General features: G+C 46.1%; 2 protein-coding genes across 5 annotated transcripts; one reads left to right on the top strand and one right to left on the bottom strand.

The window, feature by feature from the left end:
- Positions 1-8,315: 8,315 nt before the first annotated feature.
- Positions 8,316-38,004, bottom strand: SH3BGR (SH3 domain binding glutamate rich protein). Its single transcript, XM_069946336.1, has 7 exons — positions 37,862-38,004; positions 28,135-28,320; positions 22,645-22,725; positions 14,075-14,143; positions 12,200-12,268; positions 10,535-10,604; positions 8,316-8,679 (listed from the first exon to the last, which is right to left on the bottom strand). The coding sequence occupies exons 1-6, from the start codon at positions 37,904-37,906 to the stop codon at positions 10,566-10,568; spliced, it is 489 nt and encodes a 162-aa protein (XP_069802437.1). The 5' UTR covers positions 37,907-38,004; the 3' UTR covers positions 8,316-8,679; positions 10,535-10,565.
- Positions 38,005-42,186: 4,182 nt separating this feature from the next.
- LCA5L (lebercilin LCA5 like) lies at positions 42,187-62,764 on the top strand. 4 transcript variants are annotated; one of them, XM_069945028.1, is made up of 8 exons: positions 42,187-42,285; positions 45,253-45,481; positions 46,772-47,292; positions 51,659-51,796; positions 57,282-57,372; positions 59,698-59,798; positions 61,133-61,196; positions 62,130-62,764. In XM_069945028.1, exons 2-8 carry the CDS (start codon positions 45,295-45,297, stop codon positions 62,639-62,641), a joined length of 1,614 nt encoding a protein of 537 aa, XP_069801129.1. In that variant the 5' UTR covers positions 42,187-42,285; positions 45,253-45,294; the 3' UTR covers positions 62,642-62,764. The 4 variants fall into 4 exon arrangements, with proteins under 4 accessions (XP_069801129.1, XP_069801132.1, XP_069801130.1 ...); XM_069945031.1 differs by having other exon boundaries at positions 46,775-47,292; XM_069945029.1 differs by having other exon boundaries at positions 45,282-45,481.
- The last annotated feature ends 55,632 nt before the right edge of the window (positions 62,765-118,396 follow it).

Here is a 118,396-nt window from a genome sequence, read left to right on the forward strand (position 1 = left end):
GTGCGAGTATTGCGATCATGACAAGGGCTTGCCAAGGCCCTGAAACGGCTGTCTGTGGATGGATACCTGCCTTGGCAAGCCCTTGTCATGATCGCAATACTCGCACCTTGAGTTAGACATTGACAAAAAGGGGCCACCCTGGTGTTTCCCTATTTATGTTCCAATACTCGCAACCGAGTGGGACTTAAGGGGCTATTTATCAGGGTGGTGTGGTGCTCTCCCTATCATGGAGGCACCCCGTGGCAACAGGCTAGAGATATCTGGCTATCCCGTGTTTTGAGACTCGCAACCGAGGCTCCACGGACTCCTGTTTTGCATATTTAAATTTTGGGGGGCATCAGTGGAGACTCTTGATTGAGTACTTCATTGGAATTTTTTTCACTGTTCTCCTTGAGTTCAGTGATAACTGTGTTTTGTTGGTCGACTTACCTCTGAACTTACCTATTTAGAGGTGCTGTAATGATGTGACAATGTAAGCACAGCAGCCCCAACAAGCGACATGAAAGTGGTGGAGGATTTAGGGGTAAGTCATTTTTTTGTTGTTAGGGCTGTCTGGACATGCTCAGTAGAATCTGTTAAATCTTTCATTTAGTAATATATTGTGTCTCCATATATTACCACATATTAACCACTCAGGGGCAAATGGGCGAGAAAGGCTCCTTACCCAACCGATCCCTATTGGTCATAGACTTACTGTTCATCTATAAGCAAAACAGAAACCCCTTAAATCTTTAGAAGTCCTATAAATTATTAGTATAGTAAGGGCAATGTATTAGACAATTGCTAGATAAGTCACTGTCTGATATATTCTTTAAATTACCTTTGCTTTATTTACTTAACAGCAGTAAATAGAAACTTTGGAGCGCTTGGCACTGTCCCTTTAAGATTCAATAGGGGGCGGGCTGCTGACGTGCAGTCTTGGTATGTACGGCGTCTTTAGCACTTAACAGGTGATGCTCTGCATGTAGATCATCTGATATGCAGAGTAAAGAATCAAAGCAGGAAGTGGCAACTCACCAACCAGTGCAGTTTATTCAAAGCAAAATGCTGTACATCAGCTCACAGGCAAGGCAATAACATTGCGAGTGTGTCCCACTGAGGCTACGGCCGTTTCACGCTTTCAGCGCTTCAACTGGCCTCGTATTACGTAATGACATGGTTCTGGGTAGGTTAAATACCCACCCCTTTCCCACGGAAATATATAACAACAAAACATACAAGTGCAATTAAAGTGGCAGTACACTAAAATTAAATACATGTAAACAACACACAATTACACAAATACAGACAGATCATTGCGATCATTCAATCCAAGGGGACCCAAGGCTCCAATCTTTGCGATCCACACAGCTTCTCTTTGTAACAACACTCGCCGGCGATCTCCGCCTCTTTTAGGAGTGTGAACAATCGCCAAAACTGCGAATCGCAAAACAGTGGGATCACCATCATGTTTAAACTTTACATGTTCAATTAGTCTAGGGGAGCCTACACCTGACCTAACGGATTTGAAATGCTCCCTAAATCTGACATATAAGTACCTGATGGTCTTCCCAATGTAGAAGAACCCACATCTTTAGAAGTCCTATAAATTATTAGTATAGTAATCGCAATGTATTAGACAATTGCTAGATAAGTCATTGTCTGATATATTCTTTAAATTACCTCTACTTTATTTACTAAGGCTAGGTTCACACTGCGTTTTCAGCATCCGTTTAACGGATCCGTTTTTTTTAACGTCCAGAAAAATAGGGTCAGCAACGTTTTTTGGTCCGTTTTGGTCCGCCAAAAAAAACGGATCCGTTTTTTTTTATAATGGAAGTCAATGGAAAAACGGATGCACACAAATGAATCCGTTTTTTGCAATCCGTTTTTCATGCGTTTTTTAAAAAAAACGGATGCGTTAAACGGATGCTGAAAACGCAGTGTGAACCTAGCCTTAACAAAATGGGAAAAATGCACATCAGTGATAATCACCGGACAGTCTCTGCCTCTGACCATTGTTCCCTCAATCCTTCCATAGGCTTCAAATAAACCTGGGAAGTGGTAGATGGAAATCAATGCAAAAACCTGTAAGAATAGGAAATAAAGGGTACTGCCAGTCGCTTCATCAGAAAGGCTAAGGCACTGTCTAATGTGCAGCATTTATTATACCAGCTTCTCAGAGGAGAGTGATAAAATTACAAGTTAGTACAAATTATCCTCTAGTTATTGTGAGTTTTGTATTGCTAAGATAAGCTGTAGTGCCCAATGCCAGGAAGCAAATGTAAAAGCAAGAACAAATTAAACATATTATGGCCATTACAAAACATAGAGAAAACCAGGACACAAACACTAATAGAAACAAGGTCCACAGGCTATGGAGGGGGAGTTAAAGCTTATTGGTGGTCTTAGACCATTTAAAGGGGTTGGCCACCTTTTAGCTGACTATACAATGTCCCTCCATTGGCCGCCACTTATGGACTATATATATATATATATATATATATATATATATATATATATATATATATATATATATATATTTATATATATGGGTGGGTGGCAGGATGGGTCAGGCATCCAATTGGGCAAGGGTAGAGAACCTTGGCTCTCCAGCTGTTGCAAAACTACACCTGCCATCATGCCTGGGCAGCCATAGCTGAAGCTTTGGCTGTCCAGGCAAGATGGGACATGTAGTTTTGCAGCTGCAATAGGGGGATGATAATTTGTTCACCCAATTTTAGATGGAAGAATGTAGTTATGTATGCTGCACTATATAAAGCAAGATCTGAAATTAGGACTACAAACTATGTCTATCAGCCTAAAATCTGGTGAACAAATCATCTTATTCCAATTGGATGCTTGACCTAGTGTAAGCCTTTATCATCCAGTTGACAGGTTAATACAGCAGTATATAAGCTATATGCTGGGATCTACTTTGGATACACTTTTCCTGAATTTCCTTCACATACTGTATACATACACCCTTTTCACATTGGTTTCGACTGCATTGGCAACCTATCTGTGCACTGCAGTTATCATCATCTTCTCTGTATTTGTTGGGCTAAGCACTTACAGTCAGGCTGGGTTCACACTACGTATATTTCAGTCAGTATTGTGGTCCTCATATTGCAACCAAAACCAGGAGTGGATTAAAAACACAGAAAGGATATGTTCACACAATGTTGAAATTAAGTGGATGGCCGCCATATAACAGTAAATAACGGCCATTATTTCAATATAACAGCCGTTGTTCTAAAATAACAGCAAATATTTGCCATTAAATGGCGGCCAGCCACTCAATTTCAACATTGTGGGGGAGATTTATCAAAGGGTGTAAAATTTAGACTGGTGCAAACTACCCACAGAAACCAATCACAGCTCAGCTTTAGGCAGTGCTGAAAGGAAAGCTGAGCTGTGATTGGTTGCTGTGTGCAGTTTGCACCAGCCTAAATTTTAGACCCTTTGATAAATCTCCCCCTGTGTGAACAGATCCTTTCTGTGTTTTTAATCCACTCCTGGTTTTGGTTGCAATATGAGGACCACAATACTGACTGAAATATACGTAGTGTGAACACAGCCATAAAGAGGTAGTACAGAAAAGGCTCATAATTTACCAGCCAATAAACTGCTACAGCTCCCCTGTATTTTCTATCTTAGGATAGTTCTAGTGAATTCATAGTCTCCACCTTTGTTCCATGTCTCATGCTACTGACCTGACTTACCTTATCATGTTTACCATATCTTCCTGCCTTGACTTGCATTTCAATATCTTAATGTGTGATTAAACTCTGCCTTCCTAGATGTCCTGTTTCTGTGACCTTACATGCCACTTGTATTTCTACATTGCAATCTGTGCTTCCTTCACCCCTTAGTTCATAACAGCTCAATGTCATTTTGTAGTAGAGGTCAGGAGGGTATCTAATGTTGTCCAAGTAGTGTATATGTAGCCTCTAAATCAGGGGTTGTTAAAGTTTGCAGCCACATGTCACATTAGAGAAGATTTTACAGTAATAAAGGAAATAACAGAAGAAGTTGACAGTGATGCTAAATGAACAAGTGCCAAGAAGCCTGCAAGAGCAGCCCAGTACATAAAAACAGGAAATAAGATATTTGCCACTCAATTAAATGCCATGAATATATAAATTAAAATAAGAAAATTGCAATTGATACATGAAATCCTTGACTTGATTCATCCTCTAGTATTCAGGACAGAAAAAAACCCAGGTGGAAGAAACCTCTAAGGAACCATGGCTGATGGATTGCCCTTCCCTTGGGCTTAGAGGGTAATGACAACCTGTAACTTGCCGAATTAAAAAAGATATATAATGACAATATCAAAATAATAAGATATACACTAATTTACTCATTACTAGTGATGAGCGAACTTACCAAACATTCAGCATTAGATTCCCAGTGGCTGAAGAAGTTGGATGCAGCTCTAGGGAGTTCAGGAAACATGGATACAGCTGTGTACTTTATCCATGTTTTACAGGCAGCCATAGGGCTGCATCCAACTTTTTCAGCCATTAGGAGTCAAATACTGAGCGTTCGGGTTTGGAAGAACCTGAACATACACTAAGCTTATTCATGACTATTCATTACTTATTATACAGGAAATTGATATGGCAGGAATATAAATCTAGTCTTAAACACTACCCTCCTCATAGCAGTATACCAGGCACACATATACTCCAATTTTGCATATCATTACATGTACAATTGGCCCCACAAAAACCAAGCCCTCATAGGGCTCTGTAGAAGGACAATTAAAAGAGTCATGGCTCTTAGAAGATGGGGAGGGAAAAATTAACAAGTAAACAAGGAAAATTGGCTGCATCCTTAAAGGGTTAAAACTAAGGCCAAGGAGTGCTGAGAAAAACACAAGAGAGGTGTCACAGGCCTAGGGCACGGACACTCTAAGGGTTAAGTGCCTTCCATATAGAGACAAGCTGTAACACATATGAGTGGCATTAGATGCTAAGATGAACAGTAAGCCATGCTGAAAAGATAGGTTTCTATCATTATAACACCACTTATCATTACCAGAGCCACTGTGGATATATAATCTTCGGATCATGTGACACTGTGTAAGCGAAAACGTCAGCGACTTATGTTTTATATTTTACAAACTCTGCAAAGACAAAGTGTTACTGTCAGCTGTTTAGAGCATATTTCAAGGAGTTACAGAGTCTACATAGTGTCCTACAAGGTGAAACTACTTCCCAATGGCGAGGATGCTGGGAGATGTTGTGCCATAGTCAAGAACGTAGCCACCCGTTATCTGTCTGCAGACAATGCAGAGACTTATGGCCATACTACACGACCCAAGGAGCAGTGTAAGCAAGCGCCCATCTGCTAGATCAGCACTTGCTTACTGAGCCTCGATAATCATGCATCCAGGGCCGTCTTACCCATTGGGCATGGTAGGCGGCTGCCCGGGGGACCTTGCATCCTAGGGGGCCCCTGCCCCCTGTGACATATCTGTATTTTTTGCTTTATAAGACGCGCTTATAAAACTAAGTGCGTCCTATAAAGCGAAGACGGCTCCCAAGCAGTGCTGAGCACCGCAAGGAAGCCGTCCCGCCCGCCCCTGTATTGCCGCTCACTATGCATATGCATAGTGAGCGGCCCTGAGCGACCCCCTCCGCCTGCCCACCCCTTCTATCGCTTCTCAGCTGAGCCGATCAGAAGCCCAGGAAAGTGCAATGAGCAGCACTTTCCTGGGCTTCTGATCGGCTCAGCTAAGCGGCGATAGAAGGGACGGGCTGGGCGGGCGGTCCAGGAACTCACCCGTCCGCCGGCCCCAGCAGCTGATGTCTCCCGGCAGCGCGCTCCCGTCATCCTCCGGGAACAGGCAGCGGGGTACAGAGACGCTGCCTGTGTCCTGGATGTGTCGTGCAGCCGGACACTTCCGGCACAGGCAGTCTCTCTGTACCCCGCTGCCTGTGCCCGAAGGATGACAGGAGTGCGCGCTGCCGGGAGACATCAGCTGCTGGGGCCGGCGGACGGGTGAGTAACTGGTTTGTTGTTTTGGGGGGCACTGGCTACGATGGGGGCACTGGCTACTATGGGGGGGCACTGGCTACTATGGGGGGCACTGGCTACGATGGGGGCACTGGCTACTATGGGGGGCACTGGCTACTATGGGGACACTGGCTACTATGGGGGGCACTGGCTACTATGGGGGCACTGGCTACTATGGAGGGCACTGGCTACTATGGGGGGCACTGGCTACTATGGGGGGCACTGGCTACTATGTGGGGCACTGGCTACTATGGAGGGCACTGGCTACTATGGGGGACACTGGCTTCTATGGGGGGCACTGTCTACTATGGGGGCACTGGCTACTATGGGGATCACTGGCTACTATGGGGGGCACTGGCTACTATGGGGGGCACTGGCTACTATGGGGGCACTGGCTACTATGGGGGGCACTGGCTACTATGGGGGGCACTGGCTACTATGGGGGGATTGGCTACTATGGGGGGCACTATATGGGGTGATTGGCTACTATGGAGGGCACTATATGTGGGCATTGGCTACTATGTGTGGCACTATATGCAAAGATGTGGGGGATTTGATGGCGGCGGTTGGGGGGGGGGGCAATTCGCACCTCTGCCCAGGGGCCCATAATGCTGTTAAGATGGCCCTGCATGCATCCCTTGCCTTTTAAGTGTAAAATAGTAAACTTTATACTTACCTGTCCTAGCTCCCCAGTATTCTCCTTGCTTCTGTCCACTCCCCGAAGCTGCCCCTAGAACTTCCGAGCGACAGGTGACTTCCGAGTGACAGGTGACTTAGCCAATCATTGGCTGCACACTGTCTTGTCTGGGCCAGTGATTGGCTTAGCAGCCTGTCACTGCAGAGACCAGCTCAGACGTTCTAGCTGCAACTGTTGGGAGAGGGCAGAAGCTAGAAGAATACCGGGGAGAATGGACAGGTAAGTATAAAGTTTATTATTATTTTTTATACATTCATCAGCTGTTGGCCATGCATATCTATTACACATAGCAATGTCCGCCCATCCGCTGAGGAGTTCTAGGCAGGATTAAATGACACAATCAGCCAAGTTTAAACCAACTTGTAAACACAGAATGCAATAAAGCTGTTAAAGGGGAACTAAAAGGAGACGCTGAGGGGGAAGGTATGTGTCGTGGGCGGCACTATGGGAGCACATGGCTAACTACACCGGAACAACGCTGAGGAGAAAAGTAAGACATACCTTCCTCCTCTGTGTCTCCTGTGCAATAGGGACGTATTAGCAGGTTAGATTTATCTAGCCTGCTCATAATTCCCCTTTAAGTGAAAATTAGGGAAGGAGGAGTACAAAGCCTGATAAAAGGAGGAAGTAGACGTTTTCCCTGATAAGATATAAAACAAAGTTTCCTACATTTGTTATGTGAAGTTTGCTGGACTTGATAACAAAAGCATTGTTTGTAAGTATGGGTATTTTTGTGGTGGAACTTATATGGGCAAATCCAGGGGTGATGCTCTGTCCTCATCTGCTAGAAGGCTGCATTGCAGACTTAATTAAAAATGTCAGACCAAACTGCACAGCATGTAACACTGTTATGTCCTGTAAAATGCTGCACACCATGACAGTAACCTGCCAATGCATGTTCATACAGCTCTCATATAATCGGCTACCAGTGCCAGCTTCCTTGCCCTGCCAGTTCAATACTGAGCAGGTGCAAGACCAGTGGGCGCCTGTTTAGTCCTTTAGTTTTCTGTTTCTACATTATATATCATATACTTACAAGCTAGATCATATCAGGAAGGGATTTTTATGTGTCAACAACTTTATGAAGGCCACATGGTTATATCTGCACTATGGAGGGTATCTCTATATAGTCATTAGAATGGATGTCAAGGTCAAAAGCAACATGAGAAATAAGGGTTGAAATTATTACATAAAGACAGGAAGATGTTTTATGGATAAAAAGCCGAAAAATAAAATAAAAAACATAAAATACAGGATATTAGCCTATTGAATATTACACTATTGAATATTACACAGAGAGGGGAGTATTAAACCCAACAGCTAATAGCCTTCAACTGTTAGGGCATGATGGGGGTTGTAGTTTTGCATCAGCTGAAGGGGCCATAAAGTGGGGAACACATCTGTAAAATATCTTAACAAGAACAATGACAATAATAGGTTCTTACAATGCAGCAATACACACTGACCCCTGCTGGTCACATTGTGTATGCAATTAACTGCAATAGGGTAAAAAGAAAAAGGTTAGTCATGAATTGTTTAATGTTTTATTTTAGAGACATGCTGGAAGCTGTCCACTTGTATGGTTAAGTTAGTGAGGACAGGAGTCAGAATATGCAAGTACCCTGGTGTATGAGGAAAATAATACTGAAGAAAAAAAAAATCACAGAATTTCCCAGCTCTCCTTGAAAAAGAAAACAAGTTTTATTTCTAACTTTATTACAAATCACATCCACAATTCCAAAGTATGTAAGAAATCCTGAGGATATCCAGTGCAAAGTTCACCACCGCAAATGACTTGAACCCATGTGAAAACCCCTGGTGGAAATGAGAGTTAAGGTGCCAGGTAGGGGCTTAGCGGAGCCGGTCTTAGTCCTTATCGGGAGGTGCTGTGTCCAAATTCCAGAAAATTCTTGTGAAACAAATGGCAGATGAGTGGCCGAGTGCAGTTCATTCGTGTGACAATTATTTTTAGTGACCTAAAAAATAAAAAATACATTAAGGGAGACAGTCAACAAGCATGTCACTATACAACTAAAAAATTTTTAGTTATCATGGAAAACACAGCACTTCCTGTTTTCTGACTCTTATTTTCTAAAAAAAAAAAAAAAACAGGAAACAGTCAGAAAACAGGAAGTCCTGTGTCTCCCAGGCCATTTGAGCGCTCACAGAGAGAAGGCAGTCATGTGATTGATGGACACATTGAGCTGTGACTCTTTGTACTGGCTGGATCTCCTGTGTGCCTTCAGGAGACTGGACCTGGATTTCTGGTAAGTTCAGCTTTGTTTAACAGCATAACAACAACAAAAAAATAATGAATGTATATTGCAAACTTTCTTTTTATATCACATCCACTGTTGATTTACATTTTGAAAGTTATAACGGCAGTGACACTTAAACCCCTTCCCTCCCGGGCTAATTCTTATTTTTGTGTTTTCTCTTTTTCCTCCTCGTGTTCAAAAGGCAATATCGCTTGCATTTTTTCACCTACAGACCCACATAAGCCCTTATTTTTTGAGTCACTAATTGTACTTTGCAATAACAGACTTAATTTTTTACTAAATATGCTGCAAAACCAAAACAAAATTATACGTGGTGTGAAATTGAAAATAAAACGCAATATTTTTTATTTGGGGTGGTTTTGTGTTTATGCTATTCACCTTATGGTTAACTGACTTGTTATCTATGTTCGTCAAGTTGGTATGATTAAAATGATAGGCAACTTGCATTTTATTTAATTTGACAGCTTTTAAAAATTAAAACCTTTTTTTTTAAAAAAACTAAATGTTCCTTAAAATTGCTCTATTAACATTATTATAACGCTTTTATCCTTTGATCTATGGGGCTGATCTGTGCTTTCTTTCGTTACCTTACTTGCATATATGTGACTTTTTGATCACTTTTTATCACAATTTATTCTGGATTTGATGCAACCAAAAAAAACGCAGTTTTGCACTTCTGAAATTTTTGGCGCTTACGCCATTTACCGAGTGAGATCAGAAATGTGATAATTTAATAGTTCAGGCAATTATGCACGCGGCGATACAAAACATGTTTATTTATTTATTTCTAAAATTGGAAAAGGGAAGTAATTTAGACTTTTATTACGGGAGGGTTTTTTTATTAATTAAAACACTCTTTTTTTTTTTAACTTATTCATTAAAAGCCCCCTGGGTGACCTTTAATATAACTACACTGATACCCTCATAGGGATCAGTGTAGTATACGTTACACATAGATTAGTGCTCTATTGGTCTGGTCTGCTGCAGCCCAGATCAATAGAATACAGAGTCGGGATCAGCATCTTTCGGACGCTGAGTCCCGGGCTGGTAAGAAGAAGGGATCCCCCCTCCGCGATCACATGGTGGGGGGAGGATCCAGCCACTAGACAGGGGGGAAGGGGTTAAATAGCACAATCCACCAGACTCCTAAGAGGCATTTCATTGAATAATACTGCATCTTTTCCCACAAAGATGTATATCAATCTGCTCAGTTTTTCCTGCTCTATAAGGGTGGGTTCACACTGAGGAATTCTCACGGATAAATTCCGCGGAATTCCGTCGCCTGTACGCGCATATGGCCACGTGCCTTTCCGCCGGCTCCAATCAATTCTTTCGGCAGAATGCGGAATCAGCTGGCCCATAGAATGGTGTCTATGGAGCCGGCGGAAAAGCACGTGGACGTGCGCACGTACAGGCGACAGAATTCCGCAGAATTTATCAGCGAGAATTCCTCAGTGTGAACCCACCCTAACATGATGGTGACAGTATTTTCATGGTGACAGGCTGGTTCCCTTTAAGTAGATAAGTGAGGGCCACGGTCTCCAGGCAGTACCTGAATAATAAAATTGAGATAGTAGTGATGTCTAGGATTCTTCTTGTTCTTTATCTGCTTCTGCTTCCTCCTGTAAGAATACAGAAATGTATCAGCAATAGTGAAGGGCACAGAAGTAGAAACAAACAGCGAGGGCAAACCTAAGAGGGGCATAGTAGGGCATTTATGTGGGTGCGATTGGGGACACCAAGAAACCATGCCCAGAGTATATAGATCAGAGAAACTGCAGCAAACTGAATTTTTGCCCCAGGTAAAGACTATGTGTGGGCATTTGCTACTATGTGCTATGTGGGTACAATATGAAACTATATTATCATTTTATGGCGCTGTGTTAAAGCGACTCTGTACCCACAATGTGACCCCCCCCCGAAACCACTTGGTCCTTCGGATAGCTGCTTTTAATGCTTTTAATCCAAGATCTCTCCTGCGGTCCATTCAGCAGGTGATGCAGTTATTGTCCTAGAAAAGCACTTTTTAAAAGCTTGAAGCCCCATGCCAAACAGGAGTATCTGTGCCCTAACTTTGCACCACCCCTCCGTCCCTCCTCCCCACCCTCTTCAGCATTAGAAATGCCACTGAAACATTTTCTCCATGCTGAACATTGCACTGGTCCTTAACGATCCAGCCAATGTGCCGGGCAGCCACAGGTGGGGAATAGTAGGCAATCTGCCTGGAGCATTCCTAATAATGAAGAGGGTGGGGAGGAGGGACGGAGGGGTGGTGCAAAGTTAGGGCACAGATACTCCCGTTTGGCACGGGGCTTCAAGTTTAAAAGTATTTTTTCAGGACCATAACTGCATCACCTGCCGAACAGACCGCAGGACAGATCTTGGGTTAAAAGCAGCTATCCGAAGGTACAAGTGGTTTGGGGAGGGCAGATTGTGGGTACAGAGTCACTTTAACCCTATGACACAATAGCTGCAATATTAGGCAATTTATGCACTCTGTATATTGTGGTCAATTTGTGCTGCATAGCACTCTGCAATACATGGCACACTGCATTTCTAGCCATGTTGACACTACCTATCTGGGCACTGTATGGTGATTTTTATCTGGGCACAGTACAGCATTCTTTATTGGGCCATTGTACAGCATTATTTATCTGGGCCCTGTACTGCACTATCTGGCCCTGTATGGCACTATTTATCCAGGCCCTGCTGTACAACACTATCTGAGCCTTGCACAACAACACTTATGCACTTATACCTGTGCAGCACTATTTATCTGAGTAGTGTAAAACACTATTTATCTGGGCCCTGTGTCGCACTATTTAGGCACTGTACAGCCCTATTTATCTGGGCGCTGTACTGCATGATTTATCTGGGCACTAAACAATGCTAATTATCTGCACACTGTGCAATTTATCTTGGCCCTGCACGGCACTATTTATCTGGGCTACGTACAACACTATTCATCTGGGTCCTGTACAACAATATTTATCTGGGCCCTGTGTGGCACTATTTATCTGGGCACTGTACAGCACCATTTATCTGGTCACTGTATGGCAATATTTATTTGAGCACTATAGCCAAGTTTCTCCAATAATGTACGGAGCTATTCAGACAAAGACATTCTGTAAAAAAAAATCTTGGAATGGACAATACTGTCAGTACACAGGGAGCCTCTTACTGGCCGAGAACATGATATCATCATTACATATCATACCTGCTTCTCCTCAGGTTTAGCTTCTTCTTGCTTTTCATTTTCCTCGGTTGCAACAGGGGTGTCACTCACCTAAAGAGCCGACAATACACATCAGTCAGTACAGAGACCATACAGCATGAAGCACATTGGGGGGACATTTGTAAAGTCTGGCATTTGTTTGTTTTTTTTGCTCCCGGCTTAAAAATGACCCCTCTATAGTCATCAAACAATCGGACAAGGGTGGAAACGTGGTTGTGATGGGGAAATGTGCCTCCGCCTGCTGAGAAATCCGGAAAATTATGAACATTTGAGAGAAAATCCCATTAACATCCATAGACGGGAGCTCCGGATACTCGTTCCCCGCAGCTCCAACTGATAAAATCATCAGCGAGGAGGAGGCGTCATTCCCGATTCCTACCCACCCGGTCATGGCCACGGTCTACGCCCTCCCCAAGGTTTATAAAGGAACAATCCCTCTAAAGGGGAGGCCTATGGTCTCAGGGGTGGAAACCCAAAACATTGGGATCTACATAGATCGTGTACTCCAGCCATTTGTCACATCACTCCCGTCCTACACAAGGGACACAACGGATTTGTTACAAAACTAGAGGGCATACCAATAGATGAACACTCTTTTCTTGGTAGTATAGATGTGGAAGCTTTATACACATCTATAGAGCATGAGTTGGCTATTGTCACTGTACAGTACTTCCTGTGTAGTAGGGGGCATCAGTTCGATAGACATAACCAGTTCATCATTGAACTATTAGGATTTATCCTGACCAAGAATACATTCACCTTTAATCGGCGCCTCTTCCACCAGCTAGGGGGAGTTGCCATGGGGAGTCCTTGGACCCCCACAGTTGCAAATCTCTTCCTGGGCTGATGGGAGGAATCCCTGGTGTTCAATAAGAACAATATGAACTATGTGGAGCAGGTGGGCCTCTGGTCCAGGTTCATTGATGATGTGCTCATCATCTGGAATGGACCGGAGGCTCAATTGGTGGAGTTCATTGACACTCTGAATGTGAATGAGGTGGGTTTGAAATTCACCTATGAGATACACAGGGACCGATTGGCCTTCCTGGATGTCCTATTTTGTAGGAATAGTAAGGGCAACCTGAGCACCTCAATGTATTGCAAACCCACCTCCACAAACTCACTACTCCACTAGCAAAGTAGTCACCCAAGGCCCCTAAAATAGGAATAACTAAGGGACTAAACTGTTCATCAGAGACTGAATTTAAAGTTTAGGCCGATGATTCACAGACAAGATTTCTGGCCAGAGGCTATCCTGATGATGTCCTTAAAAAGGCATATGAGGAGGCCAAGACAAGGGATAGATCCACATTGATAGTACTCCAACCCAAGCAGCATGAGACAACAACCACCCGCATCATAGGCACGTATGATGCGAGAGCTTCCCAGATTAAAAAGATATTGGGGAAACACTGGGGCATCCTCAAACTAGACCCAGATCTAAAAGATAAAATTGGCCCCACACCTGAAGTCACATTTAGAAAAGGGAATGAGTTTGAGGGACAGATTAGTCAAAAGCCATTTTTGTCCCCCACTAAGACCACATGGTTAGATTGACCAATAGTGGGTTGTTCTCGCTGCAGTGGGTGTGTGGCTTGCGGTCATCTGCAAACAGGGAAGACATTTATAAGCAATGTGACTAGCACGAGTTATGGAGTAAAACACTTCATAAATTGCCGCACAAAAGGCGTCGTATACAAGGCTACCTATGAATGCGGGAAGGAATGCGTAGGGAAAACAATACGAGAATTCCGCCGCAGAATTGGTAAGCACTTGTGTGACATCAAGCGCAAAATGGATAAACCCCCTAGCAAGGCATACTGGCCGAGAACATGATATCCTCATTACATATCATACCTGCTTCTCCTCAGATTTAGCTTCTTCTTGCTTTTCGTTTTCCTCGGTTGCAGCAGGGGTGTCACTCACCTAAAGAGCCGACAATACACATCAGTCAGTACAGAGACCATTATATTCAGAATGCAACACATTGCATTGCATGCAAAACATTTAAAGGCTGGCGTTTTTTTGTTTTTTGTTGCTCCCAGCTTAAAAATGTCCCTGCAGTGCCGAAGCTCTGAGGATTTATGTAGAGGTGAGATTTATGCGCAAGTGGGCCCTATGCGCCAGAAAATGGCCTGTGCTCCATATAATAAATGTCCCCCATTGTGTTTAGCAAAGTATTTCCAGTTATATCTGACTTTAGAAAGGAAGATGACAATCAACATGGCCGCCACTACCATTCTCAGCACCCTATCAGTCTTAGAGCTCATAGTCCTAAGTGGTTACACCAATACGATTATCATTTCATAAACGCATAACTGGTCATAGTGGCCACAGGGCCCATTGTATCCTCATAAGGTGCTTACACCATTACTCTATGGCATCAGTTCAGTTCATCATCTACTCTCCACTGACCATCTAGGTCAGTGGTGGGGAACCTAAGGCCCGCCAAGTACTGCAAAACTACAATTCCCATCATGCCTTCATGGTCAAAGTCATGATGTAGTTTTACCACAGCTGGAGTGTAACAGGTTCCCCATCCCTGTTCTAGGCCATGTTCAAGGATCTTGGGTCCCCCAAAAAGTGTATGCCAGGAAACCCACTGCACAGCATATCCACAGGCCCATAGGTTACAAACTGCATATCACTTCAGCCCAAATGGTAGTACTAGTCCTGAATCCACTTCCCTGAGGGGGTGTACACTACAACTGGTTGGCTCCCAGTAAGTTCACAGATGATGCTTGCTTGTCTTGGGGCTTTAATACCCACTGCAGTCTGAAGATGTCTGTAGGAATAGCAGCTTGGGTATCTAGGCCTGGCCTGAAGCCCTAAAGGGTCCTAAGATGGCTATGGGGCAGGGTTTAACTTTTATTCATAGTCTCTGTCTCTCAGAATAAATTCCTTTATCTCTTTTCTCTATTCAGTTCTCTTTCTCAGGATAGGATTAGGAAAGTCACCAAGATCTTAGGTTTGGTCTGGCTACACTACACTAAACTGGTTTCCTCTGTCTGGGCAGAAAGAGGCTGAGCTAGAGGGGGCTCCTCTTCACTCCGGAATATTTCTAATACAAAGTATACGGACATATGTAAATTTAGAAACAAGATGTACTTGTCAGAACAAGCACAGCAATATATAGATGTATAACGGTCGGTCAATATTGAACAACCTATCACAGCAGTAAAAAAAAAAACATTCTTGCAAAATATAAACCTTTATTGATATGCATTAAAGTAGGGATAATGCCTAAACTGGTATAATCAAACAATGATAAAACCAATCCATAAGATTATACCAATAGTACAGGTAGGAAGGCAAGAGAGTGCAGTAGGAATACCAGTGATGTAGAGGTAAATCTCAGTTACCATTCGTTGTATTCTCACTTCTCTATATTTCTGTGTAGACACTGGAGCTATAGGTAGTCAACAACAAATAATTGATACTCGATACTTGGGTAGATAGTCTATTCTGACCCTATTATTATCTACCTAGCAAGGCCCAACCCTATAACCCCTACTCTCTCCCTTACCTGTACCAGAAAAAATAGACTATCTACCCAAGTATCGAGTGTCTTTTTCCTTTTGATTATATGTTGTTTACACCCTATAGCACCAGTGTCTACGAATACAAAGAATGGTGAGTAATTGAAATTTCCTTTGACATCACTGGTATTCCTACTGTGCTCTCTTGCCTTCCTGTCTGTACTATTAGTATGATCTAATGGATTGGTTTATCATTGTTTGTGTATACCAGTGTAGGCATTATTTTAACGCATATCAATAAAGCTTTTTTTTTTTTTTTTACTGCTGTGATAGGTCAGAACAAGCACAATATAAAAGTATCCAACAGTGCAAAGATACATGGACAAAGGCAGGAAAAGTCACTACCCGAGGGTACATGGTGGGACAAAGGCATGATGGGTATTGTAGTTTTGCAACAGCTGGAGGCCCGCAGGTTCCCCATGCCTGCACTATGGTATAGGAAATATTGATAGAAGATGACAATGATACAAGAACATCCCCTTTAACAGCCAAGATATTGAGCATCCATCCACTGTTTGTGCCAAAGCTATTCCTCCCAACACCCATCGTACACTTGCATACCTATAAGTCATAACAAAAAGACGGCCACCATATCTATCAGAGGTTTGTATAGTATTGTACCTTTACAATGTCTAAATAATACGGCTCCTCAATGCTTACGTGACATTCCGTACAAAGCAGAACCCATACATCCATCTGTCTACATCAGGGGTCCCCAAACTATGGCCCCCCGAGGCTATTTATCTGGCCCCCGCCGCACTTTCACACCACTGCCAATCCCTGCCCTTGCCCCGCATCCACGCCGCCGCCGTCGCCATCCCCGGGCGGGCTGAGCCCCTTGCACTCTTGGAATCCCTCTGGTCAGTTGCCGGAGGGATCTCCCAGCAGGTGCAGCAACGTCATCACTGCCCCTGCCAGAGGATCCCTCAGAGATCATTTCCATCTTAAATCCGGGGCGGGAGTTCGGCAGGGCAGGCAGGCGGCAGAGCAGACATCTCACACTGCTCCGGGATCTGCGGTCCATTGCACCGCCCTCCGGGGGGGGAGATCCCGGAGCAGTGTGAGATGTCTGTCCTGCCGTCTGCCGTCTGCCTCCTCGGCGCCGCACGGACCACCAACCCCCCGCCCCGGATGTAACCTGGAAATGATCTCTGAGGAATCCTCCGGCAGGGGCAGTGATGACGTCGCTGCACCTGCTGGGGGATCCTTCCTGCGACTGACTGGCTGAAGAGGAGAGAAGAGGCCAGGAGAGATGAAGACAGTATTAGGTGAGTATAATTATTATTTATTTTTTTTTTGTAGCAATGCAGTGGGACATTATAACTATATGGGGGACATTGCAGGGGGACAATATAACTATATGGGGGACATTGCAGGGGGACAATATAACTATATGGGAGACATTGCAGGGGGACAATATAACTATATGGGGGACATTGCAGGGGAACAATATAACTATATGGGGACATTGCAGGAGGACAATATAACTATATGGGGGACATTGCAGGGGAACATTATTACTATATGGGGGACATTGCAGGGGGACATTATTACTACATAGAGAGCACAACAGGGAGCCTTATTACTATATGAGGGACAATGCAGGGACACATTATTAGTATATGGAGGACAATGCAGGGGACATTATTACTATATGGGGCACAGCAGGGGATCCTACATACAGGGGGTAACCTACATATCTGCTTGAGTGCTGCTTGAGGGGGTGAAGGTGAAGTGGAGGGGAGTTGAAAGTGGGGTGAGGGGGCTGGTTGAGGGTGTGAAGGGGGAGTTGGGGGGGCTGGTTGAGGGTGTGAAGGGGGAGTAAGGGGCTGGTTGAGGGGGGAGTGAGGGGTTGAGTGCGGTCTGGGTGAGGGGTGGAAAGAAAGAGGGATGCTTTTACTTGTGGGGGGGGGCGGTTTGTGGCATTTTGCACTGAGATTTGATTATAGTTTGTTTTTTTATAGTCCGGCCCTCCGATGGTCTTAGGGACAGTAAACTGGCCCCCTGTGTGAAAAGTTTGGGGACCCCTGGTCTACATAGTGTCCCTACTATGGCCAAATAACCACAAAGAGTGTACATGTAACACTGATAATTAGGCCTAAATAATTCTGCTATATAGAGTTCATAAAGTAGTATATCAACATATCCCACCATGCCTAAATGAACCCATACAGAAAATATTCTGCCTTATAGAGACTATATAGTAGTGCTATTCTGTGCCCAGTTTCCCACCATGCCTATATAATCCCACAGTATACATGTATTAATTCCACCATATAGTGTCCATATAGTAGTACCATACAGTGCCCAAATAATTTAAACCATATCATATCGCACTATGCCTGAATAACCTCACAGAGTGTACATGTAACACCAGCACATAGGACCAGACAATTCTGCAATATAGTGTCCATATAGATGTGCCATACAATGCCCCATAATGTGCCCATACCACCCCATGCCTTAATAAACCCATAAGGTATACAAAAGCACACCTAAATAAGTCTGATATATAGTGCCCATATAGTAGTACCATACATGACCCAAATAATATCACTATATCCCACTATGCTTAAATAACCCCACAGAGTGTACATGTAACACCGGCACATAGACCCAAATTATTCCACTATATGCTGTTCATACAGTAGTGCCCAAATAATATCACCATATCACACTATGCCCAAATATGATGTACATGTAATATCAGCACAAAAAACTGCATAAATCCACCATGCACTGTTCATATAGTAGTCCCATACTTTACCCAAATAATATCCCTGTACAGTGTACATGTAATGTCAGCACGTGGAACCAAATAACTCTGCCCACATAATGTCACCATATCCCAGTACCCCTAAATATCCCATAGGCTGTACATGTAACACAAGCACCTGGGCCCAAATAATTCCCCCATATAGTGCCCATATAGTAGTGGTATCCAGTGCCCATGTAATGTCACCACACCTGCATAACTCCATACAGTGTACACGTAATACCACATAGAGCCATTCACAGTATCAATGTAATAGTACCAGCTCTAGAATAAATATAATAGTGTCAGCCACATTTATCTTTTATTTTCTGCTTTCTTCCTTCCAGGTCAGAAATTATAAGTGCGCTCTCTATAATAGGCTTATACCTTTTATTAGGCATGGACCTTTTCATTGATTCTTTCTAGTCTATAGCCAGTAGCTGACCGTGGGATCAGACTACACAGAGTTTATTTGTAGTCAACAACCATGAAGACACATAGGTCTGCATAGGAGCTGTGTACACAAAACGATTTTTTTATGAAATTATCAAATTGCTTCTATTTTGGATTCATTTGAGTAATAAAAGAAAACTGCTTGCTAACAGCCTGATGTAATACCTGCATGTGGACACAAGGGGGCAACCTTGGCTCTAGATAAATCCGAAGCGTAGGAGACATTGAGGTCGAGATGAATACACTGTAGTGTGTGGCGGGTTTATTGCTGGCTGCTTTACCCCGCCATATATAATCACTCCTGGAGAGACGACCCATTTCATACGGGGATGTGACATATTGGTCATGACTGAAGCTAATCAGGTCTAAGCTGATCTGAATGAGACACATGACAGTCGCCATCTGCTCACACAGATACATGCATATTGTATGACATATACTGCCGTATACCCTGGCTGTGCTTATGTCGCCTCCTCCGCCATTAGTGAGGCTGCACCCATCATACAGTGTGGCGTGTGCTCAGCCTTGTTTAATAGGATAATGGGAAAGCCGGGTGCAAATACTTACATGTTTACACTCAGCAAACTGCAGGGAGGGAATCTGCTTAAAGGAACATTAAACCTTAAGTCGGCAGCTTGTAAAAGTGGAGTATATAAAAATATCCGGTGATATCATTCACATTATATTCCTGTAGAGGTATTCTCTAAGTACATAAATAGTGCTACAGAGTGACTAATGGTGTCATAGAGTACCCAAAAACACCGCTCTACTGTGCCCTAATAAAACTTTAATATAATGTTAGCATAGTTTACAGCAATTCAGTTGATTCTATTATATAGTTCTTAACTAAAACCTTTAAAATTGTCCAGATACCATAACACGCTGCTCATATAATCATCACATCCTGCATTATTAACCAAATAATACAGCCACACACTGCTCAAAAAAAAAAACACACATTGATCAACATATACCATCACACACTGCTCAAAAAGTACTACCCCTCATTACCCAAATAATACCACCACACACCACCTTAAAAACAAAACATTTAACACTTCCTAAACATTATAGCTACACATTGCCTATATAATACCACCTTACACTGACTAACTAATCCACCACAAAATGTTTAACTTATTTTATCATATACTGGCCAAATAATATCACGCCTCATTCAAATAATACCACCAAACACCACCTAAATAATGCCACCTCACACTGATCACATAATATCACAACACAAATTATACCATTACATACTGCCCATATACCACCCCTCAGTGCTGCAATAATACCACCACAGACTGTTCCAAAAATATCATCATACGATGCCTTAATACTACTACCCCATACTGGCCAAATAATACCACCACATACTGCCTAACTAATACCACCCTTTATTGACCAAAAAACACACACACACTGCCTAACACCGCCACACAATGCTTTAAATATATTACTAAACACTGTTTAATAATATTACCCCTTAGTGCTCAAATAATACCACCACAAATTGCATCAATAATGCTATCATATATTGTTTAAATTATACCATCACACACTGTCCTTATAATATTACTACATGCTGCATTGTTATTAACACCACACATTGCTCACATTATGTCATTGCACACTGCCAATATAATACCACCCCCACTTGCTTAAAGCGTATGTACCATCAGGTACATCACTTTGAGTTTTTTACTGTAATACTGTAACTGATGGGCGCGGGGATGCCGGTGGCACAGTACTTTTTTTTGAACCATGGTCTACTCTGGTCTATTCCAGAGCACCTGCACGGAGCACTGGGGGCAGGCCCGCCAGGCCCTAGTGTGATGATCTCTCCTCTGTGATGCGGCTCACCGACTTCACAGAGGGGAGATAGTCATAGTGGAAGGCAGCAGGCCCGAAGTGCTCCATGTCGGTGTTCGAGAATAGACCGGCGCCATGCCACCGGCATCCCCTTACCTGCTCTGATCCGTTGTACCGCGATGTACCAGATAGTACATTTGCTTTAAATAACACCACTATAACACTGCCCCTCACTGCCAAAATAATACCACCTAAGTAATACCACACCTCATTACACAAATAATACCATCACACACTACCCAAACAGCAATAATACAAAACCACTGCACACTGCCAAAATAATACCACTACACAATGCTCAGGGCGTAACTACAAATGGCTGACTACTAAGCCATCAAGCATAGTCATAACTGCTAGCGCTCGTCAGGAGTCCTTTCAGTTAAAGGGGTAGTGCGGCAGTAAAGAATTATTGACAGAATAACACACATTACAAAGTTATACAACTTTGTAATGTATGTTATGTCTGTGAATGGCCCCCTTCCCCGTGTCCCACCACCCCCACCCGTGTACCCGGAAGTGTGGTGCGCTATACATACCTGTAACGTGCCGACTCGTCTCTGATCTTCAGTCTGCGATGTCGTCTTCGGACGGCCTGGCCGAATCCCTCCGAGCGTGCTGAGTGCCGGCCGCCCTCTTCAGCGTCATCAGATGCTCAGCCGCGATTGGCTGAGCACAGTTTGGCTCAGCCAATCGCGGCTGAGCAGCTGATGACGCGGCCGTGTCATCGGCTGCTCAGCTGCGATTGGCTGAGCACAGTTATGCTCAGCCAATCGTGGCTGAGCAGCCGATGATGCTGAAGAGGGCGGGCGGCACTCAGCACGCTCGGAGGGATTCGGCCAGGCCGTCCGAAGACGACATCGCAGACTGAAGATCAGAGACGAGTCGGCACGTGACAGGTATGTATAGCGCACCACACTTCCGGGTACACGGGTGGGGGTGGGGGGACACGGGGAAGGGGGCCATTCACAGACATAACATACATTACAAAGTTGTATAACTTTGTAATGTGTGTTATTCTGTCAATAATTCTTTACCGCCGCACTACCCCTTTAAAGAGACATTTGCAGATCGCGAGAGGCCCGCTCGGCCAGCTGATACTACAAATGATGACAGCTTAGGGGACCCAGTGTATTGAGGGATCAGGCCATGGGGCCCTCTGATGCTGCTTGCCTCATAGGAGCCGCCATGGCTGCTACAGTGGTAGTTACGCCTGACTATGCTCATATAACACTGCCACACAATGCTTAAATAAAAACACCACACAATGCTCAAGTACTGTGATTATATAACCCACTGCCCAAATAATTCTGCCACAATAATTAAATAATACTACTCCTTACTCTCCAAAGAAAGGAGAGGCAGGACAGTGGTCAGGACTTCACAGAGTCCTTAGCAAAAATGGGAAACAGGGTGGTGTGAGTAAAGGTAGGAGGCTTCTCTGCATTCAATTTTTTTTATTTTATTTTTCAGTTTATTTTTATACTTTGTGGAAGACTAGTTTTTGAAGACTAGACTGCATGCACTGTGTTCAGGATACCCACTAGAGGGCACTGAGCTCATTTACAGACAAAACTTCATAAAAACTCCACTAATAATAAATATATTGGAATTAAAGAAGTAGTCACACAATTTAATGTTACACAAAACAGAGTTAAGATGACACATAGGCAAATATATAAATGATGTTAAAATTACCAGACTAGATATATGAGAGGCATAGAGCAAGTGGGGGGGTATCAATATAAGGTGATAGGATGTAATATAATGTGGTATCGGAAACTATAATGGAGTAATAGATTACATACCTTTGCACTTGCTGGTGGAGCCAAACCCAGAAACACATAGATTTCATTCCCTTCTTTGGCATCGAAAAAAGATTCAAAGTCCTGAAAAAGAAATCAAAAATACAGCAAAAACTGTGAAAGATGGTTTATAATTCATACAGTAACAACATAGATCACAACTTATATACAGACACAGAGACTTGCATTATACTGTATCATATACAGGGGTGGATTAACTTTACCATAGGCCCCGGGCTGTTCACCAAGCCTGGGCCCCCCATCCCACTATAACTATGGCAGCACTAGCCTGGTGTTCATAGTACAGAATAAATAATATCATGATGCCCTGATTTGTACAAAATTGCAGTAAAAAAAGCAACATTTTTTTTGCAAATCATGGTGGAAGTGTAGCCAGGAGACAATACTCTACTGAAAGTAAAAGCCTCTTTGGGTAGCCATGGGCCCCCCAGGAGCTCTGGGCCCCAGGCTACCGCCCGAAACGGACCTATTATAATCCACTACTGACAGTGATGTCACAGTACAGGGATAATACACACAGTGATGTCACAGTACAGAGATAATACACACAGTGATGTCACAGTACAGGGATAATACACACAGTGATGTCACAGTACAGGGATAATGTACACAGTGATATCACAGTACAGGGTAATTACACAGTTATGTCACAGTACAGGGATAATACACACAGTGATGTCACAGTACAGGGATAATATACACAGTAATGTCACAGTACAGGGATAATGTACACAGTGATGTCACAGTACAGGGATAATACACACAGTGATGTCACAGTACAGGGTAATTACACAGTTATGTCACAGTACAGGGATAATACACACAGTGATGTCACAGTACAGGGATAATGTACACAGTGATGTCACAGTACAGGGATAATACACACAGTGATGTCACCGTACAGGGATAATGTACACAGTGATTAGAGATGAGTGAACTGGTTTGGCCGGTATGGGATCCAGTTCAGATTTTTCCAAAAGTCCGAGTCCGGTCAGATTCGGATTTTTGGAAGTCCGTTCCGAATTTTTTTTTTTCTTGCTTTCTAAAATGGCAGCTGCCATTTTAGAAATCAGGAAGTGTTCTGGGTGGGAAAAGCGCTTTCCCATGATGCCCAGGAACACATCCAATCAGCAGGGATGTTGCACTAGCCTACCTCCTGTGTGACGTTGGTATTGCTTTGAGAGGAGCAGTCACATGACTGCATGAGGCAGTCTGCACAGAGAAAGGAAGGAGACTGTTAGCAGTGCACAGAGCTCGTCAGTGCCAAAATGGTGCACAATGCTGTACTGAGAAGATATTGTACAAAAGCGAAGACAAAAAAATTATTAGGAAAGCGGAGAGGAGAAACATATAGTGATTGAGAGAGAAAAATAGAGAGGGAGAAAGATAGATAGGTAGATAGATTAGGCATAGGAGAGCAAAGGGGGCACAGAACAAAAATGTGCTATACAGATATCCAAGTACTATACTGTCACCATTGCAAGAGTGTATATGACAAAGGTGTTTTCCTGAGGCACAAATATATACCTCGTGCATGTGTGTAGAATAAAACTCTAAAAAAAAGTGCTATACAGATATACAAGTACTATATTTGGACCCCTGTGAGAGTGCATATGACATAGGTGTTTTCCTTAGGCACAAATACATACCTCGTGCATGTGCGTAGAATAAAACTCTAAAAAAAAGTGCTATACAGATATATAAGTACTATAGTTGGACCCTTGCGAGAGTGTATGTGACATAGGTTTTTTCCTGCCTGGCCTACATGTTGACTACTGTTGCCCCTGCCTGGCCTCCATGTTGACTACTGCTGCACCTGTACTGGCCTCAAATGACTATTGCTGGACCTCCACTGGCCTCTAATGACTACTGCTGCTCCTTCACTGCATTTGTGACCTTTTTCCTGCATAGACCCTGTAATGGTGAATTTCCTGCATAGACCCTGTAATGGTGAATTTCCTGCATAGACCCTGTAATGGTGAATATTGAAGTCTAAAAAAAAAATTTACTTTAAGATATTGAAAAGATAATGTTACTGACATGTAGAGCCCTAAATTCAACCAAATACAAAACCCCTGTATCATATAGATGCTATAAACTATGAAATCCGAAGAAATCCAAAATTCGGTAGAACCGAACTTTTCAAAAAAATCGGGAAGTCCGGTCGGTACGAACTTTTGAAAAGTTTGCTCATCTCTAACAGTGATATCATAGTAAAGGAATAATATACACACAGTGATGTCACAGTACAAGTATAATGTACACAATGATATCATAGTACTGGGATAATACACACATTGATGTCACAGTACAGGGATAATGCACATAGTGATGTCACAGTACAGGCATAATATACACAGCAATGTCACAGTACAGTGATAATACAAACAGTGATGTCACAGTACAGGGATAATACACACAGTGATGTCACAGTACAGGGATAATATACACAGCACTGTCACAGTACAGGGACAATGCACACAGTGATGTCACATACTCAATGATGTTACTACACATGAATTGTACTGTATAGTTGTGGTGTCCCACTAGGGGTGTTGCAGTTATATACACCCTTTGCAAGGATTTCTGCTTTCTTCTTTCCTATCATCTCCCTTCTTTCTTATGCTGTTGCACTCTTTCACCAACTCATAGCGCACCATACACGCTAGGGAGGAAGTGAGTCACACAGGAGACAGGAAAAGAGGAGTCTTTTTGTTCTGGACATTAAGGAGGAAAGATGCGAGCCAGATAGCTCTCCACAGTGGTCCTATCAGGGTCCTGGCCCTCTACCAGATCCCTGTAACCAAGTTCAGTCTTAACCAGTACCCCACATGGGAAGGACGCAAGACAGCACATCTTTCACAACTTCTTCACTAGTAACCAGTGGCGCCGCAATGATGAGGCGACCTGAGTCGTCTGCCTCAGGCGGGACCACCAGCTGTCTTCATGGGGGCGGCATTCAGTGGCAGATTATAATATGGGCGGTTCGGGCAGCCTCTCTGGTCTGGTCCCGGCTGATGTGCGACTGCCGGGGGTGTCCCATCCTGTCCCCAGCAGCGCGCGCATCAGAGAGCATCGGGGAGCTCTCTGATGCGCGCGCTGCCGGTGACAGGAGGGGACACCTCCGACAGCCGCACATCAGCCGGGACCAGACCAGAGAGGCTCGACGGGGGAACGGAGGGTAGGTGAGTTATGTGCTGTTTTTGTTTTATCTGCTGTGCAGGGGGGGGGGGACCATCTATAAGGGAGGGGGGAGAGGGGGACCATCTATAAGGGGGGGGGAGGGGACCATCTATAAGGGGGGGAGAGGGGGACCATCTATAAGGGAGGGGGAAGGGGACCATCTATAAGGGGGGGGAGGGGAACCATCTATAAGGGAGGGGGAAAGAGGGGGACCATCTATAAGGGGGGGGACCATCTATAAGGGAGGGGGGAGAGGGGGACCATCTATAAGGGGGGGGGGGAGAGGGGGACCATCTATAAGGGGGGGGGGAGAGGGGGACCATCTATAAGGGGGGGGAGAGGGGGACCATCTATAAGGGAGGGGGAGAGGGAAGAGGGGGACCATCTATAAGGGGGGGGGGGAGAGAGGGACCATCTATAAGGGGGAAAGAGGGGGACCATCTATAAGGGGGAAGAGGGGGACCATCTATAAGGGAGGGGAAAGAGGGGGACCATCTATAAGGGAGAGGGGAGAGGGGGACCATCTATAAGGGAGGGGGGAGAGGGGGACCATCTATAAGGGAGGGGGAGAGGGGGACCATCTATAAGGGAGGGGAAAGAGGGGGACCATCTATAAGGGAGGGGGGAGAGGGGGACCATCTATAAGGGAGGGGGAGAAGTGGACCATCTATAAGGGAGGGGGGGAGAGGGGGACCATCTATAAGGGAGAGGGGACCATCTATTAGGGGGGGAGAGGGGGACCATCTATAAGGGGGGAAGAGGGGGACCATCTCCTAAAAGATCAGCACCCTCCTCTCCTGACATCCTCTGTGCTGCTGGGACTTCTCCTATAGGATTAGCACCCTCCTCTCCTGACATCCTCTGTGCTGCTGGGACCTCTCCTATAAGATTAGCCCCCTCCTCTCCTGACATCCTCTGTGCAGCAAGGGACCAAACATTATGTTTATTGGGGACAGCAGTGGGGGGGTGGGGGGGCAGTAGTGGATTATAATGTGGGCGGATTGACGGGGGGGGGGGCGTCATTCTATAGTTCGCCTCGGGCAGCAGAGAGGCTAGAATCACCCCTGCTAGTAACACTTCAAAGCACTATGCACTGTTAAACTCCTCTTAGGAGAGGACTAGCCAGAGACAACCTCAACCCACGCCATGGACAAGGAGAAGTCACAGAGCAGGACAGTACCCACAATAGAGCCAAAGAGCAAGGAACTGATCCGGACAGAGCAAAGTTGCAGTATCCTATGAACTCTGTCTCGCAGTGCGGGTGTCAGCAGGGAACTCTCAGCATTCCGCTCATCCCAGGTAACAAGGTCTGGGGCCTGTGCCACCCATTAGGAAGGTTCAGCCGAGTCTAGTGGGCATAAAGTGGTGTGAAGACTAAAGTCAAAGGTCAATACACAGGCACAGATGTTCTTCTTATTCTTATTCTTCTTATCCTTCTAACTATTCTACCTCATCCTGCAATACCCCGGCAGAGCAAAGTACTACATGGGTTGAGACTCTCACGGCATCCTCCCCTCTGCTACTCTACTTCTTGCCACAACTCAGCCAACACGACTATATCCTTCACTGCACTTATACTACAAAACCGGTAGTTCTATTATCTAAGTGTTTATTTGAATTTTGTCAAGTGTGTCTTTGACTTTAACTAAAGAAACCTTATATTATTGTACCTGTATTACCTGCTGCACACGTAGTAAACTAACTCAACTATATCCCAAAGACTCTGTGATTATTCGCCACCACCGACACAGCACACACCGCAATCTTGGGACATTCTCCCCTTTCTGTGGGTGGCGGGTCCTATCATCCGGAAGGGTCTTTATACCACTCTGGCCATCTGTGACATAACCCCAAGGGACCCGGTAGCAACCCGGCAGGACACTGACCACAGAGGAAAAGGATACAACCGGCCTTGTAAACTAAAAGCAGGCTTGCCATCACATCTGTGTGCCCACCAGGCACTGGCATCACGTGACAAAATCCCAAGGACCGGCTGTATCTCGGCCATCCACCACCGGAGTGGTGTCACACTACAACACCTACCAAATGACCGTCCGTTACTCCGACCAACATCACCGGGGGTACACCACACAGTGATGTGACAGTATGGCAATAATACACTTATGATGCCCAGGATACCGTCACCCCCACAGGTGTAAGAGGCTATAACACCAAAGTCAACTCCTAGTGCCGTACTCTCCTGGTGAGCATTCAAGACCCATTAGAGAAAACCCAACAGAGGATCTGACGGCCATTATGACTCTATAGTTAGCACCATGCTCCTCTTACCCCACAGTACTGCTCCTCATTGAAGATTTGGGGAGGGAGAGGGATCCCGTTCTTGGGCTTCTTCTCTCCGGGCACGTTGTCCCTCATCCATTGCCGGTTGTCATCATTACATGCAATATCTTTCTCCACAAAGTCGATTTTGTTGGCCTCCAGAAAACCCAACACTTCTTGCTGCTTCTTTTTGATCTGAATGTTAGAGGACAGATTATTTATTGTGGCGTCCTACAGAACAACCCCAGAATCCACAATATAATAAAGCAGTTTTCAAGACGATTAAACATTTAGGTAAGGGGTAAAATAAGAGGACGGAGTATTACTGATATGGGCCCATAATTGAGTGGCAAAAAGCTTCCCAAATACAGATTGAGCAACTCATAATAGCCAGGACCATTATGACCTTCACCGATCACTGGAACAAGCCAGAAGAACTCAGTAGATAGAAGATGTTGTCCGCTCCATTCACTAGACCCAAAGTCGGTTCAGGACATTCGGCCATTATGGGGATTCACCCAAATAACAATCATGATAAACTAGCCTATATCTTATAGTAAAATATATATATATATATATATATATATATATATATATATATATATATATGGGCCTTCTGACTCTTCTGAAAGATGATATTGTGTATTGTGGTACAGAAGGATCAGCCATGTTGGATCTCAGCAAAGAGATCCATTTGTTCTCTGAGACATAAGGCCCCGACAGAGGAGTATGACATTGGCTTATCCCTATATATGTGTAGGGGGATCAAAAGAGATAGCACGTTGATGGTTGAACAATCATTTCGCCAATGCAGCCATATCCGTTTTAGTGTATACTGGCCATTATGGGCCCGAGTACACATTAGTAGGAAAAAAAGTCACCCAAATCTCTTGAGGCCAACTCACTGTCTAATGTGTATGGACCAAAAAACTCCTCCACCCCACCTTAAGGCTATGTTCACACGGCGTATCGGACCGGCCGTTCCGTGACCCCGGCTGGGTCACGAAACGGCCAGTCTGTGCCCGGATCATCGCGGCCGGAGCCACTTGCTTCACTGTGTGAACTGACAGGGCTTTCTGCAGCCGGAATTCACAGAATTCCGGCTGCAGAAAACTGACCTGTCAGTTTTTTTCCGGCGCCGCATGGGATCCCGGCCGGAGCGCATACGATGTGTGTACGCTCCGGCCGGGATCTCATTGCACATACGGCTATGTTACACACCGCAAAACTACGGCCGTAGTTCTGCGGCGAGAACTACGGCCGTAGTTTTACGCAGTGTGAACATAGCCTAAGGTTGTATAGGCCGCAGGTCCAATACACAGGTTGGAAGTAAGTTTAAAATTGTTTATTTAAACAACTAAAATGCGACACTACGCCTTTCAAAACCGCTCCGTTTTCCTTCTCAAGTGTCATCCTTGACAGAAGCCGGATTGGTTTTGAAATGCCATTAAAGCCGGGAATAAATTTTCTCCCTGTGATAGGGCAATTGTCATCTGCCTCATAGGGGTTTTTGCCTTCCTCTGGATCAACACAGTAGGGTTTCTCCAGGTTGAACCTGATGGACTGATTTTTTCGGCGCCGCACAGATCCCGGCCGGAGCGTATACGATGTGTGTACGCTGCGGCCAGGATCCAATTGCACACAAGGCTATGTTCAACTCCGCAAAACTACGGCCGTAGTTTTACGTAGTGTAAACATAGCCTCAAGGGGGAGTGGAGGAGTTTTTTGGTCTGAAGTTTATCCTGATGTGGAATACCTGGGGCGAGGCTGCGGTCTGTGTCATATGCTATAGCGAGTGTTGTGCCTCTTCATTGCACAACATTACCAGGTAAGAGCTTTTTAGCTACTGCCTTTACCTGTTTTTACTGTCTGACCTGTGCTATGGAGCCCTGTTCTAATTTTCTATTAATAGGCTATGTTGACACAACATATGTTTAGCATAAAACATGGACGTTGTTGCAATTTGCAACAACGGCCGTGATTTATGCTAAACATACGTTGTATATTGTATGTGAATAAATGGAATCCCAGGCGGAGCGTATACACATAGGGGGAGATTTATCAAAGGGTGTAAATTTTAGACTGGTGCAAACTACCCACAGCAACCAATCACAGCTCAGCTTTAGGCAGTGCTGAAAGGAAAGCTGAGCTGTGATTGGTTGCTGTGGGCAGTTTGCACCAGTCTAAATTTTGCTCTCAGCCAGGAGTGAACAGCCTGCATGCTCTGTTTGCTGGGAGCAATGGATACCACCGCTGCTGGGGCTTATTCATACCCTGCGATACTGTTTATCGAAGTGACAGATAGGTGATCTGTTTTGTTAGTAAGTGCCCAGACGGGCAGGACCTTTTGTTTTGTTTTGTTCTTAAAAGCACTGTGTTGATATATTTCTGTTATGATGGACCGTTTATGCTGCAAATAAACACCAAGCTGTTTTTATAAGTCCAAGTCTGCTGTGAACTGTGTCCAAACACACCATCCCCCGGGAAGATCCCTACAATTGGTGCTGCGGAGCGGGCAAAACGGTTGCTAGGGGCAACGGTGTGCATCAACTTGGCTACAGCTGCTTATGTCCTGGGTGAAGGCTGCGGCTTCACTTCAAAAACAGACAAGCAACATGGAGGAGATGATGAAGCAGTTCATGCAAGCTCAGATAGACGCTAACCTGCGCCATGAGCAAGTAATGGCTCAACAACAACAGGCGATGGCTCAACAACAGAAACTTATTGAGCACCTGATAGCGAAGCAAGAGGCGCCTGCAGGTGCTAATCCACAGCTGGTGGCAGCAGCCGCTCCAGAGACTTTGTCGGTGAGAAGAGCTGTGCAGCGAGCGCTGCAAAAGATGACTGCTGATGACTATGTTGAGGCCTACTTAACTGTCTTTGAGCGTGTGGCTGAGCGAGAAAAGCTACCCTCCATTGAGTGGGCAGAGGTCATTGCTCCCTATTTAACAGGCGAACCTCAAAAGGCCTACTATGACCTCAGTGAGCAAGAGGTCAAGGACTATCCTCGGCTAAGAGCAGAGATACTCGCCCGACTAGGAGTTACTGCTGCTGTCCGTGCCCGGAGGGTCCGCAACTGGAGCTACAGTCTGGACAAATCAGCGAGGTCCCAGATGTACGACCTGATCCATTTGGCAAGAAAGTGGTTGGAGCCAGACCCCTTTACTCCTGCACAGATCCTAGAGAGGGTCGTGATGGATCGCTACCTCCGTGCACTTCCTGCTGATCTGCAACGCTGGGTGGGACAAGGTGACCCTAAGAGTGCCGACGAACTTGTCAACCTTGTGGAGAGGTTCCAGGCGACCGAGGACTACCTCCGTGATGTTCCTGCAGCACCTTCACCTCCCCGGAGTGCCAGATCTGTGCCTTCAGCTGGTAAGAGACTTCCATCTATTGGGGGAGTGTGGAGGGGTGCTGATAGAGGGAAGAGCGCTCAGGCAAAGTCTCAAGGGCAAAAGACTGGTGATGGTCCCCAGTGGCTAAGTGGCCCTAAAAAGGACTCCCTGCCAAGGAGACCAGGCCCTATCCAGTGCTGGAGGTGCCATGAGACGGGACATGTGTCTGCCCATTGCCCTCTTACCACTGAGCCCATGGAGTGTGACGCTAGCCGGTGTCAGTCGCTATTTGCGGAACCGTCATTTGTTGCAGTCACTGGACTAGAGACTGAATTGCAAGTCTGCAACATCACTGTCAATTAAGGCGTTGCTGGACTCAGGAAGCCTTGTCACCTTGGTGCATGCCAGCCTGGTGACTGGGGACTTTGTGTCAAACAAACATATGAGTGTGGTGTGCATACATGGTGATACAAAAGTGTACCCTATAGTACTGGCTAATGTCGGGACTGAACTACAATATGAAGTGGGTGTGGTTAAAAACCTCATGCATAATGTGATATTGGGGCGTGATTTTCCTTTGTTCTGGGCTCTATGGGGAAAAAGAAAATCCCCTGAAAGGAGTGAGGATACCCCTAAGTCTATTGCATTACCCACGGTAAATGATAAACATGTACAGGATGAAAATGATGATTTTCCTTTGCAGGTCCTGGCTGGTGAGGAAGAGGCTCCTCCCACTGACCAGAATGTTCCAGACTTAGAGGTGTCTAGGGATAATTTTGGTTCTGCACAATTACAAGACCCCACTCTCAGAAATGCGAGAGAGCAGGTCACTGTTATGAATGGGGTACCTCAGGAACCAGAAGCTGAGAAAAAGTTTCCACATTTTTCTATGACTAATGATCTCTTCTATAGAGTCACTAAGATTAATGATGAGCTTGTGGAACAGCTTCTGGTGCCTAAGTCGTACTGGCGTCAGGTACTCGACATGGCCCATAATCATGTCCTTGGGGGCCACTTGGGGACGGATAAAACGCAGGAGAGAGTCCTCCAGATGTTTTATTGGCCTGCGATTTATGCTGACATAAAAAAATACTGTGAGTCGTGCCCCACATGTCAGCTTAGCGCTCCAGTATCGCATTTTCGCAGTCCTTTGGTCCCACTCCCCATCATAGAGGTACATAGAGGTCACCAGTACATTCTAGTTGTATTAGACTACGCAACCCGCTATCCTGAGGCTGTACCCCTAAGAAACACTGCATCTAAAACAATTGCATGGGAATTGTTTTATATGTTTTCCAGGGTGGGGATCCCCAAGGAAATCTTGACTGACCAAGGTACACCATTTATGTCAAAGGTGATGAAGGATCTATGCAAACTGTTTAAAATCTCCCACATACGTACCTCTGTATATCACCCACAGACAGACGGGTTAGTGGAGAGGTTTAATAAAACCCTGAAACATATGTTAAAAAAAGTTGTGGAAAAGGATGGTCGGGATTGGGATCACTTACTACCTTACCTGATGTTTGCTATTAGGGAAGTGCCCCAAGCATCCACAGGGTTCTCTCCCTTCGAATTGGTCTATGGTCGTCACCCTAGGGGTTTATTGGATATAGCGAAAGAGACATGGGAAAGTGAGTCCACCCCATACAAGAGTGTTATAGAGCATGTAGCACAAATGCAGGACCGTATAGCCACTGTAATGCCCCTAGTAAGGGAACACCTCCAGAGGGCGCAAGAGAGCCAAAGCAGAATTTACAATCGTTCTGCAAGAATCAGGACATTTAGCCCAGGTGACCGGGTACTCATACTTGTTCCCACGATAGAAAGCAAATTCTTAGCAAAGTGGCAGGGTCCCTATGAAATTGTAGAGAAAGTCAGTGAGGTGCACCAACCAGGTAGAAGGAAGCCTTTCCAAGTTTATCACATAAACTTGATCAAGCCCTGGAAAGACAGGGAATCCTTGGTGGCGACAAACTCTGTTAATAATTTGTCACAACCAATCCCTCCGGTCAAGATTGGTGATACTCTATCAGGGTCACAGAAGCAGGAGACTACAGAGTTTTTGCAGAAAAATACAGACAAGTTTTCTGACCTTCCAGGGCGTACGCATCTCATTCACCATCACATTGAAACTGAGCCTAGAAGCAGAGTAAACCTCAAACCCTATAGGATACCAGAAGCACGGAGGGAGGCGGTATCATCCGAGGTAAAACGTATGCTTGACCTAGGAGTCATTGAGGTGTCCCAGAGCGAGTGGTCCAGCCCGATTGTGCTAATCCCAAAGCCCAATGGAACTTGGAGGTTCTGTAATGACTTTAGAAAGTTAAATGAGATCTCCAAGTTCGATGCTTACCCCATGCCCAGGGTAGATGAGTTGTTAGAAAGAATGGGTAATGCCAGGTACATAACCACCCTCGATCTCACTAAGAGCTACTGGCAGATCCCACTCACTCCTGAGGCTAAAGAGAAGACTGCATTCTCCACCCCTGATGGACTCTTCCAATATGTAGTGATGCCATTCGGGTTATATGGAGCCCCTGCCACTTTTCAGAGGTTGATGGACTTGATTCTGCGACCACATCGTGATTACTCCGCTGCCTACCTCGTTGATGTGGTCATTTTTAGCCCGGATTGGGAAAGTCACCTCTGTAAAGTCCAGGCGCTGTTAGATGCCATAAGTGATGCGGGGTTAACCATCAATGCGGAGAAGTGTGCACTAGCCTTAGAGGAGGCCAAATACCTGGGCTACATTATTGGGAGGGGGTTAGTGAAACCACAACTAAATAAAATTGAGGCAATACAGAATTGGCCTAAACCCCTAACAAAGAAACAGGTCAGAGCTTTCCTGGGTGTTACGGGCTATTACCAAAGGTTTGTGCCGAATTTTGCTTCAGTTGCAGCCCCACTAACTGACCTGACAAAGGGTGCGAAGTCCGCAATGGTGACATGGACTCCAGAGGCCGAGAAGGCTTTTCAAAGCCTTAAGTCTGCCTTGTGCCAACAACCTGTGCTAGTTACCCCTGACTTTAGGCGACAGTTTCTAGTACAGACAGATGCCTCCAACACAGGGTTAGGTGCCGTCCTCTCACAGGTCGTGAATGGCGAGGAGCACCCGGTGATGTACTTGAGTAGGAAGCTATCCCCGGCCGAGAAAAACTACGCCATTGTTGAGCGAGAATGTCTGGCAGTGAAGTGGGCCCCAGAGTCCCTCAGGTATTACTTGCTAGGCAGAAAGTTCAGGTTAGTGACAGACCATGCCCCCCTAACATGGATGAAGCTTAATAAGGAGAGAAATGCAAGGGTGACTAGATGGTTTCTGTCCCTACAAAACTTTAATTTCAGTGTGGAACACCGGCCAGGAAAATTACAGGCAAATGCTGACGCAGGTGAGATCTCACCTGATCCCAAAACCTAAACTGGATCGGGGGGAGGGAATGGCAAGTCCCACTACCAACCTACCCGCCATTCCAGTAAATCCAGGCCTGGTAACAATAAATAACACCTTAGCAGCATAATACTGCTGAGTAACAGATCTCTCCCAGATTTACCATCTCACACTAAGCAGTAACCTAGGTGAGATGTACCTCCCCTCGAACACTTTACCAGTGACATGTCCACAATGGGTATGTAAAAACCCTTTTGGCCTTATTCCTATGTTCCGTGAATATAGGCCTGCATGGAAGATTTCATGGACCTTGCAGCATCATATATGATTATGGTGTCGCAAGATCCGAAACAGTTTAAAGGGACTCTGTCACCTCCAAAACACCACCCAAACTTAAGTTATCAGTAGATAGATTAAAAAGTGCTGATTCCGAATAATCAATTTTTATCCTTCTAGGTACTTGCATTGCTTTGCTATAAGCCCAAAAACCAAGAAGTCTAAGTAGTCCTCTCCATTATATTCCTGAGGTAAGTAGTCCTCTGCATTACATTCCTGAGGTAAGTAGTCTTCTCCATTATATTCCTGAGGTAAGTAGTCCTCTCCATTATATTCCTGAGGTAAGTAGTCCACTCCATTATATTCCTGAAGTAAGTAGTCCTCTCCATTATATTCCTGAGGTAAGTAGTCCTCTCCATTATATTCCTGAGGTAAGTAGTCCTCTCCATTATATTCCTGAGGTAAGTAGTCCTCTCCCTTATATTCCTGAGGTAAGTAGTCCTCTCCATTATATTCCTGAGGTAAGTAGTCCTCTCTATTATAGTCCTGGGGTAAGTAGTCCTCTCCATTATATTCCTGAGGTAAGCCCCTCCATTATATTCCTGTGGTAAGTAGTGCTCTCCATTATATTTCTGAGGTAAGTAGTCCCCTCCATTATATTCCTGAGGTAAGTAGTCCCCTCCATTATATTCCTGAGGTAAGTAGTCCTCTGCATTATATTCCTGAGGTAAGTAGTCCTCTGCATTATATTCCTGAGGTAAGTAGTCCTCTGCATTATATTCCTGAGGTAAGCCCCTCCATTATATTCCTGTGGTAAGTAGTGCTCTCCATTATATTTCTGAGGTAAGTAGTCCCCTCCATTATATTCCTAAGGTAAGTAGTCCCCTCCATTATATTCCTGAGGTAAGTAGTCCTCTGCATTATATTCCTGAGGTTAGTAGTCCTCTGCATTATATTCCTGAGGTAAGTAGTCCTCTGCATTATATTCCTGAGGTAAGTAGTCCTCTGCATTATATTCCTGAGGTAAGTAGTCCTCTGCATTATATTCCTGAGGTAAATAGTCCTCTGCATTATATTCCTGAGGTAATAGTCCTCTGCATTATATTCTTGAGCTAAGGAAATGCTAAATTGCAGAAAGATATAAATGACAGATGTAGAACAGCATCCTTTATCCTACTTACAGATGACTTTAGTTTAGTGACTGTTTAGTTATGTCGCGTAGCTGTGTCAGTACAGTACTGCGAAGATTTAAACAGTTTCTTAGCTCCCGGCATCATAATGATACACCATGCTGGGAACTCCAAACTCCATGACGTTACACACCGTCTGTATATACGGACCATACAAGGAACGTGTAAATAAGGCCTTTGTTCCACTGACAGCTATCCTTCCTTCCATATTCTCATTCTCTGATGCTGCTTTATCTCTCTAACAAGTTTTGTAATTTAAACCCAACATACTCAGTTATTTTCTCCCCCGACATTACTTTTCTTCCATACACATTAGACAGCCAACCAGTCCCACCGAAATCTGAACTTTTTTCTAATGTTTTTAGGCAATTTAATAGTCATTACTAAATTATATTGAATTTTTTTTGTAAAGGGGGGGGGGGCGAATCTGCATTTTCTAAAAAATTTTATATGGTAGAATTTTTATTTTTCTCCTTTTCTTCCGAACAGGCCGTCTGGAAGTTTCCAGCATTCCTTCAATATCTCAGGCAGCTCCACAAGAACTGTCTTTGAGTCGTTGATACATACTAGGCTCAAATTCATCAGGGATCAGCTGTCAAGCGGGGATATATAAGGAAACAGCGGCCCTTCCCCCATGCAGCCTCCCCTCTCTCGCTCTCCCTTGTTCTCTCTCACTTTCCTGAAAGAGTCATTGACAACTCCAGGGGGTCCCTGAACATTTTACAGTAAATTCTTTAGCCATTCAAAAAAAAAACCTGATCCACTATATATAGAGAGAAGTTATCCTATTATCCAGCGCTTAGAGGGAAACACGATCCCACAATATGGATTACATTACACACAAGAGCTACCTGATCTGCCAACTCCAGGGATTGGGAGGCCAAGTTTTTGCAATGTGGTTTTAATGTGTTTTGGCATTTTTAGTGGTTTTATGTTATTTTACTCTCAGGAATTAGATCCAAATGCATTGACTAAACTTTCTCCATTTTCAATTTTTATTTTTTTGCAAATTTTGGGATTTGGAAAATAGAAGAATACAGGACACAAATAGTTTTTGTATTAACATACAATAAAATTAATATGGATACAACAAAATACACATTCATTCTAGAAAAACAGGAAAAAAATTCAGCTGCCGTTCTATTGCAGGGATGTAAATACATTTGAATTAAAAAATTCCAATATTTTTACTTAAAAATTGTGAAAAACTATCTGGTGTAAAAAGGGATAGATAAATAAAAGTTTTATGCTTTGTTTGCGTATAATGTTTAGTGTTTTTGTTTCTTTGTATATAATTCTTTTCTAGGTACAATCATTTTATTATAAATTATTATTGCTATATAGTTATATTGTTTTATAGTCTCACGTAGTTATTTTTACTGAAAACATTTGCCTTTTTACTTTCTATTATTACTAGGTTTAACTTGTTTTAGACAGTGTCGTTTTACAGTTGTTATTTTGTATACTGTTTATGCTGTGAATTATTCAATTGTTCTATAAGACATAAAGCTACACAAGCTTAATAATGGTGGTGGGGGGGCACTTACCGCAGTAGATCCAGCGACGGTGGCGACAAATACCTTGATGACCATTTTGCCTGGAGATTTCTGAGAACCCTGTACGTAACAAGGATCCCGAGCGTTTTGCACAGACAGAATCCCAGTACAGTGTGTGTAAACCGAACCCACAGCAGCTTCCCAGCCTGTACACATTGCAACCTGATCATTGGCTCAGGGATATTTTGGGAGCGATTGGTTCTTGCAGGGCATCTGTTGTGTGGGCAGGATAGCAACTGCATTTAATCAGGTTAGGTTGGCCCCCTGTCCCTAAAAAGGTAAGGTAAGACAATACACCAATCAGAAAGGCAGCAATCGATTTCTGATGCCTTGGACTTTGTGAGTGAATTAGACAATAAAAGTGAAAAATGTATTTACTGCTAAAGGCAATGGCATGAATGGCAATTCCCTAATATCGCTCCCTATGCAAGGGACAAGTTTTAAGTTAATATTACACATCTCCAAGGAGACTTCTTAAAGGGATTGTTCAGAAAGTAGAAAAATACATGAGCCTTCCAAAAACAACTGCCAATTGGTGCACATTGCAGCTTAGCCCCATTCGCTTCATTGAAATTGAGCTGCTGCAGAACCTCTTAAGAAGAAGAATCAAGAGCTTCACAACAACCAATGGTTAAGTAAGCTATCCAAAATAAGAAAAACAGCGCCCCCCCTGTCCTTAGGTTGTGTGTGGTATTGCAAATCAGCTCTATTTATTTCAGTGAAGCTGAGCTGCAATACCACACATAACCTGTGAAAAGGTGTGGTGCTGTTCCAGGAGGACAGTAGCCAAGATTTTTTCAAATCTTGGATAACCCCTTCAATAAATTATATTAGATGGTACAACATTCCTTAATGCACACCTCAGCTGCTGCAGAACCTCTTTATGAGGAAGAATCAAAAACATAAAACCAATCATGGTTGAACAACATGGACTGATCTTTAAATGGGTTATGCAAAAAAAAAAAAAACAGCGCCACCCCTGCCCTTAGGTTGTGTGTGGTATTGCAGCTTAGCCCCATTCACTTCAATGAAGCTGAGCTGCAATACCACACACAACGTGTGAACAGATGTGGCACTGTTTTTAAAGGACAGTAACCAAGCTTTATCAATCTTGAATAACCCCTAAAATAAATTATATTAGATGGTACAACAATCCCTAATGCATACCTCAGCTGCTGCAGAACCTCTTTAGGAAGAAGTGAGGAAGAACAACAATCAATGACTGAATGACATGGACTAATCCTTAAAGGGTTTATGCAAAACAGCGCCTCCCCCCCCCTGTCTTTACATTGTATGTGGAATTGCAATTTAGCTTATTTTATTTCAATGGAACTAAGATACAATACCCAAAGCCAAATTGCGGATAATATGGTGCTGTTTATTAAGCAAGGTATCTTTGATTTTCTAATACAGGATAACCTCTTTAAAATCAGGTTCTCCAGCCCCTGACATGTGTATTACAGTGCCCCATAAAAAGGCAGCCATATTGCCCTAGTGTTAGCCACAGCCATCAATTCCTAATGGGAGGGATAATGTCTCTGCTGCCTTTGAACATTACAATAATTTTCTTTCAAGAACTATACAAGGAAGAAGAACTTTTTCTGTGCTGGTTGGATGTAATGTTGTGAGGTTACTGCCCGAAATTCTCATTGGCAGTGCCCATCCGTGCCCAGTAGCACTACAGGCAGCAGCAGAGATTCTGTTGGGTATTACTCGCATGGATCATTTTGGACGTCTGACTACACACAAAGTTTGCCAACGTATAATATGTTTATCCCAGTGCTAGGCAACCCATAGAAGTCCAGCTTTTGTAGACCTACAGGTCCCAGCATGCCCTGCCATATGATATATGAACAAAGTCAGTGCTGTGTATATACACAGGTCCACTAACTACTAAGTGGACTCAGAGGAAGCGTGGATCATAACAGAGTCCAGGCCAGAGGTAACTTCTCTGTGTAGGAGTTGAGATGCTTTAAGATCTGCCTGCACTCAATATAAGCTGGTGAGCCATGTTGTGTTGTCCTAATAACCCCCTCAAAATGGAGCTTAAAAAGGGGTGGGGTTTGGTAAAAGTGACCTGTGAAATTATATAGCCTTGCCCAAGAATCCAGACCCCAAAGGGGTATCCCCTAGGCCCTTGTACAAAATGTGTTACAGGGCTGTCCAGCTACCATAGAGACCATCTTATGTGACAGAGGGGCAATTGGGCAAAATAAGTCTCCAGGCCCCTGGTGAGTTGTCTTCCAACCAAAAACTACACCCAAAGGCTTGAGCATATCGCTGGCAGATAAGCTATACCTGGATAACCAAGCCTGGAGCCCGTGTTCCGAGATCAGGCACTCTGTGATCTGTTCTGGCAAGAGGCAGTATTCTCTAAACCGTGAGTACGGGTTTCGTCTATCAACATTGAAGTTCTAAGGCCTAGGCAGGTCCCCCCTGATAGCCCTCTATCTCCAGTACAAGTTTTCTACCTAAATCTACCTATAAGACTTTGCAACTCAAGTATAATCTATTCCAAACCATCTCCAAGTATTACAAGGGATTGGCAAACCGTTTGCTCCTGAAAGCTATCTTGTACTGTCACTTTAAGGGTGCGTTCACACATACAGGATCTCCAGCAAATTTGCTTTGAATCTGCAACTTCAAATCTGCGCCATCAAATCTGCTGCAGATCCTGTATGTGTGAACGCACCCTAAAAATTGTTCCAGTAAAGCATTCAAGTGGTAAAAGTGTCACTGTTGTTACAAAAAGCGGTGTGAAGTTGTCATGATCGCGCCTGAAAAGGCATCAGTGCCACCCTCTGCTGCGAAGTTTCGACCTCTGCCCCAAAGACTGCGCTTTTGGCCATGATCCGTTCCTTGTTTTACTGTGTTTTCTGCTTGTGTCTTCGGTGTTCCGGTCCATGTTTTCTTAGTTCTCCCTGCACCTTCCTTGCTGTGGTCTGTTCACTAATTGTGTCTGCTGTGGTGTGATTGACAGGTCTCTTCTCCTCTGGTTTTCTGTGATTCTCTGATGTGTTTCTTCTACTCAGCCTATCAGCTTGGAGTCCGGGACTTCTGATCCCTTATACCTGTGCCTCTCCCTTCACTCAGTGCTCTTGATAGCTTTGTCCAGCTTGTCTGTTTCTGCTAGATCCAGCCTCTTGACTTATTGTCTGTTTTCCTGATCCCTTTGCTTGTTCCTTGCCTTGTCCTCTAGTTACCTGGTTATTGTCTCTGGTTTCTGTTTCTCCCTGTACCTTATTTACTGTCTGTTATTGTGTTAGTTTGTCTTGTTTTGTGTTTGCACTTACTGCAGGGTAGGGAACGCCGCCCAGTTGCGGACGGTCATTTAGGGCCTGCTCTGCAAGCAGGTAGGGACAGTGTGGGGGGTCTTAGCCATAGGGCCCACTTGTCCTGTGTCTCTGTGTTCCCAGGGGCCCTGACAGAAGTGGAATATTGAAAGAATCCTTGTACTCACGCATAGATAAGTCCTAGTTATCTGACTGCCTTCTGCCTCTCAGTCTCAGTGAGCGCCCTAAAAGGTACCAGGCCTCTGTCTCTAGGTGTAGATAACTAGTGGTTTCCTTCCTACTTAGCAAAGTCAGTAGAGACTGAGAGCGGCTTACTTGCACTGTGCTCTACTGCAGTAAAGTCCCTTTTGTCTCTCCTTCTTGAAGAGGTGACTGTCCTGAAGTTAGTATCCACAGTGTAGGCAAGGGCTTACTCCTGTAACTCAAGTTACCTTGAAGTCAGGTCTAGTAGTGCTTTACTGCTGTTGTCTGTCACACTGGAAACAGGTCTGGTCTCTGTGTCTGGAACTGAAGTTTGTCCTTTGTTCTGCAGGCAGGGACTAGACTCCCCAAACTAACCAGAAAGTCCCTAGTTTATATAAAGCCCTGTGACAGGAGAAAGAGTGTGTGTAAGCTACCCTTCCTACTGCATCTGTGTCCTGGGGAAGTGTGACACCTAGTGGTTGGAGTAGTGCACAGCAAACTACATACTTCAGCTGTGGCACCTGAAAGAACTGCTTTTACTTACTACATATGTGTAGTGATTATGTACTTTTTCATGACTGTTCAGTGATACAGAAAGTGTGATAATCCAGCACACACCCATCCCATAGATGCTGAATGATTCTTGATCATCATCTCTCTGCTCATGTGTACTGTATCTCAGTTTTATTTTATGAACCAATAAACCTACAGCAGATGAGTGTTGCCATATGCCAGTGCAGGCTAGAGGGCACCATCGCCGTTTATGTGAAACTGGCATCTCTTCACGTGCCACAAGATGGAGTCCTGGCTTCAGGAACTACACCTCCCAGCATGCTTAGGTTTCCTGTCTCCATAGCAACAGGATACAGGTTGTTGTTTTTTTATTTCTCCTGCAAAACATCTGTTGGAAACTGTTGGAGAGCAGTGAGCGGAGCGCAGGTAATGGTGGATGGGGGTGGTTATAGCTGCAGGGGTAACAGAGTTCATTCCTGGGGTCCTAGACTATGTCAGGACCTAAGCTATGATAAAGTAGGATATAGCTATTGTGTAATATTAATACTATTGTAGCAGAGCTGAGTTTGGCATATAGCAAAACTATCTGCCATGTTATAAATTGTGTTCCTCAAGCCTTCGGCTGTCAGGGCATGATGGGAGTTGTAGTTTTGCAATGCCTGGAGACCTCCAGGTTGAGGGACACTGCAGTATTCAGCTATACTTCACTTAGGGTGCAGCATACTGTCTAGGGGCCATGTCCGGATGTTTTATTGTGCATAAAATAAATCATAAATTCATTCAGCTTTCCTATGTGTAAGCTGTAGCATGGCTGTCAGATGCAGCTGACTTTAGCTTTTTATTTGTCGCCGTTCATGATGAGAGTGAATAGTCTGGTCCTCTTATGTTTCAATGCAAGTTGAGGACCCCGGTGAATACTGATTTTTCTAGATAAAGCTTCAATGCCTTCTTCGTTGTTGACATCCTCTCATACTTGCAAACTCTATCTATACTACCTGTAGCGGTGAAAGGTAGTGTTCAGCTCTGCTACATCATCATTATTCATCCTGATCTTCTATTATCTGGGATTCTTCATAATAAGTCAGATCTGTCACCACCGTATAGCGCCCTACATATGAGCAACATATTATAGTGATAAGTCCGCTGGCCTACTATACTAAACGCAAGTACATAGATTGAAGTTTTTGATCTTTGGCTCTGAGTTCACACAAAGAGCAAATCTGCAGCAGTGAACATAGACTTCAGCTTAAATGTGCCCTTTTTTTTAATACCCCACACCATACTAGTTCCCTCTTTTGTGCCCCACCCCATAATTTGGCCTTCTTGTGCCCCACATAATTATTGTGCCATGTTCTGTACCCCACACAGTACTAGTGCCCTCTACAAAACTAGTACCCTCTTGTGCCCCACACAGTACTAGTGCCCTTTTTTGAGCCTCCAACAGTACTAGTGCCCCACACAGAACTAGTGTCCTCTTTTGAGCCCCACACAGCACTACAGTACTAGTGTCCTCTTCTATATAATCACAATTCCCAAATACTAGTCTCCTTATATAGGAAAGAGAGACCTTATGGTCCTCTTTGGGTTCCTGGGCTAAGTTGCACCCTCTGCATCCCCTTCATTTACACCACTGGTGTCCTCCTCTGTGCCCTCACACAGTAATAGTTGCCTTTGGTGTCCTCCCCTACACCCTCACACAGTAATAGTTGCCTTTGGTGTCCTCCCCTACACCCTCACACAGTAATAGTTGCCTGTGGTGTCCTCCCCTACACCCTCACACAGTAATAGTTGCCTGTGGTGTCCTCCCCTACACCCTCACACAGTAATAGTTGCCTGTGGTGTCCTCCCCTACACCCTCACACAGTAATAGTTGCCTGTGGTGTCCTCCCCTACACCCTCACACAGTAATAGTTGTCTGTGGTGTCCTCCCCTACATCCTCACACAGTAATAGTTGCCTGTGGTGTCCTCCCCTACACCCTCACACAGTAATAGTTGCCTGTGGTGTCCTCCCCTACACCCTCACACAGTAATAGTTGCCTGTGGTGTCCTCCCCTACACCCTCACACAGTAATAGTTGCCTGTGGTGTCCTCCCCTACACCCTCACACAGTAATAGTTGCCTGTGGTGTCCTCCCCTACACCCCCACACAGTAATAGTTGCCTGTGGTGTCCTCCCCTATCCCCCCACACAGTAATAGTTGCCTGTGGTGTCCTCCCCTATCCCCCCATACAGTAATAGTTGCCTGTGGTGTCCTCCCCTACACCCTCACACAGTAATAGTTGCCTGTGGTGTCCTCCCCTACAGCCTCACACAGTAATAGTTGCCTGTGGTGTTCTTCACTGTGCTCCCACAAAGTAATAATTGGCCAATTTGTGCTCCCATATAGTAATAATACCCCATTTGTGCCCCCACAGAGTAATAATGGTCCTTATGAGCACATCAGTATTAGTGACCTCCATTGTGTCCCCACACAGTATTGTTACCCACTTTACACCCTTTACAAAGTAACTCTCTGATCCTTGTGCACCCATGGTGATTATTCTCGTATGTATCCCAATATAATTATACACTTTTGAGCCCCAACACTGTAATGAAACCTCCTTTGTGCCCCCATAAAGTTACAGTGTCCTCTGATTGCCCCACTATACTATTGTCTCTGCTAACAATTTTTTCCTTTTGTGCCCCCCTTATGCTTACCTCTGTATCTTCAAAAGTTTTAACCCCATATACCCATCTGACCACATTTCCATGTCAGGCAGAGTGACTTTAATCCTTTACACCCAGCATTATAGCTGGACGACTGGTGCAGGTGCTACAGTGCAGCGATATGCTGAAGTGTATGTGCCAGGGCATCTGTATGCAATATTACAGTATATTCGGAAGATCAAAGTGACCAATAACCTTCCAGATTCTAAACCTAACCATTTTAACCCCTTATAAAGGATTATGGGGAAAAAGTTATGGATTAATGAAGGTCTGTTTGTTGCCCATTTTCCCAGTCGGTTTAGTATTTCGACATATTTACTAAAGGTGTGCGACACAATTTTCTCTAAAAACCTGACAAACCTATCAATTTTGTCGAAAAACCGTCCAAGTGGGTGTGTCCTTTAACACCTGCCACAACAAACAGATTAATTACGCAAACCATAATTTTTTTATGGGTTTTCTATTCTAAAAACCAGCCACTTTTAGAGTGGCGGGATGGTGGGGTTTTAGTTTCGTCCTGTGAAAAACCTTCCAGATTTACTAAGGGCGTGCACCATATTAATGAATGTGACGCGAGAAAACAGACTCAGCATAATGGCTTAAAACTGATACATTGTTAGTAAATGAGGTCCAATATTACTGCCTGCAATAGTTACTACATACAAAGTCATTTCTTTTACTTATAGTTCTACAAGGATGAGTATTGACATTTTAGATGGGAACATAGAATGGAGACAGACCCGACCCATAGTCCCTGCAGCAGCACTCCTAGTGCAAGTAAGACAAGCTGCAGTAACCAATCCCTCAGTGACAACTCCGACGAGAAAGCTGGAAGAGTAAAGGAGAGGGAAAAGACTCCAGAAAAGATCCCAGAGAAAAGAAAGAACAGCATGTGCCAGACATTCCCTAAAGTCGGTAAGATTGTATAATGAGGACAGTGGTTGCAATTTACTAATACTGTGAAGTCCTTAGGGCCCTATTACACGGAGCGATAATCGGCCAAATCAGGCATAATCCATATAATAGAGAGAACGATCAGCCGATAATCTTGTTTCTTTAGGTCCAGGCACAAATGTCTGTGTAATAGCGATGCGCTCCCGACGCCCTGATGATTGTAGTGTAAAATAATAAAGAAATATATATATACATACAGAGCTCTGCTACACATACTGTACACACATACACAGCACTGCTGCACATGCATTATATACACACAGCTCTGCCACACACACATATGCAGCACTACTGCACATAGATTATATATACACACAGCTCTGCTACACACACACGCACTGCACTGATGCACATTCATTATATATTCACACAGCTCTGCTACACACACATACATTTTATATACACACAGCTCTGCTACACACACATATACAATAAAATAATCATTATGACTTTAATCCTTAGTTTTTGTATGATTCCACTGCTCCCTTTTTTCATTCAACACCTCCCAATTGCTCCTCTAGCTGTTGTTCAGGTGACTATTGCTGTCAATCACTAGCCTCTATGGTCTTGCACCATACACCCATGTCTGCCATCCAAGCACTATTAGGCCTAATCAGTGGGAAGATCTGTTTCAGAGGTCGGACTTTCACCCATTGGCATCCAATAAAGTAGAATCCAGTACTACACTGACCAAATTTGGATGTGTAACAAAATTACTTTAATCCAGCAACCAAAACAGCCTTAGAACTTTTATCTGATTCCAAATTTTAAACATGGACGTAAGAAATCAGGTTCTAAAGCGCCAAATACCAGAGCTGCGTCTACATATAGTAAGACTTATGGTGCGTTCACACCTACAGGATCTGCAGCTGATTTTCTGCAGCAGATTTCATTTAAATAACTGAACACAGCATCAAATCTGCTGCAGATCTGCTGCAGATCCTGTAGGTGTGAACGCACCCTTAAAGAGGTTATAGAGACTTAGAAAAACATGGCTGCTTTTGATCAGAAACAGCACCTCTCCTGTCCTCAGTTTGGGTGTGGGTTTTGCAGCTCAGTTCTCTAAGTGAATGGAGCGGTGGTGCTGTTTTTGGCAAGAAAGTAGTTGAGCTTTTTCTAATCTTGGATAACCCCTTTAAGGGGGTGGAGAAAATGAATGACATAATTCCTGGGTGATGCCCTCAGCGCTAGACATACAAGCAGCCATTTTTTTATGTAGTGTTACTTTAAAGCTTCTGTTTTTGTGATTAGCAGACAGAAGATTTTCCTGGAGGAAGTCACCACCTTGCAAACAGTCATCCATAAAGCCACAACAGGCTCCTTTCACCACCCATAAGGCAGAAAGTGACATCACATGCCGCATCTTGTCAGCACAAATTCGCAAAGTGAAAGAACTTAAGGACGAGCTGTGTGATGTCCAGCGCACCCTGGAGGCCACAAACCGTGAGAATCGGCTGCTGACCCGACTCCAGCATATACACATGAAGGCCCTGCAGAAATACGAAAGCCCAGAGGGTAGTATACACCATCTTATAGCCAGACATTGTAGTGAAGTCAGGACGCTGAGAGAGAACCTGAGGACCACACAGGAGAGTGAGCGAGGCCTATCTCTGAAGCTGAGGGTGGCAGAAAGTGAATTGCTGAAGGCAAAGGATAATTTATGGCGGCTACAGAGACTGGCGGAGGATAAGAATCTTGCCGAGAGAGAAGAGCTCAATAAAAAGTTATCCAGTCTCCTGATAAAGATGGAGATCGATAGCACCAAAATAAAGGTATAGCCCTATCCATAAAGTGAACAATCCCTGTGGGATACTGCTAAGAAATTAAAGGGAGTTTTATCCTAAATTTTAAAATAATCATATAAAAGTAGATCAGGAGACAGGGCAGGCGGTAAATGAGGTTTGGTGATTAGGTCTGGTTTACTTACAGAGATATTGGTATTTTTTATATTCAGCTGTGGTGGCCATTTGTGTAAAAGTGACAACAAGTGAAGTGAAGCCATATTGGACAGAAAGTGATGGTAAACTCTCCCAACTCTCAGACAGATGTTATAGGGGCGTTTTTATGCATTTGTGACGCTACAAGGTACAAACAAAGTGAAAGCAATAGCACCTTCCCTGACATCAGTGCAAACATACGCCCCTATATGCAGTGCAGCATATGTCCTTGAAAATGCCACTACAGCTACAAGCCCCACACTATGCAAAGTGTCAGCTAGATTCTTCCTATAAGAGCCTGCCATAAATATCTGCAACATGCCCCCCCCTATATACAGTGCAGCACATGCGCCCCCTATATACAGTGCAGTACATTCCTACAACTACTTGCCCCATATATATCCGCCATGTACAGCTGTGGTGATGCCCCGCTGGGAGGCGCGACCGGTCACTTGCCAGATGGTAAACTGTGACTCCACTGCAGTAGTGGTTGGTCGGGGAACTCAGCCAGATGTTACGCTGTCATGACGCCAGTGTTGGTTGGGCACACAGGTATGATGGCACACCTGGTTTTAGTTTAGTGAGGCTGGCTATACCCTTTCCCTTGTGGTCAGTAACCTGCCGGGCTATTTGGAGGTCCCTTGGGTGCTTATCACGGTGGTCCTGGTTTGGAGTCGTGACCCACCTGGACTATCGGTACCGCCACCCACAGAAAGGGGAGCTGACCCAAGGAAGATGCAATGACTGTGTAGGTGCTTGGATAAAAATCATAGTCCAGTTACAATAAATAAACTCTTCTTTACTGCAGGAATACTTGATATAGTGATACACAATAGGCTTTTGGCTTGATAAGATACCTTGGATTTTAGTAATCAGATCTGTGCTGAGAGCTTAAAAAAAGAGTACAGCCTGCTGACTGAGTTGCCTGCTGAGAAACATAGAAACATAGAAGATTGTCGGCAGAAAAAGACCACTGGGTCCATCTAGTCTGCCCTTTTAGTATTTTCTTTCTTATTATCTTAGGATAGATATATGTTTATCCCAGGCGTGTTTAAATTCTGTTATTGTGGATTTACCAACCACCTCTGCTGGAAGTTTGTTCCAGGTATCTACTACTCTTTCAGTAAAATAATATTTTCTCACATTGCTTCTGATCTTTCCCCCAACTAACCTCTCACTGTGTCCTCTTGTTCTTGAGCTCAGTTTTTTACTAAAAACACTTCCCTCCTGAACCTTATTTAGTCCTGTAACATACATAAAGGTTTCAATCATGTCCCCCCTTTCCCTTCTTTCCTCCAGACTATACAGATTCAAATCCTTAAGTCTTTGGACCCGTTCTATTTTATCAATATCCTTTTTAGGTGAGGCCTCCAGAACTGGACACAGTATTCCAGATGTGCCCTTACTAGAGCTCTGTGCAGTGGGATCACAATCTCCCTCTTCCTACTGGTTATACCTCTAGCTATACACCCCAGCATACGATTAGCCTGGTTGCACTGGTGACTCATTTTAAGGCTGTCTGATATCACTACCCCTAAATCCTTCTCTTCTGAAGTCTTTTCCAACGCAGAACTGCCGATGTGATACTCGGATAGAGGATTCCTCCTCCCCAAGTGCATTATTTTACATTTGGAAACGTTGAACTTCAATTTCCACTGTTTGGACCACGTATCTAGCAAAGCTAAATCATTTTCCATATTACTGACAGCTCCAGGAATATCAACCCTATTGCACACTTTTGTGTCGTCAGCAAACAGACAAACTTTACCTACCAAACCTTCTCCTATGTCACTTACAAACATATTAAAAAGAATAAGACCCAGAACAGACCCTTGTGGCAACCACTTGTAACCAGTCTCTGCTCGGAATATACACTATTAACAACAACCCTCTGATATCTATCCTTCAGGCAACCACAAATCCACTGAACTATCCAGGGATTAAGTCCAATTTTCTCCAACTTCTCTATCAGCTCTTTATGGGGAACTGTATCAAAAGCTTTGCTGAAGTCCAGATAGGCGATATCCACAGCACAACCTTCATCCAGCACTTTTGTGGCATAATCAAAGAAATCAATGAGATTAGTCTGACATGATCGGCCCTCAGTAAAGCCATGCTGTTTTGAATCCATCAAATTGTTGATTCTTAGGTGATCCATTATCTTCTTTTTTAGAAGAGTTTCCATCATTTTCACTACTACAGATGTGGCTACACTTCCTCTCCCCATGTGATAACTTCCTACAGCATATGTAACATGTGCTGTGAGTGGGTGAGAAGGGAGTGCAAGAAAAAGAGAAGGATAGAGAAAGAGCTCTCATTGGTGCACAGATCATAAAGACTATAACTAGGGATGGTCCAAACCGAGTTCGTACGAACCCGAACTCTCTGTAATGATTCCCGCTGTCTGCCCTCTCCGTGGAGAGGGTGGATACAGCGGGAGGACCGCCTGGAAAACTGGGATACAGCCATAGCCATAGGCTGTATCCCAGTTTTCCAGGCGGTCCTCCCGCTGTATCCACCCGCTCCACGGAGCGGGCAGACAGCGGGAATCTGATGCTGAGCGTTCAGGTTCTTACGAACCCGAACCTCGGCAGTTTCGGACCATCCCTAACTATAACCCTTCAACTGCTACAGCTGTGCAATACTTAGGCATACAGTACATATACTAGCGACATCTAGTGGTAAAACATAGGTAATACTTCACTACCAATAATACTTGGTACCAATGAGTACAGGCTTTTGTGGGGGGTGTAAAGACAAGGAACACGCGTGGTGGGACACCACACACCCACTGTATACAGTGTAGCACATGCCCTCCATAGTGGAGGCCCCCAAGCAAAGTGGCATTCGCAGGCACCAAAGTAGCAGCAACAGATACAGGCTGTAGGCTGTATCCATGTTTTTCAATACTATCTAGGGCTGCTTCCAACATCTGCAGTCACGAGGAGTCAAACATTGAGCTTTTGGGTTCTGAGAACGTTGACAAACCTGAACAGTTCGGCCTCTCCGCTCAACATTACTGATGAACATTAACATTAGCTAATGTGGGAAAGATCTTTAGTTGCTTAGAGATCACCTTGGGTTTCTTTGTGACCTCATGGACTATTTTACCTCTTTGTGATCTTTGTGGGTTGGATTCTCCAGGGGAGGGGCATAATGGTCATGAATTTCCTCCATTTGTATAAAATATCTGCTTTTCAGAAAGGTTCACTTTCATCACTCACAGATATGCAATACTGGATCGTTTTTTCTCAAGAAATGAAGTTTAATATGTTTCACTGGTTTATCAGATTTGGTTCTTTTATCTACTTTAAGGTTTCACAAACTTTCAAGCCCCCACTCTGTATATCACCCTACATCTTTTAGAGGATTGATTAGTCTAGATACTCATTACTAATGGTTGTTCCTTCTATGTGTTGAGGAATGGGGATGAGCAAGGCCTGGGGCTTGTCATGTCTCAACGTGAGAGTTGTCACCAATATTTCACTTAATGATTTTGCAAATTTACAATAAAAAATGTAAAAAACCCTTAGGGATCTCTCAAAATATTTTTAACTGGTAGAAGTTAGAGGGTACATATGACTTCAGCATAGCTACTTTATCTCATGAAGGGATGGGGAAACTTTTCATTGTGTGCTACGGTGAAATGGGATGTTACAAGGATGCACCCGCAGAACCGGCCGGGATGAACTTCACGGATAACTGCCTTTCTGTGACACGGCCGGGTCACAGAACGGCCGGTGTCATGCGCTGTGTGAACCCGGCCTTATACTGCAGCTATACATGTGTAGAGGCACACGCTCACCATGAGCATGAAGGGTTAATCGCATCTTTCAAACCTGCTTTAAAATTATCCATGCTGTCAGTTTCCCTCTCCTTAATGGCCGAGCAAATGATACAGTGATCATTTTTGCGGCCCAGCTACTCGACTAATTGTGCAGTGTAAAGGCACTACAAATGAGCGCCTATCTCGCTGATGGGCGCTCATTTACCCCCTTGCATGGCCCCATATTGGGTCATGGAAAAGGACCCTAAGATTTTGACCATGTACATTTGACCATGACCACAATAACCAAGTTTAAGAAAATCCTGTTTGTAACGCCACAGTCATCTATTACTGCTTCTACTGATTCCATACTCTGATTCTGTACATGAACAGAAACTATTAAGCTTCATTTACTTATTCCTATTCTGCTTTCAGGTGCTAGATAAACAACTCCACCTCATGGATAACTTCTATGACCGTCAGCTGGCCATGGAAAGTAAGAAGACGTCTGAAGCCTACGACACTTCAAGGAAACTACAGGAGGACATTCTATCACTGCAGCAAACTATAAAGGTGATATATGGGGGACAGTACAGCTCTGAAGGTCCGAGGGTTTTGGACATAATATAGATGGTCAAACGTGGTCGAATCTGAACTAAAAAAAAAAAGGGGGGGGGGGAAGCTAAAAAAATTTATATTTTTAATGCCCACAGTCACTTCTGCGTATATATCAACAATCCCGCTTTTTTTTTCTTCGAAAGACTGATGAATCAGGCCCCAAAGGGGAGGGGTTTATGCAAATTAGATATAAAAGAAACACTTGCTTACTCTAACTACTATGTACTATATATAACACAGGTGTCATCTTATGTGTTATAGTGGACTGGTGTGTGGCGGCTACCTCTACAACCTCCATAGTGATGCCCAAGCTTATGCAGTGTTTCACAGTGAAGCACCTGAATTGAGCTTTGACTCAGGTGTGAACCCAGCCCAACACAGAAAATGAAGGTCTCCCCTGTGGGTACGAGCCCCACCGATAGACATACATAGTTAGCATGGGCGAAAAAAAAAGACATGTCCATTAAGTTTGACTATAAGACTTGTGTATGGAGGACTGTTAATGATGCTCCTGGCTGTGCTACTTTGGAGAGTGCGCTGAAGATAAATATGGGAGAAAAAGTAAGAAGGTTGTAAATACAGCATAACTTTTCTTTAACGCTCTAGAGATATATTCTCACGCAGCAGATTTCTTGCGGAAAATGTTTCCCATTTCTCTGAATGGGATTTGAGTATCTTGAGGTCCTAAAAAAGTCTGGCCGGGGGGAATCATTTTGGCAGTGGGTGGGGGAAACATAATAAAGAAGGTATATTTACCTGTCCCGGTGCATGTGCAGCGCCGCATCCAGCTCCTGGATCCCAACCAACAGTCTTCATATATCCTCTGCTGCTGATGGATGCCCCACTCAGCCAGCTAGTGAATGGGGTGGGGCACCGCTGCAGTCACCAATTAGCTGATCAGGCTATATCCCACCCTTTCTTGATGTTTCAGCCGAGTTATGATGTATCCTGAAGCCAGGAGAAAACTACATCCGGTGGGGAACAAGAGCCCAGTGACGCTGTACAGCACGGGTACGAGGTCTGCTAAGCATACTTTCTCTATTATGTTCTCTCTACCCCCTGCCCAAAATGATTTTTTCCCCTCACGGGACTTCTCCTTACAGTATACAGTATGAGATGTCCCTAATGTACTAAAGGGGTTGTCCAGAATTAGAAAAAGCACAGCTACTTTCTAGCAAAAATAGCACCACCCCCTGCCCTTAGGTTTTACAACTAGAGATGAGCGAACCTCGAGCATGCTCAAGTCTATCCGAACCCGAACTTTCGGCATTTGATTAGCGGTGGCTGCTGAACTTGGATAAAGCCCTAAGGCTATGTGGAAATCATGGATATAGTCATCGACTGTATCCATGTTTTCCAGACAACCTTACAGCTTTATCCAAAGTCAGCAACCCCAGCTAATCAAATACCGAACGTTCGAGTTTGGATCAACTCGAACCCGGTTCGCTCATCTCTATTTACAACACATCTCCATTCACTTTAATGAAATTGAACTGCAAAAAACCTGCACCCAAACTGAGGACAGGAGAGGCGCTGTTTCTGAAAGAGAGCGGTCAGTCTAGACAATCCATTTAATTCGGGTCCGTACTAACACAGAGATCTCTGATGCTTCCAAACGGAAGTAAACCTAGATCCCTGCACTCTTGTGATCTTCCTGCAGTTTATTAGACCCTTAGGAGATCCTGTTGTTGCAGTCTTACTTCCCCTAGATGTGGCCGTGTAGTGCATGAGAAGGCTGGAAATTTGTTTGACAACACTGCTGATGATATCTCAGCTGCTAGAACAGCTGCAAACACAACAGGTGTGTAATGTGAACAGTGACCAGCAGGTACAGCAACAGCAGATGGGAGACATACTGTGTGACTGTCCTGTATGCTCTCCCCCCTAGCAGCAATAACTGACGAGCATATGGGGGCACTATTGTTTGCTTTCATGCCCAGCAGACAACCCTGGCAGCGTACATATCCCTGTATCATTGATAAAAACATATCTATTGTGTATGGCGTTGCAAATTATTTAAGGCACTAAGTGCAGATTTACACGCCATTACCCTCTAAATGACTCCCGACACCCATAAACACAATAGGATAGAGTCCTACAGTAATAATAGTCTACACACAATCAAAGTAACTTCTTCCCTATAAAACATTAAGGTTGTAATGCTGTCCTGAAAATAATGCTTCAATCTTTTCGCCATGAAGCCCTTTTCCCAGATTTCAACGCTTTCCAGCTTCCCATTTTCCCGAAAATACAGAAATGAGGCTGCAATATCACCTCTGACCAGCAGGTGACACAAAGATCTTTATCCAGCAAAGCATTCATAGCCACACGTGAGGTTTAAGTTATCTATGCTACTCAATATAGAGAAAGCAATGCTTAGAGAGTAGTGGTTCCTTTGGGCATGATGGGAGTTGTAATTTTGCAATAGCTGGAGGGCCAGAGGGTGGGGAACACTAGCTTAGAGTATTCTGATCCAACATGGTCTTCATAGACGTATCCCTAGGAAGTGACTGCGGGTACATTGCTCAATTGGAGGATAAGGTATTCATAAATGAACTTACCATCTCATCATAACCCCTTCCTTTTCCCCATGCTTTACACTGCAGCTCTGCTTGAAGACCTCTGGCTTCCATGTGCATTCTCATTAGCCAGGCTAAATATATTATATATAAGACATTCTCTGACATTTTACATAGAAATACAGTACATAGAACTTACAGCATTAGGTCATTTTAAAGGGGAACTCCAGGTAGACCTCTGCAGAAGCATATACGTAGCATTATTTACCTAACTATTACAGTTTTGAAACTTATAAAAATCCATTAGTTTGGGGGGGGGGGTTGTTCTGTATTGTGTGACTGTACTTCCTTGTTGAGCAGTTGTACACAGTACTACAGGTTCCAGAGTGCAATGCTTTCACTCAGCTGTTCATCACAGTCCCCCACCCTGCCTATTCCCCGCCCAAATCTGTTGCAGAACATCTAGGCTGTGTTCACACATTGCAGTTTCATTGTGTTACTGAATTATTTGTAGTACTTTATCATTTCATTGTGTTTCCACCCACACAGCACACTGTATTCTCTATCTGTAACACCACACAGCACGCTGTATCCTCTACCTGTAACACCACATAGCACGCTCTATTTTCTACCTGTAACACCACACAGCACACTGTAGTCTCTACCTGTAACACCACACAGCACACTGTATTCTCTACCTGTAACACCACACAGAACAGTGTATTCTCTACCTGTAACACCACACAGCGCTGTATTCTCTACCTGTAACACCACACAGCACACTGTGTTCTCTACCTGTAACACCACACAGCACGCTGTATTCTCTACCTGTAACACCACACAGCACACTGTGTTCTCTACCTGTAACACCACACAGCATGCTGTATTCTCTACCTGTAACACCACACAGCACGCTGTATTCTCTACCTGTAACACCACACAGCACACTGTATTCTCTACCTGTAACACCACACAGCACGCTATATTCACTACCTGTAACACCACACAGCACACTGTATTCTCTACCTGTAACACCACACAATGCTGTATTCTCTACCTGTAACACCACACAGCACGCTGTATTCTCTACCTGTAACACCACACAGCATGCTTAATTCTCTACCTGTAACACCACACAGAACAGTGTATTCTCTACCTGTAACACCACACAGCGCTGTATTCTCTACCTGTAACACCACACAGCACACTGTGTTCTCTACCTGTAACACCACACAGCACGCTGTATTCTCTACCTGTAACACCACACAGCACACTGTGTTCTCTACCTGTAACACCACACAGCATGCTGTATTCTCTACCTGTAACATCACACAGCACGCTGTATTCTCTACCTGTAACACCACACAGCATGCTGTATTCTCTACCTGTAACACCACACAGCACACTGTATTCTCTACCTGTAACACCACACAGAACAGTGTATTCTCTACCTGTAACTCCACACAGAACACTGTATTCTCTACCTGTAACACCACACAGCACGCTGTATTCTCTACCTGTAACACCACACAGCACGCTGTATTCTCTACCTGTAACACCACACAGCACACTATATTCACTACCTGTAACACCACACAGCACACTGTATTCTCTACCTGTAACACCACACAGCACACTATATTCACTACCTGTAACACCACACAGCACACTGTATTCTCTACCTGTAACACCACACAGTGCTGTATTCTCTACCTGTAACACCACACAATGCTGTATTCTCTACCTGTAACACCACACAGCACGCTGTATTCTCCACCTGTAACACCACACATTACGCTGTATTCTCTACCTGTAACACCACACAGCATGCTGTATTCTCTACCTGTAACACCACACAGCACCCTGTATTCTTTACCTGTAACACCACACAGCACCCTGTATTCTCTACCTGTAACACCACACAGCACACTGTATCCTCTACCTGTAACACCACACAGCACGCTATATTCTCCACCTGTAACACCACACAGCACTGTATTCTCTACCTGTAACACCACACAGCACACTGTATTCTCTACCTGTAACACCACACAGCACACTGTATTCTCTACCTGTAACACCACACAGCACTGTATTCTCTACCTGTAACACCACACAGCACACTGTAGTCTCTACCTGTAACCCAGACAGCATGCTGTATTCTCTACTTGTAACACCACACAGTACACTGTATTCTCTACCTGTAATGCTGATATTGGAATAAAGTAAAGAACTTTTTAAATTTAATTTACTTTTTTTTTTTTCGCACGCACATATTATAATCAAGCATCTTTTGTCTTTGAAGTTAAAGCCCCATAATAGGGACTTTATTCGATATTATCTTACATGGGATATACTGTTTTTGCCTTGTTTTTTTTTGTCCAGGTGGGATTGGCAGTGTCGGCCCTCATCCTCTGTGCCGTTTAGCATAATGTAATTGTGTTGCTGCATCATTTTTGCAAATACGCTGCAGTACTGCAATGAAACTCCAACATGTGTGAACATAGCCCAAATTTCACTGCAGAGTTTTGCACAATCAGTGAAGTTGCAGCAGCTGCTTCTGGCCGGTCAGAAATGGTGATTCACTCAGGGGATTGGGGGATCCAGCCAAGCCTCCTATGACATCACGCCCTGCTCCCTGTCTGCATCATCAGCAAACACACACAATGTGAGACAGAAGCATGGAATATTTGTCTCCTAAGGGGGGGAGCAGTGGGAGCAGGAGACAATGTGAATTGGCACAGAGGCCAATTTTCTTCACTTCCTGGATTTCTATCAGCTACCAGTGTGGCAGAACCACACAGATATGGTAATACATTATATAGACACATCTATATAACTTTTAATGTACTTTTAATAGAAAACAAGTTTTCCTTATGTAAAGTTCCCCTTTAAGTTTCAATTTTCTTTTTCATTTTAAGAAAAAAGATAGAGAACTGCATATAAAAAATATATACTCCCATCGGATGCCCAGAAATATATGGAAATACGGCAGCGTTTATAGTCAGAGAGGTAGGTATCATGTATCTATATATGGTAGCAAGGCTATAGTGTGTATATATATATATATATATATATATATATATATATATATATGAGTCCTTCAAAATTACCTCCAGCCGGCCACAAATATGCATGTGTCTGCACAGATGTTTAGAAACTGACTCCGTGAGGATGGTATGAGGGCCCGACATCCACATATTGGGGTTGTGCTCACAGCCCAACACTGTGCAGGACGCTTGGCATTTGCCAGAAAACACCAGGATTGGCAAATTCGCCACTGACGCCCTGTGCTGCCACAGACGAAAGCAGGTTCACACTGAGCTCGTAACAGACATGACAGAGTCCTGAGACGCCGTGGAGAGTCATCTGCTGCCTGCAACATCCTTCAACATGACCAGTTTGGCAGTGGGTATGTAATGGCGTGGGGTGGCATTTCTTTAGAGGGCCACACGGCCCTCAATGTGCTTGCCAGGAGATCCCTCAGGAGACCATCCGCCACCTCATCAGGAGCATGCCCAGGCATTGTAGGGAGGTCATACAGGCACGTGGAGGCCACACACAATACTCAGCCTTATTTTTACTGGTTTTAAGGACATTACATCAAAGTTGGATCAGCCTGTAGTGTGTTTTTCCACTTTAATTTTGTGTGTGACTCCAAATCCAGGCCTTCATTGGTTAATAAATGTGATTTACATTCAACTTTGTACAGAACAAAGTATTCAATGACAATATTTCATTCAGTCAGATCTAGGATTTATTTGAGTGTTCCCTTTATTTTTTTGAGCAGTGTATGTATCCAGGGAGAGTTATGTTGTATGTTTCTATTGTAAAAAAAAAAAAGTACATTACACAATATAGGATGGACTTGAACTGGAAAGCGTAGGCTGACACTCTATAAGGATATGTCTGGTGTATTATAGGGTATGGATGTCCTGGCTATGTATATGGGATATAAATAACATACACCCATCAGCCATTACATTACAGACACCTCTGCCCTAGACATTGTATAGATTTCCAGGCCCAGGCATTGTATAGAATAATGGTATAGATCCTCCAGGCCCGGACCCTTATCCCTGTGATGTCCCTCCCCATCAAGACCCCATACCCCTGTGATGCTAACATCCAGACCCCATATCCCTGTGATGCCCTCCATCCAGACCCCATACCCTTGTGATGCTAACATCTAGACCCCATATCCCTGTGATGCCCTCCATCCAGACCCCATATCCCTGTGATGTCCCCTGTGGTATCAGCAGGTAGATCCTGGTCTGATGTGTGGCCTCAATGGATTAGACTTTTTTCTCCAGCACATCCCACAGAAAATCAATCACATTGAGATCTGAGGAATCTGGAGGCCGAGTCACCATTGTGAACAATCTTTGAACAATTTCCCCGGGGTATTATCCTGCTGACCAATGCCATTAGGGCATACTGCCATGAAGTGCCACTTAGTGTTTAGTAGGTTGTACGTGTCACCGTAACATCCACATGATACCAGGACACAAGGTCTCCAGTAGAACACTGCCCATGACACTGCCCCTGCCATCTTGTCTTCTTCCCATAGATAACATGATCCATCAGACCAGATACTTTCTTCTCTTGCTCCATGCTCCAGTCCTGATGCCCATTGGAGACACTGTTAGCAGTGGGCAGGGATCAGTATGGATGCTATGACAGGTCACACAACAAGTTGCCATGTACTGAGTGATATGACAACTTCTATCGTAGACAGCAGGGACTTTTGCAGCAGTTTGCTACAGCAGCTCTTCTGTGAAATCAGACCAGGTGGGCTAGCCTTCTCCCCCCCCCCCCCAGACATCAATAAACCTTTAGCCACCATGACCCTGTCCTCAGTCCCTGGTTGTCCTTTCTTGGACACTTTTGGTTGGTAGTAACCACTCATGTATTCCGGGAACACAGTACAAGAGGGGCCGCTCTGGAGATGATCCAGTCTATACACTATACACATCACTATTTGGTCCTGGTCACAGCTTCAAGAACAGACTGGTCACTTGCTCCTTCTATGACAGACGCCATTTTCGCCAGATCATCCATGTCATTCACTTCACCTGTTGTAATGTTTTGGCTGATCGGTGTATATCTCATTCATTTGTTTCCTATGGTGATTGTCTCCTCCTTATTTCTCAAGGAGCAGAATGTGTTGTCATGTCTCATACTGAGGATTCTTACCTAGAACAACCCAGAATGTAGCACTGAACCCTACACCAGATGATATACAATGTTATGCATCATCTACCACCATAGGAGCACGTGTTCTGCCGGACGAGGCTCCTGTCAGACATCACTGACTTTTATCATTTGTTTGTATAGGACTGATGTTCACTAGAAGCACTCAGACAGAGAGCGGGATGGTTACACAGGATCAGCTGAGCGCACACGAAGGCGAGGAATACGGTGAACGCCAAGACAAGGTTAAAGATGTAGATGTGATGTATATACCATATACATACAGATTAATAGTGGGTTTTGCGCCTTTCTAGTATACTCTGTGCTTCAATTCTTTGACATTTGCAAGATCTCTGCTTGCTGTAAGTAAACAGAAAGAGTCACTGTTGATATTCAGAAACTTAAAACTGAAAGGAACCAGCAGAACAATTGTTCAGAGGTTAGATGTCACTTGAACCCACATCAGTAGGATGTAATAAGTAAAATAATTTACAGACAATAGGTTGAGATCCTGAAAATAGCAAAGGGAACGATACACAAGTTGCTTTAATTATACTTACCCTGGATGATCCTTGTTAATGAAAACAGAGCATGGCAACTTACTGTGGGGCCCAGAGACCAGTCCACAATGTCCATGCTGACTACTGTCCACCACCAAACATGTCTTCAATGGGCATCAGGACTAGAGCATAGCACCTCATGGGTCACGTTCTCCATCATGTGGACAGCCGGGTGCATGTGTGTCACTTACCTGGGAAGATATGGCACTAAGATGCACTATGGGAAGAAGACAAAATTGGCAGGGGCAGTGTGATGGGCTATATTCTTTGATTGGCCACTTCCTTGTATCAAGATGAGGAAGTGGTGAGCAGCAGGGACCAGGCAGCACTAGAAGAGGGAAAACAGCAGGTTAGTACAAGTTTTATCTATTTAGCCAGGAGTAAAAATAGTGCCGGACAACCCTTTTAACAATCTCTTTGAAAACTGTGCCCACTAGATATGGGCATGATTCTCTGATTTGGGGCCCATCACTGAGGTGTTCACAGCACCAAGGGTATGTAATACATGGCAGTTGCAATTTTGCAAAATCTGGAGAGCCAAAGGATGGGGAAGACTGTCCTATAGTTATAAGCCTGATTACTGTCCCTAATGCCTATATACATTATATATATAGAATAAAGCAGGTAGACGGCACTCCAATAAAGTGAATAGGTGCAGGTTTATTCACCCGTATACGTACAGCTGTACGTATACGGGTGAATAAACCTGCACCTATTCACTTTATTGGAGTGCCGTCTACCTGCTTTATTCTATACTCTGTGGAGTCGGGGGTCGACTACCAAGGACGTGCACCCATCGGCTGGAAGCCATTTGACTTTAAGTCAGCACAGTGCCGTTCAATTCTATCATTTTTCCTACATTATATATATATATATATATATATATATATATATATATATATTGTATACTAACATGAAGCATTTGACTACCGGTAGTCAAATGCTGCACGTGGCGGGTCGGATGAGTTTCGAGTCTCTATGAGTTTAATATATTGTGTCACACGTGAATATTATTACAGAACATAGAATCGGAGAATGACAGCAGTAAGAAAGAAGATAATAGTCCTGAGATGACCAGTGAAGGTGAGTGTCAGAGTAAAGCTTACTTATCCTCCTCCCCTACACACGACGCATAAGTCCCTGCACCAAGGGAGTTTAAAGGGAATTTGTCAGCACTCGGACCTGACCCGAGGTGCTGACAGTGTGCTGTAGGTGGCAGTCTCCTAATGAGCCTGTAACCTTTGAAAAATATATCTGTGGAGGCAATGGTGGGCAATCTCAATTCTCCTACTGTAAAGTAGAGTAAAAAAGGAGTAATAGTTTAGTGTTTGCGCCGCAGTCTGGCGTGACATGCAATTTCAAAATGGTCTCACCGTCTCCAAAGTAATAGTAGTTTTAGCCAAATTATTTTAAGTAGAAAACCCAAAAGATACAAACTCCTGAATTTTTCAGCCATACAAGAAATCCTTTCCATCCAGAGAAGGTTAAGGTGAATACAGGTTTGGCTGGCGCTCATAGTCCCGGTACCTCAAGCTTCTCAGCTTCTATTATTTTAGTAAATACTTGTATTCTTGAGAAAATAACAATGCTGGAGCATCTTACTTAAAACTGTGGCTTGTGCCATTCTTTTGTTCTACCTCTTGTGTATAAATAAAATGACAACTGGGCGTTGCAATTTCCCCTGTCAATAGGGCATGTTCCTACATAGTCTGACAGCGTCCAATCAGAGCTGACTGTACCAGACACACCTTATTATCAACAGGGAATGGTATGACCCAGTTAATTTATTCATACATTTCTAGATAGAATAACATAGGGAAGGCATGACAGAGAGTGGTAAAGGTGCTCCTGAATTGTTATATAGGAAAGGCAAGTATTTGGTAAAACAGACATGAGAGTAGAGGCAGCAGGTCTTTAAAGTATGAGTAGTGGCAGGGGGGATATTGTAACTTTCTATGGTTTGGATGGGAACCCAGTTTCCTCTTACTGTACTAGATTTTTAAATTAAATTTTTAGAGGCCCCAACACATGATGTCTTGGCGTACGAGGAAAAGGATGACTTTTTGGAAATTGATGAAAAGTACAAAGAGCAGAACAAGGAAAGCTCAACAGAGGGACCAAACAGGCCACTATTAGAGAGAGACTTAGGGCAAGGGGACACAAGACATTACGAGAAAAACAAGCTGGAAACCGTGTCTACTGAAAATAAAGTTGACTCAAAAAAGAGAGCCAACGATACAAGATCTTACCTCCCCAAGCTCAGTAGAGATTACATATTCACTGCCGCCACAGAGAACCTCCACCAAGGCCTCCCAGCAAGTGGGCCAATCCCAAGCTTAAGTAAAGCCCATAGTTGTAAAATACTCCATCGTGACTCCAGTCTTGGTCATGAAGAACTTTCTCTGCCAAAAATCAAGACTGGTAAAGAGAAAATAGGGAAATGTCCAGGAGTTTCTCTGAGCAACAGGAAGAATAACTTGAATAACGAACTTGTTGGAACTGGGTACGGAGTGGAAAACAGCATTTAGAGTGATTTTTCAACTTTAGAGAAAGATTTCAGTTTATAGGTTTATGGAAGGCAGCTGGCTGTAGCACACATCTGATCTATAAAGACCTTTACTTATGTTTAATAAAGTATGCCCAACCATAAATATCAAGCCTGTTTTTTTAAGTATAGCTGCTATATTTTAAACACTATTAGGACACTATTCCAGTGATCAGACCCCCATTGATTACAAATACTGAGGTATTGCCCTCTGAGTTAATGGAACGACAGAGCACATGCTCAGCCACTGCCCCATTCATTTTCTATGGGCCTACTGAACAAAGCTAAGCACAGCGCTCAGATATATTAGGAAGCACTGATTTGACATTTACAGGGCCCCTGCTAATTTCCAGTAACTTATCCTATCCCAACTGAGAATGGTAGCCATAGATGTCATGTAGCTGAGTGATTTTGCTAACCTTGCAGTCCCTTATGAACCCACAGCCCAAAATGGAAATGTCTTGACCCTGGGGGCGCCCTCCAAGGCCCTCCCTGGCTGGTGGTATTTGGGTGCCAGTGATGTTGTGTGTGCAGTGTAAACCAAAACACTGAACTCAAAGGTTGTTGTGGCATAACGGGTAACATTCACTAAATATATCCCCTACAATGGAGAAACAGATCTGGAATGGTTGCCGTCAGTACCTTAGGCCACTTTTGAATGGACAGTCTCAGCAAATCAATGTCCCGCGTATGTCCTGGTGTGGAGTCCCACCATGTGTGTTGCTATTGGTTACACCCCTCGCAAAAGCCTGTACTTATTGTAAGTGGTGATGTAGTAGTGATAAAGTTTTGCCACAAGGTGTCGCTATTGTAAGACTGTGTACTCAGATGCTGCACGGCTGAAGTAAAGGGCTATTGTTTGATCTGAACCCGGACTTTCGGCATTTGATTAGCGGGGGCTGCTGAACTTGGATAAAGCCCTAAGGCTATGTGGAAAACATGGATATAGTCGTTGGCTGTATCCATGTTTTCCAGACAACCTTAGAGCTTTATCCAAGTTCAGCAGCCGCAGCTAATCAAAATACCGAACCAGGTTCGCTCATCTCTATTTGCCTATATGTCACATGGATCTGTGAACCTATAAAAGTATCTTCTTCTTCTGTCCTATCATCTCTTTCCTTACTTCTTCTTTATGCACTCTTCACCCATTCACAGCACACCTTACAGGGAGCTGTTGATAGTGTGGTGAGCCCCCGCGGTGCTACAGGGTCCCTTGGGTTGTTATCATGGTGGGCCGGAGTGGTATAGTGACCCTCCCGGTCTATTGTTACTGCCACCCACAGAAAGGAAAAATGTCCCAAGGAATGTGTATATACTGTGTTGGTGTGGGATGAAGAATCACAAAGACTCTTTACCATAAATAATCTCTTGTTTACTCTGAAAGTTCTTGTGTGCAGCAGAACACACTTGTGCATTGACAGTATAAGTTACCCTTGATAGTCCACTTGAGAACACACTTGATAATACACTTGATAATACACTTGACAGTATAGGATCCAGATCTGTGACAGGAGTATAGTAAAAAGTACAGTCATACTGACTGAGTTGTGTGTTGAGAGATACAAAGAAGCAGAGAGGAGGATGTCATGAGAGAAAATCCAGTGAAGTAAAGGAGAAACTGCGGCAACTCACCGTTCTGTAGCAAATTCTTCTTTATTGATGAAACAGTCGTTATCCAGATGAAGTGTGGCTAGTCCACACGAAACGATCGTCGCTACCTACTGTATGTCCGAGTGTACGTCCTCTCATTCACCCCCCTGATGCCTTTTTGTACAAGACTGTTTCATCAATAAAGAAGAATTTGCTACAGAATGGTGAGTTGCCGCAGTTCCTCCTCCTACTTTTACTGGATTTTGTTTGATGCTATTAACTTTGTGTGTTCTGCTGAGCACCACCTGCTGTAATCCCCCTTTCAGCTATTGGAACTCTGGACTCTCTGCTTATTGTAGTAGTGCCGAGTGTTACTCGAACCACCTTATGCCCACCAGTGTTGGGTGACCCGTCCTATGAGGGTAACACAAGCCCCAGACCCTGTTACCTGGGATGAGCGAAATGCTAAGGTTTCCTGCTGATAACCGCGCTGCAAGATAGAGTTCATAGACTTCTAGCAACTTTGCTCTATCCGGATCAGTTCCTAGCTTTTTACCCTATGTGGATACTGTCCTGCACTGTGACTCTCCTAGTCCACGACGTGTCCTCTCCTGTGAGGGTTTTAACATTGCATAGTGTTGTGTAGCATTACTTGAAGAGAAACTGTTAGGAGCGTCTTGTCTTGCTTCCTCACCATACAGGAACTTGACTAAGACTACTCTTTAAGGCTGGGGAACCTGGCAGAGGGCCAGGGCCCAAAGGGACCACTGTAGGGAGCTTTCTAGCTTGCGTCCTTCCCCTACAGAGTCTAGTGACAAAAAACCTCTACACTTCCTCTACCCATGTGACTTCCTATCTCCAGCATAACATGTGCTGTGAGTGGGTGAAGAGTGCAGAAGTAAGAAGAAGAAGTAAAGTAAGAGCTGATAGGACAGAAGAAGATACTTACAATAAGTACAGGCTTTTGCGAAGGGTGTAACCAATAGCAACACCCATGGTATGACACCACAATAGGAAATCACGTGGGTAGAGGAAGTGTAGTGTTCTTTTGTATTGGACTTTGTAGGTGAAGGGCGCAAGCTAGAACGCTCCCTACAGTAGTCCCTTTGGGCCCTGGCCCTCTGCCAGGTCCCCAGCCTTCGTATGAGGTCTTTGGTCACTAGACTCTGTAGAGCTAGGACGCGCCTAACAGTTTCTCTTCAAGTGACCTTACTGAGCACTATGCAGTGTTAAAACTCTTACAGGAGAGGACAAGTCAGAGATCATCTCAACCCACGCCGTGGACTAGGAGAATCACAGTGCAGGACAGTATCCATAAAGGCAGAAAGCTAGGAACTGATCCGGATACAGCAAAGTTGCTAGAAGCCTATGGCTCCACTCAGGGCCGCTTTAACCAGAGGGCACATGGTGCACGTGCACCGGGCCCACTGGTTAAAGGGGCCCCCCCGAGCAGGCCGGCCGTTGCTATGTGCGACCAGTGCGGTCGCACAGGGCTCCGGCCACCAGCCTGTCAGGGGGGAGCGCCATGGATGGGTAATCTACTTACCCCTCCATGGCGCCCCCTGCAGGGCCCCCCCGGCGATCACCGCTGCCCCCGCCCGCTGCTGCTGCGGCGCTTCAGCGCTGCAGCAGCAGCGACACTGACAGAGAGAGAGCCATTGGCTCCCTCCCTGTCAGTCAGTCTTGTGGCCGCACTTCCTGCGGTCACAAGAGGCCGCACTCTCCCTCTAGCGCCCGACGTCACTGGAGCGTCGGCGCGAGGGTAAGGGGAGTGCAGCCTCTTGTGACCGCAGGAAGTGCGGCCACAAGAGGGAAGAGAAGAGGAACGCGTGGACCTAGGTGAGTAACAGTGTTTGTTTTTTTCAATGTTATATGGGAGGGGGAGCTATATACTATGGGGGGGCACAGGGGACTATATACTATGGGGGAGGACAGGGGGCTATATACTATGGGGGAGCACAGGGGGCTATATACTATAGGGGAGGACAGGGGGCTATATACTATGGGGGAGCACAGGGGGCTATATACTATGGGGGAGCACAGGGGAGCTATATACTGTGGGGGAGCACAGGGAGCTATATACTACTGGGGAGCACAGGGGGCTATATACTACTGGGGAGCACAGGGAGCTTTATACAATGGGGGAGCTTAGGGGGCTATATACTATGGGGGAGCACAGGGGAGCTATATACTATGGGGGAGGACAGGGGGCTATATACTATGGGGGAGCACAGGGGGCTATATACTATAGGGGAGGACAGGGGGCTATATACTATGGGGGAGCACAGGGGGCTATATACTATGGGGGAGCACAGGGGAGCTATATACTGTGGGGGAGCACAGGGAGCTATATACTACTGGGGAGCACAGGGGGCTATATACTACTGGGGAGCACAGGGAGCTTTATACAATGGGGGAGCTTAGGGGGCTATATACTATTGGGGAGCACAGGGGAGCTATATACTATGGGGGAGCACAGGGGGCTATATACTATGGGGGAGCACAGGGGAGCTATATACTATGGGGGAGCACAGGGGACCTATATACTATGGGAGAGCACAGGGGACTATATACTACTGGGGAGCACAGGGGTCTATATACTATGGGGAGCACAGGGAATCTATATACTATGGGGGAGCACAGGGGGCTATATACTATGGGGGAGCACAGGGGGGCTATATACTATGGGGGAGCACAGGGGAGCTATATACTATGGGGGAGCACAGGGGAGCTATATACTACTGGGGAGCACAGGGGAGCTATATACTACTGGGGAGCACAGGGGAGCTATATACTACTGGGGAGCACAGGGGGCTATATACTACTGGGGAGCACAGGGGGCTATATACTACTGGGGAGCACAGAGGGGCTATATACTATGGGGGAGCACAGGGGAATATATACTATGGGGAGCACTGGGGAGCTATATACTATTGGGGAGCACAGGGGACTATATACTATTGGGGAGCACAGGGGAGGTATATACTATTGGTGAGCACAGGGAGCTATATCATATTGAGGAGCACAGGGGTCTATATACTATGGGGGAGAGCACAGGGGGGCTATATATTATGGAGAGCACAGGGGGGCTATATACTATTGGGGAGAGCACAGGGGGCTATATACTATTGGGGGGAGCACAGGGGGCTATATACTATTGGGGGGAGCACAGGGGGGCTATATACTACTGGGGAGAGTGCACAGGGGGGCTATATACTAATGGGGGAGCGCACAGGGGGGCTATATATTATGGAGAGCACAGGGGGGCTATATACTATTGGGGGAGAGCACAGGGGGGCTATATACTATTGTGGGAGAGCATAGGGGTCTATATACTATTGGAGAGCACAGGGGGACTATATACTATTGGGGGAGAGCACAGGGGGGCTATATACTATTGTGGGAGAGCACAGGGGGGCTATATACTATTGTGGGAGAGCACAGGGGGGGCTATATACTACTGGGGAGAGTGCACAGGGGGGCTATATACTAATGGGGGAGCGCACAGGAGGGCTGTATATAACTGGAGGAGCACATGAGGGTCTATATACTACAGGGACACCTTAAAACTATGGAGGCACAGAGGGGTGTAACTATGTAGGAGTACAGAGGGGTGTAACTACTGTATAGGGGTACAAGGGACCTAACTACTGGATGTGTTGGAGCCTAAAATATTTGTCTGGCAGATTCTGGAGAGAAGATTCACAGCCAGGAGAAGACTTCAAGGTGGCCCAGGCTGGATGGAGAGAAAAAGAAAAGGTGACAGACTCTGATTGGAGAAAACGCCCCCGGTGAGTCACTGGATGTAACTGCACTCTGTTATAGGATTGTAGTGTTAGGGGTCATGATGTGGCGGTATTATGTAATGGTATCATTGGTGATATCTTTCTGTTTTGTTTAGTGCAGTTTTTATGTAATATGTAATCACTGTATTGTGGAAATAGTGTTATAAGGTAACTACTGTATGTATTGGGGCTCTTGATACAGTGTGGGGGCAAATTCAGTACATTATACAATGTGCCGAAAGGGAAGGGGGGGCCCACTCTTGAGGGCTGTGCACTGGGCCCACCAATGTATTAAAACGGCTCTGGCTCCACTGCAGGGACCTCACTTGTGCAATTTATAGAGCCTGAAGGCAGACAAGAAATGTACTGCAGAGAGCCAGGTAAATATTGCTCTCTTCTCTTTTCACCAGAGAGAGGAGAGAAGCTCCCTCCTTCTCCTCCTCCTCCCCAGTCCCAGCTATCCTGCAGTGAGCTGCTGTGTGTAAGCAGCTGATCTGCCTATGGGTGAGGGGACCTAGAGGGGGGAGAATAAACAGCAACAGTTTTACCCTGGAGGAGAGGGGTGTATTTTCCAGGATGGAGGGGCTGCTGCTTCTCCTGTCTCCTTATCACTATGTTTGATTTAGTGCATTAACCCTTTTACTGCTTCCCTGTAAACAATATAACTCTTTAATTCCTTAAGTGAATCATTGGAGGTCTCTGAAGTGGGCTTGAGACGTGACTTTTCAAGTCTGCTCTGCCAGTCAGTGAAGGAGGTGAGATCCCACCTCCGTCACTGACTGGCTGAGCGGACTTGAAACGTCACAGAAGCGGCCGGGCAGCGGGGACCGGAACGCCGCGATATGGGACCCACGCTGGAACCAGGGAGGTGAGTGGACGTCGTTGCCCTCAGCCACCTCTTACTCGGCCAGATCAAACCCCCCCTTCCCCCCGCCGGAGTACCCCTTTAACCATGCTGATTTATTACTACATTTATTATTTATCCTCTCCAGCCCCCTCTGTCCTCATCAAGATCCCTCTGTCCTCCTCAAGAGCCTTCAGTTTTTCTCCAGGCCCCTCTGTCCCTCCAAACACCCCTGTCCTCCTCCAGGTCCCTCTGTTCTCTTCCAAACTCCTCTGTTCTTCTCTAGGCCTCTCTATCCCTCCAAGCTTCTCTGTTTGCCTACAGGTCCCTCTGTCCTCCTCCAGGCCCCTCTATCCTCCTCCAGGCCCATCTGTCCAATCTAGGTCACTTTATCCCCTACAGGCCCCTTTGGGGAGCTTTAAAGGTAAACAACCCGGTCAATATAGTAAATGAGCACCCATCTGCTAGATCAGCACTCAACCTATTACACGGCTCGATTATTGTGCAGCAAGGGCTGTATATATATTATCGATGTTCGTGCAGCCCTTGCTTTAAAAGTGTAATGATAAAGTATATACATTACTACTCTACGTTCCTCTGTGTCTTCCTGTCTTCCCATCCCGACCAGTGATTGGCTGAGCAGCTTGTCCCTTCAGAGACTGCTCTGAAGTTGCACTGGCAGATGCAAGGAATGTGGAGAAGACAGTAAGGCACCAGGGAGCAGTCAAAGGTAATGTATATACTTTATAATTTTCTTTACAGATTCATCAGCCGTCAGCCACACGTCACTATTATACGTAGTGATGCGCAGTCGGCGGATCTGAAGACACGATCAGCCGATGATCATTGTCATCGGCTGATCATTGTCTCTATTACACAGAGCAGTAATCTGCTAAATCATCCTGATTCAGCAGACTATGGCTCTGTGTAATAGGGCCCTAGACTTATGTTTGCTTATAGCCTAAAATGTTTGTCTGTCAGATTCTGTGGAGAAAATTTGTTTCCAGGAAAAGTCTTCATGATGGCCGGGCCAGATGAGAAAGAAAAGAAAAAGTGAGATGCCCCCTGTGAGTCACTGAATGTCACTGCATTGTAATCACTTATCTTAATGTTCACTTTCCATATAACTGATTATCACTGCCAGCAAGCAGCTTCAGAGATCATCCTCTCGACTCCGCTTGCTGGCAGTGGCAGAGAAGGGTATAAGGAGATTGAAAAGGATGATCTCTGAAGCCACTTACTGGCAGTGATAATAAGTTATGTGGACAGGGAAGATTTTGCAAAAACACACCAAGACACTCCCCTATGAACCACACCCACATTAAGCCACCCCCTCATAGTCAAACTCGAAGTGTCCTTTGAAAAAAACTTCTAATATTGGCAGCTATGCCTTAGCCAGATGATGGCGGGTGGTCATCGACACTATAGGAGTTAACCGATGTAAAGAAGTCTTAGAGAGCAGTCCTGAATTTCTGAGGTTCTTGAGCTTGGCATTAAGTTGGGTTCAGAGGCTCTGAAGGAGCAAAAACATCTCCACTTTTCTAGGCTTGACCATTTCTAAGAAAACCCTTCAGGGCTGGGTAAAAACTGTACACAGGATAGGTGAATCCTCTGCATTGTAGCCTGTAATAGTACATTCCAGGTCAGCTTTTAGCCACTTTCTCTAACTCGACAGCAAACTTCCTGACAGTCTAGGAAACACTTTGAGACCAAGAGAGTAGGGAAAACTGGGTATTTGGAAACCACCTATTGAGGGTTTAGTAGCTAATGCCCTGCAGTGATTGTCTCTAGCTCTAGAGAATGTAATTGGCCAGGCCCGAGGGTTACTTACTCTCGTCCCTCTATTAGAAGATTCTAGAGAAATCCAGTTAAAGAGTATAATATTGTCCACCATAGGTGGCAGTAGAAAGCATCAAGTGAATGTTTAGAAAATATATGCTACTTAGGTGATCCTTTATCAAACTGCATATAATAGTACATACAGTAGTAGGACACTACATAATCCTGATTTTATTGTATTAACCCCATCTGCCTCTTCTTGAAAAAAAATTATCCCAACGGACAATACATTCAATAATTGCAAATAAATTGCAATGGCCTGGATGCCCCTGCTAGCGCATAAATTGACAGCTCAGCATTGCACAGATGAAAGTGCCCATCCATACAGGAAATTATTAGTATGATACACTGGCTCCTGAGGACTGTATGTGGAGAGGAGCTGGTCATAAATCCAATGAATTATATTCACTATGGATTAAATCATTAGGATTTACGTCTAGGGAATTGGTGAGATAGAGACTGGGATTGCTCTAAAATACTTGGCTTGGTTGTTATCAATATATATTACATGCTGAGCGATGACAGCTTTATGTATCATTATATGTTTGTTTTGTGGATCTAGTTATGTGGGGCTGATGATGAACCAGCCAACACAGTAGTGTAACTAGATGTGGGCAGAGGGGGTGGTCGCTTCCAAGCCCACACAGGCTGGGGGCCCACTGAAGACCCCACCAGTTAATTCTTAACAGCTTTTGCAGACAGCCTTAATACATATCTATTGGTTGTAGTGGGCCCCCAGCCAGCACCAGCACCACACTCGGCTGCCGGGTGCTGTGCCTGACTATTTAACCGTAAGCACTCCTTTTTCCCCCTCTCAGTTATACAGGGGGATGCTTATGGGGGGGATGGGACTAACTCCTCGGGAGGATGTCATCTACAGAGGTTAAGGGCAAGAGGTGTGCTGGCTAACTGACAGAAGGGGAGGGGTGCCTAATTTGGGGGTACATCTACGGGGGGGGGGCAGGGTTAACCAACAGGGGGGTTTCTAGGGAGATGACTGCTAGGGCTGGGGGTGGCTGCTAGGGAGGATGCCTGCATTGGGAATACATACTAGGGAATTACCTTCTTGGAAGATTGTACTGGAAGGGGATGCCTAAATAGAGGCTACCACCTTAGGGGTAGGGGGCTGCGGAGAGGGGTCTAAATACTATATATATATATATATATATATATATATATATATATATATATATATGCACTGTGGGGATTCTATCTTCTATATGAGGGCACAAGAGGGGTCTATCTTCTAAATAAAGGTGTGGGGGGGGGTTGGGATGACTACTATATGAGGGTATATGTGATGGCCTTTTTACTTCATGAGGGCATAGAGGGAGCCTGCGTACTATATGAGGGCTAAAACTGGGTCTAAAAACTCAATGGAGGCATAAAATGGGCACTGTTACAGTGTGGAGCACCACACATAGGGATGGTGCTATAGCAAGGAGCCTGAAATGTTTGTCTGCCAGAGTCTGCCGAGACGACAGAAGAAATCTTCATGATGGCCGAGCCAGATAGAGGGGAAAAAAAGGAAATGTGAACAACTTTGATTAGCCAAAATGGCAATTTATGCAGAGAAGACACCCCCTGTGAGTCACTGCATGTAACTGTACTATAATCACTTATAAGATCTGCAGAGCCTGTATACAGCTGGATCTACCTCTATATGGTCAAGGCTTATGGAGAATATTGGTCTTTATATGGTAGATATTATTCAATGACAGTATAGTTGTATTATCCAGTCACTGTATGGTGAGTGTAGCATTCATGGTGTGATGGTATTATTTTTCTGTGTAGCTGGTATAATTAGTAATATTTTGTTTATATAGTGTATTCTGTTCGGTGACTGTACAGAGCACAGGTGTCAAACTGTGGCCTTCCAGCTGTTACCATCATGCCTGGACAGCTAAAGGCTTGTCTGTCCATGTATGATGGAAATTGTAGTCTTGAGATAGCTGGAGGGCCGTGAGTTTAACACCCCTAGTAAAGTGGTATAAGTCATTATATTGTGATGATGGTAGTAGTCATGGTGTTGAGGGATTACTTGTAAAATTGTCATATATATATATATATATATATATATATATATATATATATATATGCAATTGGAGATAGAAATATTAAGGGTAGATAGTATAAAGTAGATATCTAGCAGCTCATCATGTATCGTGGATTGCACATGTGCGTATGATCCCAACATGAGAACACAACTAGCTTACACCTTGTAATGACTAAAAGCTTATTACCTATACTACCATTATATGTAGTCAGAGATAGTCAGGTTAAAGGGGTTCTCAAAGATTGCTAACGCATTTTTTATTGGAAACAATACAATTTTTGTATATTGATTTAATGGAGTTTGTGAAATAAGGCCTTGGAATTTTGGATTAGGAACCTGCTGGATTTTGCTTCCTCTTCCAAAACAGAGCCACTTCTGCCCCTCGGTTGTCTTTGGTATTACCACTTGCCTCTATTCACTTTCAGTGGAAGTGAGCTGCAATGCCGCACTCACAATAGGGAGGAGAGTGGAACAGTTTCTGGAATAATCCAGCTATGTTTTTCTCATCCTGGATAACTGCTTTAATTTTTACAGTTAAATATGTGAAATGTAGTGAACAAGGGGTAATTGTTTGTTATAATCTGTGCACCAATGAGAGCTGTTCTTTCCCTTCACCTATCTCTATCCTTCTTTCTCTTTACACTTTCTTCTCCACCACTCACAGGGGACAATAAACCTCCTGTAGGAAGATGTCACATGGGGAGAGGAAGTGCACGCCTACACTTAGTCAGTCTTACTCAAGTCTTGGTGGAGAGAGGACGCAAGACAAGACAGATCCTGCTGTAGTCCAGCTGGGCCCTGGCTTTGCCAGATCCCCCCTCCAGTTAGTCCAGTGTAGTCTAGTCTAGTGTGTGGTAGTGGATAGATGCACATCTTTCTTCAAAAGCTACACCTATTCCTAGTATGCAGTGCTAAGCCACTCAGGAGAGGACAAGCCAGAGAACACCCCAACCCACGCAGTGAACACTTTTAAAAGGGCAGGACAGTACCCTGGAACAAGAGGAACTAAACCGGATAGAGCACGGTTGCTACGAGCCTACGTACTCTATCTCACAGCGCAGGTGTAACCAGGTAAACTTGTCCACCTTGCTCAACTCCGGTAACAAGGTCTGGGGCTTGTGTCACCCTAATAGGACAGGTCACCTGACACTGTAGGGCAACAAGTGGTATCACGACAACAAAGGTCGAAACACAGGCCCAAGTATCTTTCAACTTTCAAGTATTCTTCAGTATTCTACTTCTTCTTCTTCTAAAGTTCCGGCGGAGCCCACTTCTACCCTGGGTTGGGACTCTCGGCACAAACTCCTCTCCACTACTCTGAACTCTCAGCAAAAACTCCTCTCTACTGTTCTCAGCTCACTCTACTTCTCAGCACACACCAAGTCAGCTCAGCTCTTTTACACCAAAGGCTTTTAGCGCAGATTCTGTTCTGTCATGTCTATTGTCTATGATCAGCTATTTTACAAAGTATTCTCACAGTAATTCTCACACTTACCAGATCCGCAGCTAATTTTAGTTAAATAACTGAACACAGCATCAAATCTGCACCATCAAATCTGCTGCGGATCTGCTGCGGATCCTGTAGGTGTGAACGCACCCTAAAGAAGATTTTATTTATGATAACCGCACCTAAACCGTCACTACTCTATCCTTGAGTCATCTCCCCTTTCTGTGGGTGGCGGTACTGATAGTCCGGGTGGGTCACAGCTCCACTCCGGACCCCCTCACAACCCGGCACGTCACTGACCACAGGGAAAAGGGTATAGCCAGCCATACTAAACTAAAAGCAGGTGTGCCTCCAGACCTGTGTGCCCAACTGACGTCACGACAAGCTACCATCTGGCTGTGCTATATCCCGACCAACCACACATCACCCTCTGACCGGTCGAGCATGCACCACACACATACCAACCTTAAGCCACCCCTGGATGAAGTAATTCTGAATGTAGTCCCAGTGGTGGAAGGGAAGGCCCCTCTAATGGGGTGAGAGGTGTACCTACTGTATACTAAGGGGCTGAAGGGTGGACTAGGGAGAACAACATTAATGTGTGCGCTGCCAAAGAAGTCCTATTACTATTGTGTGAGGCACCAAGGGATGGTTTGGACTGGATAGGGGAGAAGAAAGAAAGAGAAGGAGGCACCCATGTAGTCACTGAATGTAACTGTGCTTACACAACCTGCAAAGCGCATGTAGAGCTGGTAGCTAATACTGTATGGGAGTAGTATTGGTCTGTATATTGTAGATGTAGACGTTAGATGTTGTTTTTGAGGCATCTGCTTAAAAATAGTTTTCTGCCCTCCAGATCGTCAACATAGCGTTTTATATTTTACTTAATGGAATTTTTTTTTTGAACCTTATCAATTATGTAACCATGTATACATTTTTATGCATAAACATATGGCGGTATTATTCAGTGGTAATAATCCTGTGTGGCACTATTACTTGCTAACAGTATGGCATACCTCTCAACTTTTGCAAAGAGCAAAGAGGGACATGTGCGCCGCAGTCCCCATAGCCACGCCCCCATAACGGGCCTCCATAGCCACGCCCCCATAGCGGCCCTCCATAGCCACGCCCCCATAGCAACCCTCCATAGCCACTCCCCTACAGTCACCACATGCTGCTGACTGAATAGTGCCCGATATAGTATCCAATCCCCCCAAAAATGCCCTATATAGTATCCAATCCCCCATTATAGTGCCCCACATAGTATCCAATCCCCCTATATAGTGCCACACATAGTATCCAATCCCCCATATATGCCCCACATAGTAGCCAATCCCCCCGTATAGTGCCCCACATAGTATCCAATGCCTCATATAGTGCCCCACATAGTAGCCAATGCCCCCATATAGTGCCCCACATAGTAGCCAATGCCCCATATATGCCCCACATAGTAGCCAATGCCCCCATATAGTGCCCCACATAGTAGCCAATGCCCCCATATAGTGCCCCACATAGTAGCCAATCCCCCATATATGCCCCACATAGTAGCCAATGCCCCCATATAGTGCCCCACATAGTAGCCAATGCCCCCATATAGTGCCCCACATAGTAGCCAATCCCCCATATATGCCCCACATAGTAGCCAATGCCCCCATATAGTGCCCCACATAGTAGCCAATGCCCCCATATAGTGCCCCACATAGTAGACAATCCCCCCATATAGCGCCCCACATAGTAGCCAATCCCCCCATATAGTGCCCCATATAGTAGCCAATCCCCCCATATAGTGCCCCATATAGTAGCCAATCCCCCCATATAGTGCCCCACATAGTAGCCAATCCCCCATATAGCGCCCCACATAGTAGCCAATCCCCCCATATAGTGCCCCATATAGTAGCCAATCCCCCCATATAGTGGCCCACATAGTAGCCAATCCCCCATATTGCGCCCCACACAGTAGCCAATCCTCCCATTTGTGTGGCCCGATTAGAAAAACAATGTACCAGTAACTCACCTGTCCGCCGGTCCCAGCAGCTCCTCTCCCGGCAGAGCGCGCACTCCCGTCATCCTCCGGGGTGGGCAGTGGGGTATACAGACACTGACTGTGCCGGAAGTGATTCATGACAGAGGCTGCAGGTCACTTCCGGCACAGTCAGTGTCTCTATACCCCGCTGCCTGCCCCGGAGGATGACGGGAGTGCGCGCTCTGCCGGGAGAGGAGCTGCTGGGACCGGCGGACAGGTGAGTTACTGGTTTATTGTTTTTTTGGTGGGGCCACATATAATGCGGGACACTGGGTGCCGTTCCGGGACCGTGGGACAGCACCCCGAAAACGTGACTATCCCGCGGAATCCGGGACGGCTGGGAGCTATGGTATGGTGATGTCATTCAGACATTGAGACACAGTGGTGGTAATATGTGGTCATGGTGTGGTGATACTTTTTCATAACAGTATGGTGGAACTATTCAGACACTATGGAGGACATGTATGAAAAGGCGTAAATGTCTTTTTTAGGCGCAGATGGGGCAAATCAGCGTAAAAATATCCGCAAATATTTTTTTTGCATCTGCCCCATCTGTGCCACCTTCGCCAGTGGGGTGGAGAGGGGGCATTAAGGGGGGTGCGGCAGCAGAGACGAGGCCTCTGTGTGCGCCGCATCTATCATTTTTACTCTGGAAAAATTATACTGAAACCTATGCCAGCTCTCAGCTGATGTAGGTTTCAAAATTTTCGCACGGACGGGCTCAGTGCAATCGGGATTTATGTAGAGGCGCACTGCCAATCCCCTGAGCTCCAGAGCTGGGGTGACATTTGTAAGCCCCGTAAAAAACGCCAGACTTCATAAATGTCCCCCTATGCGGTGGTAATATGTGGTCATGGTGTGGTCGTATTATTTGGTAACAGTGTGGTGATATTCAGACACTATGTGGTCATGGTATGGCAACATTATATTTTAGAACAGTATTGTATCATTCAGACACTACTTGGTAGTAATATACTGTATGGTCATGGCATTATTTCATAACAGTATGTGGTAATTTCTATTCTTTGTATAGTGGTATTATTTAGTAATTGTATGACTTTTGGGTAGAGGTATACACACTGGCGGAACTACCGCCAGTGTGTGCGGGGTCCCGTGACGCGGGACCCGGAGCTTACATAGCCTGCAACACCCGGTGGCTGAGCAGGCCTCCCGGGTGCTGCAGCTGTTTGGGGTCCAGGGGTGTCCTGGGGATTCCGGGCGCAGCGTGGCTCAGCGTGGCTCAGCGTGGCTCAGCGTCTGCTGGGGCAAGTACTTCCGGCGCACGGAGCATCTCTAACAAGCGCTCCTGTGCCGGAAGTACAGGCAGGGGGCGGACGCTGAGCTCCCTGGTACCTGTGCTACCCCCCCCCCCCCCCTTGCCACCACTGTATTGCCGTCCCGGCAGCACAGGTACTAGTGAGCTCAACGTCCGCCCCCGGCCTGTACTTCCGACACAGGAGCGCTTGTTAGACTGATGCGGGCGCGCTCCGTGCGCCGGAAGTGCTTGCCCCAGCAGATGCTGAGCCCGTCACCTGTGCTGCCCGGGGATCCCCAGGACACCCCCAGGAAGCCCCCCGGGAGAAGAGGAGAAGACAGCCGACGGGGGAGTTAGGTGAGTTGTGTTTTTTTTTTGTTTGTTTGTTTTTTATCTGCTTTGCAAAGGGGGATAATACAGGGGGTATCTATAGGAGGATAATACAGGGGGCATCTATAGGGGGATAATACAGGGGGCATCTATAGGGGGATAATACAGGGGGCATCTATGGGGGATAATACAGGGGGCATCTATAGGGGGATAATACAGGGGGCATCTATAGGGGGATAATACAGGGGGCATCTATAGGGGGATATACAGGGGGCATCTATAGGGGGATATACAGGGGGCATCTATAGGGGATAATACAGGGGGCATCAATAAGGGATAATACAGGGGGCATCTATAGGGGGATATACAGGGGGCATCTATTGGGGGACACCATAAGGGGGCATTTATAGGGGGACACCATGAGGGGCATCTATAAGGGGGATGGACAACACAGGGGGGTCATTTATAAGGGGCCAACACGAGTGGCATCTGTAAGGGGGAATACACAGAGGGGCATATACTATAAGATAGATCACATAGTGTCAGGGCTAACCACTAAATGAGGGAGTAAAGGGGCCAATACAGATGTGCAGTGTGTAGAGAGATGGGGATGGTGCCAGAGTGAGGAGTCTAATATGTTTGTCTGGCAGATTCTGTGGATTCGGAGACGTTCTAATGGCCCAGGAAGGATGAAGAAGAAGATGAAAAGGAAACGACTCTTATCAGAGAAGACGTCACCTGTAAGTCACCTGATATAACTGTACTGTAATTTATATGGTGTATACAACCTGTGTAGAGCTGAGTGTGTTGATGGCGTAGTGGTCGATCGAGGGGGCGGGGGGATGCCCAATCAAAAGTTTGCTATGGGGCCCAGCCATTTCTAGTTACGCCCCTGGGTATACACTATCATCATAAGTAGAAAATAGTCTTATAGCCATATAGTGTTTATATTTGTACATTTTTGGGTGGGGGGGGGGGTTGCAAAAAGTCTATTTTTATTTAACCAAGCCTCAAGCTGTTGGGGGTAATGGGGTAATGGTATAAAGTTATTGTTTTAAAACTTTTTTTTCTGCAGCTGGAGGACAACTCGATTCACTGATGTTCCTATCTACCCAGGAGTCGGCCCACCCTGCTCATGAGCCTCAAAACAATTCATGCTGAAAATTCCCCCGAGCTGCTGTGATCTGCATTTCTTGTTTTCCTGAGCACATCTATTGGGGAAGATCCCAAATTTACCCTGGGGTCCCCCAGACTCTCGTTACAGTCTCATATTATAGATGTTTTGTAGGAGTGCCCAGTTCAGGTTCTGATTCTCTGAAGCTTTACGAGCTGATAGATTCACGTCCTCAGACTGCGAGTACTTAACCAGATAAATCTTTTAACTCCGTCCTTGGGGCCTGGAATAAACCCCATCCAGATTGTGCTAAGAATTACTGTGTTGTACAATTACAGTCATAGAGGCCTCGTCTGGTGAATTTCCATCTTTTTTTTCTCACCAGGAGCAAGCAATAAGAATCAGGTCTTGTTATTATGGCAGGAGGTAATTGGGCTTGGATTCGGCGGTCCATCCATCGCCTGCATTATTCTATTTATAGCCGCCATCGGCCGTGTTGTCAGGAGAGCTGAGCATTTCTTGGATATTTGGGGACTGGTGTGTAAGGAAGCAGCAGGGCAGCATTAAGGCATTAAGTATGTTTTCTAGCCGGAGAAGCTGATCTGTAATCTCTTCATTGTGGTTGCATCAGGTCTCTTCAGATCACAGCCATTTCCAGCTCAGCCTGTTTGTTCCCCATCACTGGCTGGAAGAGACTGCACTTAATACCGAATGTGTCTCCCTGCTGCAATGCAGAGCCCCATCCCCCCTTCCTTCTCATCATCTCTCATTAAAGTTCTCATAATAACCATGGCACATATAAAAAAAAAATAAGAGCATTTTCCCCAAAATCTAAAATCATCACCAAAAAAGGAAAACTTTTGCAGCACTCATTTACTTTACAGCACTACATATAATGTGGAATATTTTCAATACTTTGCTTTACTTTCCTTGTATAGCTTCTTGGTTACATGTTAACATTAAAGAGACCCTTAGAAATTTCTTGTTATCAGGGAGCAGTGCATTGTGGGAGCCCAGATGACAGTTATGCAGAGTTCAGGTCACGTGATGAACAGTGGGGAGGAGCTAAAGAACATTTATATTACTAAAAGGATAAAGATGAATTTTTGCTTTCTCCACCACTAGGGGACGCTCACGATGTACAGATTTGTACAGCTTATCATGTGCAGTGTTTGTGCATGTTTGTATAGATGTTCTTGAAAATATGCAGTGCATTTTTCTCCATGTTTAATGTATGCACATCCCTTGTTCTTAAATTTTAACCCAGGGGTGCTTGGTGTTTCTTGCAAAAGCTGATGTTGCAGTACTGACGCGGCACTTGAGACGCTTGGCTATTAAAAGGTTGTCCCTGGTTTTCTCTTTGTAGTATAGTGGTGCAATATACTAAGGCACAGAGTCCAGGATAACTTGTTACATGTGGAAAATTTACTAGACGGTCTCTTAAAGGAACAGTACAATGAGTTTTTTTAGGCTTAGTTTAGGCACAGTGTTTTGTTGCACCTAAGAAGTACTTTTGCCAGCATTTTCCCTTTTAGACGCACTTGAGAGATGCTGCTTTAGCAGTTTAGACTGGAGATAGTTACAGTTGAGGTATTGCAAAGTCTCTGATAGCTCAGAGAAGACCTCTACTTGAGGTTAGGCGGGTACTGGGAGAGGGGCTTGTCCAATTACAAACGGCACTCTGTTGAGGGGATTCTGACAACTTTTGCTACAGATGCGATTATACTTGAATAAAACCAATAACCTGTACTCACAACAATGACTGATCCGTCGCTACTGGAAGAGATCAGTGCCAGATCAGTAGTACAGGCCCCAGGTTTACACAACTGGGTAAGGTGTCTTAACTTATGCTGAAGAAACCAAGCAGGAGACAGCAGGGTACTTTGGCTAGTAGTAACTTCAGCCACTTTTAGAACAGTCCTTGTTTAGACTCGCAGGATTTTGAGATCCTTGAAAGTGACAATCCGCCACAATGTGAACAGGTGGAATCCCCTCGTCTGTGGTAAGTACCCCTCTAGTGTTCTAGCAGGGCACAGCCTGGCTTGCAGGAACTTGAAGAAGAATAACAGCCTCTCAGTTTCTCAGGCTCTGGCCACAGGGCCAGGCCCTGGAATGGATTCCCTTAGAAACACTTCTGTGTAGCTGCACTCAGGTACTGAACAAGGACAAAACACCAACTAAGCCGGGCGCACAGTTCTCTCCACCAGACTTATAAGTAAGGACAGTGACTTATCTCCTATTGTTGTAAAGTAGCCTGAGGTACCTCAGTAGCTGATTAGACAGAACTGAGGGAAACATTTAGCTGTGATAGGCCCAGAGTTTAGGGAGGTGGATGGCAAACTTCCTCTAATGCACTTACAAATGTTACATAGGCAGTTAACCTGTTAATATCCTTCAGCCTGTGCTCGCTGTGAAGAAAATAGTGCCATCTTGTGGCTAAAATACAGTAAGCAACTTTTATCCACAGTTCCCTAAAATAAACATTTTACTCAGTGCAGATCTTCATACATACAAATGCAGCTGTGTCACACAGGTTCTGGGTCACTGAATGTCCCATGTACTCTACATAATTGATGACATTATGGCCTGAGGATAGGTTATCAATGCTAAATGCCCATACAACAGTTTGATGCTAACTTCCTAATGGTCAAGGGTAAAGAATGGTTATTTCTAGACTTCCCAGTATTGAAGAACATTAAAGGGTTCTGGGTTCTTGGTTCTTGGTAGTCTAGGGTAGTAATATTAGCTTCTCTGTTAGTGTATAATAGTGGGAAGGCTTAAAGGGGAACTCCAGGTAGAGGTTTAAAAAAATGATTGAAACTTCTGCAGAAGCATATAGCATTACTAACCTATCTATGCCAGTTTTGAAGCTACCAAAAATCCATTTGTTTAGGGGGAAGGATTTTTCTGTATTTTGTTTCTGTACTTCCTGGTTGAGCAGTTCCCAGAATGCAGTACTAGTTCCAGAATGCATTGCTTTCCCTCAGCTGTTCATCACAGTGCCAGAGAAGTTGCTGCACCTGCTTCTGGCTAGTGAGGGATGGTGAATCACTCAGGGGATTGGAGGATCCAGCCACGCCTCCTGTGACATCACGCCCTGCCCCCTGCCTGTATCATCAGCCTGCACTCAGCAAACACACACAATGTGAGACTGAGGCATGGAAGATTTGTCTCCTAAGGTAGGAGAGCAGAGGGAGCAGAAGACAATGTGAATTGGCACAGAGGCCATTTTTCTTCACTTCCTGGAATTTTATCAGCTACCAGTGTGGCAGAAGCGTACAGGTATGGTAATACATTATATAGACACATCTATATAACTTTTAATGTACTTTTAATAGAAAACAAATTTTCATTATGTGGAGTTCCCCTTTAATGTCTGCTTCTTGGATGGTCTAGGGTAGTAAAAGGGTTAGGGCCCTTTCACACAGGCAGATTATCAGTAATGAGCATTCCTATAATTTCTCATTTACCTGATAATCGGCCAGTGTTCAGCCGAAGAGTTTACCAGCTGATTGAATCTTTTTTGCAACCATATAAATTATAGTTATTGTTAGCACATCTCCTCGTCTAAACAGGGAAGGTGTGGCCAATAACAATGCCTTGAAATGGCCAAACAATTGATCTAGCTATAGTTCATGCTGCCCCACCAAGTTATTAGTCAAGCCTTGTAAAGGCTTTGCAGCCAAGAACTGATCTGCTTCACGTCAGGCCCTGGCAAAGGGCCTTTACCGATAAGGCATGTGTGACAAATCAGGGATCATTCTTTTGTAACAGTCTCTAAAGAATGGTTGTGAACAGTCTCTAAAGGACTGATAACAGCTTCTAATTTTTCACAACCGTGCAAGTTGGTTCATGGCTTTACACTGCACCACTGTTTTGGTCTACTGTGTTCAGGCTTCCAGTGCTCAGGCTGAAGGGGATTTACTGTGCAAACAGTTCTGGTCTTCAGGTGGGCAGTGCTCAAGTTATCAGTATTTGGGCTTAACTTACTCAGCCTGATAGTACACTGTAGAGCTTGGGACCTTTATTGAAAACCTGCGGCCTCTGGTGCTGCTCTCCTTAGGTGTGCTCACTGAATGAGTCAGGCCAGACAGGGCCATTTTAATACATTGGTGGGCCTTGTGCAAAGCCCTCAAGAGTGGGCCCCGCCCCTCCCTTTTTGGTGCCCATACTGTATTAAGAGCCCCAATACATACGGCAGTTGTCTTATAACACTATTTCCACCATACAGTGATTACATATTGCCTCAAAACTGTTCTGAACAAAACAGAAATATATTACCAGTAATACCATTACATAATACCGCCACACCATGACCACTATCACTACAACTCTATAACAGAGTGCTGTTACATCCAGTGACTTACAGGGGGCGTCTTCTCTGATCAGAGTCTCACTTTTTTCTTTTTCTCTCCATCCAGTGTCGGCCACTTTGAAGTCTTCCCCCGGCTGTAAATCTTCTCTCCAGAATCTGCCAGAGAAACATTTTAGACTCCAACACATACAGTAGTTAGGTCCCCTGTACCCCTATATAGTAGTTACACCCCTCCGTGCCCCCATAGTTTTTAGTTGTCCCTGTGCCACCACTTAATAATTAGGTATGCTCTGTGCCCCAGTATAGTAGTAAGGTATATAGGCATCTGTGCAGTCCCCACATAGTATCAGGCCCCTGTGTGTAGCCCCAATGTAGTATAGACCGATGTGTGCTGCCCCCAGTAGTAGAGACCGCTATTTGCTGCCCCCAGTAGTAGAGACCGCTATGTGCTGCCCCCAGTAGTATATAGGACCCATTGTGCTGCCCCCAGTAGTATAAAGACCCAACTGTGCTGCCCCCAGTAGTATATACCGCTTGTGGACTGCCCCAGTAGTGTATACCCCTTGTGGACTGCCCCAGTAGTAAATAGACCCCATTGTGCTGCCGCCAGTAGTAAATAGACCACTGTATGCTGCCCCCAGTAGTATATAGTCCCCTTTTGTGCTGCCCCCAGTAGTATATACCCCTTGTGAGCCACCATTGATAGCAATGTGCTCTGTCTTGAAGAGCAAAACTATCCAAATCTTGTCCTAGAAGATTTTTGTATTGCAGCCTGTTCCAACAATAGTTATATATAGAGATGAGCGAACCTCCAGCATGCTCAAGTCGATCCGAAGCCGGACTTTCGGCATTTGATTAGCGGTGGCTGCTGAACTTGGATAAAGCCCTAAGGCTATGTGGAAAACATGGATATAGTCATTGGCTGTATCCATGTTTTCCAGACAACCTTAGAGCTTTATCCAAGTTCAGCTGCCCCAGCTAATCAAATACCGAACGTTCGGTTTTGGATCGACTCAAACCCGGTTCACTCATCTCTAGTTATATTGAATCAGAGGGTTGGAAATAAGCTCTAAAAGTTGAGACACCTGTAGAAATTGTTTCCATCAAATTGTTTCAAAACTTGCTCATTGATGTTGTCTGTGAAAAAGTCCTTAAGTTACATCTCACAACTCGCCACTAGTGATAAGCCAACTTGCTGAAAGTTTGGGTTCGGCAACGTTCATCCGATCACAAACACTTGGCATTTGATTCCTGGAGCCTGGAGAAGTTGGATGCAACCCTAAGGCTTCCAGGAAAACATGGACACAGCCTATGGCTGTATTCATGTTTTCCAGGACTCCCTAGGGTGGCATATAACTTCTCCAGCCACCGGGAGTCAAATGCCATGCCTTCAGGTTTAGAAGAACATTTCCAACCCTGAACTTTTGGCAAGTACACTCGACACTACTCACCGCAGATTATGAAGTTGAGAGGGTATTGTGGTGACCCCAGGGGTGCCAGTTGTTAGCAAGGGCAGGTGTTGCAGTACTGCTGCGGCACTTGTCACAGGGCAGGAGTGGTATATGCCCTCCCTGGGTCCCAAACACTCGCCTCTTAAAAGGTTGTAGGTGTAGTCCCTGGTGTTCCCTATGGTGTACAGGTACACTTGAGTAGTCAGAGAGTGCAGGTTATTTAACGACTTGAAAACTTTACTTGTAACTCTTTTAAAGCGACAGTACAGTTTAACACTTTGGCAGTTCAGATAAGGCAGTTTGCAATACTGAGGATGCGTTTTAGATTACTTTAATACTTGACTGTTGATAGAAGAAAACAGTTCAGGGAATACCGCCTTATGCTGGAAGAGATCATAGTGTGCCAGATCCAGGAACACGGGCCCTGGGCTTAGAAATCCCGATGGTGCTAATCCCTCAAGATTACCCAAGGAGATCGAGCGAAGGTTCAGTGGGGTACTTCGGCTTTACTTGCTGTATGCCAACCACTGGGGATCATCCTGGTCAACTGAAGGGCTTCCTGAGAATACTTGTAGAATATAGTCACCCTAGACATAGACAGTTGGTGGACCCCTTAATGGTAGTTGCCCCTCTCAAGACTTTAGCAGGCAATAGTACTGTTGTAGATACTGTTGAAATCAGTCTCTGCCAGGAAGAAGCACCTGGCCATGAGGACCAGGTCCTGAGAAAATTCTCTCTTGTGCATAAGTTGACTAGTCAGGAACCAACTGAGAACTAACTATTACCCAGACTGACTAAAACCTTTCTTACTTCAGGGCCAAAACTGGGCTAATCCCCTATTGGAGAGGAAGACATCCCATTGGTGGGAACTTTCTAGAATAATCCTGTGATAGGCTAGAAGAGTGGGATATGTCTGGCAATCATACGTGCAAACGTGCAAAACATCACATACAATGCATTAACCCCTATTGACTTCAATGTGCTGTAAATAATAAGGCAACACTTAGTGGTGGCATCAGAAATGAATAAAGCAGTTTATAAAATAGTAATGGTGCAGCTACATGAGGGAGCATGGGTAACCCATACAAAATACCTTCAGAGCTGACTGGACTAAGAGAGGAACCCATCAGTGGCCCATGGGCTCCCGGACACTGTAGTATGAAGATATACGGCTGGTGACATTTTCCTCAAACAAAAACCTCCATGTTACAAATGACAACAGTGCAAAACCCAATGTGAGAGATGTTAAAGGAAACGGTTAAAACTTTTGCAGTCATCTACTACGAAGAATGGAAGTCAATAATATGGAGACTACCAGGCTAACTTAGGAACACCTTCAGCCCTGGAATCACAGAAACAGCCATGTTGCACACATAAAATAAAATGTAAAAAGTAAACTCACACTTGGTATTTGACATACATTGTGGCCAGTTCACACTTTGTGCAAGGAGCCATTTTTGATAACTATATTCAAATTTGTGAAAATATATATATATATATATATATATATATACAGTGATACCTTGGTTTAAGAGTAACTTGGTTTAAGAGCTCACAGTTCTTCAAAATTATGACTTGGTTTAAGAGCATTGCTTTGGTTTAAGAGCTCCCTTTACTGGGTGGGAGCGCGAGTTGCGGAGGGACATGGTCTGTATAGCGAGGTCTACAGCACTGTACTCTGACCCAGGAAGTCTCCCTCACCTTCCAAATCATAGCAGATCCACTTCAGGCTGGGGCTTGCATCAGGGGACAGGACTGCGGAGGTAATCTCTCCATAGCTGTAACCCCTCTCTCCGCGGACAGAGAGTGCTGTATGTATGTGCCCACATCTGCCCTGCTCATTCCTTCATGCTCCCTGCAGTCTCTGTCAGCCCTTGTGTTTCCCATCCTCTCCATTACTGTACAATAACTTATAATATCACATATTCTGCTGTTTCTGAGTGTTTGTTTCATTAGTTTTACATGTTATTCAGAATAATAAATCATTATTTTGGGGGTGTGGAACCAATTGTCTGCATTTCTATAATTTCTTATGGGAAAATTTGCTTTGGTTTAAGAGTAGATTTGGATTACAAGCTCGGTCCCGGAACAAATTATGCTCGTAATCCAAGGCACCACTGTATATATATATATATATATATATATAGAGAGAGAGAGAGAGAGAGAGAGAGAGAGAGGAGAGAGAGAGAGAGAGAGTTAGAGATCCTGCACAATTTCTGATCCCTAAACAAAAAGCTAATCCCAGGGTTTGCTGCAGGGGTGGAACTCAATTTGTTAACAAGTTCCCTACTTGGCGCAAGGTGCCTGCGGTGTAGCATGTTGTAAAAAATTATTTCCACTCTAATAATCAAAAAAACATTGCCAAGTGAGGCTAAAATGTGCTTCTGAAGTGGGTAGTATGAGAAACTGCAGCTCCTATGTGATCAATCTTCACGATTTGCTGAGAATTATTATTTCACAAGATAGAAATATGCCAGACATCCATTAGTTCTATACTAGAAATTAGGATTTTCAGCTATGCCTTAAAGCGGTTATCCAGAGTTAGAAAAACATGGCCACTTTCTTCCATAGACAGCACCATTCTTGTCTCCAGGTCAGGTGTGGTTTGCAATTAAGCTCCATTGACTTCAATGGAATTGAGTTGCAAATCCTGCACCCAACCTGGAGACAAGAGTCGCGTTGTCTCTGGAAGAAAGTGGCCATGTTTTTCTAACATTGGATAACCCCTTTTAAGGGGTTGTCTAGTGCTATAACTATGACCCCTGAATGTAACACTGCCACACACTGTGCCCCTGAATGTAACACTGCCACACACTGTGCCCCTGAATGTAATACTGCCACACACTGTGCCCCTGAATGTAATACTGCCACACACTGTGCCCCTGAATGTAATACTGCCACACACTCTGCCCCTGAATGTAATACTGCCACACACTCTGCCCCTGAATGTAATACTGCCACACACTGTGCCCCTGAATGTAATACTGCCACACACTGTGCCCCTGAATGTAATACTGCCACACACTGTGCCCCTGAATGTAATACTGCCACACACTCTGCCCCTGAATGTAATACTGCCACACACTGTGCCCCTGAATGTAATACTGCCACACACTCTGCCCCTGAATGTAGCTAAATTGCTGGAACTGTGATTGGGTTGAGGCCTTACCTGAGTCTTTCTCAACAACATAATATAATACTGCACACGCTATGCTACCTCTCCATATAATACTGCCAATCTGTGCCCCTGATTATAATACTGCTACACACATGGCTCCCCCTAAATGCAATGCTGTTATAGGCCACGTTCACATGCTGTAAGACAGCGGCCATTCTGTGACATGTCACAGAACGGCCGCTGTCTGTGAACTTCACCCCGGCCGGTACTAATGAACATCACTTCTTTGGAATTGGAATGTGGGTACATTTGGCTGTGCCCACATTCCAATTGATCATAAGAGACAATGTAAAGTATGGGATGAGCTGTACTTTACACTGTCTGCACAGTCAATTTCGTGTGGGCACTATTCAATGAATGGCAGCCTCACAAAATAGATGTCAGTTTTTTGTGTGGCTGCATGGAATCCCAGACGGAATGTATACAGAGTGTATACACTCCCGCCTGGATTCCATAGAGTTCAATGCTATCTGCCACTGTCATTAAATAACGTCCGTTGTTGCAAACCTACAACAACGGCCATTAATTAATGAAAATATTTGTTGTGTGAATGTGGCCATACACTGTGCTCCTGAATATAATCCTGCCTTATGCTGTGTCCCTGCTTATAATAAAGCCATACACTTCCCCCTAAATATAATACTGCTATACACAGCACCTGAGTATAATACTACTACACACTTTGCTCCCCTAAATACAATCCTGCCATAAACTTTTCCCCCAAAATGTGATAGCCATTTGCTGTGCCCCTTGAACTGAATGCAGTGTACCCCTCAAAAGTGTAGATTATGTTAATGTCCCCCTGACCTAACTGCTTGTACCAATGGGCCCAATGAGAAGTCACCTGTCTGATGGGGCCTTTACTAGCCAGTCCTAGCTCAGTCACTGACTTTACTGGCCAGTGACTGAGCTCAGATGGGGCTTTTACTGGCCAGGCCTAGGTCAGATTAGGCCTTTTCTGGCCAGGCCTAGGTCAGATTAGGCCTTTTCTGGCCAGGTCTAGCTCAGATTGGGCCTTTTCTGGCCAGGTCTAGCTCAGATTGGGCCTTTTCTGGCCAGGTCTAGCTCAGATTGGGCCTTTTCTGGCCAGGTCTAGCTCAGATTGGGCCTTTTCTGGCCAGGTCTAGCTCAGATTGGGCCTTTTCTGGCCAGGTCTATCTCAGATTGGGCCTTTTCTGGCCAGGTCTTTCTCAGATTGGGCCTTTTCTGGCCAGGTCTATCTCTGATTGGGCCTTTTCTGGCCAGGTCTATCTCAGATTGGGCCTTTTCTGGCCAGGTCTAGCTCAGATTGGGCCTTTTCTGGCCAGGTCTATCTCAGATTGGGCCTTTTCTGGCCAGGTCTATCTCAGATTGGGCCTTTTCTGGCCAGGTCTATCTCAGATTGGGCCTTTTCTGGCCAGGTCTTTCTCAGATTGGGCCTTTTCTGGCCAGGTCTATCTCAGATTGGGCCTTTTCTGGCCAGGTCTTTCTCAGATTGGGCCTTTTCTGGCCAGGTCTATCTCTGATTGGGCCTTTTCTGGCCAGGTCTATCTCAGATTGGGCCTTTTCTGGCCAGGTCTATCTCAGATTGGGCCTTTTCTGGCCAGGTCTAGGTCAGATAAGGCCTTTTCTGGCCAGGTCTAGCTCAGATTGGGCCTTTTCTGGCCAGGTCTAGCTCAGATTGGGCCTTTTCTGGCCAGGTCTAGGTCAGATAAGGCCTTTTCTGGCCAGGTCTAGCTCAGATTGGGCCTTTTCTGGCCAGGTCTATCTCAGATTGGGCCTTTTCTGGCCAGGTCTAGGTCAGATAAGGCCTTTTCTGGCCAGGTCTAGCTCAGATGGGGCTTTTACTGGCCAGGCCAGGTCAGGTACAGTGATAACCTTGATGTGCTCTCTGCATTTTAGAAAAAGTACCATATGTTAAGGGACGGAGCTTGGACCTAGTGAGATCCGGATCAGCGGTGCCTCTTCTTCCCAGTTTCCTGAAGCTAATATTCCAAAAATCTGTAAGGGAACCTATGTGCAAGTATTCAGCTCCACCACAGGCAAAATGAAGCATTACACAGTTCTAATTAAAAACAATGGGCGTGCAGGTCCTCCAACATATTTGGCTCTTTGTAGCTAATTTGGTTACTAGATGAGGATCCTGAATTAGGGTACCATCCCCCCACCCCCTATGATCTTAGAATTCCCTAATTTGTCATTGGTAAATGGAGTCAGTAAACCAGACAACCCCTCTTAGCCGGCACATGTCAAAAATTGCTAAATGGAGCCTGTTCATTAAGGCTCCGAGTCCCCTGTGATTAAGGGGATTAGGATGGAAAATAATGTACGGCAGCACACTGTCTGCCGGAAACTATTATAGAATTAATTTTTGTAAAAAATTACGATTTAGAATCACAGTATCTAGGAAATTCGGATAAAATATTGACTGCAGGTACGTCTATGTGATTGATATTGGCATATATATAACACCCATATATGATAATATTACATATAATACATGTTTATTTCTTGCAGACGCTTTATTTCTCCATCTACTTTCTTAGAAATAATTTAGCAGCCTTCATGAAAATATCCACTGGCAGCTTCCACACCAACCTATAAAATATGGGTCACTCCGTAAACTGAGAACATCCGATCTGCGACGTCTTTTGTTCTGAATCATTCTCCCCTGTTGTCTGTTGTGAGATAGAGAGTAGCAGCTGGCGGCAAAACGCAAAATCAACATTTTATTCAGTGGCCCTCCTTTCACTCATCCTAGTCACAGATTGTTTAATAGGGCACCGCCGGCCAAACCATAACCATGATAAGGGGAGGACAGTAACAATTATAATCCTCGGCTATATACAATGTGGATTACAGGGAAGCTCCATTTCTCTAAGGATTTTGATTTCAATATTCAAATGAATTAATTTAAAATAATTGTTTTTGTCAACCACAAAGTCCACAGAATACCATTCTATAAATGTTTTATATTAATGGTGTTCCTATGCATTTTTTATTTATAGGGTTATATATTTTTTATTTATATTTTCAAGTTCATTATTGTTTTATTTAAATAAGATATTATTTTTGTTTCTTAATATTTTACATTATTTTCGTCATAGAAATTGTATTATTTTTTATGTTTGTATAAAGTTTTTGAATTTTTTTCCATTTATATGCCTATTTTTAGGCTTATAAGGTTTTTATTTTTTTAGGTGATACTTTCTTATATATATATATATATATTTTTTTTTTTTTTATGTTACCTTTTTATATAATAAGATTTATGTGTTTTACATTATGCGTATGTTCACACAATGTGTTTTTTTTAAGGCGAAAATACGACTAAAAAAAGTTGTATGATTATATTTTTAGGTTTATACATATTTTTAGTTTATATGATAATTATATGATTTAATTATATTATGTTTTTACAATTTTCACTGCTTTATATATTTTTTAAATTACTTTTACTTAGTATTAAGTTATAGTAATACATTTCTACTTTAAATATGACTTTATTTAATAATGGTGCATTACTCTCTCAAAGAAATCTTTTTAAAACAAAAAAATATATTATAAATATTCAAATATATTATATGAATATATAAATATTCAAATAAAATAAATAAATAAAAAATTATAATTTAAAAGAAAAAAAATATATTTTTTTTTAAATATACTAACGATTCTGGTTATAAATGACAAACAATGTAGTAAATATTAAAAAAGGAAATAGTTAAAATAGTTTATGATCCTCTACTGGTGTATTGTAAGGTTTGGGCATCCTCCTTCAGTAAAGATGGCGGAGTTGTGGAGGAGTGCAAATACATTCATTTGCAAAACTGCAAAAATAATTTCGGATGGCAGAGTCTATATACTGGGTGAGCGAGCTGTGTGTGCATGACTGACTGGTAAATGCAAAAAAAAAAAAAAATGCAGAAACAGGAGCAAACATCTGCTGGGTTACAGGAAGGTTTGTGAGCGTCGCCCGTGCTGTTTGTGTGCCTTCCTAATGAGAGTGCTCAGCCCTCTGGGCTCCAGTGATTGGTGGATCCATCCTGTGTGTGAGCCGTGTGGGGCTGCCTCCTGGCATTGAGCCATCGCTTTCTTAAAATGGACGTTTGGAAATAGAATCTGTACAGGATGATCATAGCAAATGTCACGTAGACATAAAGAAATGCCAATGCCGGGCTGGGTTTTATAAAAAAAAAGAAAGAAAAGAGAAAGAAAGAAAGAAAGAAAAAATCTAAGTATGACATGCATTATTTTATTTGCCCTGCACAAAAAACCTGGTTAGGATCCTAACAGCTTGCAGGGGCATCATGCTTCCAGTGCCTATATATACACGTCCCCTCCCTGTATCCTTACATAACATGTGGAACGACCCACTGAGACCATCACATACTGAACTTGGGGGAATAACAAAGCTGAGTGATCCGCCTGGCTGTGCCTTTGTGTCATGCAGCACTGGTGTGTCTGGCCAGTGAATGAAGCAGCCAGCTCTGTCTCTTATTACAGCCCCTCTCTGATATCCAGGGTGTTCACCCTATATACAAGCATATATACACAGTTTATGGGCATTTTATGGTGTATTCTGCCCTGTATTGTGCAGTGCATAGACGGCAATCTGCACCCACAGCGCATACACCGAGGGACAGGCGGGAGATTACACAGTGAGCGGAGGGAGGAGGAGGAGGGGGCATCAATATTAACAGACTGTCATAAAGTGTATTCAGTGATTCTTCCTGCACCCAGCATTCCCATCAGCATAAAAAATGGAGAAACCTGCATTCCAGACATAAAGATTTTTTTTACAGGGTCCACAAACAATTTAGTGTAATCTGGGAATTTAGCAATAAAAACGTAAATATGGTGTAATAAAGTAAGATGGAGGCAAAATATATATACACACACACATATATATATATATATATACAGGCCTGAATGCTTCATGCTGCCCTAGGCACTTCACATGCTGAGGTGCCCCCCCCACCCACCTGGCAGGTTATATGCATGGTATATACCCTGGCACTTGGGTGGCGCTCTGCTTGATGCCCGCTCTTCTCATCAAACAGACATGATGGAGGAAGGAAGGAGGCCATGGACGTCTTAGTTTGGGGGCCGCTTCTGTCCAGTGTCAGACTGGGGTACCTGGGGCCCACCAATATAGAACCAGTGAGACACGACATGCTGACACCCTCCTCACCTGGATTCATCTGTATCTGTGACAAATCCCTACATTTATACAGCTCTCAGGGTATGCTGGGAGTTGTAGTCTCTGAGAGGACAACCCTGTAATAAATCATTGTGTGCAGAGTCTCCTGGTGGCTGCAATGTGTGGGTGACAACTATCAGCCCTGAAGGTCCAGCATCTGTCTACAGCAGCAGTTATCAGAGGATTGTACTACTGTACTACAACTCCCAGCATATCCTGAGGGCTGCAGACTGTCAGTACATGCTGGGAGTTGTAGTGCCTGCAGCTGTTGTAGTTGGGTCCTATACACTGGATGCTTTATGGCATATAAGAATACAGAGATCTGTGGGGGCTCAGTGTAGGGGAGTGACCCCATAACATCCCTAATAGGGGATAGAACAAAAACATCTCCCCCTATCCCTATTAGTGATGTTCTGGGGTCACTTCCCTACACTGAGCCCCCACAAATCTATGTATACTTATATGCCACAAAGCATCCAGGGTATAATGCACCTATATAAAGACCCAACTACAACAGCTGCAGGCACTACAACTCCCAGCATGTACTGACAGTCTGCAGCCCTCATGATATGCTGGGAGTTGTAGTGCCTGCAGCTCTTGTAGTTGGGTCCTAGTTTAACGGTTTGTGCTAGTGTACTGTAGTGACCACAGGGCTGTGTCAGTACACTACCGCAAACATTACACTGACCCTTATAAACCCCAATGGTACACAGGCTCTGCACACTATAGAAGTGATTACAGTGCAGTTACTAATGACTCACAGGTGACGTCTTCTCCCATTGCCATTGCTCACTTTTTGCTTTCTTCTCCATCTGGCGCAGCATCATGAAGACTTCTCCGACCACAACTCATCTGCAGGCGAGCAGCTGGGGTGACAGGGGCAGGGGAACAGCTGGGGTGATGGGGGGGGGGAGAATCTGGGGAGGCAGGGGAACAGCTGGGGTGACGAAGAGAGGGAGAATCTGGGGAGGCAGGGGGAGCAGCTGGGGTGGCAGGGGGAGTAGATGGGGGCAGGGGGAGCAGCTTGGGTGACGAAGAGAGGGAGAATCTTGAGGGGGCAGGGGAGAAGCTGGAGGGGGCAGGGGAGAAGCTAGGGGGAGCAGCTGGGGGGTGCAGGGGGAGAAGCTGGGGGCAGGGGGAGAAGCTGGGGGCAGGGGGAGAACCTGGGTGACAGGGAGAGCAGCTGGGGGTGCAGGGGGAGCAGATGGGGGCAGGGGGAGAAGCTGGGGGTGCAGTTGGGGTGTGCAGGGGGAGAAGCTGGGGGGGCAGAGGGAGCAGATGGGGGCAGGGGGAGAAGCTGGGGGGTGCAGGAGGAGAAGCTGAGGGTGCAGGGGGAGAAGCTAGGGTGGCAGGGGAGAACCTGGGGGGCAGGGAGAGCAGCTGGGGGGTGTGCAGGGGGAGAAGCTGGGGGGGGGGGGGCAGGGGAGAAGCTAGGGGTGCAGGGGGGAGAAGCTGGGGGGGGGGGGGGCAGAGGGAGCAGATGGGGGCAGGTGGAGAACCTGGGGGGCAGGGAGAGCAGCTGGGGGTGCAGGGGGAGAAGTTGTGGGTGCAGAGGAAGCTGATGGGTGCAGGGGAAGAAGCTAGGGGGGGCAGGGGAGAAGCTGGGGGGCAGGGGGAGAAGCTGGGGGGGGCAGAGGGAGCAGATGGGGGCAGGGGAGAAGCTGGGGGGTGCAGGGGGAGAAGCTGGGGTGGCAGGGGGAGAACCTGGGGGGTGTGCAGGGGGAGAAGCTGGGAGGGCAGTGGGAGCAGATGGGGGCAGGGGGAGAACCAGGGGGCACGGAGAGCAGCTGGGTGGGTGCAGGGGGAGAAGTTGGGGGGAAGAAGGTGCAGCCGGGGGGCAGAGGCAGGCTAGGCAGGTCTCCTGCCATGCAGCTTCGGGGCCGGCCGGGCTGAGCTTCCGGCACACACTACCGCTATTACAAGCCGGAAGCTCATATCTGCAGCCCCGTGGTCCCGGACTCCTCCCCTGCTTGGCGGCACATGTGACGCCATCGCGCTGAGCAGGGGAGAAGTCCGGGACCGCGGGGATGCAGCTATGAGCTTCCGGCTTGTAATAGAGGTAGTGTGTGCCGCTGACCATGCTGCTATGTCAGCTCAGCTTGAGGAAACAGTGACTAGAGTGGACACACATGATTTTCATATAGCCCAGTTATACCGCATGCACAATGATAATAAAAATAGTAGCAGGCTTAATAATATAAGGATACGGAGCCTGCCTGAGGCTACCAAAACAGTGGACTTAATTCCAACATTACAAGCGGTGTTTAGCGCCATATTGCAGCGCCAAGTAACTAAAGACTTGGAGATCGACCGAGCGCATAGGGCTCTAGGCCCTGTCAGTTCTGACCCCAACAGGCCACGTGATGTTATCTGCAGGTTGCATTATTATTCGATTAAAGAGGAGATTATGCGCATAGCCAGAAAGGAGGAATTCATAGACTTTGACGGCACATCCCTAACGCTACTGCAAGACCTGTCACGTCATACCCTTGCCCAGTGCCGTTCCCTGCGCCCTTTGCTGGAAATGCTACGTGAGAAGGAGATCCCCTATATGTGGGGCTTCCCATTTCCATTGGTCGTACGACAGGGAAACAAGTGACATACCCTCAAAGATCCATCTGAACTGCCCTCTTTTCTGCGGGCCCTGGGGCTGCCATCGGTCCGGCTTCCTGGATGGTCGCTGATCCCCACCACGCCTGAGCTGCGAAGCTCCGCACAACCTGCACCCGGCACTGCTACCGCAGAGGACTGATGTGGTCTTTCCTGACACTTGCCATAGTTCTGTGCCTTATAGTCATGGCCGACGAAAGTATATCTTTAGAAAACACCTATAGATTCTGGATTCTGTGATAACCGTCCTATACCCCAAAAAAAGATAGGGGGGGGGAGAAATAACCGAATGGTACTAAGATAGAACTGAACACCTATAAACCCATCCGATATGCAAATGAACAAAAATATCAAATGAATTGGTACAAGAAAACTTTATTGGAAAATATCGCAACAATAATAGGGACAAGAAAAAATATAAAAACAAACAAAGACCTGGGAGGTGGGAGACCAAGCATGAGGAAAAGGTATATGTTTACACAAATAAAGTGCAGGTGCATATCTTGGATACTCATAAATTTGCCATATACAGCCTGGTTATAAGCATATTATAAAGTGCAAGTGCTCAAACATGACCAAAAACATAGGCTGCATAGCTCAATAAAGCACAGTATAGGCAAGTGCACATAAACAACATTACCCAGGGATATAGTTCCCAAAGCCTCAGGCCTCCCACCTCACACTCCTCCAACGTCGTTTCGCTATTCGCTGAGAGACGAGTCCAACGCTCATAGAGAATGACGGGAGAGTCCAGCGCTCCGTCATTCTCTATGAGCGCTGGACTCATCTCTCAGTGTGCGCGTCGGGCTGCAGCGGCTGAGATCTCCGTGACCCGACCATCTTCAGAAGCGGGACCCGGCGCGATGAGGTGAGTATAGGGGGTTCTAATGGGGGGTTGGGAGCCTATCACCCCGTCACCGGGGGTGACAGGTTCCCTTTAAAAGCTTGCAACAGTCTATACATACTGAGCTAGACTTATGACTGCAGCCATAGTGACCCCCCACAAGATGTGTATATAGATAGATATATCTCTCACCTAGTGACTAATGCAAGTGACCCCCTACAATACAGACACCTGAGGGGCCCTGATAATAATAATTGTGCATATATCTATCTCCCAGTGTCTGCAGCCAGTTTGCCCTACACTTATAGATGGCCCCCTCCCCTTATAGATGACCCCCTCTACCCCCCATTATAGATGCCCCCTCCTTTTATAGATGCCCCCTCCTCCCCCCATTATAGATGCCCCCTCCTTTTATAGATGCCCCCTCCTCCCCCCATTATAGATGCCCCCTCCTCCCCCCATTATAGATGCCCCCTCCTCCCCCCCATTATAGATGCCCCCTCCCCCCCCCATTATAGATGCCCCCTCCCCCCCCATTATAGATGCCCCCTCTTCTCCCCCCCTTATAGATACCCCCTCCCCTTATAGATGGCCCCCTCTCCCCCCATTATAGATGCCCTCCCTTCTCTTCCCCCCATTATAGATGCCCCCCCCCCTTTCCTCTATGCTAAGCAGTATTTAAAAAAAATAAACACACAAACTCACCTGACAACCCGCTCCCCCGGCGATCCTCTTCTTCTTCAGACGCTGTCCCCAGCTGATGCGCGGCTGCCGGGGGTGTCCCATCCTATCCCCAGCAGCGCGGCGCGTCAGTGAGCTTCCTGTACGCCGGGGCTGTGACTTCTGACACAGGAAGCGTCTCTGACGTGCGCTTCCTGTGCCGGAAGTCAGGGCCCCAGGCAGCTCACTGATGCGCCGCGCTGCCGGGGATAGGACGGGACACCTCTGGCAGCAGCGCATCAGCCGCGCATCAGCCGCGCATCAGCCGGGGATACTTAAAGAGACAGCGCGCCGGGGCCAGTCGCAAATGGCGCCCAGATTAATAAATCTGGGCGCCATTTGCAAAATGTCAGTCGCTCAGTCGCATTGGCGACCATTTTGGTCGCCATCTGGAGCCCTGATATAGTCCCCCACATAGTAGCCAATCCCCCCATATAGTAGCCAATGCCCCCATATAGTGCCCCACATAGTAGCCAATCCCCATATAGTGCCCACATAGTAGCCAATGCCCCCATATAGTGCCCCACATAGTAGCCAATCCCCCCATATAGTGCCCCACATAGTAGCCAATCCTCCCATATAGTGCCCCACATAGTAGCCAATCCCCCCATATAGTGCCCCACATAGTAGCCAATCCCCCCACATAGTAGCCAATCCCCCCATATAGTTCCCCACATAGAATCCAATCCCCCCATATAGTAGCCAATCCCCCCATATAGTGCCCCACATAGAATCCAATCCCCCCATATAGTAGTCAATCCCCCCATATAGTGCCCCACATAGTAGCCAATCCCCCCATATAGTGCCCCACATAGTAGCCAATCCCCCCATATAGTGCCCCACATAGTAGCCAATCCCCCCATATAGTGCCCCACATAGTAGCCAATCCCTAATTACAGTGCCCCACATAGTAGCCAATCCCCCCATTTGTGTGGCCCGACCAGTAAAACAATAAACCAGTAACTCACCTGGTTGCTGGTCCCAGCAGCTTCTCTCCCGTCATCCTCCGGGGCGGGCAGCGGGGTATACAGACACTGACTGTGCCGGAAGTGATTCATGACAGAGGCTGCAGGTCACTTCCGGTACAATCAGTGTCTGTATACCCCGCTGCCCGCCCCGGAGGATGACGGGAGCGCGCGCTCTGCCGGGAGAGGAGCTGCTGGGACCAGCGGACAGGTAAGTTACTGGTTTATTGTTTTTTTGGTGGGGCCACATATAATGCGGGACACGGGGGGGCCGTTCCGGGACCGCGGGACAGCACCCCGAAAACGGGACTGTCCCGCGGAATCCGGGACGGTTGGGAGCTATGCAGACATGAAAGCCAAAGGGGTGTCCATCGCACTGCACAGATCCCTCCAACATGATCTGCTGGACACGTTGGTAGACCCAAATGGACAGTATGCCTTTCTCAAATTGAAGGTGGCCACTACTACCTACACTATAGGGAATGTGTATCTCCCTAATACAGATCAGGGCAGGGTCTTGAGAGACATACTATTGGAAGCGGACGCTTTCATGGAAGGTACGCTGATAATAGGGGGTGACTAACTTGACTCTCGATCTCTCTGTTGATAACTCGTTCAGTGGTCCCCAGGTCAGCAGTGACAATGGTAAAAGGGGCTCTGCGTGTCCACAGGCTAGTGGATATCTGGAGGGTGTTGCACCCGACGGACAGGGATTATACATATTTCTCGCCAGCTCATGGCTCATATAGCAGGATCGATATGATATTTCTATCGCATAATGCGCTGATCCACACACCACACGCTACCATTGGCACCGCTCTCTGGTCTGACCTTTGCCCGACGTTTCTTACGGTTGGGATCCCCGGAGGTGTTCCTACGGTGTTACGCCTGGAGTAGTGGATCCACTGGACCGTCACCAGCGATGGCACTAACCTCACCAGGGAGCGGAGTCTAAGGGGCCGCTGGTTTTCACCAGAGCCCGCCGCAAGGCGGGATGGACTTGCTGCGGCAGGCGACCCCCAGGTCGCTACCCCTAGCTTGGTTGCTGGTGATGGCAGGCGAGGCGTGGCAGGAGCAGTAGGCAGGAGATGGTAGTGGCAGAGGTCTGTAGTCGTGACCGGAGGAGACAGGCTGAAGACAGGAGCAATAGAGTAACGGGGAAGCAGGAACCAGGAACAAGGACTAGGGACCAGGTAGTGGACAGGAATCAGGAACAACAGGGAGCTGGGCCAAACGCTATGGGAAGCATGTAGAGGCTCCAACACCTGTAGTGGGGCAGGGCTGGAATTTATAGGGAGTGATTGTGCACATGGACCAATTAGGAGAGCACTGCCCCTTTAAATCTGAGACAGCCGGCGAGCGCGCGCCCTAGGAGGCGGGGACGCGCGCGCCGGCCGGCACAGCGACGGACAGGAGCGTGGAGAGGTAAGGCGCCCCCCGGGGCCGAAGTGACAGCAGCGCCGGGTCCCTGCCTACGGACACCGGCTGCTGCATGGGGCAGTGGGGAGTCGCGGCGGCGGCCCGGAGCACGGGACGCCGCCGCGGCCGTGACAGTTCCCCCCCCCTTTGGCCTCCCCCTCTTTCTGGCCTGTAGGAACCTCTTGATGAGGTCTTGGTCCAGGATGTTAGCCTCGGGTTCCCAGGACCTCTCCTCAGGACCAAATCCTTTCCAGTCCACCAGGAAGGATCGTCTCCCTCTGACAGTTTTCATAGCCAGAATGTCTTTGACAATGTAAACGTCATCAGAGACGGCTTGTGGAGCAGAGAGCGAAGCCTTATCGGAGAACCGGTTGAGGACCACTGGCTTTAAGAGGGAGACATGGAAGGCGTTTGGAATCCGCATTGTAGGGGGTAGGCGGAGTTTGTAGGTGACAGGGTTGAGGCGTTTTAGCACCGAGAAAGGACCGAGGAAACGAGGACCCAACTTGTAGCTGGGAATCTTGAGTCGGACATATTTGGCCGAGAGCCAGACTTTGTCACCAGGGAGAAAATTCATGGCGGGTCTTCTTCTCTTATCCGCCTGGTCCTTCATGCGGACAGATGCCTTGAGCAGAGATTGTCGAGTCTGTTCCCAGATTGACTGCAGGTCAGATAACAACTCCTCCACGGCTGGGACCTCAGAGGATGGAGAGAGAGGCAGAGGAGGACGAGGGTGACGTCCATAGACCACATAGAAGGGTGACTTGCCTGTGGAGCTCGAGTCCAGATGATTGTAGGAAAACTCTGCCCAAGGAAGCAGACTGGACCAGTTGTCCTGGCGAGCGGAGACGAAATGTCGAAGATAATTGCCAAGGACCTGATTGACCCTCTCCACTTGCCCATTGGTCTGGGGATGATAGACCGAAGAGAAGTCCAGCTTCACTTGGAGTTGAGAGCAGAGAGCACGCCAGAATCTGGAGACAAATTGTGAGCCTCTGTCAGAGACTATATGAAGAGGAAGACCATGGAGGCGGAAGATATGCTGAAAGAACAGCTGGGCCAGGCGAGGGGCTGATGGTAATCCAGGAAGAGCCACGAAGTGGGACATCTTGGAGAAGCGGTCCGTGACAACCCAGATGACTGTGTTACCCGCAGATGGAGGTAAGTCTGTGACAAAGTCCATGCCTATATGACACCAGGGGCGGTCTGGAACTGGCAAGGGCTGAAGTAGGCCGGCAGGTCTTTGATGAGAGGACTTGTTTCTGGCACAGATGGTACAGGACGCCACAAAGTCTTTGACATCCTGGAGTAGGCTAGGCCACCAGTAGTGGCGGGAGATCAGTTGCCCGGTCTTTAGAACTCCCGGATGCCCGGCCACCATAGAGGAATGACCCCATTTCAAGATGCGTTTACGGAGTGCGGGGCGCACATAAGTCTTACCGGGAGGCAACTGCTGCAGAGTAGAAGTGGCAACTGGTACTAGGCGATCGGGAGGTATTATGTGTTGAGGAGATTCCTCTTGCCCCATAACATCGGATGCTCGGGATAACGCATCGGCCTTGATATTCTTCTCGGCTGGACGGAAATGAATGGTGAAGTTGAACCGAGAGAAGAAGAGGGACCACCTGGCCTGCCGGGGATTGAGGCGTTGAGCCGATTGGAGGTAGAGGAGGTTCTTGTGGTCCGTGTAGATGTTAACGGGATGTTTAGCCCCCTCTAGGAGATGACGCCACTCCTCCAGTGCCAGCTTAATAGCCAGGAGTTCCCGATCTCCTATAGTATAGTTCCTCTCGGCAGGGGAAAAAGTCTTAGAAAAGAACCCGCAGGTTCTGGTCTTGCCTGATGTGTCCCTTTGCGAGAGGACTGCTCCGGCGCCCACAGAGGAAGCATCAACTTCAAGAGAAAACGGCTTGGAGATATCCGGGCGAACTAGAGCAGGAGCGGAGGCAAAGGCAGACTTTAGGCTATTGAAGGCATGTTCGGCCTCGGGAGGCCAGCGTCTAGGATCCGCCTTCTTCTTTGTGAGAGCCACTATGGGTGCAACCAGGGTAGAGAAGTGAGGGATGAATTGCCGATAGTAGTTGGCAAATCCAAGGAATCGTTGGATAGCTCTAAGTCCCTCAGGACGAGGCCACTGGAGAACAGCTGAGAGCTTGGCAGGATCCATCTGTAGGCCCTGGTCGGAGACAATGTATCCAAGAAACGGCAGGCTGCGCTGATGGAAAACGCACTTCTCCAGCTTGGCATACAAACGGTTGGCCCGTAGTCTCCGTAGAACCTGTCGTACATGGGACACGTGGGTCTGCTGGTCGTGGGAGAAGACCAGGATGTCGTCAAGATAGACAATGACGCAGACATAGAGGAGGTCGCGGAATAAATCATTCACGAATTCCTGGAAGACCGCTGGGGCGTTGCATAGGCCGAATGGCATGACCAGATATTCGTAGTGCCCATCTCTGGTGTTGAAAGCGGTCTTCCATTCGTCTCCTTCACGAATACGGATCAGGTTATACGCTCCCCTGAGATCCAACTTGGAGAAGATCCTAGCTCCACGGAGACGGTCGAATAGTTCTGGGATTAGCGGAAGAGGATAGCGGTTCTTGACAGTCACCTTATTTAAGCCCCGGTAGTCTATGCATGGGCGGAGGGAACCGTCCTTCTTCTGCACAAAGAAAAATCCAGCGCCAGCGGGAGACGTGGATTTACGGATGAAGCCCTTCTGTAAGTTCTCCCGGATGTAGGAGGACATGGCTTCCGTCTCGGGCACAGAGAGAGGGTATACTCGACCACGTGGGGGAGAAGTTCCAGGAAGAAGGTCTATAGGGCAATCATAGGACCGATGAGGTGGTAGAGAGTCTGCCTCCTTGGCCGAGAAGACATCAATAAAGTCTTGGTATTCGTGCGGTAGACCAGACAAAGGCTTGGCATTAGCAGGTGACCTCGTAGAGCACCTGGGTTGAGGAGGTCTCAGACACCTATTTGGACAGTCCTGGCCCCAGCTGAGAACCTCCCCAGTTCTCCAGTCCAGCTTAGGGGTATGTAATTGCAGCCAAGGAAGACCCAGCAAGATGGCGGAAGAAGAATGGCGCAAGACGTAGAAGGAGATCCTCTCCTGATGTAAGGCGCCCACCTGGAGGACTAGGGGTTCAGTCTGGCAGTGCACAGCTTCGGTAAGAATCTCGCCCGTGATCGAAGAGATAGACCGGGGTTGAGCTAGCTGTATCACGGGTAGCCGCCATCTTTGGACCAACGAAGCAGAAATGAAACTGCCAGCAGCGCCAGAGTCGATGAGGGCAGTAGTCTGGAGAACTTGCCCTGAGGGTGTCTGGATGGAGACTGGCATAGTCAATCTTGGAGAGGTGGCATTCACACCTAGGGAGACCTCTCCCACTGGACCTAGGTGCGAGCTTTTCCCGGACGCTGAGGACGTTGGGGACATCTCTGCCGAAAGTGATCAGCGCCACCGCAGTATAGGCAGAGATTCAGCTCTAGTCGACGGGCCCTTTCTTCAGTCGTCAAGCGAGCTCGATCCACCTGCATAGGAACTTCTGGAGACGACTGGGGCATAGGAGCAACGGGATTTGGAATACCGGTGCCAACCGAGGATGGCGACGGGGCAGACTCAGACGCCGTTCTTGTCGGACCTCCTCCTCTCTCTCGGAAAACCTGGTGTCGACTCTGGTAGCCAGTAGAATGAGTTCGTTCAAGGAGGTAGGAAGGTCTCGGGCAGCGAGCACATCTTTCACTCGAGTGGAAAGGCCCTTCTTGAAGGTGGCTAATAGGGCGGCCTCGTTCCAGTCCAATTCAGCTGCCAGGGTGCGGAACTGGATGGCATAGTCACCAACAGAGGAGCTCCCTTGATAGAGGTTGAGGAGAGCTGTCTCAGCTGAAGTAGCACGGGCAGGTTCCTCAAAGACGGAGCGAAACTCGGCCAGGAAGGTTCGGAGAATGGCAGCAACAGGGTCATCTCGGTCCCACAGCGGCGTGGCCCAGGCCAGAGCTCTACCCTCCAATAGGCTGATGATGAAAGCCACTTTAGAGCGCTCGGTGGGAAACTGACTACTTAAAAGTTCAATATGCATGGTGCACTGAGCCAGGAATCCCCTGCACAACTTGGGATCGCCTCCATATTTAGTCGGGAGGGCCAGTCAAAGTCTTGAGGTGGCTGCTGGTGGTGGTGAGCGCTGGGCTGTAGCATGCTGCTGTAGGGCGGCAGTCAATTGCTGGATTTGCTGCGACTGTTGCTGGATTTGTTGAGCCTGTTGCGCGACCACTCTGGCGACGTCACGGAGATCAGGCACCTCGCCGGGATCCATGGTTGGAGCCTACTGTTACGCCTGGAGTAGTGGATCCACTGGACCGTCACCAGCGATGGCACTAACCTCACCAGGGAGCGGAGTCTAAGGGGCCGCTGGTTTTCACCAGAGCCCGCCGCAAGGAGGGATGGACTTGCTGCGGCAGGCGACCCCCAGGTCGCTACCCCTAGCTTGGTTGCTGGTGATGGCAGGCGAGGCGTGGCAGGAGCAGTAGGCAGGAGATGGTAGTGGCAGAGGTCTGTAGTCGTGACCGGAGGAGACAGGCTGAAGACAGGAGCAATAGAGTAACGGGGAAGCAGGAACCAGGAACAAGGACTAGGGACCAGGTAGTGGACAGGAATCAGGAACAACAGGGAGCTGGGCCAAACGCTATGGGAAGCATGTAGAGGCTCCAACACCTGTAGTGGGGCAGGGCTGGAATTTATAGGGAGTGATTGTGCACATGGACCAATTAGGAGAGCACTGCCCCTTTAAATCTGAGACAGCCGGCGCGCGCGCGCCCTAGGAGGCGGGGACGCGCGCGCCGGCCGGCACAGCGACGGACAGGAGAGTGGAGAGGTAAGGCGCCCCCCGGGGCCGAAGTGACAGCAGCGCCGGGTCCCTGCCTACGGACACCGGCTGCTGCATGGGGCAGTGGGGAGTCGCGGCGGCGGCCCGGAGCACGGGACGCCGCCGCGGCCGTGACATACGGAATGGAAGTGGTGCCTTAATGAATCCTTATTGAGGGATATTGTCTGCAAAGCTGAGATAGAAAGGGCGGTCACTGAATTCCTGGCCATACACACCCATGATCCTACTCCTCTTCCTGTGCAGTGGGAAGCTCTAAAATGTGTGATTAGGGGGATATGTATTCAACAGGGCGCCCGCCTGAAAAGGGAGCGAGGTGCCAAAATCAAAGCTCTACTGTCGGAACTGGAGGCTCTCACCCGTAGACATAAACAAACCCCTGACCCTATCCTTTTGCCGCTGATAACTAGTGTGAGAGAACAACTCAAATCTTGCATTTCAGACATAGATAACAACCAAAAGACTCGTTTTAAGGGCTACTTATATGCAAATGCTAACAAATGTGGTAGAGCTCTTGCTCAGTATATCCACCCCAGAACATCTCCAACATATGTTCCTCACATTAGAGATCACACTGGAAAGTTAGTTCATGACCCACGGCTGATAGCCGGAGACTTTCGGAGATACTATGGCTCCCTATATTCTATAGCTGGGCACTATGCTGATCTCTCCTCTCAGCAGCTGGAAGCAAAAATTCGGGCTTATGTCCAAGCCACGGCATTGCCTTCTATTGATCAAGACACTAGGGAAAGTATGGAGGAGCCCTTCACGGAGGGGGAACTGGGATTAGCGGTGTCCTCCCTGAAGAATGGCAAAAGCCCTGGCCCTGACGGGTTTACAGCTCTGTTCTTTAAAACATTCAAGGAACGCTTGCTCCCCTTCATGGCCAGGGTCTTCAATTCAGTTTCAGAGACTAACCCTTTCCCCAAACAGTCATTAGAGGCTCATATTGTGGTTTTGCCAAAGCCCGGGAAGGACCCCTCTTATTGCAGCAGTTATAGACCTATCTCCTTAATTAACTGCGACATTAAACTATATTCCAAAATGTTAGCCACTAGACTGAATAGGGTTATCCCTCACGTCATTCACTATGATCAGGTGGGGTTTGTCCCGGGGAGGGAGGTGAGGGACAATACAATCCGCACCATCAACTTACTGGCACATGCACGTTCCTCTGCTACTGGGTTATGCCTTTTATCTGTCAATGCGGAGGCCTTCGACAGGGTTCATTGGAAATTTTTGGTGGCGTCACTGGCTCAGATTGGGCTTGGCCCTGACTTCATTTCCAGGGTGATGGCCCTCTATTCACTCTCGTCAGCTAGAGTGCAAGCTAATGGGACCCTGTTGGAGGCCTTCTTGATCAAAAACGGCACGAGGCAAGGCTGCCCGTTGTCTCCGTTGTTGTATATTATCACAATGGAACACCTTGCAGTTGCACTTCGTGCCAATGTGGATGTGAGGGGCATGGAGATAGGTGGAGACCATCATAAGATTGCGTTATACGCTGATGATTTGCTTCTGTACGTCACCCGCCCTCTTGTGTCCCTTCCATTGGTGTTGCGCGAATTTGAACAGTTTGGCAGACTTAGCAACTTTAAGGTCAACTTGTCCAAAACGGAAGGACTTAATGTTTCTCTGCTCCCCCAGGAACTACAGCTTGTGCAAACTAACTTCTTCCAATGGCAGGAGACCCTCAAATACCTGGGAGTGCAGATTACTTCCCGTTTGGAATTGCTCTTCTCACTGAACTACTCCCCACTGCACAGGAAGACTATGGATATGTTGCAGGCCTATCATCTTAAATGCTTCTCTTGGTTCGGGCGTGTGAACGTCCTCAAGATGGACGTGTTACCGTGCTTCCTTTACATTTTCCAGACAATCCCCATCACCATTCCTGCCAGCTACTTCAAACAACAGCAACGCGCCTTCATCAGATATGTGTGGGGAGCCAGTAGGGCCAGAATTAGCGCCAGAGTGCTCACTAAACCTAAATCTCAGGGGGTACAGGCCTTCCAGATCTACGGATCTATAATGAGGCAGCAATGCTCGCTAGAATTGTTGACTGGTCCCACCACTCCACTGCAAAACGATGGGTGACTCTAGAGGCTAGTATCTCCCCGGTGACTCTGACCTTGTCCCCTTGGCTAGCTAAGTCTGATAGGGATGCGCTGACGGGTTGGCCGTACTTGGCCAAGCACACGTTTTGTGTATGGGAAGTTTGGCTGACTAAATTCGGGCTCTCATGTAGACCCGGCCCTATGACTCCCCTTTTCTCCAACCCGGCTTTCGAGCCTGGACTATTACCTCATCTTTCCTGATTTGGAACCATGCAGATGCGCCCAGGCTTCACCACTTATTGGTTGCGGCAAAGATTCCATCTCTGCCTGACCTTCAGGCGATGTGCCCGGATAAGGTCCTATGCTGGTTTGCCTACAATCAGCTTGCCTCCTTTATGCGTGCCTCTCAGGTGGGTCTACCAGCTAGCCCTGACCTTACAGACTTTGATACTTGGATCTTGTCGTTGGGGGAGGAGTCAGGGACACTGTCTAGGCTGTACTCCATGCTCTTATCATTGAGCAACACAGATAGAGCTTCTTCTCAGCTTGGGAAAGGGACCTGAGCGTCACCTTCTCCTCTGAAGATGAACTTAAAATTTGCACTCACACAGCTTGTCCCTTGACTCTCACTCCAAGGAGAAGAACTATAAGCTTATGTCTCGCTGGTATAGGTGCCCAACTTTGCTGCACCACATATATCCTGAGGTGTCGGATAGGTGTTGGCGCTGTCTTGCCGATGAGGGCTCGCTCTTACATGTCTGGTGGGGCTGCCCCTTGATCCAGCGCTTCTGCGAGGGGGTCTTTGTTGTGTATGAGAAATACTCTGCCAAGCTGATTCCATGTATCCCCCAAATAGCCCGTCTCTCTCTCTTGCCGGGCACCCTGGCAGCCCAAAAGAAAAGCATATTGAGGCATATGTTAGCCGCTGCAAGGTCGGTAATACCATGTCACTGGATATCAGTAGTGGCCCCTTCTATGTCTGAGTGGCATCGTGAACTCAAAGCGATACAGCGGTCTGAGTAACTGGTGGCGGAGGTACATGACCACGCGGAGACATGTTCTAAACTGTGGACACCCTGGATACTCTTTGAGAGCTCCACGGATTTCCCACCTGTAGTGTCCTCTTAGGTGAGTGTAGTTCCTTGCACCCCCGGCCGGGGGTGGCCTTACCTTTCCTGATGTCTGTGAGTGTTTTGGTCTTCCCTGTCGTGATGTGTCATTGTTCTTTAGTGTTCTCCTTTCCCCCTCACTTCCCCTTCCCTGTTTGTCCTCTTTCGTACCGTTCTTGATTTCTACTTGACTCGTGTTCTGTGTCAGTTACACAGCCTTGTCAGTGCGCATGTCACTCATCATTGGGCTCCATGGTTACCGGAATCTAGAGTCGCTGTGGCCCTACTGTATATGATACAATGCTGCACACACCGGGGTTGGGCCTACATGTCCTATTTCCACTATATCTTGTGACATGCTTATCAATTGTTGAACTGTAAGGTTTAATTGGCAGTTTTGTCTAGGCCGCTCTTTTTGTTTCTATTTGTAACTTTCAACTGGAAATGTGATGTCAATAACTGATATTTTATATTATCTGTTTCTATGTTTATATGGAAAATCTTTAATAAAATGAGACTTCCCATAAAATAATCGCATTTGGCCACTTTCCGCCCGGTACGCCGGGGGGGGGGGGGGGGGGGCGAAGAGGGGGAGTGGAGGCGGCGGAACGGTGGGCGCGGAGAGTCCGCTCTTTTCAGCATTTGTTTCGCAAAAAAATAGTTAGGAAACCTACTCCAGATCTGAGCTGGCGTAGGTTTCCTGGCACGCGCACTGGTGTGCATGGGATTTATGTAGCGGCAGTCAGCCTTTACATAAATCTTCGGATTGTCGGAGATGCGGGAACATTTTTAAGTACGGCGCAGAAAATGTCGGACTTAATAAATGTCCCCCATAGTATACAGTGCCCAAGTAGCAACAAAATATGTACATATAATATACAGTGTCCAGGTACACCATAATGTGTACACATAATATATTTTACAGTGGTGAGGTAATAACATCATAAAGTGTACATGTAATACATTATATACCGCTCAGGTAATAACACCATACTGTGTACATACAGTATATACAGTGTCCAGGTAAAACCACCATAATGTGTACATATAATATGTTACACAGTGGTAAGGTAATAACATCATGTTGTGTACATGTAATAAAAAAAAAAAGTGCTGAAGTAATACCACCATAACGTGTACATATAATATACAGTGCCCAGGTAATGGCAACATAATATGTAAATATCATATACAGAGTCCAGGTAAAACTACCATATTATGTGCATATAATATACATGGCCCAAGTATTGCCACCATAATGTGTACCTATAATACATTATACAGTGCCCAGGTAAAACCACCATATTGTGTGCATATAATATACAGTGCTCAGAAAATACCACCATAATAGACACTCATCTCCCATCTCCCCCACTGCTGTTCCCCGCTCCCTTCTCCCCCACTGCTGTCCCCTGCTCCCGGCTCCCATCTCCCCCGCCGCTGTCCCCTGCTGTCACTCATTCCTGGCTCCTATCTTCCCCCATGCTGTCACTCGCCCCCTGCTGGTGTGATTATGTGGGGAGGACACACTGCCCCCTGCTGGTGTGATTATGTGGAGGACACACTGCCCACTGCTGGTGTGATGGACAGTGGCACCCCTAGTAGTGATACAAGGACACTAACAACGATATGTACAGGACATCCTGCAGCCACGTGTGTTGTCTCTCATGGCTTCTAGCTGGAGGATAATGCTCTCCACACACACACAAGGGTTTCCGGGAATGTCTTCTCTGTTGAACATTAGTGGGATAAGTTGGGATGGCCACCCAAGGGCAGATTAAAGGACAACTCCGGCCAAAACAAATTTTTAATATGTTATTACTTACGGAAAGTTAGGCAAATTTCTAATGTACATTAATTATGGGAAATGCACATATAGGGCTATTTCCCTTAATTTAGTAGATCAGGGAGACTTCAGATTCTCTAAAAAAAAACGTGACGTCACGAAACAGGGGTGTAATTCCAATGGAGTGTCCAGCAGGGGCGCACTATATATAGAAGTCAATGAGTACCATTGACTTCTATATATAGTGCGCCCCTGCTGGATACTCCATTGGAATTACAATGGATGTGTATGTAAGTGTAATATACAGTGTTTTTAATTGAATACATTTATGGAAAACTTTGGGGAGCAAGTGTCCTTGCTCCCCAAAGTAATTCATAAATGTATTTAACCAGTACGTTTAGAGCAGGGGTGGGGAACCTCCGGCCCGCGGGCCGCATCCGGCCCCTGAGACCTCCCGATGCGGCCCGCGGCCCGCAGCTCCCCTGTGATGCTCGCCGCTCTGCTGGGGAAGAAGCCGGCATACACCGCATCCTCCGGTGTCTGTGACAGCTGTCGGACACCGGAGGATGCTGTCTGTGCCGGCTTCTTCCCCAGCAGAGCGGCGCGTGTCTTTAGCCTCTTGCGGGCCGCGCGCAATGACGTCATTTCATCGCGCGCCGCCTGCAGGAGAAGACCGGCACAGAGGACCTGGGAGAGAAGAGGACCTGGACTGCGTGGGAGCGGAGGTAAGGTGAGTGGGATGTTTATTTTTTTATTTGGGGGTTAACTAGGATCCCAGGGACATGACTGATGGGGGGGGACAACTAGGCTACCAGGGACATGACTGATGGGGGGACAACTAGGCTACCAGGGACATGACTGATGGGGGGGGGGGGCAACTAGGCTACCAGGGACATGACTGATGGGGGGGACAACTAGGCTACCAGGGACATGACTGATGGGGGGGACAACTAGGCTACCAGGGACATGACTGATGGGGGGGGGGACAACTAGGCTACCAGGGACATGACTGATGGGGGGGGGACAACTAGGCTACCAGGGACATGACTGATGGGGGGGGGACAACTAGGCTACCAGGGACATGACTGATGGGGGGGACAACTAGGCTACCAGGGACATGCCTGATGGGGGGGGAATAACTAGGCTACCAGAGACATGACTGATGGGGGGGGGGAATAACTAGGCTACCAGGGACATAACTGATGGGGGGGGGGGGACAACTAGGCTACCAGGGACATGCCTGATGGGGGTTAACTAGGCTACCAGGGACATGCCTGATGGGGGGGGGGAATAACTAGGCTACCAGGGACATGCCTGATGGGGGGGGGGGGGACAACTAGGCCACCAGGGACATGCCTGATGGGGGTTAACTAGGCTACCAGGGACATGCCTGATGGGGGGGGGGGGAATAACTAGGCTACCAGGGACATGCCTGATGGGGGGGGGGACAACTAGGCCACCAGGGACATGACTGATGGGGGGGACAACTAGGCTACCAGAGACATGACTGATGGGGGGGGACAACTAGGCTACCAGGGACATGACTGATGGGGGGGACAACTAGGCTACCAGGGACATGACTGATGGGGGGATAACTAGGCCACCAGGGACATGACTGATGGGGGAGACAACTAGGCTACCAGAGACATGACTGATGGGGGGGGATAACTAGGCTACCAGGGACATGACTGATGGGGGGGGGAATAACTAGGCTACCAGGGACATGACTGATGGGGGGGGGGGACAAATAGGCTACCAGGGACATGACTGATGGGGGGGACAACTAGGCTACCAGAGACATGACTGATGGGGGGGGGAATAACTAGGCTACCAGGGACATGCCTGATGGGGGTTAACTAGGCTACCAGGGACATGACTTGGGGGTTAACTAGACTACAAGGGGCATCACTGGGGGTTAACTACAATAGCAGGGGCACTAGGGGAACAATACTATGCCTTGTCCTGGGTGCTGCAAACCCCCGCTACTAACTGCCGCGCACGGTATGCGGCCCTCGAATGATTTTATTAATGCCCGACCGGCCCTCGACATGGAAAAGGTTCCCCACCCCTGGTTTAGAGGGCACCGAGCAGGGAGGGAGAGAGGTGCATCTACCTCCCCCCTCTCTCCCTGCTCGGTGCTGCTGCCGCCACATATACACAGTACTATTCCTCCCATCATCTGCTCATAGTATGAGCAGATGATGTGGGAATAGTTCCAGGGCCAAGTTCCATCACCCGTAAGCCCACCCGCCGCCCGCCGCACTGGACTGGTGTATATGTACTGAACTACAACTCTCATCACCTGCTAATAGTGTGAGCAGGTGATGGGAGTTGTAGCTGGCTTACCCCTATCACATGCCTGATGCTGCCGAGCGAGCCGCTCATCATACAGGAGACATCATGCCCCCCGATCCCCCCTCCTCCTGCTTCTTCTTCCAGGATCCGGCATCTGATGGCTGACTCCCCGTCCGGCTGCCGCTCTCACATACCAGCTCCCGATGCTTCCTGGTGTCCCCGGTGGGCACGTGTGGGAGAGGGGAAGCACCTCCCATCTACAACTCTACAACTCCCATCACCTGCTCACACTATTAGCAGGTGATGAGAGTTGTAGTTCAATGTATATACACCAGTCCAGTGCGGCGGGCAGCAGCCAACGGGCGGGCGGGCTTACGGGTGATGGAACTCGGCCCTGGTACTATTCCCCCATCATCTGCTCATACTATGAGCAGATGATGGGAGGAATAGTACTGTGTATATGTGGCGGCAGCAGGACCGAGCAGGGAGGGAGTGGGGAGGTGCACCGCTCTCCCTCCCTGCTTGGTGCCCTCCAAACGTACTGGTTAAATAAATTTATGAATTACTTTGGGGAGTAAGGACACTTGCTCCCCAAAGTATTCCATAAATGTATTCAATCAAAAACACTGTATATTACACTTACATACACATTCATTGTAATTCCAATAGAGTGTCCAACAGAGGTGCACTTTATATAGAAGTCAATGAGTACCATTGACTTTTATATATAGTGCGCCCCTGCTGGACACTCCATTGTAATTACACCCCCGGTTCGTGACGTCACAGTTTTTTAGAGAATCTGAAGTCTCCCTGATCTACTAAATTAAGGGAAATAGCCCTATATGTGCATTTCCCATAATTAATGTACATTACAAATTTGTCGAACTTTCCATAAGTAATAACATGTTAAAAAATAGTTTTGGCCGGACTTCTCCTTTAACTTCACCATAGGCCTCGGGCTGTTGACCAAGCTTGGGCCCCCCAACCCCACTGTAACTATGGCAGCACTAGTGTAGTGTTCATAGAACATGATAGATAATATCATGATGCCCTGATCTGTGCAAAACTGTGATAAAAAAGAAGCGATTTTTGCAAATCGTGGCATAACAGTATCCAGGAGACAATATACCACTTAAAGTATAAGTCTTTTTGGGCGGCCATGGGCCCCCCAGGAGCTCAGGGCCCCGGGTTACTGCCCAAAAAGGACCTATTATTATCCGCTACTGTGGCCACCTACAAGTGTGCAGGATCTTCAGGCCCAACTACAACATCTGTAGACAAATGTTGTGCAGGATGTCATACAGAACCTGTACCTTTTACGTCCAACTGTATCCAGGCAAGAGGTGCCCAACAAGGTCCTAAAGCAGTCATGTCAAACTGTGGTCATGGTGCAATTATTTTTGGCCCACCGAGGAAATCAACAGACATCCTAGAGCTGGCCTGCTGAGGTTGCAGCCGCTCGGGCCAACATCATTTTTTCTAGGCTGCAGGCAGTTTTAAGGTTTTAGAAGTGAGTGAGTCGTGCCTTGGCACAGGCAGTGTGGTGGCGTCATCACACTTGTTCTGTGCCGGGAGCATCCTGTAGCTGAAAAAGCCGCAGCATGGGAGCCAGGAAAGGTATGTCCAGACCAGTCTCCCAGTGGGTGCCCTAATGGGGGAGTAATTAACAAGTATATAGGGGGACTATTGTGGGGACTGGCTACTACCGGGTTTCCTTGAAAATAAGACACCCTTATACACTCCCCCCTGCAGGTATCCCCCATACTGTATACACTGCTCCCCTTGCAGATAGCACCCATACTGTATACACTCCCCCCTTCAGGTAGCCCCATGCTGTACAAACTTCCCTCTGCATGTAGCCCCCATGCTGTATACACTCCCCCCTGCAGGTAGCCCCAATGCTGTATACACTCCCCCCTGCAGGTAGCCCCCATGCTGTATACACTCCCCCCTGCAGGTAGCCACCATGTTGTATACACTCCACCCTTCAAGTAGCCCCCATGCTGTATACCCCCCCAGGTATCCCCCATGCTGTATAAATTCCCTAACACCCCCTTACTGTATACATTCCCCAACACCACCACCCAGCAGGTAAGCCCCTTACTGTATACACTGTATATACACTGTACACTGTTAGGGTGCCTTCACACCTACTGGATCCGCAGCGGATTTCACGCTGCGAATTTGTAGCGAAATCCGCTGCGGATCCAGTGTCATTCAACCCTATGACACTCTACATACTCGCAGCGAGATTGACATCCTGCTGCTAGTATGTAAATTAAACCCCTCGGCAGCCGGAGTGTAACTTACACTGACAGAGGCACCCATTATCCTGCCCGCACAGGCCGCTGTTAGATTGTGCAGGCTCCCCTCCAGTGTGCTCAGCGCTGTGCTGCTGCTGCCGGGCACGAAGCAAGCTGGAGCGGTGTGTGCAGCGTCGAGAGCCGTGAGGAGAGAGCTGTGCCCGGCAGCAGCAGCACAGCACTGAACACACTGGAGGGAAGCCTGCGTGATCTAACAGCGGTCTGTGCAGGCAGGATGATCGGCGCCTCTGTCAGTGTAAGTTACGCTCCAGCCACCGAGGGGGTTATTTTACATACTCGCAGCGGGAAGTCAATCCCCCTGTGAGTATATAGTGTCATAGGGTTGAATGACACTGGATCCGCTGAATTAGCTGCGTGAAATCCGCTGCGGATCCGGTAGGTGTGCAGGCACACTTACTGTGTTTATTTCTGTGGATCTGTTGTGAGGCAGCTGGCTCTAGCAACCAATCAGATTCCAGCTCTCGTTGAAAATGAAAGTAGTAATCCTATTGGTTGCTAAGGCTTTCAACTGACGTTTCTGCTGGTCAGCTTCAGCACTAATTATATCACCTGTGTGTGCAGTGTGGAGATTTTCCCATTCATCTCTATGGGGCGCTCTTACCCCTCCCCTCCTGTACATCTGGCGGGGACGGGATCTTCGCTCTAACCTTCCCGGGCACCCAATGTATCTGTGGGCCAAACGGTTCAGGCGTTTGGAAGTCTATATGGGACAGACGGACAGACAGACAGACTTTCATTTTTATTATATAGATATAACTACTATAATACTGCTCCTATATACAAGAATACAACTACTATAATACTGCCTCCTATACAAGTATATAACTACTATAATACTGCCTCCTATACAAGAATATAAGTACTATAATACTGTCTCCTATAGACACTATAATACTGCTCCTATGTACAAGAATATAACTACTATAATCAACATAGGCAACAGTGAGAAAAATAGAAGCGGGCACTCACCACTGTATCACCATAGAATGCTTTATTAATTCGGGTGGACACGCAGCAGGGAAGGGGGAAGATGGAGGAGCAGGTGCAAGCCAACAAACGTTTTCACGCAGTTACGCGCTTCGTCAGGTACAGCATACGTCACACCGGTAGAGGTGTGCTTATAACATATGTGCAATTAGTGCAAAAGTGAAAAATATATCAAAAAACATAGAGAGCACATTAAAACCAAACAGTAGCAATACTTAATATAGAAGGGCATTTAGATCATTTCTTTCATTAAGACCCGACACACCTGTGGCATTGAGCCGAATGATCCATTTGGTTTCACATTTAAGTAAAAGTTTCAACCAGTCGCTGCCGCTAGGAGGAGGATTAACTCTTTCTAAACCTATTACATTAAGGCATTTTGGATCGTTCCCGTGGACATTCCGTACATGATTAATAAGTCGGGGGACTCCTTTCCCTGAGCGCAGTGAGTAGAGATGTTCCTTGAATCTCACCCATAGCGCCCGTTTAGTTTTCCCCACATAATATTGGTGGCATGGGCATATGACTGCGTATACCACGTGCGTGGTTTTGCACGTTATGAATTGTTAAATAAAACATTCGACTCCCCCTAAAATGATATACGATAAGCTAAGCAGCTGGGGGCAATAGTGGCACTGGCCACAGCGCTTATTACCAGATGGCAGGGAGCGTGACAGCCAGGGCTTCTCTTTTTTGGGTAAGCTAGATGTCAGCGTGTCTCCTATCGTCCTACTCTTTTTAAAAGTGAATAGCGGCTTGCGTGTTGCGACATCCTTAAGATCATCGTCCTGCTCCAAAATAAACCAGTGTCTTCTAATTATACTCATAAGAGTATCATTCATTTGCGAGTTTTGGAACGAGAATGTAAAGCGTTTATAGTTAGTATCAGTATCGTCTTGGCTGTATCTGCTTCTGTACTTAGGTTTACGGAGGGAAGTGTGGGTCATGTTGGATGTTTTATGATATGCATTATTAATGACAGTTTGGGGATAACCTCTAGTTGCTAGACGGCTGCCTAATTCTTGAGCCTGTGTCTGAAATAATTCATTAGTATTATTAATGCATCTAAGTCTGATCATCTGACTGTATGGTATAGACCGTTTTACAGAGGGAGGGTGAGAACTAGAATAATGTAGTACCGCATTACAAGCCGTTTCCTTGCGGAACACGGAAGTAATGATGGAATTATTCCGTATTTCTACTTTAACATCTAAAAAATCCAAAGTTTGGCCCCCAAAATTGTGGGTGAAGTACATGTTCACGGTATTATTAGTATTGAGGCGCCTGCGGGGTTCGGGGGTGCCCTTTTGGGTCTGGTCCTGTGACAATGGAGTTGCAGGGACATTCCGTGGCCCCCCTTCTCTGCTTGCGCACGTTTTGCGGGGATTGTGGTCGCTGACCGGCACAATGATGTTGTTTGGTTAGGGACTCATGTGTATCAGAAGACCTGCACGTGGTACATGAGGCAATATGGTTTGGCCAAATTATATACTAACTTCTGATGTTGGTTTTAAATGTAGCTGAACAAGCTTTCGTGTCAGCCATGGGTGCGATGTGCAGCCATTTCTCTCTTTTTGGCTTGTGCATATTATTAGTATTGAGGTATGTAACAAATTGTTGGAACATATCGGAAGAGCTGTTTCATATTTTGAAAATGTCATCGACATATCTATAAAATGCCACAATGTATTTAATAAATGGGTTCTTAACAGAAAAAAACAAGTCTTGCTCCAGCCATGAGAGAAAGAGATTGGCATACGTACAGGAGACCGGCGTGCCCATCGCAGTGCCGGTCTCCTGACGATACCAATCTCCCTCAAAAGTGAAGCAATTATTGCCCAAGACAAAGAGAAGAGCTTCTCTAACAAAAGACCTAAAATTAGGCGGTTGTCCCGTCCGTCCAAGGATGCAGTCGAGAGCCTCAACACCCGCATCATGACTACTATAACTACTATAATACTGCTCCTATATACAGGAATATAACTACTATAATAGCAAATGGAAAAAACAGATCCGGGCACTCACCGGCAAGGTAGGATTTCTTTATTCAGCCACTATGTTCAGCGGGGAAGGGAGGACAGGTGGAGGTGCGGGCGCACGCTGAAACAGCTGTCCTGGGGTAGCGTGCGCCCGCACCTCCACCTGTCCTCCCTTCCCCGCTGAACATAGTGGCTGAATAAAGAAATCCTACCTTGCCGGTGAGTGCCCGGATCTGTTTTTTCCATTTGCTATTGCATTTGTCTTTTTCTATACGGAGCACCCCGGTGGATTTATTATCTCACCTCTGTCCTGACTACTGCTGTATGTTTGTGGTGCCGACTGCTATCTGCCTTTTGAGAATAACTACTATAATACTGCTCCTATATACAAGAATATAACTACTATAATGCTGCTCCTATATACAAGTATATAACTACTATAATACGACATGGAGAGAAAGGAGCTGTTGCACATCACACCTACAGTATGGCTGACACTAATGCCTCTCGGCTACATTTAAAAACCAACGTCAGAATGATGGTATATAATTTGATCAAACCATATTGCCCCCATGTACCGTGTTCAGATCTCCTGGTTCACATGAGTTCCTACACTAACTCCACACTATGTCGGTCAGCGACCGCCAACCCCCGCAAGGCGTGCACAAGCAAGGAGAGGGGGGACCATAGAATAGCCCTGCAACCCCAATGTCCAAAGGACCAAACCAAAGGGACCCCCCCCAAAGCCCAGCAGGCACCACCGGAGGAGAAAGCGGCCACCAAGTAACACAAGTGTGAATATGGTCTTGCTACTCACCATTGCTCCTGCAGGAAGAATAGGAGGTACTTGCCATGTGTGCACAGGTGCTTTCTGCTAATTAGGGTCACATGAGTCTTACAAAGAGGAGTGCCAACGGCTCAGAAAAGGGAGAAAAGTAAAATACGACATGGAGAAAGGAGCTGTTGCAAATCACACCTATGGCTGACACTATTGCCTCTAACTACATTTAAAAACCAACACCAGGATGTTTGAGTTCACTTTGCGGGGTTGGCGGTCGCTGACTGACACAGTGGTGAGTTAGTGTAGGGACTCATGTGAATCAGGGGGAAAAAAGGGAAATTTTGGCAGCACATCTATGACTCTGTTCACACTGCAGGTTGCACGCTGCTTGTGGCTTAAGTACAGACAAAAAACAAAAGGTGCAACAGCAATTCACAGGTGCAAGGGCTTACCGTATATACTCCTCCCAGCGTACACACGGTAAACACCTGCTCTGTATATATTAAAAATTAAAATATATATTTTTTTTTTTTTTAGAAAAGTGAGGATCTTAGCAAACTATTTGATCAA

The sequence above is a fragment of the Dendropsophus ebraccatus genome, chromosome 11 (assembly GCF_027789765.1).
Source record: "Dendropsophus ebraccatus isolate aDenEbr1 chromosome 11, aDenEbr1.pat, whole genome shotgun sequence".
NCBI lineage: Eukaryota > Metazoa > Chordata > Amphibia > Anura > Hylidae > Dendropsophus > Dendropsophus ebraccatus.

Excerpts from the sequence above, each read along its gene's own strand:
- SH3BGR (XM_069946336.1), bottom strand. The coding sequence starts at position 37,906 with ATGGTCATCAAGGTATTTGTCGCCACCGTCGCTGGATCTACTGCG. Across the intron at positions 28,321-37,861 it reads CCGTCGCTGGATCTACTGCG|ATCAAAAAGAAGCAGCAAGA; the intron begins GTAAGTGCCCCC and ends TCTAACATTCAG. Across the intron at positions 10,605-12,199 it reads CTAAACCTGAGGAGAAGCAG|GAGGAAGCAGAAGCAGATAA; the intron begins GTATGATATGTA and ends GTATTCTTACAG.
- LCA5L (XM_069945028.1), top strand. The coding sequence starts at position 45,295 with ATGGAGACAGACCCGACCCATAGTCCCTGCAGCAGCACTCCTAGTGCA. Across the intron at positions 47,293-51,658 it reads TCGATAGCACCAAAATAAAG|GTGCTAGATAAACAACTCCA; the intron begins GTATAGCCCTAT and ends TTCTGCTTTCAG. Across the intron at positions 61,197-62,129 it reads TCCTGAGATGACCAGTGAAG|AGGCCCCAACACATGATGTC; the intron begins GTGAGTGTCAGA and ends TTAAATTTTTAG.